At 47.3% G+C, this 121,896-nt stretch overlaps 5 protein-coding genes across 6 annotated transcripts; 3 read left to right on the top strand and 2 right to left on the bottom strand.

The window, feature by feature from the left end:
• Positions 1 to 2,883: 2,883 nt before the first annotated feature.
• LOC308590574 (calcineurin B homologous protein 2-like) lies at positions 2,884 to 13,160 on the top strand. Its single transcript, XM_081200743.1, has 7 exons — positions 2,884 to 3,069; positions 5,733 to 5,805; positions 8,141 to 8,221; positions 9,873 to 9,982; positions 10,301 to 10,362; positions 11,441 to 11,563; positions 12,488 to 13,160. The coding sequence occupies exons 1-7, from the start codon at positions 3,003 to 3,005 to the stop codon at positions 12,539 to 12,541; spliced, it is 570 nt and encodes a 189-aa protein (XP_081056869.1). The 5' UTR covers positions 2,884 to 3,002; the 3' UTR covers positions 12,542 to 13,160.
• Positions 13,161 to 16,005: 2,845 nt separating this feature from the next.
• LOC308590551 (ras-related protein ORAB-1-like) lies at positions 16,006 to 28,291 on the top strand. Of its 2 annotated transcripts, none has more exons than XM_081200697.1 (7): positions 16,006 to 16,301; positions 18,225 to 18,344; positions 18,669 to 18,741; positions 22,400 to 22,495; positions 23,574 to 23,669; positions 25,239 to 25,370; positions 26,054 to 28,291. In XM_081200697.1, the coding sequence occupies exons 2-7, from the start codon at positions 18,322 to 18,324 to the stop codon at positions 26,273 to 26,275; spliced, it is 642 nt and encodes a 213-aa protein (XP_081056823.1). In that variant the 5' UTR covers positions 16,006 to 16,301; positions 18,225 to 18,321; the 3' UTR covers positions 26,276 to 28,291. The 2 variants fall into 2 exon arrangements, with proteins under 2 accessions (XP_081056823.1, XP_081056822.1); XM_081200696.1 differs by having other exon boundaries at positions 18,222 to 18,344.
• A 2,929-nt stretch (positions 28,292 to 31,220) lies between these two features.
• On the bottom strand, positions 31,221 to 63,436 carry ADAD2 (adenosine deaminase domain containing 2). The gene is made up of 21 exons (XM_081202282.1): positions 63,362 to 63,436; positions 62,952 to 63,066; positions 61,025 to 61,082; positions 59,345 to 59,412; positions 58,530 to 58,587; positions 57,505 to 57,569; positions 57,218 to 57,331; positions 56,930 to 56,978; positions 56,173 to 56,247; positions 54,857 to 55,019; positions 52,437 to 52,629; positions 47,514 to 47,692; positions 44,477 to 44,578; positions 43,005 to 43,049; positions 40,896 to 41,021; positions 38,792 to 38,942; positions 37,697 to 37,861; positions 36,074 to 36,288; positions 34,572 to 34,806; positions 33,439 to 33,571; positions 31,221 to 32,509 (listed from the first exon to the last, which is right to left on the bottom strand). Exons 2-21 carry the CDS (start codon positions 63,062 to 63,064, stop codon positions 32,399 to 32,401), a joined length of 2,418 nt encoding a protein of 805 aa, XP_081058408.1. The 5' UTR covers positions 63,065 to 63,066; positions 63,362 to 63,436; the 3' UTR covers positions 31,221 to 32,398.
• Positions 63,437 to 65,558: 2,122 nt separating this feature from the next.
• COX7A1 (cytochrome c oxidase subunit 7A1) lies at positions 65,559 to 75,005 on the top strand. Its single transcript, XM_081200807.1, has 4 exons — positions 65,559 to 65,718; positions 71,100 to 71,189; positions 72,571 to 72,655; positions 74,715 to 75,005. Exons 1-4 carry the CDS (start codon positions 65,704 to 65,706, stop codon positions 74,771 to 74,773), a joined length of 249 nt encoding a protein of 82 aa, XP_081056933.1. The 5' UTR covers positions 65,559 to 65,703; the 3' UTR covers positions 74,774 to 75,005.
• A 4,231-nt stretch (positions 75,006 to 79,236) lies between these two features.
• Positions 79,237 to 113,430, bottom strand: LOC308590560 (synaptosomal-associated protein 25-like). The gene is made up of 8 exons (XM_081200709.1): positions 113,322 to 113,430; positions 93,592 to 93,728; positions 91,867 to 91,908; positions 90,968 to 91,016; positions 88,455 to 88,572; positions 88,220 to 88,339; positions 82,637 to 82,781; positions 79,237 to 80,610 (listed from the first exon to the last, which is right to left on the bottom strand). The coding sequence occupies exons 2-8, from the start codon at positions 93,661 to 93,663 to the stop codon at positions 80,542 to 80,544; spliced, it is 615 nt and encodes a 204-aa protein (XP_081056835.1). The 5' UTR covers positions 93,664 to 93,728; positions 113,322 to 113,430; the 3' UTR covers positions 79,237 to 80,541.
• Positions 113,431 to 121,896: the final 8,466 nt, after the last annotated feature.

Here is a 121,896-nt window from a genome sequence, read left to right as displayed (position 1 = left end):
GACCCACCACAGCCCTTCCCCACAAATGGCTCAGCAACACCTTGCTGCTTGATTTCTAAAATAAGATGAGCTGGGTTCAAACAAGCCTGGATACTTGATCCGCAGAACTAGAAGCTGCCACCCTAACCCCAAATATGCTGGGGTTAGCTGCAAATACTCAGTACAGTGGTACCTCAGGTTACATACGCTTCAGGTTACATACGCTTCAGTTACACACTCCACTAACCTAGAAATGGTGCTTCAGGTTAAGAACAGTTTCAGGTTAAGAACAGACCTCCGGAACGAATTAAGTTCTTAACCCGAGGTACCACTGTATTGCGGAAAAAGTGCTTGGCACACACTGAAAGGATGAGTTGCACATTTATCACTTGGTGCTGCAATGAGCCAACACTGATTGAACTTTAGAATCAGTCAAGCACAGGACATTTCGGTGGAGTCAGTTCACAAGTCCAGCTTCAACTCAGCAAGCAACCTGCCTGCATTCTATTTTCCGGAACTGAACCATACCTCAAGTGAAGTAAGTCTGATTTCTGACAACGTTACCAAGGGCCCTTCTTAATAAAGCTGATTTATTTAATAAATCTGCATTCCCGTGGCCCGTCTTAATATACACACACTTTGCATTCACCCAGAGAGACCCTGCAGATCATTCCAGCAGTGCCCCCCAGTGTCTGAACAATGAATCAAGTCATTCTAGCACAAAGTTCCAAACTGAGCACAGTTCTGTTCCCTGATAGATATAAATTGCTGCTTTCGATTCACTGCTCTCCCTGATATCCCTTGATGTCAGCCCTGTTTAGGGAAGATTTTAATGTTTGAAGTTTTATTCTGTTTTTAGTCCTCTGTTGGGAGCCGCCCTGAGGGGGAAACCCAGCCAGATGGGCGGGGTATAAATAGTAAAAATGATGATTATGTCCAGGCTTAGAAAGCCTATCTAGCTACATTTCAGCAAAGCAAGACTACCATCAATCTGCTTCTAAAAACAGCAAGTTTCTAGATTTTATTGTTGCTTGATAGGGGGGAACGTACAGGCAGGTACAAAGAAGCCCAGAAGAGAGAAGGTGGTGCAAACTGAAGCGGCATTCAAATAACCTGAAGAAGCTCCCATGGCAATGTCAATCCCTGTGGACTTCCAGACGTTGCTGAACTACAAATCCCATCACCCCGTTCCATTGACCAGGGTGAATGAAGCCAAGGTCCAACAACACTTGGCCCCCCCCATTCCAAGTCTGTTAGCTTTCTCTTGACACCAAACTAGCCAGCAAACCTCAAATGGGGAGGTACAGAGCCCTAATCATAATTTGTTTCTTAGGAATAATTTGTACAGATTTGCATATCATTAAAATATTTCTATCCCACCTTTTGTGCCAAAGCACTTGAAGGCAACTTACGGCAGGGGATCACATTTAAAAAACAAACGAAAACCATTAAATCTGCAACATCAGTAAACAAGCATCATTTTGAAAATTAAGACACAGCCAGCAGCAAGAAACTACAAATGCCCTCTGATATAGTCTGCAACCAGAAAGCCTTTGGAAAAGGGGACACACACACCCACCCACCCCTGAAAGGAGCGCCATAGCCTGGGAGATACGGTGGGAGTGGGCAGTTGGGGTGGGGGCCCACAGGGACAGGCCCCTCCATAGCTGAAATGGAGAGGGGAGTCAGCCCTTCAAGTACACTAAGGACTTTATAAAGGCCAAAACTGGGGCCCTTAAACCAATTGGAAGCCAACAAAACGTTTCAGGATTCAGATCATAAGCCCTTCTGGCAACAGCTCCAAGTTCCATTTTCTAACAGCAGTTTCCCAAAATTTTGAAAGGGAGCACTATAATTACCAAGGGTTGAATTCTCTCCCCCCCCCCCGCAATATTCTGCTGAAGAAGAGACCTTTGTAACTCAAAGACCTGCATGCAAGTTATTCTTCTGCAATCCCTCATAACCAAGAAAGATTGTCTTCCATAAACACAGTTTTAACAGTGAGTCCGTAAGTGACTGTGGAGGCCAATTCTGGATCCACACGTCCTTCCACAGTGGGGACATTGGTTTCCAGGCGGGAGTTGATCCCGGTGAGGGTTTGCCAAGCATGCCTTCCTCTTAGCACGTTTCTCCCTTGCGTCCTGAGTTTGAGTGTCTTCAAAGCCCAGGACACCTTTGGTCAAGGCTGTTCTCCAACTGAAGTGCTCACAGGCCAGTGTTTCCCAGTTGTTGGTGTTTATACTACACTTTTTAGATTTGCCTTGAGAGTGTCTTTAAACCTCTTTTGTTGATCACCAGCATCACGCTTTCCATTTTTAAGTTTGGAATAGAGTAGTTGCTTTGGAAGACGATCATCAGGCATCCGCACAACATGACCAGTCCAACGAAGTTAGTGTTGAAGAATCACCGTTTCAACACTGGTGATCTCCTTGATAAAGAGTTTTGTGAAACCCTAAAGTCTGCATTTGCCTACAACACTGGTGATCTTTGCTTCTTCCAGTACACTGGTATTAGTTCGCCTGTCTTCCCAAATGATGTGTACAATTTTTCGGAGACCCTGTTGATGGAATCTTTCGAGGAGTTGGAGATGGCGTTTATAAGTGGTCCATGTTTCACAAGTGTACAGTAAGGTTGGTAGTACAATAGCTTTGTAAACAAGCATTTTGGTTTCCCTGCAAATGTCCTGGTCCTCAAACACTCTGCACTTCAGTCGGGAGAAAGCCAAACTCGCAGAGCTCAGGCGATGCTGGATTTCGGCATGCAACTTACAGCAGCCACTTAGCATTGCCTGCCTCTCTCTTCTCCCTGCCTTTCCACCTTAAAACAACTCTTCCCGGCCCTTCCCAAGTCCCTCCTCCCCTTGCAGTGGATCAGCTGTCTGGCTTTGATAACAGCTGCTGGGAGTGTGACTCTCTGCTGAAGTTGGTAGGTGTCCCGATATTAATATAGATGCACACACAGAGAGAGAGGCACGCCCTGTAAACAGCTTTGGCTGCCTGGAGGAGAGTCAGAACGGCTTCAAGATGGGAGGCCAAACTTCTCAGCTCTTCACCGTCCCTGAGCAGCAGGAGATCATGAAAGAAACTGGCTGTACGGGAAAACTTTATCAGAGAGAACGGTTTGCTTTCCTTCTTTCCATGAATAGAGGGGGGGAATGGGGGAGGAGGGAGTTAGCAACAGAGCTCGGAATTGTTTTAAACCCCCCTCCCCAAAATGAGAAGCCCACCTGCCTTGCGGAGCATTTGCTCTCGTCTTGCCAACCCCACAGACCAGCCTTAGATCTCTGGAGCTGTCCCAGGAGGCGACTAGGCTTTGCTGGGAAGAGAGAAGTCCTGGCTGCTCCAGAGTTACGCAAGGGGTGGGAATCGTGGCCAGTGGGTTTGGGCAATCTCATAGGAGGGAAAGATCCAGCACTTGTGGAGAAGAGCCTTGTGACCAGAGAGAATCAGAATCGGGACTTCATAGCTGAAACACTGCTCAGTTTGGGAGCTGGGAGGAAAGGGCTGTCAGGACTCCCGAGATCCAGATCAAAGCACAGGGCAGGGGCAGGGAGCAATTTAAGAGGTGAAAGGGGGCAGTGGCTGTGGCTCTCTGCAGCTGCCGTGATGCCAACGCACCCCTCTCACCTTGAGCCAGAGAGGGAGCAGGCACTGGAAGAAGAGGCTAATCCAGATCTTCGGGTTCCAGCGTTCTGGGCCTGTCCCGTTCCAGCCTCACCCCAGCGGGGCCACCCGCCTCCTGTTCCCAGCTCAGGGCACAGAGCAGAGGTGAGGTGACTAACGGAGATCAGAGATCCACAAAGTCTGTTCAAGTACAGTTACAGATAGGTAGCCGTGTTGGTCTGCCATAGTCAAAATAAAAAAATTCCTTCCAGTAGCACCTTAAAGACCAACTAAGTTAGTTCTTGGTATGAGCTTTCGTGTGCATGCACACTTCTTCAGATACAGATTCTTCAGGTATCTGAAGAAGTGTGCATGCACACGAAAGCTCATACCAAGAACTAACTTAGTTGGTCTTTAAGGTGCTGCTGGAAGGATTTTTTTTATTTTGTTCAAGTGCAGCGCATCAGCTAGTATTGTGCAAGTGCAGAACTTCTGGACAATTTGCAGCTGTGGAAGAAATTGTTTTTTCCTTGTTCTGATGAGTCAGCCAAAAGCAGAGACTTGGGACACGGGAATCTTTCATCTGGGGTGCGGTTAGTTTGGGAGAGATCATCATGCTCCTGGGGTGGAATGTGATCCTCCCCCCTGCCCCTTTAAAGAGTTATTTTACCAAGTTTTGGGTGAAAAATGAACTGTTGCTTTTGAGCTTGGCACGGTGCCCCACCCAAAGCCTTGCATCTTATCTGGCAGCTGGCTTCCTATTGTTTGCGAAATCTCCAGAGGAGGAAAGGGAGGGGAGGGGGCTGACTTTGAGATTTCCATCCTGTTCCCCACTTCAACAAGTGTGTGTGGGGCGGTATCAAATCCCCTCAGTAGGGGGCAGGAGGTTTGAATGCTTGTGCTTTCAACCCAATGTTGTCTTTTATTATGCTGGGCTGGTCACTTTTCCCTGGAGAGAAGATGCAGCACATTTCAAAGCAACAAGTGCTGTGGCAGGAATAATAGTCACAGTGGCACCTCCATTTCCCATCAGCCCCAGTTAGCATGGATAATGGGAGGTTGGCGGTGGGGGGGAAAGACACCAGACTGACAACCTTTGCTCTATACCTTTTCCCATTTCATCTGGTACTTGGAATTTTAGTTGCTGCTAAAATCATTTATAGGGACGTGGGTGGCGCTGCGGTCTAAACCACTGAACCTCTTTGGCTTGCCAATCAGAAGGTTGGCGGTTTGAATCCCCGCAACGGAGTGAGCTCCCATTGCTCTGTCCCAGCTCCTGCCAGCCTAGCAGTTCGAAAGCACGACAAAGTGCAAGTAGATAAATAGGTACCGCTCCAGCGGGAAGGTAAGCGGCGTTTCTGTGCACTGTTCTGATTTTGCCAGAAGCGGCTTAGTCCAGCAAACCAGATGAAGCTGATCACCAGCCCTCCCTCAGGCCTGCGACCTTTTTTTTTAAAAAAAAAAATATTTATTGAAAGTTTTTAAGATATAACAAGAAAAGAAAAATAAACATACAAAATAAAAAACAGTTAAAAACACACATTAATTTTCAATAACATAACTTCCATACACATACTTCCTCGGACCTCCTCATACCTCCCCTCTTTGTATTCCAGTTCGATTTGTTAGTTCAGCAAATCCTTACCATTAAACTTTTACCCGTTTGTAAAACCTTTTCTTTTTTTTTCATATCTCTTAAAGCATTACAGCTGGAAACCGCTTAGTTTCTATCCAACATCCTTCTAACATTCATTAATTTTACAATGTTTCTGTAAGTAGTCTTTAAATTTCTTCCAGTCTTCTTTCACCAACTCTTCTCCCTGGTCTCGGATTCTGCCCGTCATTTCTGCCAATTCCATGTAGTCCATCACCTTCATTTGCCTGCGACCTTCTTTTCCCCAGCAACCACGTTCCCATGTGGACCAGGAGACTGCCCTGAATCTGGACAGCCTGTTCCCATTTCCTTGCAGCGCAGGCGTGCTCAAGCCTGCTCTCCAAGTTTCAAACAGTTCGCCTTTAGATTCAGGGGAATGTTAATTGCATCTGGCTTCTTCCTTTTTTTAAAATACATTCGTTTCAAGGTCATTATACCTGCTGCTCATGGCACTTTCTTGGCTAATCATTAAACCTCTCCTTTCCTCTTGTACCCAGTCTCGGAAGCTAATGTTGTGCGCCTTTACCAGCGCTTCCAGGCTTTGGACAAGGATGAAAAAGGCTTCCTCAGGTAAGGATGAGGGAAGGGAAGGGAAGGGAAGGGAAAGAGGATGGCAATCTGAGAACAAGGAAGGAATCAGAGGCCTCCGTCTGAAGACATTGCCCCACAACCACCACCCCACTGACCTTTACACAGTAGAGATCCAGGCAGCTGAGTTGAGGTTTGTGCTTTTTCCTATCCTGCCATGTTCTATTCACACTTGTGGACATGATATAGCCAGGGGAACAGGGAAGACACAATTCACATGAGAACTTTTTTGTTCTTAAATTAAAAATAAGTAAATATGAACTCATGCTCTTCTTCAAGCCCTATTTCTCCATTTTCTTCTTCCGAGACTGGTAAAAGGTTTTAAAGCTTGATTCAAGAGCCGTCTACAAATACAGTACTAAATACGCCGGAGCAAATTGGTCAAAAAATGATGACACATTAAAGGTGAGCGGAGTGGCAATAGGTTCACCTGTCCAATGTGACAGAGCACAAGTCAGAAACATACTGCTCTAGAATTCTGTGATTCCAAGAGTCAGCAGAGTAGAATTAAGAACAATTCACACCTGCAGAGAACACCAGTTCTGCTCTGTTCTGGGGGTCTTTTTAAGTTAGTTTTTCTGCAAACAGAAGACCTGCAAGAGGGGAAAACGCAGCAGAGACAGGGATTTTCATAACAATGTCACGCTGATGCCCCATAAAAAGTTAGTAAACGCAGCAAGGATATCCCATAGTAAATGCGTACAGATGCCCCTTAGCCACTGCTTTTGACCACCAAATTCCTGCTCATTTGTCATAGAATCATAGAATCCTAGAGTTGGAAGAGACCACAAGGGCCATCGAGTCCAACCCCCTGCCAAGCAGGAAACACCATCAGAGCACTCCTGACATATGGTTGTCAAGCCTCTGCTTAAAGACCTCCAAAGGAGGAGACTCCACCACACTCCTTGGCAGCAAATTCCACTGTCAAACAGCTCTTACTGTCAGGAAGTTCTTCCTAATGTTTAGGTGGAATCTTCTTTCTTGTAGTTTGGATCCATTGCTCCGTGTCCGCTTCTCTGGAGCAGCAGAAAACAACCTTTCTCCCTCCTCTATGTGACATCCTTTTATATATTGGAACATGGCTATCATATCACCCCTTAACCTCCTCTTCTCCAGGCTAAACATGCCCAGCTCCCTTAGCCGTTCCTCATAAGGCATCGTTTCCAGGCCTTTGACCATTTTGGTTGCCCTCCTCTGGACACGTTCCAGTTTGTCAGTGTCCTTCTTGAACTGTGGTGCCCAGAACTGGACACAGTACTCCAGGTGAGCTCTGACCAGAGCAGAGTTGTCAACACCCGATGTATTTCAGTTTCACAGTGCTTCACCCAGCTGACATAGTAAGTTAGGGCGCCCTGGCAGAAACAACTACGTTATCACCGCAGCTTTGTGCACAACACCTAGTGCATGGGTGAAAGATTTAGGGATGCAGGAGTTGAGGCTGTAGCAAGGCCCCTGAGCTCCCAGTACGTTTAGTAGGCTGGTCTCTGCTACTAGCAGCAGTGCAGAAACTTTTATGGTTGTCCACTTCTCAAGTTCTTAAGCGGATTGTAGCAGGAAGAAAGGCAATGTGGATTCAAAATATTCACTGCCTGGACACTGAGGTCCAGCTCCAAGGGCCTTCTGGCAGTTCCCTCACTGCGAGAAGCCAAGTTACAGGGAACCAGGCAGAGGGCCTTCTCGGTAGTGGCACCTGCTCTGTGGAACGCCCTCCCACCAGATGTCAAGGAAATAACAAACTACCAGACTTTTAGAAGACATATGAAGGCAGCCCTGTTTAGGAAAGCTTTTTAACAGACCACTGTATTTTAATGCTTTGTTGGAGTATAAATAATAAATTATTATTATTATTATTATTATTATTATTATTATTATTATTATTATTATTATTATTATTATCACCATCATCATCGCTGCAGGCCAGTCAAAGGAGGCGGGTGTGGGGTTAACAATTACACAGACGGCGCCTGAGCCGAACGGAACGAGTCGCCATGTCTCACACAATTTTGCTTGTTCAACCTACCGAACAATTACACAGACTTCGCACCAGGAAAACAAAGAAACCTTGGGGGTTTTTTTCTGACTATGACCAGAATTGATTCCCTTTATGTGTTTTACCCCTGCTCGTTTTGGTCATCAGCCACTTCAGATATTCACTGTGAACAGAAAAGCTGGGTGGAATAGAATAAAATAAAATTAAAACCTAATATAAGCCCCTTTGAATTGTGGGGGGTTGGGCTAGATACCCCTTGGGGATCCCTTCCAATTCTGTTGCTAAAACTTATACGTTTTGTTATAGCTATGTTTTCTCCCTCCGCAGCAAAGATGACTTCGAAGGGATCGGAGAACTAGCAGTGAACCCCATCGGTGACCGGATCATTGATGCCTTCTTCCCAGATGGGTGTGTTTGTGTGTGTGTTGTGTGTAGGGAAGTCTCTGGCCCTGCCCAGTGCCATAAAACACAGAAACCGCCCTCGCTTGCCCCTTGCCCTCACTTCAGCATCCTGTCCTCTTCTAACAATACAGGGAATCAGACCTTAGTGCACAAGAATGATTCTAGAGTCCATTCTATGATTCAGGGTACTGCAACAGCCAAGTGTGCCTGGAGGGCTCTTCCGCTGCCTGCTGCTTCTTGATTCTAGTCTGTTATGTTCTTCCACAGACGCATTTGCTCTTGGCGAACATCCACAAGGAACATCTCCCGGCCCCAATTCCCAAGTCTCGGGAAAGGGCCTGAGCTCATCCTGTGTCTGCCTGAGAGCCACACAGAGTTCCTGCGTTGTCGCTGAGACCCAGCCAGGCAGGAGTGGTCTCTTGCAGGCAGTTCCCCAAAGTCCACGCAAAGAGAAATCACAGGACTGAGAGGTGTGAGGCAGACACTGGCCTTGTCCAATGTAAGCAAGGCCTGCCTCTTTTGCAGCCCTGATGCAAATGCATAATTAAGAAACACCCTCGGGCTGACCAGGCTTCCTCAAGCAATGGCAGGCTAAAGAGGAAAGGAAGTGCCATATTTTTTGCTCCATAAGACACACCTAGTTTTTAGAGGAGGAAAACAAGAAAAAAAAATATTCTGAACGAAACAGTGGATGTATGATTTTTGTGGTTCATGCTATGACCACAGACATGTGATCTGATGGTGAATTTGGGGTGAGCCAATGCAAAAATCCTGAGGATCCATGTGGATCCGTGCTTTGTAACCATGTTTTTGCGCCATTGCGGCCCCACGCAACAGTGGGTGCGTGATTTTTTGGGTGCAGGCTGTAGCCATGGACATGCTATGTGACCTGATGGTGAATTTGGGGTGACCCAATGCAAAAATCCTGAGGATCCATGGGCTTTTACCTCCCAGGCAGCCTCCTTTATCCCTAGCGTCCCTTATCTCTCTTCCGATCCCACCGATCAGCTGTTTCCTTTCAACACTCCCTTCCCTCTTGTTTGCCTTAGGGTCTTTTCCTTAGCTGGAGCAGTTTTTTGCTCCTCCTTTTCTTCTAATTTCTTTCATTGTTTTAGTCTTCCTGTCTCCTCTCCTTGCTGTCTTTACCTTCCCCCTCCCAGGCAGCCTCCTTTATCTCTGTTGTTGTTTAGTCGTTTAGTCGTTTCCGCCTCTTCGTGACCCCCTGGACCAGAGCACGCCAGGCACTCCTGTCTTCCACTGCCTCCCGCAGATTGGTCAGTTTTATCTCTAGCATCCCTTATCTCTCTCCCCGATTGGCAAAAGATCAGCGGCTTTGTTTCAACACCCACTTCCCTCTTTCCCCCCCAAAAAAAGCATGATTTGCTTTTCGGCCCTGGGCAATTTGGCTCCAGGGACCACACATTTGCTCCATAAGACACACAGACATTTCCCCTTACTTTTTAGGAGGAAAAAAGTGTGTCTTATAGAGCAAAAAATACGGTAGCTCAGGAGCAGAGCACCTGCTTTGCATGCAGAAGGTCTCAGATTCAAACTCCAAGCATCTCCAGTGAAGGCAATGGGGAGCTAGATGGGCCAGCAGATTCCCATGTTCCTTCCTAGTAGGTAAGATTCCACGAAGGGTCTTGTTTCTCCCTAGGAGAGAGACTACGGACTTCCGGACATTCACTCGTGTGCTGGCCCACTTCCGGCCGGTGGAAGGACCCGGAGGCTCGCAGAACGCTAACAGCCGGCTTAGCAAGCTGAAGTGTGAGTGGACGTACAATGGGTGTTCCAGGGAAAACAACTACAGGAAGGTGCCAAGAAGTACCCCTTGTAGCTGGAAGGGCTAGACGCTTGGTTGATTTCGTTTAAATGAAAACTGAAACACTCTGGATGCAGAGTTCCGCAGTCACTGCCAAGTTCCCCAGTTATGCTGTGCGGTAACAAAAGTACAACATGCATCCTGGGTGCTTAATGTCCACCCTTAAGCTGGACAGATCTGTGGGCCGGCAGCACAACACGGTGTCTCGCGCTAAACCTTCCCCACTGCTAACCTCCCCCCCTGTTGTTCTGGTTCCTGTTCAGTTGCTTTTCAGCTCTACGACCAAGACAAGGATGGGAAGATCTCCCGAGCAGAAATATTACAGGTAACTCTTGCAAACAACTGGGGGGAAATGCAAGGGTGGGAAAGGGGGTGTGCATATGAAGAATTAAAATCAGGGAGGGGCAGCGCTTAAAGATGTTACCCAAAGGCAAATATATCCTGCCCCCTAAACCTCAATGGAGGAGGAGAGCTGGCGTCACCCTGACAAAAGGAATGTGCTCTCTACATGCGTAGAAACACTTTTTAAAATTCACATGTACCAGGCTAGAAACGTCTTGGGCTCAAAGCTGACTATTGGAAGAGTCAGGATGGATAAAAAAAAGAACTTATCCACGCAGCGCACAGTTAAACTGTGGAACTCCCTGCCACAGGAGTCAGTGACGGCCACCTACCTGGATGGCTTTAAAAGAGGAGAGGACAAATTCACAGAGAGGACAAATTGGCTACTACCGATGATGGCTATGTACTGCCTCCATGGTCAGAGGCCGTAATGCTTCTGAATACCAGTTGCTAAAGGGACGCGGGTGGTGCTGTGGGTTAAACCACTGAGCCTCTTGGGCTTGCTGATCAGAAGGTTGGCAGTTCGAATCCCCGCGATGACGGGATGAGCTCCCGTTGCTCGGTCCCTGCTCCTGCCCACCTAGCAGTTCGAAAGCACACTTGTTCAAGTAGATAAATAGGTACCGCTCCGGCGGGAAGGTAAATGGCATTTCCGTGCGCTGCTCTGGTTCGCCAGAAGCGGCTTAGTCCTGCTGGCCACATGACCCAGAAGCTGTACGCCTGCTCCCTCGGCCAGTAAAGCAAGATGAGCATCGCAACCCCAGAGTCGTCCGCAACTGGACCTAATGGTCACTCTGAGAACAGGATGCTGGACTATCCAAGCCATTGGCCTGATCCAACAGGGTCTTCTTACATTGCGAAGGTCACAAGTGCTTATCGTGCCAGGAACCCCAGGAGATTTATCCAAGGACATCGGTGCAGAAGCACGCCCAAGTTTGTGCTCCAGCCATCAGCAGAGCAAAGCTTTAGTCCCTCATCTTGATGAAGGCGGAGGAATAGGGAGAAGCAGCGCCCTTAAGAACCCCTCATCTCTCTGGCTACCCCTCTTCCCCAACCCCCAGGTGCTGAGAATGATGATTGGGATCGAGGTGACGGATGAGCAACTCGAGAGCATCACAGACCGAACCGTCCAAGAGGCCGATAAGGATGGAGACAACGCCATCTCCTTTGAGGAGTTTGCAAAGGTCTGGGATAGGGCAGGTTCTTCCACACTGGCCATTCCCAACTTAGTGCCCTCCAGATGTTTGGGCCTCCAACTCCCATCAGCCCCCAGATGGGAGGAGAACAAAACATCTGGAGTGGGACAAGGTTGAGGAAGGCTGGTCTATACACTGCAGAGATATGGACCCTGAGGAACATAAGATTAATTTCCAGTAATTTTTTTAAAAAAGCAAAAGATGTCAGACAAGTGGATCTGTGCCTTCAAGGCAGCCATAGCCCAGGTGTGGAGAACCTCAGGCCTGGGGGCTGAATTTATCCCTCCACACCCTTCTATCTGTCCCTCAGGACTCTACCCAGAATGCTCCATCCTCTCTCCCCAGGCCGGCCACACACACACACACACACACACACACACACGTGTCCTCTGAACTCTGCTTGCCTGGATGGCAGAGATGGCTGTGGGAATGTGTGCCATGTAGAAGCTGTCCCACAAAGGTAATATTTACATTTATTGCCGCACCCAACACATCATGTGATCCCCAGAAGATTGCCCAGAAGGGGGCCATGACCCTTGGGCTGAAGGCGGGGAAGGGAGGGTAGAAATAAAATTTATTTATTTATTTATTTATTTATATTATTGAGGTCCCCCACCCCTACACTAACCCCTTGTGGACACTTGGCTCCTTAACCCCTGAGTGTTGCTTGGTCCCGGTTCCCCCACTCTGTTTGCTTTTTATTAAGAGATTTATAAACTGCTCTTCCTCCAAGACACCAGGGTGGTGAACAGCGATGAGGCAACTTCTCAGAGGCACACACTGAATTATCCATCACATTTTCCAGGACTGGGGTTCCAGCCATGAAAAGCAGTTCTAGGTCTGAGAAAGGCTAAAAAGGCCCACTAAAGCTTTTTTTTTGGTAACACCAATCTTCTCCACTTTGTTTTGCAGTCTGTGGAAAAGCTGAACATTGAACAGAAGATGAGCCTCCGGATCCTGAAGTGATCCATCAGGGACCCTGACAACTTGGGAAATGAACAAGTCTGGCTCCTGGCAGCAAAGGATGCAGCTGCAAAAACATGTGGGATACTGTCGGATCTCTGCTCTGCTCCTGATGGGCCGCAAAGAAACCAAATTAGAGATCTCCATCTAACAAAGATGGACATGACAACAAGATTGGATCGGAAGCTGTTGACCAACAGAGGCCTGCCATTCCGTCAGCCATGTCTAAGCAGACCTCCGTGGCAAGCGAGCCTTGTAAAGAAACCGTGGAGCATCATGCAAAGATTTCAGAATGCAGTTGGGGCCTAAAATGATTACTTCCTTTGGAAAAGCCCCCAGTAGCCTGGAGTGAGTGGAGTGGGTGTGTGGGAAAGAGGAGTTCATACTTTTGTGACCTCCCCTCCTTTTACAAAAAGCTTCGCAAAGGCAGTAGAAATTAATGCTGCCAGACAGCAAACAAACGAGTCAGAATTCATTTCCGGGAGATTTGATTTCAAGGTTTCATCAAAAAGGTAATACAAACTGGAACTGCGGCACTGGTATCTGAACACCTCTTTGGGAGTTATCTTTCTTCGATTGCATTTTCATTCATTAAAAGATACGCAGATTGCATCCACACAAAGCTAGAAGTGGTTTTAAATTATCTGCCCTATTTTATTTCCATTCTTGAATTCTGCAGCTATGTAGTAAGTACTGTATTTTTCGCTCTATAAGACACACCAGACCACAAGACGCACCTAGTTTTTGGAGGAGGAAAACAAGAAAAAAAATATTCTGAATCTCAGAAGCCAGAATAGGAAGAGGGAATGCGCAGCCTGCATTCGCTCCATAAGACGCACACACATTTCAGCTTTGGGGCTTTTAGAGCCAAAGGAAGAGGTGATGTTACAGAGGTGTATAACATTATGAACAGCATGGCGAACGAGGACAGAAATAAGTTTTTCCTCCCTCTCTTGTACTGTGGTACCTCGGGTTACATATGCTTCAGGTTACAGACTCCACTAACCCAGAAATAGTACCTCGGGTTAAGAACTTTGCTTCAGGATGAGAACAGAAATCGCGCAGCGGCGGCAGCGGGAGGCCCCATTAGCTAAAGTGGTACCTCAGGTTAAGAACAGCCCTCCAGAACAAATTAATTTCTTAACCCGAGGTACCACTGTAATCCTAAAAGCTGAATGTTGGAAGATATGGGACACACACACAAAAAGGATTTCTTTACACAGCAGACAGTTAAACTGCAGTAGGAGGAAGGGCTGACCACCAGCCTACATGGTTTTAAGAGAGGATTTGATAATTTCATGGAGAATAAGACTATCAATGGCTGCTAGCTGTGATGGCTATTCTCTGTCTCCACAGTTATGCCTCTGAATATCAGTTTCTGGAAAGGGAAGGGTGTTCTTGTGGCCGCATCCTGCTTGCAGGTTTCCCACAGCCAACGGGTTGGCTATTATTAGATCTGGGTGCTGGACTAAATGGGGTACTGGCCTGATCCATAAGGCTCTTTTCGCACGTTTAAGGGATGTCCTGCCAGCTTGGGACCTTCTGCATGCAGAACAAGGGTGGCTCTGCCACTGAGCTAGATGTCTCCCTCCCTCCTTTATGTTTCCTACATCTCTGCTGCTCTTGGTCTGTTGTTGTTTGTTGTTTAGTCGTTTAGTCGTGTCCGCCTCTTGGTGACCCCCTGGACCAGAGCACGCCAGGCACTCCTGTCTTCCACTGCCTCCCGCAGTTTGGTCAAACCCATGCTGGTCGCTTCGAGAACACTGTCCCACCATCTCGTCCTCTGTCGTCCCCTTCTCCTTGAATGTGGGGATGTTTCCCAACATCAGGGTCTTTTCCAGGGAGTCTTCTCTTCTCATGAGGTGGCCAAAGTCTTGAAGCCTCGGCTTCAGGATCTGTCCTTCCAGTGAGCACTCAGGGCTGATTTCCTTCAGAATGGAGAGGTTGGATCTTCTTGCAGTCCATGGGACTCTCAAGAGTCTCCTCCAGCACCAGAATTCAAAAGCATCCATTCTTCGGCGATCAGCCTTCTTTATGGTCCAGCTCTCACTTCCATACATCACTACTGGGGAAACCAGAGCTTGAACTATACGGACCTTTGTTGGCAAGGTGATGTCTCTGCTTTTTAAGATGCTCTCTAGGTTTGTCATTGCTTTTCTCCCAAGAAGCAGGCGTCTCAGTCTGCTCGCTGCATTTATACACTTTCTCCTTTCCGGATCAGCATACTGATCTTAGGATCAGGCCGAGCTCAGGCATTGTAAAAAAAGGAACAAGACAATTGAGAAATATGCACAGACGCAGCTAGAGCCCCTTCTTCATATGCTTTGCTGAGCTATAGAAAAATAGGTGGTGTGGGGGGTTTTTTGGAGGAGGGCTTGCAGTTGAGAATCTTGTGCTGGGAGAAGGAAGGTATCCTGACAGACAGAAGAAGGGGTCCCATCAACCAAATGATACTAGGGGGCAGCATGTTAAAGATAACACAAACCTCTTTTATCTGGTACTAACTGTTGCCAGAGCAAATACTTTTATATGCAAAGAGCTCCACATGTCAGCTGCTGGTCAGGAGACGTGGGATGAACAGCAACAACACAAAGTATTCATGGTATGCTCTGGTACAAATCATGCAAAAATTTGCTGGGGCATACATTTCCCCGAGAGAGTTCCTCGTGTCAGGCAAGAACTCAGATCTTTGTCTCATTAAGAGGCCAAAACATCTCCCCTCCCTGAACTGTTGCAGCCTTTCTGGAAAGCTGGGCACAGAATTATAAATTTTTGATGACACCATTAGCAGAGGTCCATCTTTTGTCCTCTGTTAGCAAATCTGCAGCCAAATCCAACTCGGGAGACAAAACTTGAGAAAGCCTGCATCGTCCAAGCAATGGCCCAACTGTCCTGCTGGCAAGAACCGCACCTCTCACCCCAAAAGCACACTAATGTGTCCGTGTGTGCAGCACACACACACACACACACAGCTTTTACGTCACTGTAACATTTGAGAAATACCTCAATACAAGATCGTACCTCTGTACTCCATGCTAATGAATGTGGGTGGTCTATCACTCCCTGTTTTTCTGTATGGAGTCATTAAATGCAGATCACAACCACTCATAAACATGCCCTGAAGCTCCACCCTGCGAGTGACCATGACAGAATGTTAAGCCCTATAAAGCCATATTCATGACACGCCAGTATTTGCCCCGTATTTCCCATTTAAGCCCACAGGCGCCCAGCCCACCCAGCCCTGCCCCGCTACCCCCACCATTTCTCCTGCAGGGACCCCTCCTCCCTCTTTGCAGATCCAGCCCTCCCCCTGCAAGATTAAAGATACCAGCAGGCCAGTCCTCCCTGCATCATCAGATGATGTCATCTCCAACAGCTGGCCAATAGGGGAGCCCCCAGCTGGGAGCATCTCTGCTGCAAGACAGGAGGGCTGGGGAGGGAGCAAAAGCAGCTGCTGGGGGAAACTGGGGGGGCAGGGAGGGTCGGGTGGGGAGCTCCTTTGTTTCTCTCCCCTTTGAGGCGGCAATCCCACTGCTCTGTAAATCCAACCTGGACTCTCCTCCTCGGGCGGCTGGCTTTGACATTGCAGGTCCTAAGATATCCACCTGCGGCAGGAGCTCATTCATCACTCTCCAGCAGCGGATACTTCAGAAAAGGACTGGTCTCCCTCCGATTCTTTAAAAGGAGACACATTGCCTCTGCAGAGCAACTGAACTGCACCTGCTTCAGCTAGGAAAACACAGAAGCCAAGGCCACAGGGAAGGTACATTTCCTCTCATCAACCCTTATCATCATCAGCATCATATTACCTTTATTCCAGGGCAGGGAGATAAATGAGGGTGGGGGTGGGGAGGGGAGAGAACAAGGAGGGAACGGAAACCCCTCTTTCTCAAGCAGGGTGGGTTTCCAGGAAGGAGCATGCAGAAGAAACTGGGAGACATTTTACTGCATAGCTACCAGCTTGCGAGTTATAAGCCAGCCAAAGGCTTCCAGCGGGCAGATTAAGGGGATGGAGTGTGTTTCTGTGAATGTGAATGGATATGCCAGCAATGTTGCTGGCCTTCTTTCAAGAGACGTCATTTTTTAATTAGATTTGGGACTCATTTTTATTGTGGGGGGCAGGGAGGCAGTGTCAGAAATAAATCTTTTTGCAGATCCATATCCAGCGGTGCCCAGTATGAATCGCAAACATCCGCTGAAACACTCCCCCAAGTTAACCAGGGGCGGGGGTGGGTGGGTGAGTGTTCCCAGTTTTTGACAAATCTGAACATCTCTGTCAGATTTATGTCCCCCCAAACTGAAAAATCCCAGCTTGCTTCGCATGTTTCTATCCTACCTCCCCTCTCCCCCCCCCCCAAAAAAAGCTTTTGCCCTTAAAAGATTGTGGAGTCTCAGCAAACTGTCAACTTGCCAGGATTTCTTTTCTTAGCTAAGGCAGAAGAATTAAGGCATCACCACCAATCCTACATTGTATTTCAGTAAACACTGGCTGTTTGCATGGATGTAAAACAAGGAGTAACTCAGATTAAACACGGAAGAGAAGTCGGTGTCTTAACAGTGAAAATGACACAGCCCAGTAACAACTTTGTGCATATCTGAATCAAACTGGTCTGCTAGTTTTTGCTCTTCCTAGGGAGGGTTCCCTGGGAACTGTAGTTCTGTGACAGGAGGTGGGACGGCTAGGGAACTCTGCCTGTTATTGCAGCGGATTACCATTCCCATAATCCTTTGAGGGAAGCCATGACAGTTAACACTGTTATAAAACTATTATGGTTTGTTGTTGTACAGAGAGGCCCTTGGAGAGTAGCCATGTATTGTGGGGAGGACGTTTCTAGGCATGAGCCAGCGTCACCCATCCCATGCACAATGGGAATGGAAACAAGACCTAATTTGAGCCAGGGCTGAACCTGGAAGAAGCGAAGAAGCTTCTGTGCAGACTGCCTTTCCCTCGCCTAGACATCTGGAAGGCCCTGCACATCTGGAAGGAATTAAGAGGATGGGCTCATGGCACTAATTGAGGAGTGGAACTGAGAAAGCCAAAGGCAGGTGAAAGCAGAGGCAGGTGAAGCCACACAGGACAGGGCACATTAACCAGGGGTCAGCAAACTTTTTCAAGGGCCGGTCCACTGTCCTTCAGACCTTGTGGGGGGCCGGACTATGGGGGGGGGGATGAACGAATTCCTATGCCCCACAAATAACCCAGAGATGCATTTTAAATAAAAGCACACATTCTACTCATATAAAAACACACTGATTCCCAGACCGTCCATGGACCGGATTTAGAAGGCGACTGGGCAGGATCTGGCCCCCGGGCCTTAGTTTGCCTACCCATGACATTAACCAAAGGTAGAAGCAAGCATAATGTGGCACAGCCAACACATGCGTCAAATGCCAGAACATCAAATATATTGATGGTTTGACACCCAGCCAAAAAACAGGAAAACAATGTACTTTGAATGGGAAAGACTACCTGCTACCTGTGACAAACATAATCAGAACCGAGAACTGAATTAGAAAAACACTAAAAAGGAAAAACACTTGACAATTTCATCTGAGGCACCTTGCACACACAAATCCCAACTTCCTTCTCCAAACTCTTTGAATGCATTAAAAACAAACAAAAAATGGAGAAGTGCAGTTTCAAAAATTATCTGCACAACGAATCTTCTTGTTTATCACACAGCAGACACAAGTTGGGGAACTGCAACCTTCCACACCTGCTTTCTGAGTGCTCAAAGCAGCGGGACACACCTGGTTTTCTGCATGCCTGCCTGCCTGCCGACATGTCAACTATCAGTCCTGAATAGTGAGTATCTCGTGACTAAGGGAGAAGCCTTGTTGGTAAGAGGCTGTCTTCACGGCGAACAAGGGAGGTGGTGCCGGGTGAAAGGGCATTCTGAAATCATTCCAAATTGAGCACTGGGTTTTGGATACTCACCCAGGGAGGGAATGAAACCACCAATCAGAGGCATCACAGACACTGTGGATTAATTACTTCCTATTCATAATTAAAGCTTGCTCCTCTTCTCTTAAGAAGAAGGGGGGGAAACCATGTATGTGGCTCCCTTCAACACAAACCAATTTACAGTTGCTCACCAAAACGCCTTTCTCTTTTCTACCTTGTCAACAGTGACTACTTGTTTAAGCTGCTCCTGATTGGCGATTCTGGAGTTGGGAAGTCATGCCTTCTGCTCCGTTTTGCGGTAAGGCTCTTTGGAAGGGGTGTTCCAGCACCTTGCCTAGCTTTTGATGAAGTCTAATAAATAATAAATAATAATAATAATAATTTTTATTTATACCCTGCCCTCCCCGGCCAAAACCAGGCTCAGAGTGGCTAACATCAAATGTATAACAGATTTACATATTATTATTATTATTATTATTATTATTATTATTATTATTATTATTATTATTATTATTTTATAAAAGGGACAAGGCAAGCAGGACTCTCAGCCACATTTTCAGCATCAGGTCTTACCCCATGATATATAGAGGAAGATGTCTCCGAGCACGCGCAAAGCATCTTAGAAATAAAGCTCCTTTTTTTGGCCCGTCAGACTATTGGGTCCTGTACTGTCTACTCGGGGCCTCAGCCAAGGGTCTTTCCTATCACCTGCTCCCAGGTGATGGGCCTTCCTCTAGCCTGAGTCCAGCGCCCAAACATCAGACGTCCACCTGGCCAATGCCAACCACAGAAGTCACAAGCTGTGCCATAGAACAAACTTACAAACAACTCCAGACCCAGGGAAAGGGACACAAAAATGAAACACCAAGCTAATTTTGATGGGGGGCGGGGGGATCTGCAACCCAGGCTGCCACCTGTTCTTCAACAGCGTGCTTGGCTTAACAGAGATAGGCTCCAGGTGAGCCTTTTGTAAGGGGCAGAAAAAGGTTTCCTGGGTCACTTCCAGAAAGAAGCCTTATACTGTGTTCACAGGTCATAAAGATCTCGTTTTTCCTTATACATTAGCTCCCATGCACCCCCATTTTAGATAGCCAGTGCTATTTTTGTCCCCATTAGTGAGTGGAGCTTAACAAGAATGGAGGTGTGCTGTGATTTGTTTTTTTAAAGAAATCCCTTCCCACCCTGAAATTCCAGACACGGATGGAGGGAAGTACTGGGCTGTGGGGGAGGGAGGTGAAGGGATTAATTGAAATTGTTTAAAAAAGGAAAAAAGGGGGGGACACAAAATACTGTGCACGTTGAACACTGGTAGAGCAATCATTTGGGGATAAAGCATTTCATAATCCAATACCCAATACAGATTTATCTGCAGTCTCTTTGAGACATCAGCCATCTGCATGCATTGAGACAGAAAAACAATAAAGACTTACTTTTTCCAAGTTAAAATAAAATAAAATTCCAGACTTTGAATTCCCCAGATTTTCAATTTTAGCGTTAGGATCACCATGAAGGTAGCCAAGGAAACTGAACCGGCAATCAAAAGATATGGTGGTTCAAGTGCTGGACTAAGACCCGGAAAGTTAGGGTTCAAATCCCCACTCTGCCCTAAAACTCACTGGGTGACTTTGGGCCAGGCACTGCCTCTGAGCCTAACCTACCTCACAGGGCTGTTGCAGGAATTCAACGAGGGCGGAAACGTTTGCCACCTTAAGTTCCATGCAGGAAAAGGTGGGATACATATGCAGTCAATAACAGTGGGGTGGGTGACAAGGCAAGAAGCTGCCTTACAAAGAGACAGACCACTGGCTCATCGACCTTCACTGACAGGCAGGGCTCCCCAAGATTCGAGGCAGAGTTCCTTCTCAACTCTACCTGGAAAGAAGATGCTCTATCTCTTCAGTATTTTACGATTTCTTAACTTACAAACGATACCATACGATACAATGTCTTTATTGTCATTGTCCCATACAGAACAATGAAATTGAAAAATCTACATAAGCCATTCAAAAACCCCTAAAAACTCTGATATCCCATAATTAAATACAATCTACTCCCATAGAGACTACCTTACACTGTGTTTAGAACCAAAATTGCATTTGGGTAGAAACTGTTTCTCAGGCGGCTAGTCCTAGTCTTTATAACCCTGGACCAGGGGTCTGCAACCTTTAAGACAAAAAGAGCCACTTGGACCCGTTTCCGGAAAAAAAACAACAACTGGGAGCCGCAAAAACATTGCAACATTTAAAACAAATATAACCCTGCATATATTGTTTCTGGCCTTAATGCTATATATACAGGATCGTGCAGTCAGCTGTCAATCTCAAGAAAAAAGGACAAATTAAGAGCTAATTAAAATATTTAATTTACAACCAGGTAACCAGGTTAATGGGACTTTTGCTCCTGAACCTCAGTGCTCAGTGTCTGCACATCAGGGCTGTAAGACGTCACCTTCATTTTCACACAGGCTTGCAAGCTGTCATCTGTGAGGCGTGATCGGTGTTTGTTTTTAATATAGTTCATGTTGGAGAAGACCTGCTCACATACATATGTGGAAGAGACCACAAGGGCCATCGAGTCCAACCCCCTGCCAAGCAGGAAACACCATCAGAGCACTCCTGACATATGGTTGTCAAGCCTCTGCTTAAAGACCTCCAAAGAAGGAGACTCCATCACACTCCTTGGCAGCAATTCACCAAACTTTCACCAAACTTTCCCCTGCTTAAGTTTAAAAAGGGGCTTCAAGCAACTAAAAAGGGGCTTCAGGCAACTAACTCCACGTGGAATTCCACGCGACCGCGACTGCATAATCAATGCCACAAAATGCCAAAGAAAATTAACCAGGGCCCCAGTCAACCATAAATCATAATCAGTGCCTGATGTAAATAATAATTAATAATGAGGGCCCAATGTCATCCTCGTCATTATAAAAATAATCCCTCTCTTCGCGCCGCCCAGCCTCCCAAGAAAAAAACCCCACTTCAAACGGTCACAAAGCACAAATTCCACGCGACCGCGACTTGCTATGCCCAATAATCAATGCCCCAAAATGCCATAGAAAATTAATCAGGGCCCCAGTGTACCATAAATCATAATCAGTGCCTGATGTAAATAATAATTAATAATGAGGCATTCGTCATTATAAAAATACCGGGCGGCAGGCTGCTATCCGCAGCGTGGGGAGCCTTGCCGGGAAGTCCGGCAAGGCTCCCCACGCTGCGGATGTCTGCCTGGCGAGGGGGCGCTCTGCTTCAGGGCACCCCGCCCCCCGGGCGGCAGGCTGCTCACCTCCGCCCCTCGCCTCCGCCCCTCGCCTCCTCCCCTCGCCACCGCCCCGGAGCCGCAGCAAAGGCTTTAAAGAGCCGCATGTGGCTCTGGAGCCGCAGGTTGCCGACCCCCGCCCTGGACCTTCTTCCAGAAGGCAGAAGCTAAAAGAGATCATTTCCGGGGTGCGCACTATCCTGTGCTATCTCTGCAGCTTTCTTATGGCACCTGGAAGCGTAGATTTGATCCAAGGTGGGAAGAGTGCACCCAATTATTCTCTCTGCAGTCTTTACAACCCTGGACAGCATTGTTTTTTCCCTGACCGTGCAGCTCCCAAACCACACACACAGACCATAAGTTAATACACTCTCAACAGTACAATGCCATCAACAGGTCCTTTGAGAGATTGTTTATCCGGAGGATTCTCAGAATATATAACCTCTGCTGTGCTCCCTTCATCAGGTCTTTGCTGTTTTCTCCTCAGGTTAGGTCATCTCTCAACTCCATTCCCAGAAATCGAAACACTGAGACCTGTTCCACACACCTCCCCTCAATAATAAGTGGCTGAATATTCAATTTACATTTCCTAAAGTCCACAATAATCTCTATTGCCCTATTGTTCCCACTCAGACACAGCAAATTATCTCAGCAGAATGCCACTACTCACATGCACACTTTCTTTTCTTCTTCTCTAGGATGACACCTACACAGACAGTTACATCAGTACCATCGGCGTGGACTTCAAAATCCGGACAATAGAGTTGGAGGGAAAGACCATTAAGCTGCAGATTGTAAGTATATCCTCAGGGCTGTGGAAACAGGAGGCTGGAAATTGAGCCTCCTAGATTCTCTCCCTCTGGTGCAGGTTGCAATGGCTAAGAGCTCCTGTACCTTAAACAGCTGCACAGAATCTAGAATCACAGCAGGTGCAGCTTTTTCTTCTCCACCTTGACAAATTGTTCCACTCAGCCACTTGTAATTAAGGACCCCTTAAAAACACCTTGAATGTTCGGTGAAATGATAACCTTCCAGTGGAAGTTTTGACATTCTTTAACAGCAGCCTTAGAAGTTGCTTCAAATTCTAGATTTGCTGACAGGTCCAAGGGATGAATCCAAGGAGAACAGAGTGCTGAAATATACAGTATGTGTATTTATGTAAATGTTGTGGCAACCGAATATACATGCATTAAAACAGACCTATGATAACTTCCCCTAGTATCTAGTTACAAGTAGGTAGCCGTGTTGGTCTGCCATAGTCGAAACAAAATAAAAAATTAAAAAATTCATTCCAGTAGCACTTTAGAGACCAACTAAGTTTGTTTATCTGAAGAAGTGTTCATGCACACGAAAGCTCATACTAATAACAAACTTAGTTGGTCTCTAAGGTACTACTGGAAGGAATTTCTTACTTTTTAATTTTGTTTCCCCTAGTATATAATTACATACATATACATACACATACACATACACACAGACAATATATATACCCGAAGATACCAAAACCTGCATTCCTGTACCCGTGAAAATCTACGAAAGCAAATATATATATATATATATATATATATATATATATATATATATATATATTTGCTTTCGTAGATTTTCGTAGATTTCGTAGATTTTCGTAGATTTTCGTAGATATATATATTGCATGCAATTCACCTTGTATACTATGCAGTGGGAAACGAAGCCACTGTCCTGATTCAGATCTATATGAACAGAATCAAAATTTCTCTTAAGTTCCATTTTGGTTTCACTCATTTTCTCATACTCTTATTACATTCTCTTGTTGAAAACTAAGTCACATTTCTAACACTGCCCACTAGAAGGCAGCACTGACTAGAACAAACACATTTCTTTGCCCCACAGTGGGATACTGCAGGGCAGGAGCGCTTCCGAACAATCACGTCCAGCTATTATCGAGGTGCGCATGGCATCATCATTGTATACGATGTGACAGACCAGGTAAGTGGGACAGAGAACAGCTTTTCATTCAAGAAAAGCAGAGGGGAGACACTAGACCTTAGGTAAGATGTTCCTAAGAGGGCAACTGTGACCATCACAGCACAGAATCATAGAATTGCAGAGTTGGAAGGGACCCAAGTCATCTAGCTCAATCCCTTGCAATGCAGGGTATCTTATCCCTTGCAGGGATTGTCAGGACACCTTTCAACCGATGTCAGCGACTGGGCTCAATAACTGGTTCTGCCCCGACTGGGCTAGGTGACTGGAGCACTTTCAGAGACCTTCCAATCCTGGAAAACAGGTCCCAGTGCACTGGACTCACAACTGTGCATTGTGAGCCCCAGACTCATGAAGAGTATAAATAACGCGGAAGCTAGCTGCGAAGCATAACTCCTTTTATTTCAGTTACAGATAGGTAGCCGTGTTGGTCTGCCATAGTCAAAATAAAAAAATTCCTTCCAGTAGCACCTTAAAGACCAACTAAGTTAGTTCTTGGTATGAGCTTTCGTGTGCATGTATCTGAAGAAGTGTGCATGCACACAAAAGCTCATACCAAGAACTAACTTAGTTGGTCTTTAAGGTGCTCCTTTTATTTCTAATAGCTACTACAAACTAACAAACTACTGGCTTGCATGAGTGCTACAGCTCCCACTCAGCCATCTAATCACTACACAGATAAGATTCTCCGCACACAGAGTCAGGCAGTTAGTCAAGAGCGGAAGAGGAGAAGAGCAGTTTCCGCCCCCTCCTTTCTCAAAACATCAGATCAGGAGATTCTAGCAATGGGAGGGGGTGAAGATATCAACAGGGATATCGCTGCAAGGGATACGATACATGGCAGCAAGAAAAGCAGCTGCCTTGGCTGGCTACCTTGGGCCACCAGTAACAGAGGCCAAATTGCAGACTCCCACAAAAATTCACTACCACAAGATGCAGCAATGTCCACTCCACTAACTTAGATAGGTTTAAAAGCGGAGAGCTTTAGGAAACATTCCATAAACCTCCATGTTATGGCTCCTCTGTTCAGAGGCGAAATGACACTAAGCATCATTTGCTTGAAATCATCAGCGGAGGACAGTTATTGCCCAGTTTGTGGACATCTGATTGGCCACTGTAAGGGAACAGGATGCTGGGCTGATGAATTTTGGTCCAAACCAGCAGGGCTCTTCTTATTGCCACCAGAAAGTTCTCTTGCCAAGCCCCATGTAATGAATGAGGGTAGCATTGCAAATGCATCCATATAATTTAATAGCACACATTTTTAACTAACCCTCCTGCTCCATCTATCTCAGTGTTACTGATGGGCAGTATAAGAGAGGCAGAGAATTAACTTTTGGAAAGCATCCCTATCTAATCACCTGGAAGGGGTTCTTGCTCACCATAGGTGACTAGGCAAGCAGTTATTTAGAAGCTTGGTTGGTGAGAAGAAGCCAGGGACAGACAAATGAACAATATGGTTAGGGAAGAAGAGGAGTTTCAGCAAACATGAGGCCAGAGTAGCTCACTGCTGCTGCTACCCACATACGTAAACGAACCACTCCTCTGAACTTTGTCCCTGCCCCTTTCCAGGATTCCTTCAACAACATGCATCTCTGGCTGGAGGAGATCAACCGCTATGCCAGTGAGAACGTCAACAAATTGATTGTGGGAAACAAGAGCGACCTCACAAGCAAGAAAGCAGTGGATTACACTACAGCCAAGGTGCATAAATAGGGGAATGGGAAGGGAATGCATCAAACCAGCTTTTACCCTTAAAGTGCTGAGAAAGCAATTTCACCTTCAGTGAAATGAGATGCAGTCGCACTCTTTCATTTTCATTCATTCTCTTTGTCGTCTCCCCGACTCCTGAAGGAGCTTTTAGGTTGTAAATTTCTTGATACAAGAATCTAAGCAATAAACATATTGCTTATGTTACTTCATAAACTGCAGTGGCGCTAGATCAAAAAGCCAGCTTCTACCTTATGAAAAGCTGGGCAGCAGAGAGTCACCTCCTGATAGTCTCCTCTTGCTCTCTTTCAGATCACCTCATACTATTCTATTTCTACTAATAATTTTATTATTTGTACCCTGCCCCATTTGATTGGGCTGCTAATAGCTGTCAGGGCCGCAACATTTGTTTAACAAGTTTATTTAGATATTTAAAAAATGTACAAACAAAGCTTTCTGTAAAAACAGATTCCAGGGCGCTACAGAGAGAAATCTAAAATTACAGAAATGCATTATACAGAATAACATTTAATTGCTATGGAAAACAGCACAGCGTCTCTTGTGACATGTTAAGAGATTCTTAGTTGCTTTTGCTGCAAAAGGCTTAGCACGGCTACCTGTCTGCAGATCATCGCTGAGTCTTCACTGTTGTTTTGTCTCGACCTCCCTGCACGCAGGAATATGCAGACTCCCTTGGGGTGCCCTTCCTAGAGACCAGTGCGAAAAACGCCACCAATGTCGAACAGGCCTTCCTCACCATGGCGGCAGAGATCAAGAACCGCGTGAGCAGCGGCCCCACCCAGAACGACAGTCATAAGTCCAACCTCCACATCCAGAGCGGCCCCCTGAGGCAAGAAGGGCCTGGCCAGGGAGAAGATGGCGGAGGAGGCTGTTGCTAAGAGAGCAGCCGCCCAACGAGCGAAGGAGGGGAAGGTTCGAGGAACACACAAGGGGGAGGGAGCAGCGGTGAGCCTTGGGCCTGCAGAATGGCCAACGATGACAACGGGACCCCCTTTTTCTTCACAGCATCCCAACGGACTTGGAATGCACAACGGAACGTCTCCTGGCAAATGCCTTGGCCAATCTGTGTTTCCTTCATCCCGTTTCCCTGACTTTGGAGCTGTCCTATCTTTTCCTGTTTAGCAACCACCTCCTGACCTGCTGTACCAACACACACACACAGCCCAGTTTCTTTCTCTTAGCAAATCTCCTCCCAGCCCAACGGAACATGGGACCTACCAATTGTTTTGCTGCATAGAAAGAGGGAGTCGAGGGTCGCAAGGGGGCGGAGAGACCCTTATACCAGATTCATTCGCCTAGAATTACCATCATTACCTGGTTCCGCTTCCACACACACCAAAATGGGTTTCGGAGCATGCAATCAAGATCCCTTGGCACTGTCTAACAGCCACCACCTCCCCCTAAAGCCTTTCCTATTTTTAAAAAAACCAGTACTGTATTGCTGAAGGCTGTTCAACTGACAGCAAGGGTAGATTTCCACTCTTCTCTCAGCCACCCCTTCCCGCTACCGTCTCCCCCAAACCCCTGCCTGCTAGCTCTGGGAGCATAACTGCATTACAAACTTACATTAGTCCATGGATCCCTGGGGGTTGTAGTTTGGCAAGGGTCAAGAGAAGTTCCTATTCCATAGAGTTCCCCACCAAAGAACTACAGATCCCAGAATTAAGGGGAGGAACTGGAATAACTCTTTAACCTAACGTAAGCGTGTGATGCAGCCATAAACACAGTACATCCACGCCCAACGTTTCATGGATGAAAATACGGACACCGTTGCGCATGCGTAACATGCCTGTTCCGCCACTACAGATCACTATCTTGGCTCTCCCCAAACCCAGCAACACACAGACATTGTTGAGGTTTTCCTTCCCCAGTGCACCTTAAGGCTCATTCATTTATGTCCATGCAACTTAGATATCGGTGGGAAGGGCTGAAACTTGAGGAAATCCTAGTCTGCACACATGTGCTAACTAGTTTAGAGAAGGGGAAAGGGCACTCCCCAAAGCCCAAGCAGGGATGATGTTTCACCTTGGGCAGCTACTAGGAAACGGAGGCAGGCAACCCACCTGCCAGCGTATGGTGTGTGATTTGCAACCTCGTGGCGACGCAACTGTAACCCCATGCCTGCAACAGGTCAAAAGTCCAGGGTAACAGGATTTAACATTTCCACTTGCCTTTTGGATGGTCTTCAGGCCTTATGGTGCTCCTAACCCCGACAGCATCAAGAAATGGTAGCAATCAACTCTTGTTGGCAGAGCACAATGTCTAACTCCTTTTTCTCATCTCTTTTTTCATTTTATTTTTTCACATTTTGCCCTCAAGGGTTGCAATGCTAATTTGCCCTTTCTTTAAGTAAGTAGGTTGGCAAGTTTTCTATTCATCCAACATACACGCGTAATATGTATGCTGGTACCCTACTGATTTATCTGTCACTCTGGAAAATACTGGAAAACTGAAAGGTGTTAAGAGAGAGCGAGCCTCTAGCCCTCATGGGTGTGAAATATACAGGGCTTCTCTGTGGAAAGCTCCAAAATGCAGGGGCCCCAGGGCTTAGGGGAAGGGAGCTGTGGTCCTATCCGGTTCTCTGTTTCCCTTCTCCACATACCTATTTACCATGCAATCCTGATTTCAATACCCCTGCACTAATTTTGAGGCCATATTCCTCACCGCCACAGATGAACATCAACAGGAGGCAAGGACTTTCCCACTGTCAGTGGGAACTATTGAAATCAAACTGCCCAGCATATGAAACATCTGGTGGGACTGAGAAGAGGACCCTGAAGAACATCTGTCCCCATGAGCACAGCACATGGGGGGAGCACAGCCAGGAGTCACATGATACCACAGGCTCCTTCTTTTTAAGGGCAAAAGCATTTCCCTATAAATGTTTGTGTGTGTGTTTTGCTTTTTTTTGCCTTTTTTTTTTAACCGTGAACTGCTTAGAGAACAAATATGGTTGAAAATATTTTGAAGTAAACTTCGCTTCTCTCCTTGCCCTGGGTCTCTTACCCAAAACGAAATTTGTCTTTTAACAGATTGGATTTGTCAGCCGGACTAAATGCAGAACCAAGCAAAGGCTCGCAACGTTTATAACTCTGGCAGTTTATTCGAACGGCAGAATTCAGCATGAACTCCAGAACTTGGTTGGGGGGCAGGGGTATAAAACGAGGGCAAGGGTTTTGTGTGTTTCTGGACTGCGTCACAACATCTTATGAAAACTGAAAACGTTGCTGGATGTAATTTGTCTGATGAAAAGCTTGACAGGGTGCAGATTAAAACAGAAAACAGCTCACTGATTAAGTGGAGTGATCCATCTGTACTCTCTTGGGACGCTGGGAAACAGAGGGCCTGATTTCTGGCCGCAGCCTCTGAGCTTAGCCCCAGTGAAGGTCACAGGTCTGCCAGCATAACAGATGAAGGACAAAAGTGCAGGGTTTCGGAGTTGATGTATTTGATGTTTTGAACTGTACACTGCCCTGGGAGTCTTGCGCTGAAAGGCAGCCTAGAAACAGATCAATGCTGGCAAGGTCCTTTGCCAAACCCACTCAGTGATAGCAATGCAGGGGGAGGGGAATTCTCTACAGCCACACAGCCCCTTTTTCGGTGCTTCTTCTTCTTAATTTATGAATTATAAACTCACGAGCCTCAAGGTGATTTGTAAACATACCGTTTTGACATTAAGCAGTATATAAATAAATGAACAAGTTGAAAGAGCTTTTTAAAAAACAAAACAGAAACACAAAAGGCTTCCACTGTTTCCAGTAAGTACAAAGAGCAGGTGTGAGCGCCTGTCAAACCTCAATGGGGAGGCTGTTATGGCTGCCATTGTGACTCATGGCCATTGATAAATAAATGTGAGAAAGGGAAGAGAGAGGTCGGGGCATCTAAAAGCTCACCAGGCAATAGACAGAGATGTTTCAGGTATATACCTTTTCTTAAAAACAATCCCCAGTCTTTTAAATACTCTTTAGTGTATGATGGGATTTTAACTCATGCCTGGATTTCTTTTGATGTTGCCTTTTATCTGCTACGCTGTTTTACAATTTGCATTTTAAACCTTGCTATTGTTCACAGCTCCAGACATTTTTTTTATTTTTAAAAAGATATTTGACATTAAATAAATCCACTGGAATTCCCCACGCAGCTTGCTTCAGAATATAAGAACCAGCCAGTTCCTTTTGTTCCTTTTGACTATTTTGCACAAGACACAGACTTCCTCTGTTATCAAGGCCACATGCTCACCCCCCAGCATAACACAGCAAATGAGCAGAGAGCCAGGAAGACAAGAGCAGCTCTGAAGTTGGGTCAGAATCCAGCATTCTGTTCTCCCACTGGCCAGCCAGGTGGCCCAATGGAAAGCCCATAAGCAGGACACTGGTTCTGCCAAAAGCTCACTACATAACCTTAGGCAGTTACCTCCTCAGCCCACGACATCCATCCTCAAATACTTTCATTTATTGGAATACTTCTATGCCGCCTTTTGGTCAAGCAGACCAGGCAAGTTATCTAACAATACAGTGGTACCTCTGGATGCCAACGGGATCCGTTCCGGAGCCCCATTCGCATCCAGAGTAGAACGCAACCTGCGTCTCCGGGTCACGATTCGCCGCTTCTGCGCATGATGTCATTTTGAGCGTCTGCGCATGCGCAAGCGGCGAAACCCGGAAGTAACGCGTTCTGTTACTTCCAGGTCACCACAGATCACAACCTGAAAACGCTCTACCTGAAGTGACTTTAACCCGAGGTATGACTGTACAAGGAAGGGGAAAAGAAAACGCACACCAACTCCCAAACAGAACAGAACATCAAGCTCTCTCTCTCTCTCTCTCTCTCTCTCTCTCTCTCACACACACACACACACACACACACACACACACTATATTCAGCATTTCAACTACCCAAGCTCAAAGTCTTGGGTAAAGAGCATTGCCTTCACCACCCACTAGAAACCAGGCAGCAAAAAAGCCAGCTGCCCCCCTGGGAAATTCACCAGCAAAAGACGGCAGAGCCGATCTACCCATCTTGATCCAATTGCACAGGCAGATTCATCTGGGAGGAGGTGGTCCTCAAGACATGGGGATAATAGTAAACTACTTGGCAAGGTTGTTGAAAGGATTGCTGCGACATGTGTTGGAAGCATTTTGAAGACTCTAAAGCAAGGGGTGGCCTAACTTAGGTCACCAGCAAATGTCCTGTCCCTCCACCCCGACTCCACCAGTTTTGACCCTGGGGACAAAAAGAAAAATGATAATAAAGTAGAGTGTGCTGCGATGGAGAGAGCCCAACTTGCCCTGATAACCAGAGATGGAGCAATAGCCCCCCTTCTTAGCTGATCTCCACATAGATGGGGGGAGGGTTAGCAGGGGAGTTGGGGGGGGTGCTGTGGGCAAGCATGCAAGAGCCTGTGTCCAAGAGTGTGGACTGGCCACGTCCACTGCTGGCATGCAGCTCCCAGGGGACTGGCAAAGGATGAATGTAGACCTCATCCTCAGGCCAAAAAACATTAGCCACCATCTGCTCTAAAGCACCATATAAATGTGCTTGTTGTTGTTACTACTGCTGCTTATTTCTCGCTTGTAAGATCACAAACTGCTGAGCCCCTGAAGCTCCAAATCATCATCTTATTATTTGTATACCATTTTCCACAATGGTGCCCAAACCAGCGCATCAGTGTCTGAAATAAGGGCACCAGGACATCTCATTTAGATCAAGGCTTTCAGAGTTTGTACGGAAAGCCTGGCCATGCAGTTAACAAGACACACTAGGTACTATTTTAGAGTAAAGTTCACAGCTTTGCCTCGATTTGCACAAACAGCCACACAAAAATTCTAAGGTTCGCAATTCTTTACTTCAGTAGTAATATCGGCAAAGACTGTTCTGCAAAATTAGCAGCCAAAACAAGTGCATTTCCAAATAAACACAAAACGGCCAGCTCTCAAACCCCTTGTCATAAAAGACATCCAGTTAAGTACAACCTGAATGTGTGACAATTTCTCATTCATCTCCACCATGAAACAGAACCATAGTGTGAAAATTTGTGGAGAGGAGCTGACAGAAACCAAACGGTGGTTTAAGTGAAAAATTGGCCTAGGATGTTCAACTGGATCCTGCCATTAACTGTTAAAGTTTCAATTGCAAATAGCAAAATAAATAAATAAAAATCCCCAAAGCTAAGCCTTCAAATCCACAGTAATGAAATCTGAAGACGTTTGCTTACGTGTTCTCTGAGATTAGTGTGTGCATATTTAAAGATCAAGGAAATGTGCAGTCTTTATAGAGGCACACAGAAGTTTGTCACACAGCCTCCTTCTCACATGGTTGTGCAACTCGTGCGTATTTCACATGTTACCCTGACCTTCCTGCAACACACTGAATTAAACAGAAACTGAATTAAAATGTAACAATAAACTATGGTTTAATAGCCCATTGTATATTATTCCAGGAATAAACTACAGAGGGAGGCTGCACACTGCCCGCTCTCTTCCTCCAGCAGGGTTGAGAGATCAGAAGCTTTCACTTCCTTTTTTGATTAACCATACGTGCAAATCCTAAACCGAGGTTAATCTTAACTATGGTCTGTGCTGAAACAAGCCTGTTTCGTTACCCATCCCAGAGGAGAGGCAGGGGAGTGGGAGAGCTCAGGGCTTTCTGTGCCTCATTCCCAAAGCAATCACCATAGTTTGTGGCTGTGTTTGGACACAGCCCCAAAGCAGGTACAAAGAAAAAGTAGAACTCTAAGTAAATGTCAAGTCAGAAATTTCAGCCTCAGTTACACACCCGACTTTCCTATTCCATCATAGGAAAGGACCGCTGTGAAAACGGCATCACGGCAAAACGATGTATTTAAACATTTATAGCCCCATTCACCCCAAAAGTACAGCAACATTTAGAGCTCTCCATTTGCTAGGTGAAGATTTACCAGCCTTGCGCACACCCACCCATGCATCCACCTTAAGGCTAAAATGTCTCCAGTATACAGGCAGTAGCTTAGCCGGCAGGGCAGTCTAACTGGAGAAGATGTCCACCAACTGCTTTTGGGGCCACTTGCCAAAGTCTTGAGAACTCAGCTGGGCATACACCTGGCGCTTGGCTGTCTGATAGACCTCAGCTTTGACCTAGTTGAGGGAAAGAAAGGAGGAGTCTAGAAGGGATGTTCGGGAGAAAGATTTGAGAGCCCACCAACACCCACCTTGAAATTCTCCTTATTTACTTATTTTCTTTATCATCTTTTTTCTCGTTATTAAATTTATATACTGCCCTTCATCCGAAGATCCCTGGGCAATTCATTCACAACATAAAATAGAAAATGAGAATACAAAATACTTAATGAAACAAATACAACCTTCCTGAGGGGAAGGCATTCCATGAACAGGGAGCCACTGCATAAAAGGCCCCCTCTTGTGTTGCCACCCTCTGGTCTTCTCACTGAGACACATGGAGAAGGGCCTCAGGTGGCTGGGCTCACCCAGTCAGATGGGTGGCATATAAATATATTATTATTATTATTATTATTATTATTATTATTATTATTATTATTATTATTATTATTACAGAGCCTGGGTCAGTTCATATGAGGAGAGGCGGTGCTTGAGGTACTGTAATGAAGTCTTGAGCTGTTTAGGGCTTCATAAGTCAAAACCATCACTTTGAATTGGGCCCAGAAAGTAATTGACAGACACTGCAGTCGGGCCAGGATTGGCCTTATATGCTCAAACTGTCTTGCCTCTGTGAGCAACATGCATCAGCTGAAGTTTCAGAGGCAGCCCTATGTATAACATGTTGCAGCAATCTAACCTAGTTATCTGAGCACAGACAACAAAAGTTAGACTATCCCTGTCTAGACAGGTGCACGGCTGGGCCACCAGCCGAAGCTGATGAAAAGGACTTTGCACCTGAGACTCAAGCAACTTCAATGGACCCAGAAGTACCCTCAAGCTACGTACCTGCTTCTTCAGAGGATGTGTAACCCCATCAAGAACAGACCACCTCAATGAAAGGAAAACAAGGGAACCCAAACCCATCACACACAACTGAAAAGACTCACCTTGGCTTCATAATATGTGGGCAGCAGCATCAAGTCTTCTCTCTTCATCTCCTGAGCCACCTTCCTGAAGGATTTCAGCATGGCAGCCTTGCAGAGCCGACTTGGGCGGTACTGGTCAAATGGATTTGCCATGCTGGCGGAGGCAAGAGCGATCCATCAACGAGGGGCTTTACATGAATCAACAGCAACACCTCAGAACGAAGCAGGACCTCAACAAAAGCCAGTGTGTCCCAGCACACAATTCAACCACAGTACCAAGAAAGGACAGGAGTGAGAATGGCCAGGTTCTGACTCAAGAATCCAAATTTGAGAAAATGTGTGGAATTAACAGAATCTGAATTCAGCAATTACCACTATGCCTTCCTTTCTAACATGACCCGTGCAAACACACACACTCTTCCTACATGCGATGTGGTTATGTGCAGGAGTAAGTCCTCATTTTAAGAAAAAACAAACTATAGTGTTCCATTGACATGCAGCCATTTTTAGCCTATCAGTAGTGACAAAGTAGCCTTTAGTATTGGATTTGAATTTCTTTATGGTTTTGTTGCCAACGTTTAGAGCTTAGAGGTAGGGAAGACTGCACTGGACTCCCAACAGCTGGAGGACCTTTTCTTTCTCAGCCCCCTGCCTCCCAAAACACAGGCCTGAAGCAAAACTTGGCATCAAACAGTAGCTAACCCTCAGCTGTTTCCCATTTCAACCACCTGTAAAGCAGTAAATTCCCAGATACCCAAACACATAGAGACATTGTCGGTCTTTACTTTTGACTGGCTGCCCCTGCTCCTGAACAACCCAAATGACTTATTAGCACAAGGGGTGCCTGCATAAAGAGCATCATTTACAGAAACAGAGAAGCCACCGAATTCTGCTTGTCAAGTTTGGATCCTTTTATTAGTAGTAAAACCACAACTGATTCCTAACACACACACACACATAGAATCACAGAATCATAGAATCCTAGAGTTGGAAGAGACCACAAGGGCCACCGAGTCCAACCCCCTGCCAAGCAGGAAACACCATCAGAGCACTCCTGACATATGGTTGTCAAGCCTCTGCTTGACACACACACACACACACTCTCATAGGCCTACCCCATTCCCACACCCAAGCCCCCAGTGCCCCAAACTCACTCCTGTACTGCCTTCCCAACAGCTGCGTTCACTAGTTCCAGCATCTCGTCTCCCCCACACCAGTTGAAGCTCAAGGAGCGAAACTCTGCTGGCGTGTCAAGGGAAGCGGCACAGGGACCCTTGAAAAGGTATATCTGTCTGTGGTTAAATGGCTTTGGCAAGCTATCCGAGGCTGCCAGGTTCAATCGCTCATTGATGACCTTATGGAGGGTGTCGTGGTCTTGGTAAGGATCAGCTGAAATGTGAAATTAGGAGAGAGAGCAAGTTACTTGCGAGGAGAAGGTAGCGAATTCCAAGGCTGATGTAGTCTAAGGGAGCTTAGTGCACAGCCAGCCCCACATCTGCACCCCACTAGAGGACTCTGGGGGCTGCCAACCCTGCCCAGGACAACTGAGGACTGATGTGATTTAAGCTGCAGTCATAGAGAGGGGCAAGGCAATAAATAGCTCAGCTGCCATTTAAGGAGCCCCGACCTGCCCCTGCACTTCCTGTGCCATGGGGTATTACTATGACTATTTCATTTATTAAATCTGAATGCCACCCTTCATCTATAGATCTCAGAGCAGTTTACAACACAGAGTTACAATATAAAAGCAAAAAATACAGAATTAAAATAACGAAAACAAACCAATAATCCGCCCCTCCTACAACACATTTAAAAGAGCATCCAATGTCAATCAGCCGAAGGCCTGGCTGAAGAGGAACATTTTCAACTGACATCTAAAAGGGTGTAATGAAGGCACCAGATGAATCTCCTTGGGGAGAGGATTCCACAAATGGGAGCCACTGCAGAAAAGGCCCTGTTCTTGTGTTGCCACCCTCTTGACCTCTTGTGGAGGAGAGAAGGGCCTCAGAGGATGATCTCCAAGTCCAGGTTGGTTCATGTGGAGAGAGGTGGTACCCCTGAAGGGAGTGTCCCCCCCATTTTTTTATTTTTGAAAGCCCCAGAGAGTTGGTTTTGGGGGCATCACCTGCAAGAGGGACCCCTCAGAGGCTCCTTAGGACCCTGTGTATTAGCATGCTGATAAAGCTCAAAATAGGGATGCAGGTGGCACTGTGGTCTAAACCACTAGGGCTTGCCGATCAGAAGGTCGGCGGTTCGAATCCCTGCGACGGGGTGAGCTCCCTGCCAACCTAGCAGTTCGAAAGCACGTCAAAGTGCAAGTAGATAAATAGGTACCACTCTGGCGGGAAGGTAAACGGTGTTTCCGTGCGCTGCTCTGGTTCACCAGAAGGGGCTTAGTCATGCTGGCCACATGATCCGGAAGCTGTACGCCAGCTCCCTTGGCCAGTAAAGCGAGATGAGCACCGTAACCCCAGAGTCGTCCGCGACTGGACCTAACGGTCAGGGGATTTTTGTTCATTTAGTGCCCCAAGGCAAGGAAAGCCCAGTGTCCTGGGATGTACAAGCGTGGAATGGAAACATTTCTGCAGTTTGGATGCTGCCAATACAGTTCATGGGCTCTTTATGTGAGTTCTGTAGTAACAAAAACATACGTCACCTAGGACAATGCTGGTGATGTACACCGGGTGGATGATGTGGCTGAGAAGGGCCCCCTGCACTCCCAAGGCACTCCAGCGGGTCAGCTTGTCGCTGCTGGAGACACAGTAGACGTGGGCAGACAGCGCGCTGGGGCGGCAGTAGGAGATGGGCCTGAGGACCCCTTTAACGCTGATGTGGAGCCCAATGGATGGATTCGGCTGTGGAGACACAATCCTGCAGGCCACAGGAGGGGAAGGGGAAATTCAATCAACTCAGAGAGGGAAGTATGGGGAGGATTCAGGTACAGGAATTGGGACTGGAAGATCCCATGGGGTGGTCTGAAGAAACAGAATGATGCCAATGTGCTGACAGAGACCGCCAGGGTGTTGGGATTCAAGCCATTATCAGGAGAAACTGGCCACTCTCCAGGCACCTGGCTTGATCTCCGGTTGACCTCCCTGTCTGCATTCTCCGGCAGGATCCAGGCAAGGTCGCGATCAGCGATCTTCCTCAACGTGAGAAGAACACACCACTCTTTCCTGCCCCCCCCCCATGGGCAGGGGAAAGAGATAGACAATTTACATGCCTTTATTTCTGTCTTTTGCAGCGTTACAGAAAACACGTCTGCTCTCTTCAAACTCCAACAGCAGAGAGACAAACTCCTCCTGTACTTCCTGTACAGCTCATATTACACTCTGAGCTAATTCCGGTGCTTCGCACTGTAAATAGACTGTCCCTCTGTTTCCCACAAAACAGTCCCAACATTCCCATTTATGTTTTGCTTTCAAGCTCGCTGCCGCATTGCTTCTATATCGTAACACAGGGAACCCTGCATGTTACCTGGAAAGCTATGATGGAAATAAGGCAGAATATAATAAATTAAAAGTATTATTCTTTTGTTGTTGATGCCAAAAGCAGCCTCTTGGATTGGAGGAAATGCAAAGATAGACAAAACTTCGCCTGATGCAAGCTTGGCTGCTGAGCAGCTATTTTGTCAATTGTCAAAAAACCATAGAAAGGGAAGATAAATAGCTTTTACAGGTTTTGGGGGCTTGCTTCAAAAACCTGTCCGACCAAACACAAGAGTGGGCCAGAAGTAAATAGTGTGCACCTTACAAATTGTGAATGCCTCTCTCAAAGCGCTTGCAGTTCTCCTACAATCCATCCTCTTCCTGTAGCCTGAGTGGGGATCAAAACCCTTCTCCCGGGTTTCTTAGCTTTCTCCCAAACAGCCCTTTGGGTCAGGAGGCCAGAGGGCAAGGAGGCCAACTGCTAAGTGGAGCCATAATGAACAACAGGCAGAACCAGCTCCTTCTAGTTCCATCCCCCTCCCTTCCACCTCCTGCAAGGGCAATGCTAAGACAAAAGGAGAAAGCTAAAAGGAAGTGCCAGTCCCCAGAACGGTTACAAGTAAGAAGGCAGGTGTGGCGGGGGCTGGTGAGGGCAGGTGGAGGTTGGCAGGATAGTGCCTCATTTGCCCTAAGGGACCAGCCGCCACTTGCCACCGAGATCCCCACCACAAAGACAAAACAGCCCATCTGACCTTCATGATCTCTCTCTCCTCTTGCCTGCTACCTCTCACTTCCACACACCGAGACCTTTCTGCTCTGTATCCTGCTCTGAGCCACAGGCAAACACTCACCGGGTGCTCTCTGAAGCTCCTTTGGGCCTCCGACTCAGGTAGAGATGCAGAAAGTAATTTGGTTTCAGAGTCAGGTGCACCCCGTCCTCTGCCAGGCGGAAGATGCACTTCTCAAGGGCGGCGGGGTCTTGGCAGCAGAACATCAGGAGCTGCTTGTATAAGTACCTGGGAATACCAAATATTGTAGCTTGTAAAGGCTGTTGTGTCTTTGGGCCTTCAATCAGACTGCAGGGCAATCTCCTGCCACCCACCTCCAGATACTCCCTTCTCTTCTGTTTCTTCTTCTTCTTCCCACCCCCTTCCATGTATATCAATATAAGAGATTGTAGTTTGCCTACTTTACCCTCTGTAATCATTGTTTCACATATCAGTTGATTGTTACAGGAGTTTGTTTTGATTAATAAAAAACTAAAGCCATAAAATTCCAGATTTTGAAAGAGAGCTATGTTTCAGTTTGCACACTGGATAGTGAACTGTGAATTCGGCAGCTTCTCGTTAAAGTGCAAACAAAAATTGATTTTCTCCCCAATCCATGTAACTGAGACATGTATCTTTGAAACACGACACCAACCAAAGTAACTGGGCAACGCCTGAAGAAACCCCATTGCTCCTCAGTTTTGTTGCCAAACTCCTCTGCTCCTCTGTTTGAAGAACTCCCTTTCTCAGTGTGGGGGCTATAGCTGGCTACCAACTCCAGTCATGGGCTTTCTAGTGATAAGAGGGTTCGTCTCTAGAACATGCAAGGCAGCATTAGAGAATACCTCTGAGCAGATACCAAGTGAGTTTCCCTGATCATTAGGTTATCCCAACCAGTCCCCAACATCTAGGATTAGAAATAAGAACCTCTTGTGATTTCCAGGCAAAATTGTTGCTGTTGTTTAGTCGTGTCCGACTCTTCATGACCCCATGGACCAGAGCACGCCAGGCACTTCTGTCTTCCACTGCCTCCCGCAGTTTGGTCAGAAGGCAAAACTGATTCACTTGTAAAATCTCATCCTGCCTTCAACCTGCTGCTTCCCTCCTAAATTGCTCTTCTTTAACCTGGCCAATAAAACCAGCACTGCACATCAGCGCTGGGAAGAAGGGGTGCCTTACCTCAGAAGCGCTCTGCGGGCAACCACTAGCCCATGCATATCATGGATTCTCCTGCCTTTGAACTCCATCCAGCCCTCGTAGCATACATCTCCCGTTCCCAGGGCAACCAGCTCGTAGGTCTCCTTGTAGGAGCTCGGGCTGTTGGCAACCTCTGAAGGGACAGGAAAGGAAGTGTCAAAATGTTAATTGCGACTTCAAAGGCTGGCTCAAAACAGGGAGGGAATTTCCAGGGAGGCAGCAGCCCCTTGCCTAGCAAACATTTGGGCCAAATTAAACCTTATGCTGACTGCTCTGCTGAGTGGGGAACAGGCCAAAACTGCTGCAACCTATTGCTTGGAGCTGGTATAGGACCCCAACTAGATGGAGTTTCCATCCCTCCCACCTTTAGAACTACTTTGCATTTCCTTCCTCTGAAGAATGTAAGAAGAACTCTGATGGATCAGAGCAAGGATCCATCCAGACCAGTGGCTCCCAAAGTGCGCTGTACCGGTGGGATTACCCAGGAGGGCACTAAGAGGCAAGGGGCAAAAGGGGCATTGAAAGCACAAATGATTATCAGTCTTTGTTGTTGTTTTTTAATATGCTTTACTGGTTGAAAACTTTGTAACAGAAATGTACAAGAGATCTTATAGGCAAAACGAGAAATAAAAAATAAACCATTATTCATACTTGCTTTGTGTATAGTATACATTTGTGATTCAATTTTACAAGGCTTATCTTCTCCTTGCGTTCCCAAATTAAATTCCTTAAATACGTGCTTAGACTTTACTTTCTCCATGTTATTTCACTTACTATCAATTTTATTTTATAAAATTATCCTAATTGCACATCGAAGATTATCAGTCTTTGAAAAGCTGGTATCAAGCTCATCTATTTTGTTAACTAATTAAACTAAATAGTTTTAACTTGATTTTGAATAAATATGCAATTAATTGTTACTGTTTTGAAATTTATTGTGTTATTATATTCCCCAGTGGGTCTTGCAAACTGCTATTCTGAATAATGTTTTTAATATGGTACGGTTAAATCCAGTCAAAGGACGGTTAAATCCAGTCAAAGGCGACTATGGAGTGCAGTGCTCATCTCGCTTTTCAGGTCAAGCTGTCTGTTTGTCCACAGACAGCCTTCCAGGTCATGTGGCCAGCAGGACTAAACCGTTTCTGGTGCAACGGGACACTGTCACAAGTCCCAGAGCGCATGGAAACGCCGTTTACCTCCCTGCTGCAGCAGTACCTATTTATCTACTTGCACTGGCATGCTTTTGAACTGCTAGGTTGGCAGGAGCAGGGACTGAGCATCGGGAGCTCACCCCATTGTGGGGATTTGAACCGCCAACCTTCTGATCAGCAAACCCAAGAGGCTCAGTGGTTTAGACCACAGCGCTACCCGTGTCCCTAAGGTAAAGGACCCCTGGACAGTTAAGTCCAGTCAAAGGCGACTATGGGGTTGTGGCGCTCATCTCGCTTTCAGGCCGAGGGAGCCGGCGTTTGTCCGCATACAGCTTTCTGTGTCATGTGGCCAGCAGAACTAAGCTCTGATGATGATGATGATGATGATGATGATGATGATGATGATAATAATAATAATAATAATAATAATAATAATAATAATAATTTATTTATGCCCCGCCCATCTGGCTGAGTTTCCCCAGCCATTCTGGGCAGCTACCAATCGAGCCCGGCTTCAGCTGGGGAAGGTTGGATATAAATAAAATTTTATTTTTTTTATTTTTATTAAACTGCTTCTGGCGCAACAGAACACCGTGGCAGAAGCCAGAGCACACAGAAACACCGTTTACCTTCCTGTCGCAGCGGGAAGAGGCACTGGAGATACATTATGAAACCAGAGGAACAGTGGACCAAAAAAGTTTGGGAATTCCTGCTCCAGACCAGCATCTCATTTCCCATAGTGGCCAACCGGTTGTCTCCAGAAAGCAATCCAGCAAGCCATGAAGTTGTTGCTCCTCAGCAGCTGACACTCAGCGGTATTCTGCCGTTCATCCTTGAGAGTCAGTACAGCCATCATGCCTAAAGTCCAGGTAGGATTCCACCCCCGCAAAAAAAACCAGCAACACCCCAAAGACGACAGGGCGCCAGTGGCTCACCTCTCTCCAGTATGAATGCTGCCACACTGCTCATGCAGCCTTGGTACCGCACGTCTTCTCCGATAAGCATTTCACAAATATCACTGGTAATAGCGGCACAGCGTTGTGTGTGGGAAACTTCGATTTCTGGTGGAGAGAAAGGGGGCAGGTTGTTTTCCTTGGAGTAACTGTTTGGACACCTCTGCTTATTCTGCAAACGTGACGAGATCTAATGTCATGTGGGGATCAGCCCCAGTACCATTTTTCAAATGCAAGAGACCTCATGGAAAGAGAGTGGACACTTGCTGGACAGGGCTGGAGACAGACGGCAGTTTTAAGCATGGGCAGGCAAACTAAGGCCCGGGGGCCAGATCCGGCCCAATTGCCTTCTAAATCCGTCCTGTGGACGGTCCGGGAATCAGTGTCTTTTTACATGAGTAGAATGTGTGTTTTTATTTAAAATGCATCTCTGGGTTATTTGCGGGGCATAGGAATTCATTCTTTTTTATCTTTTCAAAATATAGTCTGGCCCCCCACAAGGTCTGAGGGACAGTTGACCTGAAAAAGTTTGCTGACCCCTGGTTTTAAGGGTTGAATGTGGGAAGAAAGAAGCATTTGCTTTCGTGTCACCACTGTTTCTGCTCTAAAAGGTTTTGAAAGTCTTCAAAACACTACAAAAACCTACAGTAATAGTGGGATGGACGCATACATGCCACAGGAAGCAATGCCACTCTCATGATCACCTTCACTTGTAATGCTATTGTGAAGATGATGGGTCTAGAGTATCTTTGGGGGTTTTTTAAATTAATGCAGAGATACTGCAGAGAACCTCTTTATATTTACTCCTATGCAAGCCTTAGTCAGGTAAACAACACTCTTGCACAAGGTATCAGTACAAAAGATTTGTAAAAAAAATACAGCAAATGGAAATAAGTATTGCCCCCCGCCACGAGCCTCCATTTTGCCCACTGGGTCACAAGATATCTAAGGCAGGAAACATTTCCTCTTGCGCAGTTCCTGGTTTGTTTGTTTTTCAAGGGGCATGCACACAAGTCCACAACAGGAAGTGGGAGGTGGGAAAAGAGCGATTGAGGGAAGGGACCAAAAAAACCCCCAAACCTCCAGAAAAGGGCTTTTGCCTGGCTGGAATGTTTCCTTTGAATAGCAGTAATATCTCTTGCTAGCCTAAGATGGAGAGGCAGGCATGTCCTGTACAGTGGTACCTTGGTTCTCAAACTTAATCCATTCCGCAAGTCCATTCCAAAACCAAAGCATTCCAAAACCAAGGCACACTTTCCCATAGAAAGTAGTGCAAAATGGATCAATCCATTCCAGACTTTTAAAAACAACCCCTAAAACAGCAATTTAACATGAATTTTACTATCTAACGAGACCATTGATCCATAAAATGAAAGCAATAAACAATGTACTGCAGTCACACAATCAATCAATCAGTAGCTGAACCGGGTTCCGCACAGTCACAAAAACACAAAATGAATAGCAAAAACAGACAGACCTCAGCGTAACACTCAAAATGGAAGTGTGGCACTCAAATCTGCAGGGTAAGACTCAAAGCGGAGCACGTTTGGTTTCCGAAAAAAGTCCGCAAACCAGAACACTTACTTCCGGGTTTGCAGTGTTTGGGTTCCAAGTTGTTTGAGTACCAAGGCGTTTGAGAACCAAGGTACCACTGTCTGTGTAGAAACCTCTAGTTTTTGGGTGGCTGGGATGTAACCTGCTACACAAAGCAAGAGTCACATCTACGGACCCACCTCCTTTTGCCTCTGGCCCTGGCCAACACCAGGATGAGGCCCCCAAAAGGTTGGAATGCAAGCCTCAGGCTGAAAAAAGTTCCCCTTCCCTTGGCAGTGTTTGCCAGGGGCTCTCAAAGATCTCTGGAAGGGGTCTTTCCCAGCCCTATAGTTGCCCTTGTGCAGAACCCTGTACCAAGTGTAGGTAAGGCAAAAGGCCACAGGCAGTTTGTCACTTGCATCTTAAAAAGCAGGAAGACTATTAAAAGGAATAAATGCATTCAACATTTGCTATGAACAACACATGAAAGTTATGGATATAGGACAAGGAATTAATAAGTTAAAGGAAAGCCATGTTCTTGAAGAATGTTATTCTTACCAGGAGGCCGAGGTTTTACAGAAGAAACTGAGAGAACAGGCAAGCCTACAAGACACAAAAGGCAACTGAGGTGAAGAGATGTACTGAGAGACAGCCACCTTGTATTAAATCTGCCTGGTACAATTTGCGGTACAGTACATTGTGCCATTCCCATGATAACCTCCTTTCTACGTTTGTGTGTGAAGCCACCCACACGCTTTAGGATTGGAAAGGAAATGTTCAGCCTCTACCAGTTTGGAGAGACAGAACTCAACTTCAGAAATGCCTCTCAGTGCGTTGGGACATACAAGGCGACAAGAGCAGCTCTGAACATGTGCAGAGCACCTTTCCCTGGTAGTCGCAGAACCACAGAGAACGCACCATGCTACACACCTTCAGAAAACCAGAGCTCATTCCTAGCCCTTATGAGAATGGGTGGGGAGGGTGCCTCTCCAAGCTGTTTAGACCACTTCACTATTCTAGAATTCAGAGTATCCATGGAAAGCAGTGGCGTAGCGTGGGTTGTCAGCACTCGGGGCAAGGCAAGTAATTTGCGCCCCCTAACCCATGGATTTGCGCCCCCTAACCCGTGGATTTGCGCCCCCTAACCCCCAGATGTTGCGCCTGGTGCGGCCGGCCCCCCCTGCACCCCCCACGCTACGCCACTGATGGAAAGGGAGTGAACGTTTACTAGGTAGAAACTGTACATTCAAAGTACGCTGCTTGCCGGGAAGTATGCTGGGAACTGTAGCTCTGTGAGAAACACACTGCCATCTGTTCCCAGGATTTTTAAAGCCACGTGTTTTAAATCAGGCGTAGGCAAACTCGGCCCTCCAGATTTATTTATTTTTATTACAATAAAGATCATCTTTATTGCCATTCTCCCATACAGAACAACGGAATTGAAAAATCTACATAAGACATTCAAAAACCAACAAGCCTGCTATCCCAACTATCCCAACCTGGTTAGCCCCCTAAAAGCTCTGATACCCCATAATTAAATACAATATACTCCCATAGAGACTACCTTCCATTGCGTTTAAAACCAAAATCACATTTGGGTAGAAACTGTTTCTCAGCCGGCTAGTCCTAGTCTTTATAACCCAGAAGGCAGAAGCTGAAAGAGATCATTTCCGGGGTGCACGCTATCCTGCACTATCTCTGCACCTTCTTTATGGCACCTGGAAGCATAGATTTGATCCAAGGTGGGAAGAGTGCACCCAATTATTCTCTCTGCAGTCTTTACAACCCTGGACAGCATTGTTTTTCCCCTGGCCGTGCAGCTCCCAAACCACACACACAGACCGTGAGTTAATACGCTCTCCACAGTACAATGGTAAAATAAAATAAAAAAGACTACAGTTCCCATCATCCCTGACCACTGGTCCTGTTAGCTAGGGATGATGGGAGTTGTAGTCCCAAAACATCTGGAGGGCCGAGTTTGCCTATGCCCGCTTTCAATATAGGGTGTGGGTGTGACACACAAGACATACTTTCATTTTGCTTCTCCAGTTGTGCATCCGAAACATCATCGATTGGTTGATCCCATCCATCCAGGAGCGGCTCCTTAAAAGAAGCCGAGGGCAGAAGGTGTGCTGCAGAAAGAATATCAGTGGGGAAGTGAGGAGGGGTGCAAAGCAGAGAAACAAAACAGGAGAGAGGGGCAGAAAGGAAAGCAGGAATCTCCCTGTTACCCTCAACACCCACAAAATATACTGACATTCCAGCTCCCAATGTCTACACACGAAGAGAAAGAAAACAGGGGGTAGACCTGCAGCAACCATGCAGTTTTATTTACATTAATCCACAACTGATATAAATCTTACCACGAGGCAGGGCAAAAAGACCTACTTAAGGTAGAAACAGTTGGGGTGGGTGATGGTTAACAAGACCCAGTCTGCTTCGTGACGTCACCCATACCTCCTGTACAAGAAGGAAGAATGTGCTTTTAACCTTTACTAAATTTAACAAGTTCTCATTTTTCCCACTGCAGAGTCGAGAAGTGTGTACATCTGGTTACCTTTTATCAGACATTCACCTCCAGTGCTTTGTAAAATATTTATTAAGAAGCATTTCACGTACAGAAAGCTTGACAAAATAAATGGACCGCATGGTTAGAATTGTGATTACAAACGAAAATGTGTAGCTGCTGCAGATCTACTACTACTTATTTTCAAACTCTTGAGATACGTAGACTTTTCTAGGAATCACTTTCTGCACTATTCATCATATACTGTAAGAATCCGCCCTTTGAGCTGACACAGCTCAAGCACTAAAAGAATCCTGTGGCAACTTTTAGCATATGCATTACAGCTTAAGCTTGGGAGGATGGGTTGATTCTAAATTTAATATAAAAGGTAAAGGGACCCCAGACCATTAGGTCCAGTTGTGGCTGACTCTGGGGTTGCGGCACTCATCTCGTTTTACTGGCCAAGGGAGCCGGCGTACAGCTTCCGGGTCATGTGGCCAGCAGGACTAAGCCGCTTTTGGCGCAACCAGAGCAGCGCACGGAAACGCCATTTACCTTCCCGCCGGAGTGGTACCTATTTATCTACTTGCACTTTGATGTGCTTTCGAACTGCTAGGTTGGCAGGAGCAGGGACTGAGCAACGGGAGCTCACCCCGTCGCGGGGATTCGAACCACCGACCTTCTGATTGGCAAGTCCTAGGCTCTGTGGTTTAACCCACAGTGCCACCCGCGTCCCTAAAATTTAATATAAATAAATAAAATAATAGGGCAATGAAGTGGTTGCTAGAATAATTTAAGCCTTTGGATCCCTGGATTTTGCAGGAAAAGGCACCGCCAAAGAGGTCAAATTGCTAGTGTGAAGAGCATCAGAGCCCTGAAGCTGGATGAGACCAAAGACCCATCTGGTCCAGAATCCTGTTTCCATGGTGGCCAACCAGATGTCCCTAACGAAGCCCACAAACAGGACATGAATGCTACAACATTCGTCAGGTTTAACCTGGCAGATTCCCTTGCCCTCTTAGTGCTGCTGGATTAAACTAACAATATTCTGCCACCCACCACCACAGCAATGGTAAAAAGGTAAGTCCAGCCAAAGGCGACTCTGGGGTTGCAGCTCATCTCGATTTCAGGCCAAGGGAGCTGGCGTTTGTCCACAGACAGCTTTCCGGGTCATGTGGCCAGCAGGACTAAACCGCTACTGGCGCACGGAGGGCCGTGACGAGTGCCAGAGCGGACGCGGGTGGCCCTGTGGTCTAAACCACTGAGCCTTTTGAGCTTGCTGATCATAAGGTCGGTGGTTCGAATCCCCATGATGGGATGAGCTCCCGTTGTTCTGTCCCAGCTCCTGCCAACCTAGCAGAAAGCACGCCAGTGCAAGTAGATAAATAGGTACCACTGTGGTGGGAAGGTAAACGGCGTTTCCGGGCACTCTGGCACTCGTCACAGTCCTCCGTGCGCCAGTAGCAGTTTAGTCTCTTTCAAATCAGAACCAGTGAGGGTGGTGAAGGTCCTATGTGAGTGTCTGGAGGCAGTTGGAGGATGGATGGCTGCTAACAGATTGAGATTGAATCCTGACAAGACAGAAGTACTGTTTTTGGGAGACAGCAGGCGTGCGGGTATGGAGGACTCCCTGGTCCTGAATGGGGCAACTCTGCCCCTGAAGGACCAGGTGCGCAGCCTGGGAGTCATTCTGGACTCACAGCTGTCCATGGAGGCGCAGGTCCATTCTGTGTCCAGGGCAGCTGTTTATCAGCTCCATCTGGTACGCAGGATGAGACCCTCTCTGCCTGTGGACTGTCTGGCCAGAGTGGTGCATGCTCTGGTTATCTCCCGCTTGGACTACTGCAATGTGCTCTACGTGGGGCTACCTTTGAAGGTGACCCGGAAACTACAACTAATCCAGAATGCGGCAGCTAGACTGGGGACTAGGAGTGGCTGCCGAGACCACATAACACCGGTCCTGAAAGACCTACACTGGCTCCCAGTACGTTTCCAGGCACAATTCAAAGTGTTGGTGCTGACCTTTAAAGCCCTCAATGGCCTCAGTCCAGTATACCTGACTGAGCGTCTCCACCTCCATTGTTCTGCCCGGACACTGAGGTCCAGCGCCGAGGGCCTTCTGGTGGTTCCCTCGCTGCGAGAAGTGAAGTTACAGGGAACCAGGCAGAGGGCCTTCTCGGTGGTGGTACCCGCCATGTGGAATGCCCTCCCAGCACAAGAGAAAAATAACTACCAAACTTTTAGAAGACATCTGAAGGCAGCCCTGTTTAGGGAAGCTTTTAATGTTTAATAGATTATTGTATTTTAGTGTTTTGTTGGAAGCCGCCCAGAGTGGCTGGGGAAACCCAGCCAGATGGGCGGGGTATAAATTATTATTATTATTATTAGTCCTGCTGGCCACATGACCCGGAAAGCTGTCTGTGGACAAACGCCGGCTCCCTCGGCCTGAAAGCGAGATGAGCGCCGCAACCCAGGGCTCCTTTACCTTTACCACAGCAAAGTTGCAACCACAGCGTTATTAATTCTCCTTTCAAGCCCAGTCCACCCTCTTCCGCATCTACCCTTTCCTTGTGTGGCACCGCTAGCGGATCCAGAGAGCTCTGGAGAAGGAAGAGGCTCCTGAACGGTTAGAAGTTGTCCTTCCCTCCAAGGCGACTGCATCCGATCTTTCTGCAGAGATGCTGCGGCAATTATTTTCTGGCAACCCTCTCCTGCTGCCTCTTCTTTGTCCGACATTTTTCTGGGAAGAAGGGAAACAGATAAAAATTTAAAACTCTCTGCTAGCAAGGAGAAGGGGTGTTTACAATTACACCTTTTTGCTTGAATGTCTAAGTTTTGCATCAATGTTGTGTTGCAAGGGCAATATAAGTTTTGCTATGTACCAAGGTTCCCGCATTGTTGGCAACCATCTGCCTCGAGATGCTATTGTGCTATTATTATATTTGTGTATTTTCTGTGAACTGCTTTGGGGAAACTACTATATATCGCTTTAAGTTGGGGGGGGGGTCTTTCTGGACGCCCTTCCAAAACCTGTGAAGGTCCAAGACGAAGCTTGGGTATGAAAACAAGATAATTGCGAGGGGAAGCCGGACGAAGATGTGGAGTTATGCTCCAGAGATCCAGACCGTGGGGAGCCCCAAAGAAATTAATAAATACAATTTGGACTATAATTTGATCTTTTTTATTTTTCTAATTGGAGTATTATGATTGGATATTTAATTGGATGTTTTCTATTGGGAAATCAATAAAAATGATCTTTTTTAAGAAAAAGAAAACAGGATAATTGCTGATGTTAAAACGGCAGGAATGAAAAACAGTAGCATCAGCAGAGATTTATGAAAAGCCAAATCAGAAGAAAAGCCTTTCTAACAAGTCTTGGTGAAATAGGAAGGCTTGAACAACTAGCCCTTGGCCAAGGGAGAAAGGTATGGCTCTGGCAGGCTTCCCTTGGGAAGGGATTCCTCAAGGCCAGGGGCCACCACAGAAAAGGCCGTGTGTTTTTTTTTGTGGCGGATGACAGTCTGCCATCCCTCAGTGGTTATGTGGAACTTGATGGGGAGATTTTTAACGGTCTGGATTTCCCCTCCCTAAATTGATTTTTGAATTCTGAATTTATCGCTATTCACGTTGTATGCTGTATTTTATGCTGTTTTTTGTTGCATCAGTTGTTTTAAATTTGTTGTTAGCCGCCCTAAGCCCGGTTTTCTGAACCGGGAAGGGCAGGGTATTAAAAAAAAATTATTATTTATTTAAATGGAAATGGATTGTTTTTTAGAGACTACCAGATTAAAGAAACATGACCGTTATTTGACCGGCCGTGAACCATTTTGACGGGGTTCTGTTTTGTTTCTGTTTTGCAATTAAGTCGTCATGAACAAAATGATTAAATCTGTCTAAACTGGTACATGTGAAAAGCACTATAGGTCAATCTTTTGTGTGCTTTTTTTCCCCTAAAAAAACTTCATTTTCAGGGGACGATGGCACACCCGCCTTGTCCCTCAGGAGAGGCCTTCTTCTTCTTCCCCACTTTGGTCCCAAACAGGGAGGAAAGGCCTCTTCCAAGATGGCGTCCGAGGCGCTAAACCAAAAACTGTGGCCCACGTATTCAAATTCAAAATCTGTTGCCCGGCCAACCGATCAAACGGTTCAACCACAAATCACCGTTTTTTCCCGTGTATAAGACTAGGTTTTTTTCACTCTAAATAATGTGGCGCATCTTATACACGGAGCCATCTCCTCCCCCCCACCCGCCATTTTCTTAAATTGGAGTCCCCAAAAATACTTATACATGGGGGGGCGTCTTAATAGATGGGAAGCCGCTTAAGAGAGGCTTAAATTTTGTTAAAACAGAATAAGCCAAACACCGCAATGGCCGCTATTCCCCCCTCCCAGAGCTTTTCCGCTCGCAAAATGGCCTCAGCTCACCCCAAGTCGCCCCTCAACTTGGGGTTTTTTTGAGGACCCCCCCAAAAAACATGGCCTCCTCCCCCCCCAAAAAAACTGGAGGGAATCCCCTCTAGAAAAATGGCCCCAAATTGGAGAATTTCATGGAGAAGGGGGGCTCACTTTTAGTATTTCTCCCCCCCCAAAAAAGCCCCAAATTCCTTCTCACTGCCCCCTCACAGGAGATACCCCTGAAAAACCTCCACATAAGGGCCCCCCAATAATTTAACTCAATAATTTAGCCCCTTTGCCCCAAAGCTCAATAACCCCCCAATAAATCAAAAATTGCTCTCCCAAAAAATTAAACGTCCCACCCAAATCTCCCTCCCTGAAATGTGAAGGAGACCCACCCCGCCTATCCCATAATAATAATAATAAATTTTATTTATACACCGCACTAACACCAATAAAATCACAGTAAAAACATAATGGGGGGGAGAACCAATTTAAAATACAGGTTAAAATGCCATTTAAAATGCAGGCTCCGCAGCCCCCCCCCAAAAGGTGTTTCCACACAAGCCCCTTTCTTGCCTCCCCCGTTAATTCGGATTAATTGGGGAGGCGCTGAGGAGGAGATGGGGCTTTGGAGTGTCCCATAGCTAGCTTGGGGGGGGATGAAGTGGAGGGGGGGTATCCTATGAAAAGCAGGAAATGTGCAAGGAAGGAAAGCATTAACTCTGGCAGTTTGGGGGGGTTGCAGAAAAATGGGGTGCATGGAGGGGGCGCTGAGTGCATCGCAAAAGAGCTGCTTTGGTGCAAAGTTGGAGGGTGCAAAGGCGCCTGCTGCAAATTAAGAGGGGGAGATGGAGCAGGTTCAGTGCACCTCTTGGGGTGCAAAGGAGGGTTGCATTTTGGGGGGGTGTTATTTGGGGGGGGACCTGCTTGCAAACACAGCTAGCTAGAAAGCTAAATGGGCGAGGGTGCAAAATGGATGCAACAGGAACATGGAACTGGCAGAAATGACTTGGGCCTGGTCTTATTCAACATCTTTATCAACGACTTGGATGATGGACTCAAGGGCATCCTGATCAAATTTGCAGATGACCCCAAACTGGGAGGGGTGGCTAACACCCCAGAGGACAGGATCACACTTCAAAACGACCTTGACAAATTAGAGAACTGGGCAAAAGCAAACAAGATGAATTTTAACAGGGAGAAATGTAAAGTATTGCACTTGGGCAAAAAAAATGAGAGGCACAAATACAAGATGGGGGACACCTGGCTTGAGAGCAGTACATGTGAAAAGGATCTAGGAGTCTTGGTTGACCACAAACTTGACATGAGCCAACAGTGTGACGCGGCAGCTAAAAAAGCCAATGCAATTCTGGGCCGCATCAATAGGAGTATAGCATCTAGATCAAGGGAAGTAATAGTGCCACTGTATTCTGCTCTGGTCAGACCTCACCTGGAGTACTGTGTCCAGTTCTGGGCACCACAGTTCAAGAAGGACACTGACAAACTGGAACGTGTCCAGAGGAGGGCAACCAAAATGGTCCAAGGCCTGGAAACGATGCCTTATGAGGAACGGCTAAGGGAGCTGGGCATGTTTAGCCTGGAGAAGAGGAGGTTAAGGGGTGATATGATAGCCATGTTCCAATATAGAAAAGGATGTCACATAGAGGAGGGAGAAAGGTTGTTTTCTGCTGCTCCAGAGAAGCGGACACGGAGCAATGGATCCAAACTACAAGAAAGAAGATTCCACCTAAACATTAGGAAGAACTTCCTGACAGTAAGAGCTGTTTGACAGTGGAATTTGCTGCCAAGGAGTGTGGTGGAGTCTCCTCCTTTGGAGGTCTTTAAGCAGAGGCTTGACAACCATATGTCAGGAGTGCTCTGATGGTGTTTCCTGCTTGGCAGGGGGTTGGACTCGATGGCCCTTGTGGTCTCCTCCAACTCTAGGATTCGATGATTCTATGATTCTATGACTGGCAGAATCCGAGATCAGGGAGAAGAGGTGGTGGAAGAAGACTGGAAGAAATTTAAAAACTACTTGCAGAAATACTGTAAAATTAATGAATGTTAAAGGGATGTTGGATTGAAAATAAGCGGTATTGGTAAAAAGATTAACAAGAATATGTAAATATGGATTGATAATGGTGGAAAATATATATTTATAATAGGCTAAGATGCTGAGCAAGGATAAATGATAGAGAGTAAGGGCTTGCTGAATTAAATATCTGAACTGGAATACAAAAAGGGAGGTGTGAGGAGGTCAGGAAACTAGTAAATGAAGTATAAGATATGAAAATATTGATTTTTTTGTTCTTTCTTTTCTTTTTGCTAACTGCTTTCTATTTTGCATTTTTCATGTGTTTTGTTTTTGTATCTTTGTAGTTCTTTTTTCTTCTATTAGGGTTATTTTTTGTTCTTATTTTTTATGTTTAAACTTTGAAACTTTTTTATTGTTTGTAAAATTTCAATAAATATTACTTTTTAAAAAAAGCAACAGGGAGAAGAGGCGGGGGGGGGGAGGCAAGAGGGTTTGATACCACGGGGGTAATTCATGGGGGTGGTACCTTGCACCCCACGTTGCAAGGGAAGACCACTCTTTGAGTGGTTTATTTATTTTATATATTTATTTGAGTGGTTTATTTATTTATTTTTATTGCTCTCCCACCATCCAGGAACCCCGCTTCTAATTTCCCCCACCAAGTTGCAAATGAATTAAAACCCAGCTGCTTCTCCACGTGTTTGAGTGAGGATCCACTTTGAAGCTAATGGGGGGGGGGGTGAGGAAGAAATCTGCAACGGCGACCAATCCGGTAAAAGGAAAGTCAGTCCGTTTTATTGCACGCAGCCAAAGGCTGCCGCAATGCACACAGAATCATTCAAAAATTAAAAGAAAATATACTGGATTAATACAAAAACATGTATGTTATCAAGACTTTACCTACTCTAAACAGAGCTATAAAAGTACCTTCATATACAAATTAAGACATTAAACAATCAAATTTATAAACTGAAATTATCACGTGGCCACTAATGTATTAAAAAATGATGTTAATTAATACAGTGGTAAAAGAAAAGGAGGGAGATCTCACAGGCTCCTCCCACCCCGCTTGGGGATCCATTGCAACGCCTTTAAGGATCGCAGCCCGAGGAATGGGTGTCTTTTAATAACTTGGAGGGAGTAAAAAGCAGGATTGAGATTTGTGCTGCAGATTTGGAAGGGAAATCCACCATCCTCACCGGGGGGGGGGGAATCTACTTGCTTTCTCAGGTTAAGCCAGGCGCCTTGGGTTTATTTATTTATTTTATTTTGCACGTGCAAAATTTTGCACGCCCCAGTTGCTCCAGAGGACGCTTTGCATACGGATCCCGTGCAATCAGAAGCAATTGCTCGCCACGTAATCCTTGTTGTGCGTGAGGTTGTTTTACCTGCGAAAAGATGTCGGTGCCTTGCGTGGGCTCACAGGGGTCTCTGCAAAATGCAGTGAAACGGTTTGGAAACGTAAACGCGGGACTTTAAACAGCTGCAAGGAGGAAATGGCTCCACTTCGGAGCTCGCAAGTTGCGCCTCTAGGTGGCGTATCCTGAGCATGTGATCACTGCAAACCGGAGTTTAAAGGGGTGGCGGCAGGTCACCTATTAATTGCAACACCATCGTGTAACATTCAGGTTTGCAAACCTTGGCAATTGCTGTCTTGAGAGCGCTTGCATTAAACAGAGATTTTAAAAGAATGGAAAGAAAGTGTCTGCTTGCTTAAATAAATTAATACTTCTGAGAATAGTAATAATAATAATAATAATAATAATAATAATAATAATAATAATAATAATAATAATAATAATTTGTACCCTCCCATATGGCTAGGTCTCCCCAGCCACTCTGGGAGGCTTCCAACAAAGATTAAAAATACATTAAAATACATTAATATATATATGACTTTCAAGTTCCAACGTGGCAGCTCCCAGTGTGGTCAGTTTTTGCTTTCATTGGGGGAGGGGGGAAAGTTTATTTCACTGAGAAAAGTGGAAATCCCACCAGGAGGTGCAAAAGGTGATCTCAAAGCTTCCTGTGTGTTTGCAGAAACTGGTATAGTGGAAGATTTATTTCATTTATATCATGCTTTTCCTTCAAGTAGGCTTAACATGGTTCTTTCCCCCACCCTCTGCATTTTACCCTCACTTTATGCTCACAACCCTGCAAAGGAGGTCTGGCTGACTCTCTCGCCCATGAATTTGTCTAATTTTCTCTTAAAGCCATCTAGGTTGGTGTCCACTGCTGGCTCTTGCGGGAGCAGCTGCTGAGGCTTTAATAAAAATAAAATTAATGAAAACAACTGATAACTTGGTGGCCTGCAATGGTTCCTCCAAATGGTTCCATTGCTTGAGGTGGAAAGATCGCCTTGTCTAATACAGTGGTACCTTGGTTCTCTGCAGGGATGCGGGTGGTGCTGTGGGTTAAACCACAGAGCCTAGGACTTGCCGATCAAACGGGGGGAGCTCCCGTTGCTCGGTCCCTGCTCCTGCCACCCCAGCAGTTCGAAAGCACAAAGTAGATAAATAGGTACCACTCCGGCGGGAAGGTAAATGGTGTTTCCATGTGCTGCTCTGGCTACATAACCCAGAAGCTGTACGCCGGCTCCCTCAGCCAATAAAGCGAGATGAGCGCCACAACCCCAGTCATCCGCGACTGGACCTAATGGTCAGGGGTCCCTCTACCTTTACCTTACCTTGGTTCTCAAACACTTTGGTTCCCAAACGCCAAAAACTCAGACGTAGGTGTTCCGGTTTTCAAGCGTTTTTCGGAAGCTGAACGTCTGATGCGGCTGCTGGCTATTATTTCCGGGGCGTCTGCACCAATCTGAAGCCACGCCTTGGTTTCCGAACATTTCAGAAGTCAAACGGACTTCCAGAACGGATTAAGTTTGGCACTTTTATTTTTGCTCTTTATTTTGCGTTTTTGTTTTTGAGGCCTTTTAGTTTAATTTGTTTTTGTGACAGTGTGGAACCCAGTTCAGCTACTGATTGATTGACTGATTGTGTGACTGCGGAAATAGATAAAAGCCCCCCATCAAAACAATGACTATCATCCGTGCAGGTAAGAAAAAAAAAATACTTTTAATTTTTATCATCTACAAAACTATCTTATTTATTTTATAGTACAGTACATTGATTATTGCTTTCATTTTATGGAGCCATGGTCTCGTTAGGTAGCAAAATTCATGTTCAATTGCTGTTTTAGGGGTTGCTTTTAAAAGTCTGGAACAGATTAAGCCGTTTTGCATTACTTCCTATGGGAAAGCGCACCTTGGTTTTGGAACGCTTTGGTTTTGGAACGGACTTCTGGATTAAGTTTGAGAACCAAGGGACCACTGTAGTAGAGCCCAGGGAATTCTATTAAAAGAACACACACCAGAGTACGTATCCATCCCTAAAGTTTTTATTTTGATTTTGGCTGCTTCTCGCCTTTTTGTCCACCTTGCAGAATTCACATCTCCGCCTGCCTGGAGTCAGGGGCAGGGGTTGCGTGGGAACTTCTGGCTGGTGGGAAAATAGAAAACCATCCTCTCGCTCCCGCAGGGCTTATAAGGGGAGGTGTTGTAGTCGGAGTCCTCGATGCAGCTGGAGGAGAAATTGCTGTGGAGCGAAACCTTTATTTGCACCAATATTTGACGCCCCTGCAAAGAGGGAAAAAAAGATTTGAGAAGAGGGTGTACTGTGCTATATTAGAAGCAAAAAAAACTTGTTTGATGAATTAGAAGAGTCACAAAAAGATTCCACCGAGCACATGGATTGATAATATGGACAGATTGGCTACATACGAACGAATTGCATGTCGACGAAAAAAATAAGAACGGATAAATATGAAGAAATCTGGAACGAATATTTAAGCGATAAGGCGGATAGTGGTGGGAAGTAGGGGGAGAGGAGAGCGATTGAAAAATATTGTTTAAAAAGGTGTAGTCATAGGTATATCCGTGTATTCAAATCTAAATTGTCAAATTGTGTTGTTATTGTTTTTGTTGTATGTGTCTTTTGCGGTTGATGTTTGTATCGAAAAACGATTAAACAAATTAACCCTTGAACACTTCATAGCTAAAGAACAAGATGGGTGACACCTGGCTTGAGAGCAGTAAATGTGAAAAGGATCTAGGAGTCTTGGTTGACCACAAACTTGACATGAGCCAACAGTGTGACGCGGCAGCTAAAAAAGCCAATGCAATTCTGGGCTGCATCAATAGGAGCATAGCATCTAGATCAAGGGAAGTATTAGTGCCGCTGTATTCTGCTCTGGTCAGACCTCACCTGGAGTACTGTGTCCAGTTCTGGGCACCACAGTTCAAGAAGGACACTGGCAAACTGGAACGTGTCCAGAGGAGGGCAACCAAAATGGTCCAAGGCCTGGAAACGATGCCTTATGAGGAACGGCTAAAGGAGCTGGGCATGTTTAGCCTGGAGAAGAGGAGGTTAAGGGGTGATATGATAGCCATGTTCAAATATATAAAAGGATGTCACATAGAGGAGGGAGAAAGGTTGTTTTCTGCTGCTCCAGAGAAGCGGACACGGAGCAATGGATCCAAACTACAAGAAAGAAGATTCCACCTAAACATTAGGAAGAACTTCCTGACAGTGAGAGCTGTTCGACAGTGGAATTTGCTGCCAAGGAGTGTGGTGGAGTCTCCTACTTTGGAGGTTTTTAAGCAGAGGATTGACAACCATATGTCAGGAGTGCTTTGATGGTGTTTTCTGCTTGGCAGGGGGTTGGACTCGATGGCCCTTGTGGTCTCTTCCAACTCTATGATTCTATGATTCTATGAAAAGGTAACCCACCCGGACGTCAGTCACACACTGGAGTTCATATTGGTCTCCCAGGACGGGCCGCAACACAGTCATGAAGGTGCTGATCTGAGAATGAGAATTGCAGGCAGGATGGGGCAGAGAACTACAGTTAGGACATATACAGGAAGCTGCTAAGCTATTGGTCCACCCACATCAGTGTTGTCTACACAGGCTGCCAGCAGCAGCTCTCTGGGGTTTTCAAGCTAAGTCTCTCCCAGGCCTAGAATCATATGCTGTCCGCTGCTCTTTGGGGCTGGATAATATTTTTTTCTTGATTTCCCCCTCTAAAAACTAGGTGCGTCTTGTGGTCTGGTGCGTCCTATAGAGCGAAAAATACGATAATTGTTTCCCTGGGCACTGTGGTTTAACCCTCCCTGAATTACCATTCAAAGGAACCCTTATTAAACTACAGTGCCCAGAATTCTTTGAGGGGAAGATTGTCCTTTGAAGAGATAGTGCATACACAACCTTTTATGTGAATCCTTTCTGTGAACCGCCCCGAGACCTCCTGGTATAGGGTGGTGTAGAAATCCAATAAATAATAATAATAAATAATAATAATAATAATAATAATAATAATTAATAATAACCACCTTAATAGACTTATTGCAGGCCAGGAGGATGAGGAGATGAATTAAAAATGTAATGAGGACCCAGCTATTTTATGGCGGCCTTCCGTAACCCACCTCCCTCTCCTCCCCAATTTCTCAGATCTCCACGGAAACAAAAAATAGGACAGAATAGGTACCTGGTAGCTCTGGATACAAGATGGGATGATGGCAGCTCTTTGAAAGGCGCTGTGTTCAGAAAGAGAGTGTAAAACAGGGTCATTTAGCTACAGCAGCGACTCCTTTCTGCCCTAGAGACCAATTGAAAAATGATGGTGATTTTGGTGCGGCACTTAATTCTTTTTCTGCCTGTGGCAGCCATTGTAAGGCGCACTGTGCTAGATGCCGTTTGGGTTTTAGTTGTGTTTTATGTACATCTTTCCCACCGAATCCAAATTGTGATACACCGTACGGCCGTATCAGCTCACCTGTCGATGTTATATTTTGTGCGCAGGAAGAGAGCGGCTCGGAAGTATTTGTCGGGAGAGCTCAGCGCTTCCACGCAGCCGGCGCAGCTCCCGTGTTTCTGCCACTCTTTGTCCCTGGGCGGGAAGAAACAGCCGTTGGCAGGCACACCCAACATCTCTCCACCTGAGCCTTCCCCAACTCTGCCCCCGCCAGATGTTTGGGACTACGACTTCCATCAGCCCCAGCTAGCGCATGTCCCTTCTCCAACCCCAGCCCCCTTCTCTCTTAAGCCCCCTGCCTTGGTTACCAGAACTGGAAGTTGCTCAGGTTGATGAAGGATGGCCAATGCTCGTTCAGTTCAGACGTCAAGTCCTGCAGGAAAGGAAGGTGGTGGGGAGTGTTAGTATTCCTGCTCCGTGATTGCCGTCATGGGATTGTTGTCTTTCACATGACGGTGTATGTTTTGACTCCACCGAGTGGGAAGTGGCGGAGACAGGATGTTTGTGTTCCTGTGTTCCGTGAAGTGGGACTATTGTCCTTTGTTCTTTTTCTCTTTGCTGTCTGATGCTAGAGAGCGAGGGAGCCGTGTTGCAGTGCTCCATGTGTGTTTATATGTAAATGAAGTAGATTAGCCAAACTGCTGAGTTGCACAAACTCTGTGGATCCCTAAGTGTGCCGGTGTCTGGTGGCATCGGTCGCTGTGATGTTCGGGATGAAGAAAGCTTTTGAAACTCCCGAACAATCGACCAGGAGGGAGAGAACATGCCAGTCGGGCATGTGTCTCTGCCAGGCTCCTACTCGAGTGTAGGCTGAACTCCTGACAGGGAGCAGGCTACTTGAGACAATCGTATCATCCTGAGGACTACGTCTGGGGCTGGCCCTACCATTAGGCAAGTCAGCTCAAGGGGCGGGCAGATCAGGGCCCTCTTAAGCATATCCGGCGCCGTGGTGCAAAAATACCTTTGGCATCCTGTCCCGTCCCCCCTCCCCATTTCCCAGAGTTACCGACAATTTTTTTTAGGGAGGGAACACCAGCAGCGGCAGAGGAAGCCTCTTGGGACGGGACGGCGGTTATTGTTCTTATTTTGATTTTATATATTGTGATCTTTTCTGTGAACCACCTGAGGCCTCTGGGTATAGGGCGGTATATAAATCAAACCAACAAACCACAAGGGTCGCCTTGTCCTGCAATGCAGAAATCTTTCACCTAGCGTGGGATTCGAACCCAGAAACCTAAAATTAAATGTCTCGCGCTCTACCCGCTGAGCTGCCCCAGGTCGTTGGAAGCAGGGCCACCGAAGCCAAACTTTGCAGCAAAAAGGTTCTACTCACCACCAGGTCGGAGGGGAAGAGGTATCGATATGGGCAGCAGCCCATGATGTGGCTGGGCCTGTGGATTTCAAGGGCAGGAAGAGGAGGTGAAGGAGGCTGGAACCTTTTCTATTCCAGCAGGCAATTAAGAATGCATCATATTGTCTTAATTTAACTTTGTTCTATGGTTTTAATTGTATGGTTTTAAGTATAATTGTTGTAAGCAACTCTGATATTTTTAAGTAGCGTGTGTGCGTGTGTTGTGTGTGTGTGCACGCATGTATATACACACACACACTCAGGGCCAGATTTAGGTTTGATGAGGCCCTCAGCTCCTGAAGATAATGGGGCCCTTTCTATGTCCAGCTGTCCTTTGTCAACAACAAATCGTCACTATTTTTGTGTGTGCGTTGAATATATGCTAGGTGGTAATTTGTGGACCTCATAGGTATCTCAAGCCATTTGCACATGTTGCCCTACAACCAGTCCATGCAGAATGTTGGCACCCTATATATAGAAAGGAGCAAACCAGTGATAGTTTAGGGAGCAGGCGAGCAGGCAGGGCCCATGACTTACATCATAGGAGCCTGCACAACACAAAACATGGTTGCTGTAGGTAGGTTTTATTTTATTTGTTTTTTATCTTATATTTTGGAAATGTACATCCACTTTTCCCCCCTCTAAATTTTCTGGGGGCCCTAGGCTAGAGCTTGTTCAATTTATATGTAAATCCGGCACTGCTTAATATATATATTTAAGTAAGAAAATAAATACTTCACTGAAGTCCAAGCAATAAATACATGCCTCCCATACCAGCCCAAATGAGATCGCCTCACCATAATCCATGGATAGTCCAGGTGTTTGCGTCTTTCGGCAGGGCGCACTCAAACCTCCTTCCCAGAGCCTACAAATGCATGTCAGAAAGCAGAAGATGGGTTAGATTCCCGAAGGTACAGCATAGCCACAAACCTCATTTCCCCCTTTTTGTGTTTGTGTGTGTGTGATTCGTAGAATTGTAGAGTTTGAACGGGCTCCAGGGGTCATCCAGTCCAACCCAGGAATCTTTCACCCAACGTGGGGCTTGGACCCACAACCCTGAGATTAAGAATCTCATGCTCTACTTGGCTGAGCTATCCTCTATTTATTAATACAGCTTAACAATTAAGGGACGCGGGTGGCACTGTGGGTTAAACCACAGAGCCTAGGGCTTGCCGATCAGAAGGTCAGCGGTTCAAATCCCCGCGACGGGGTGAGCTCCCGTTGCTCGGTCCCTGCTCCTGCCAACCTAGCAGTTTGAAAGCATGTCAAAGTGCAAGTAGATAAATAGGTACCACTCTGGCAGGAAGGTAAACAGCGTTTCCGTGCGCTGCTCTGGTTCGCCAGAAGCGGCTCAGTCATGCCGGCCACATGACCTGGAAGCTGTACACCGGCTCCCTCGGCCAATAAAGCGAGATGAGCGCCGCAACCCCAGAGTTGGTCACAACTGGACCTAATGGTCAGGAGTCCCTTTACCTTTACCTTTACCTTTAAAAATTAAGCAGAGGTTTGATTTCATTTCTGTTCCCTTCAACTCATATTTCTCTTCCTGCTATTGGACGAAGTCCAAACTCCATTGAACTACAACTCCCATCATCCCTTGCCACTGGGCATGTTGCCTGGGGCTGATGGGAGCTAGAGTCCCCCCACGGCTGCTTCTTTTAACCCCTTCTCATGGATGGCGCTGTGGTCTAAACCACTGAGCCTCTTGGGCTTGCCGATCGGAAGGTTGGCGGTTCGAATCCCCGCGACGGGGTGAGCTCCCGTTGCTCAGTCCCAGCTCCTGCCAACCTAGCAGTTCAAAAGCACACCAGTACAAGTAGATAAATTGGTACCGCTGTGGCGGGAAGGTAAACTGCGTTTCTATGCGCTCTGGCACTTGCCACGGTCCTCCGTGCACCAGTAGTGGTTTAGTCCTGCTGGCCACATAACACGGAAAGCTGGCCACATAACGTGGAAAGCCGGCTCCCTCGGCCTGAAAGCGAGATGATCGCCGCAACCCCAGAGTCACCTTTGACTAGACCAGGGGTCGCCAAGGTTTACCTTGCCTGGGCTGGTTCACTCCATGGGCTGGATCGCACATGAGCGCAAGAGCACGCGCACCAGCGATTTCCGGTGTCTGTGTCTGCGCAGACGTGATTTCCAATGTCTGCCTGTGTGCAGATGCGATTTTCGGCATCTGCGCATGTGGAGACTTGATTTCCGGTGCCGCGAAAGCAAGTCCCCGTGCTGTGCTGCACCGGTTTCGCGCTGCACGTGGGGACTCGCCGAGCAGCTTGTGGGCTAGTTAAACAACCCCAAGGGCCGCTTGTGACCCATGGGCCTTAGGTTGCTGACCCCTGGACTAGACTTAACCGTCCAGGGGTCCTTTACCTTTACCTGTTGCAACTGCTCTGCCACTGTCTTATTAAGCCAGGTAATACGCAGAGATGTTAACTGTTCAAAAAGGGAGTGTCCCCCAATTAGAAACTTTTACTCACTATGCAGAAGGTTCCAGGCCACATCTGGACAAAGCTCATGCATCGCCAAGGACAGGACCTGCAGTCAGAGAAAGAGAAGTCTCCCAGTTTCTCCTCCTTTCAAAAGTCTTCAGATCAGTTCATTCTTCGCCCCCTCACTTCCACCAAAAGACTGATACCGATTCACTGGAAAGATAATACTATGAACCACCACCCCCCTTTGATCAAGGGATAGAAAATGAACAGATTGCTTTTAGACGCAGATTGTGTATGGATAAATGCAATAATACTTAGAATGCATTTATTAAAAAATATTACGACTTGTTAATAATTGTATACTCGTTGGAATAATCACCTTACTTATGCACCTGCATATTGTATTGCAGTTTCAAGCACCTTTCTTTCACTTTATTTGTCCATTGAATTTTTTCAATAAAATATATATTTTTAAACAAGATCAGTTCCCAACATTTCTGTACCAGTTTGCGGTTTTATTTATTTATTGAATTTTTTAGTCTCTATCTTGCCCAGGGTGACTTCCAACCAACCTTTCCTTTTAGTAAACACTTTCACTGTATATGTGTGTGTGTGTGTGTGTGTGTGTGTGTGTATAAAAGTCCTCGTGAAAATTTTTAAGGTCAATTTCTCATTAATTACACATTTTTGCAAGCCATTTCACCTAACATATTCATCTTCCTAACATTTACTGTATTTTTCCGTGTATAACATGCCCCCGTGTATGACACCCCCTATTTTGGGGGACTCAAAATTAGAAAATGGGGGGGGGAGATTGCCCCCTGTGTATAAGACTACCTCCCCTTTTTAACATCATTTTTTGTAAAAAAAAAAAAAGTAGTCTTATATACGGAAAAATACGGTATATAGTACTTGATTGTGTAGAAAACAAAAGAAAACCTCAAAGTGGTTTACAAAAAGAGCGAAACAGTAAAACTATCAGTAAAATAAAAACCACTATTTAAAACATCAAAAAAAAAATATGAAACCAACAATCAACTAAAAACAGATGAAAACACATGTCATCATTCTACATCTCTGCCTAGGCTTGTCTAAACAAAAATGCTTTTAGCAGGTGCTGAAAAGAGTACAGTTTTATGTGCGCTTTGATACACAGTTTTGCTTGGAGAACTGTATTGCGAAATTCAGAGGTGCACAAAATTCTCATGACAGCTGTATTCCAGTTTGCATGTTGTTCTGGGAAGCGTGAATCAGGTTTTTCATTAAAACACAAACTGAAATTCTCCGTCCATCCCCACCTGTAATGCAGAGACTGTTGTTTAGTTGTGTCCGACTCTTTGTGACCCCCTGGACCAGACCACAGCCTCCTGCAGTTTGGTCAAACTCATGCTGGTAGCTTCGAGAACACTGCCCCACCATCTCGTCCTCTGTCGTCCCCTTCTCCTTGTGCCCTCCATCCTTCCCAACATCAGGGTCTTTTCCAGGGAGTCTTCTCTTCTCATGAGGTGGCCAAAGTCTTGGAGCCTCAGCTTCAGGATCTGTCCTTCCAGTGAGCACTCAAGGCTGATTTCCTTCAGAATGGAGAGGTTTGATCTTCTTGCAGTCCATGGGACTCTCAAGAGTCTCCTCCAGCACCAGAATTCAAAAGCATCCATTCTTCGGCGATCAGCCTTCTTTGTGGTCCAGCTCTCACTTCCATACATCACGACTGGGAAAACCAGAGCTTTAACTAAAAGGGCCTTTGTCGGCAAGGGGCTGTCTCTGCTTTTTAAGATGCTGTCTAGGTTTGTTGTTGCTTTTCTCCCAAGAAGCAGGCGTCTTTTAATTGGAGCAGGAACCGGAAAGCCACTCCAGTATCCGGGCCAAGAAAACTCCATGGACAAAGACAACATGCAGAGACTGAGAGTCCACAGATTCATCCCGTCCCACTTTCTGCCCATCCTCTCTCACCTTTGCACGAGGTTCTACCTACCTAGAGTTCTCCACCTTGGCCTGCTGCTGCCTCCAGAGATCCTCAGGGCGAACCAGCAACCAGAAGAAACTCATGCAGAAGAAACCCAGAGCCACTGAATTGGCTGTCATCATACCTGCAAGCAAAGCAGAGCTGATGAAGAAAGGAGGGGGAAACAGCAAAGAGAGGAAACCAGTTGCTTTGTCAACGTGAAACCCCGGGTATAGAAACCCTCAAGTAGGGTTCAGTAATCCCAATGTCTGACGACAAAAACATTGGCTAGATTGTTCTCAGTCATCAGGGAGTCATAGCTCAGCCACAGAGCGCAAACTTCAGTTCCAGTATTCCTAAATTAGGCTAGGAAAAAAACCATCGGGTCCCCTGCCTGAGCTCAGTTGAACCAACTACCTGACTTTGTATAAACCAGCTACCTAAGCTGTCCCAGGCTGGGGTTGCACAGCAGCAGTGCACATGCCCTGATATGATGTTGTCCTTTCAGTAGGCGAGCAAGACACCAATATGGTGTTTAAAAGGAGAAGGACGAGGCTGGTTTCGCTTCCCTGTGCAATGACTGAGAAGCAAAGGCTCAGCTCCTCGTGGAGTCGCAGATTGCAGAACGATTGCTTTGATCAGACCAACTTGGGCCGCTGTAGGCAAATGCAGACTTTAGGGTTTCACAAAACTCTTTATCAAGGAGATCACCGGTGTTGAAGCAATGATTCTTCAACATCAACTTCGTTGGACTGGTCATGTTGTGTGGATGCCTGATGATCGTCTTCCAAAGCAGCTATTCTATTCCGAACTTAAGAATGGTGGTGGTCAACAAGAGGTTTAAAGACTGTCTCAAGGCAAATCTAAAAAATGTAGTATAAACACAGACAGTTGGGAACACTGGCCTGCGAGTGCTCCAGTTGGAGAACAACCTTTACCAAAGGTGTCCTGGGCTTTGGAGACACTCGAACTCAGGACGCAAGGGAGAAACGTGCTAAGAGGAAGGCACGCTTGGCAAATCCACACCAGGATCAACTCCCACCCGGGAACCAATATCCCCACTGTGGAAGGACGTGAGGATCCAGAACTGGCCTCCACAGTCACTTACGGACTCATTGTTAAAACCGTGTTCATGGAAGACAATCTTATTCAGCTGTGAGGGATTGCCAAAGAAGATCATGGAGAATGGAAAGGTTGACCATTTAGTTTCCAGAACATTGTTGAACTATGGAACTGACTCCCACAGGAGGCTGTGATGATGGCCACAGAAGGATTTAGGAATAGCTTGATCAGGCCAATGGGCCATCAATCCCATCATCCTCTTCTCACAGTGGCCAACTCTGTCTGCTTTTATTGTTCTATGCCATGCAAACCTGATCCCAGAATACGGTCCCACTCAGGGCCAGATTTAGGATTGATGAGGCCCTAAACTATGGAAGGTAATGGGGCCCTTTATACGTCCAGCTGTCCTATCTAGCTAGATGGTAATTTACGGACCTCATAGGTATCTCAAGCCATTTGCACATGTTGTCGTGCAAACAGCCCATGCAGAATGTTGGCACCCTATATATAGAAAGGAGCAAACCAGTGATATTTTAGGGGGCAGACGAGCAGGCGGGGCCCATGACTTACACCACAGGAGCCTACACAACACAAAACACTTGCTGGATGTAGGTTTTGTTTTGTTTGTTTTTTATCTTCTATTTTGGAAATGTACAGTAGTACCTCGGGTTAAGAACTTAATTCATTCCGGAGGTCTGTTCTTAACCTGAAACTGTTCTTAACCTGAGGTACCTCTTTAGCTAATGGGGCCTCCTGCTGCCGCCGCACCACCGCCGCACAATTTCTATTCTCATCCTGAAGCAAAGTTCTTAAGCCAAGGTACTATTTCTGGGTTAGCGGAGTCTGTAACCTGAAGCGTCTGTAACCTGAAGTGTCTGTAACCCTAGGTACCACTGTACATACACTTCCCCCCCCCTTTATTTTTGGGGGGGACCTCCAAGAGAGTGTGGGACGTGGGTGGCGCTGTGGGTTAAACCACAGAGCCTAGGACTTGCCGAACAGAAGGTCGGCGGTTCGAATCCCTGCGACAGGGTGAGCTCCCCTTGCTCAGTCCCTGCTCCTGCCAACCTAGCAGTTCGAAAGCACGTCAAAGTGCAAGTAGATAAATAGGTACCGCTCTGGCGGGCAGGTAAACTGTGTGTTTCCGTGCGCTGCTCTGGCTCTCCAGAAGCGGCTTAGTCATGCTGGCCACATGACCCGCAAGCTGTACGCCGGCTCCCTTGGCCAGTAAAGCGAGATGAGCACCGCAACCCCAGAGTCGGTCACGACTGGACCTAATGGTCAGGTGTCCCTTTACCAAGAGAGTAAGGGCCTAAGCTAGAACTTGTTTAGCTTATACTGTACGTAAATCTGGCAATGGTCTCAACGTACAGCTCCAGCGCTACGAGAGAAGGAGGGGAACTTTTTCCTATCTGCTTTCTCCGTGCAACCTGATCCCAGAAGACGGTCCCATTTAAAGACAGCTGCTGCCCCTTCTCCACCGCAGGCCCTCTGAAATGTCCCTCCAGCCTCCGCATTCCAGTCCGAAGTTTGAACTCGCCAGCTGCCCTTACTTCTGGCAGGCGGTCAAGGAAAACAACGGCGCCCCCCCCTCCCCTCTGCCCTGGCAGGGAGGCAATGCCCTTGTAAGGCCCAGCTGGAGGTCAGCAGAGACACAGACAGAGAGAAGCAAGGGAAGGAGAGAGATCAGGAAGGAGGCAGCAAGGACCACGTCAAGAGCATGAAATCCCTTCTGGTAAAGACCCCTCCCTCTGTCTCTGCACGGCTGCTTGCTAAAAGCAGGTCACTAACCCTGGGGTGTTTGTGAGCCCTATCGCTTCCTTGCTCCTAACCCATAAGCTACTGGACTTTTTGCTGGTGTTGGGCGAGGCCCAAACAGGCGAAACACAGTTTCAGGGTGTTACAGAAATTGGGGGGGGGGGCACATCTTTAAAGTTGTTAAATGTTACAAATATTATGCCTGAATGTATCTTTTCGACTTGACAGGTCAGGGAAGTTACCTAGCTTTAAAAAATACAGTGGTACTTCGGGTTAAGAACTTAATTCGTTCCAGAGGTCTGTACTTAACCTGAAACTGTTCTTAACCTGAAGCACCACTTTAGCTAATGGGGCCTCCGGCTGCCGCCGCTGCGCAATTTCTGTTCTCATCCTGAAGCAAAGTTCTTAACCCAAGGTACTATTTCTGGGTTAGCGGAGTCTGTAACCTGAAGCATATGTAACCCGAGGTACCACTGTAGTATAAAATCAACTCCTTTGCCAGTTTCCTCCATTCCAAAGCTATTTTCCCCTTGAAAAAGGACTCCAGGAAGTTCCCAGAGGTGAAGATTGCTGAGCTGATTGTTGGCCAAGGAAAGCCTAATCCCATCACCAGATTTGCCAAGGGGTCCAGACATGCAAAGGAAGTTCAATTGTACTTTTGGGTGGTGGGACTTCAGAGGTGTTTGCCTATGCTCATCTTATACCTGGGTCTTGCCCTGCCATGTCTGTTTATGCTAATCTTGTACCAAGGACTTGTCTGGACATGTTTGCCAAGGTTAAACTAGTGGAACCCCTTTCTAAAGGTAAAGGGACCCCTGACCATTAGGTCCAGTCATGGCCGACTCTGGGGTTGTGGCGCTCATCTCGCTTTACTGGCCGAGGGAGCCGGCGTACAGTTTCCGGGTCATGTGGCCAGCATGACTAAACCGCTTCTGGCGAACCAGAGCAGCGCACGGAAACGCCGTTTACCTTCCCGCCGGAGCGGTACCTATTTATCTACTTGCACTTTGATGTGCTTTTGAACTGCTAGGTTAGCAGGAGCAGGGACCGAACAATGGGAGCTCACCCCGTCATGGGGATTTGAACCGCCGACCTTCTGATTGGCAAGTCCTAGGCTCTGTGGTTTAACCCACAGCGCCACCTGTGTCCCAACCCCTGTCTACCCCTCCCCTTTTGTGACATGTCAGTGATGCAGCAATGATGCTGTACGAACTGTATTCTGGGATATGGTGGGAAAGTTTTAAAAGTCTTTGTCACCCCATCCTTGGGGTTCAAAATTCCTCTTTGAACCTGTTGCAGAATAAACTTTGGTCTACAGCTATTTGCTCCAGTTGATGGCTGGACTCCTTCCTTTATTCCCCAGGGACCCACAGGCTCTGCCTGACCTTCTGGGGGACTGAGCAGCCTCGCACCTAGATTTTTCCATAACAAGGGGGATAGCCTTGCCAGTTTGTTGCAGAGTCCCTTTAAAAAGATATATATATTGAAGCAGAAAATTCTGTGTGTGATACAGCCTACTTGGTCAGATGCATGGGGTAAAAAACAGGCATGATTATATTCCACCCTTTCCCTGCTCCTATATCTTTTATTCTCCCCCCCCCCCAATTATATTTTATTAAGTTTCAACTTTTTTTGTAAGTTTCGACGTTTTTAAACCTCTACAGCCAAAATGCAATTTCGTCTTTTCTCTTATTTTTGCTGACTTTCCGCCCCGTTCTCCACAGAGAATCCTCAATGAATCCCCACAAGAACCCTGAGATTTAGGTCAGGTTGAGAGGCAGTTTCTGGCTCAAGGTCACCCAGTTGAACTCCACAGCCAAGTGGGTTATTTTGAGTCCTTCCTAGTCCTTCCTCACAGGGTTATTCATTTCATTTATTTCATAAGATTTCTCTTTGCCTGTGAAACAGACACAGAACAGAGATCAGCCTTAGCTACTTATTCCATCTGCCCCACCACCACCAACCTGCTGCTTCCATGGGAGAAATACTTTACCTTTTGAAAAACTGATGTTTTGGGAGGAGCTGGAGTAAACCTAGGTTTAAGCCTAGGCCCGCATTCGCCAACCGGGTACCGTCTAAATCAGGGCGGTCCAACATTTCCTACCAAGTGGGCTGCAAGAGCACATCAAAATACAGCCCACAGGCCCCACACTGCCTGGTTTTGGGGAAAGAGGGAAGAAGCGAGCCCAAAATGATTTTATTTATTTATTTGTTTGTTTATTTATTTATTTATTTATTTATTTATTTATTTATTATACCCCGCCCATCTGGCTGGGCTTCCCCAGCCACTCTGGGCGGCTTTCAACAGAATATTAAAATACAGTAGTCCATCAAACATTAAAAGCTTCCCTAAACAGGGCTGCCTTCAGATGTCTTCTAAAAGTCTGGTAGTTGTTTTTCTCTTTGACATCTGGTGGGAGGGTGTTCCACAGGGCGGGCGCCACTACCGAGAAGGCCCTCTGCCTGGTTCCCTGTAACCTCACTTCTCACAGGGAGGGAACCACCAGAAGGCCCTCAGAGCTAGACCCCAGTGTCCGGGCAGAATGATGGGGGTGGAGACGCTCCTTCAGGTATACAGGACCGAGGCCATTTAGGGCTTTAAGGGTCAGCACCAACACTTTGAATTGTGCTTGGAAACGTACTGGGAGCCAATGTAGGTCTTTCAAGACCGGTGTTATGTGGTCCTGGCAGCCTCTTCCAGTCACCAGTCCAGCTACAGCATTCTGGATTAGATGTAGTTTCCGGGTCACCTTCAAAGGGAGCCCCACGTAGAGCGCATTGCAGTAGTCCAAGTGGGAGATAACTAGAGCATGCACCACTCTGGCCAGACAGTCTGCAGGCAGATAGGGTCTCATCCTGCGTACCAGAGGCCACCTCAGCCTCCCCTGACCCAACCGGTAGTGGAGCAGCTGTAAGTGATTGCCCAGCTGGAGGCAACGAGGGAATCCCCGCATCTGGAGCCAGGGCAGGATCAGGCCCCTGACTCGGCCCAGCTGGTGTTTGCTGCAGGGGAACCTGTGCAGACTGGGACTCTTCAGGATCAGGCCCCAGACTTGGTTCAGATGATGCCTGAGGCAAAGGATCCGGTGCAGACTGAGTCCCCTCTGGTTCTGAGTCCGAGCCCAAGTCCCAGGCCATCACAAGTCCTTCTTCACACAGCGCATGGTTAAACTGTGGAACTCCCTGCTACAGGGCCGCAACGATGCAAACCAACTTGGATGGCTTTAAAAGAGGATGGGACAAATTCATGGAAGAAGAGAGTTGCTGGAAACCACAGGGAGAGTCGCTCTTGTGGGAATGTTCAGGGATGCAGGAGAGGATAGATTGTTTGATTATATCCTTTTCCAACTTGTGTTAACAAGTTCACAATTTTGCAGAGTAACATTCCCCTTTTTAAACTCACAGCGGATGCGTTAGCTCAGGCTCGCTAAAGCCTCTATAATAACCGTTCTGGTATTTTCCCTTTATTCCCTCATAAAAGATAAGACACGACACAGTCTTCTATAAAAGTATAAAAAGGTTTACTCACTCACATTCTGTTCACAATCGGATCCCAGAAGGCAGACTTAGCTTAGAAAAATAACATATACCTGGAAACTATCTCATAAGGAGACAGTCCCTTTGTCCTCTCTGGGCTGGAGGCCTAGAGAGCATCTTTGGCTATGCAGATGTTGCTTCTTTGATGCATGTAGTCAAAGAGAGATGGCTGACCTGCCCTGTGCTTTTGTCATTACCTGCACAGGTGAGGCCACACCCACCTCTAGTCCCATGCAGAGGAAGTCTGTCCCAGCCCAGAAGGAAACAGGAAGTTTACCTGCCGGCTGGACAAACATTCCTCCCCATGTGTAAACATGCTCCCTCTAGGAAGGTTGTTCTTGACTGCTCTTGTGTTTCACATCCGACAGCTCTTGTGGTCGGATCCTGATTCCTGATTCCCCACAGGTATCTGTGGGAAGATGCTGGACTAGATGAGCCACTGGCCGCATCCAGCAGGCTCTCCTTATTCTCTTATGTTCATGGCTGGTGGGTTTTGTAGTCGAAAACATCTGGAGGGCACCCAACTGGTCTGGAGTGGGGTGGGGAAGGGGGGAGGACAGGTGGCGACTGTTCTGCATGCCACTGGACCCAGCTTTCACTTGTGCTTTTAGGGCCCCCAGGGACAAAGCCCCGAGTGCTTTTACATCTCAGCTTCCGGAGAAAGCAGAAGTTCCAACGGCGGCTGTAACCGCAGCTGGCGAAATGCAATCTGTTGTACCTGAGTTTACAGTGAACTAGAATTTACATGCAGCGAACTTAAGAGATTTAATGGCAAACCTTTGCAAACATTAAGCTGGTTCGCCTTCACAACAACCCAAGAGGTGGGCTGCAATTATCCATCCGTCCCCTGAGCACACTACTGAGCAACAACTCTGGGTAAATTGGATAGCATCAGCTTTCCAGGCTTAGGGCTTCTCCAGGAGGCAGGCCTGGCCACCAATTTAAAGCAGGTAGTAGTAGTAGTAGTATGTATGTATGTATGTATGTATGTATGTATGTATGAATAAATAAATAAAACCCCACCCTCCCTAGCCAAGACCGGGCTAAGGGTGGCTAACACCAGATAGCAATACAATTGATTAAAATACAACTTAAAAACAAGATTAGAATGCAACATTAAGATGCAGCCTCATTTCAGTAGAAACTCAAATCAAAAAATTTTGGGGGATGAAAACGTCAACTCTTCACCAAGGCCAACTATCCAGACTGGTAGAAAAAACCAGGGAAATCTCCAAATAGGAGTTCCATCACAGAAGGAGAAAGGAAAAAGGAAAGAGGGGGAGGGAATCAAATTGATTCCAAGCCAAAGGCCAGGCGGAACAACTCTGTCTTACAGGCCCTGCAGAAAGAAATCAGATCCCACAGGGCCCTGGTCTCATGAGACAGAGCCTTCCACCACGCTGGGGCCAGTACTGAAAAGGCCCTGGCTCTGGTTGAGGCTAATTTGACTTCCTTAGGGCCCGGGACCTCGAGGGTGTTGCTGTTTATTCCGTGGGACATACCAGGAGAGGCAGTCCCGTAGATATGAGGGTCCTAGGGCTTTAAAGGTCAAAACCAGCACCTTAAACCTGACCCTGTATTCCACCGGGATGGAAGTGATCCTGTGGCAAGGACCCTGTGAGGAGTCTCGCCGCAGCATTCTGCACCCGCTGGAGTTTCTGGGACAGTCTAAAGGGCAGCCCCACGTAGAGCGAATTACAGTAGTCAAGCCTGGAGATGACAAATTCGTGAAGGAAAGGGTTATCCATGGCTCCTTGGGAAGAGATGGGACTTCCTAATGCGATTCTGCTTTTTTTGTTCCCCGTTTCCTCTCTTCGCTAGGCTTCCCGTATCAGTTCTCTCCGGTTCCTCTCCACCTCCGCCCCTCGGACATTGAAGAACAAGGTCCCAGAATACCAGAAGCTCTTCCAGGTGAGAGATTTGGCTGCGTCCAGAAAGCAACGGGTTTATGGTAGCAATGGCTTTGCTTAACCAGACATGGCAGGAGGGAGGGAGGGAGGGAGGGAAAGAGAGAGGGAAGAGGGAGGGGGAAAGAAGAAGGGTCTGGGCTGGTCACAGGTGTCCTCCTTTTCAAAGGATGGTTCTTTCTCTGAATAGAGCGGTGATGGACCCTCCTTCCTTGGAGGTTTCTAAGCAGAGGTTGGGTGGCCCTCTGTCATGGATGCTTGAGCTGAGATTCCTGCATCGCGGGGGGGTGGACTAGATGACCCTTGGGGTCCCTTCCATGATTACTTTGATGATGACAATGATGATGATCATTTTATTATTATTGTTTTAATTTTTTTATTCAAAATTAAAACAAAACATATTATCCAGAAACATATCATCCTTCTTCCCCCCCCCAATTTTTCCTCCCTCCCACACAAAACCCCCACCCCCACCCCCACCCCCCGACTTCCCTCAGTTCCAGTCTTTGATTTCTCTAAGAATGCTGTTTTCTGCAGGTTACAAAGTTGTATAAATCCTTAATTTGTCTAACTGGTTATTATCAATAAAAAGTTTGTGAGTGTTTATTTAAAACCTGCCAAGGAGTCCAGTTCACTTTGTTGCATCTTTAAATACTTTGTAAAAGGTTCCCATTCATTTTTAAAGTCACAGTTATCCTTGTCCCGTAGCTTATGTGTCAATTTTGCCAGTTCTGCATAGTTCAACAACTTTGACCTGAACTCCCCAAAAGTGGGTTTGATCACTGCCAGTTTTTAATTCTGTGCGTAGATTGCAGTCTCTTGGGAGTTGGCCACCCCTGCTATATGGTAATTTATGGACCTAAAAGGTATCTAAAACCATTTGCCGTGCGACCAGTCCATGCAGAATGTGGGCACCCTCTATAGAGAAAGGAGCAAACCAAGGATATTTTAGGGAGCAGGCTAGCAGGCGGGGCCCATTGCGTACATCATAGGAGCCGACACAACACAAAACACGGTTGCTGTATGTAGGTTTTATTTTATTTGTTTTTTACCTTATATTTTGAAAGTGTACATCCAGTTGTTTTTTCCCCTTTGATTTTTTGGGGGGCTCCCAAGAGAGTGGGGCCCTAGGCTAGAGTTTGTTTAGCCTATGCGTGAATCCAGCACCGGTTGTGGTGTTGCAGGGGATCCCAGGGGTCATGCTGCCCAATCCCCAGGAACGCAAAGCTCAAAGAGGGATGCCTTGAAGTTGCTCAGAGCAGCCCCCAGTGTGCCCACTGAGCATGATGCACACATATTGAAGTGGACTGGGGGGAGGGCAGGTGACTAGATGACCTTTGGGGTCCCCTCCAGTGAAATGGGGCTAACTCCTTGCCTCTCCGCAGGAGGACAACGGGCTGCCTGTGCATCTCAAAGGAGGCACCATCGACGCCATGATGTACCGTGGAACCATGATTCTCAGTGTCTTTGGTAAGCGATACCTCCACTCTTAATTTATTTCCAGATTTTGCATAATTGTTCAGAGGTGCTATCCTCCTTTAATTTTTTTATTTAACTAAAAATATAGTTATTTTTATAGTGGGTTGTGTTGGTTTTTTTAAAAAAAGAAATCTTTCCCTTCGCTTGCGTGGAAACAGATCGTTTGTGCTTGGAATTTGGGGTCTGTGGCCTATGAAACGACCTGAAGTCAGTATGTACAGCAAATGTAGAACACAGATGAAACACCACAACGAACCAAATTCTCTCTTTCACTCTTGCTGTCAAAAATAGAAGCCTTCGTGCTTCTCGTTGCGGCGAGACAAAACAGAGAAACGAAACAAAACAAAGTGAGAGCAGATGGGCTTGTGTTGTTTTTTTTCTGTCCATAAATATTTCCTTTTCAAACTGCAGCCAAGATCAGGGAGCAGATTGTGCCTTTATTTGGCCTGAGAATGATAACGGTGAGAGAAATCTTCCGAATCTTTTTGCAGCCATTCTGTCCTGTTCCTTGGTGGGTTTGGGGGCCAGCAACTTATTGCCCCTTCCTCTTGGACGAACAGACCTACAGGCTCACAGACAAACAGAGACACTGGTTTGGATAACCTTGGTTGACTTTATTCGGAGGGATACATTGGGAAGGAATGCAATGCACAAATTTCTGATTTCCATGCCGCCGCCACCATCAAACCCCACCCAGGTTAGAATCCAGAAGTCAGCTTTCAAAATGACATCTCCATAGACTTAGGCATTATACCGTATTTTTTCCTCTATAAGACTCACCTTTTCCCTCCTAAAAAGTAAGGGGAAATGTGTGTGCGTCTTATGGAGTGAATGCAGGCTGCGCAGCTCTCCCAGAAGCCAGAACAGCAGCGATCCCTCTTGCTATTCTGGCTTCTGAGATTCAGAATATTTTTTTTCTTGTTTTCCTCCTACAAAAACTAGGTGCGTCTTGTGGTCTGGTGCGTCTTATAGAGCGAAAAATACGGTGCTTGATACCCAGGGCTGCAACAAGCAGCAATGACCTTCAGTTACGCAGTGGAACATCCCTTTCCACAGCCATCGTTTTCACACACCCCTAAAAAATCTGCTCTGTGTTACAGATTGTGTCACCTTAAACCTCCTTTAAACACCCTTTAGCTGGCTCTTGCAGAGTTCAGAAAACAACTAAGCAAACCTTTAAAAACAAAAACCAGGCCAAGCAATTCCCAGTTCTAACTTGATCGGAGAAAGCCTTATTATCCGAGCAAAACCCAACTACAGGGGTCAGCAAACTTTTCAGCAGGGGGCCGGTCCACTGTCCCTCAGACCTTGGGGGGGCGGACTATATTTCAGGGGGGGAAGAATGAACAAATTCCTGTGCCCCACAAATAACCCAGAGATGCATTTGAAATAAATGGACACATTCTACTCATGTCAAAACACGCTGATTCCCTGACCATCCGCAGGCCAGATTGAGAAGGCGATTGGGCCGGATCCGGCCCCCGGGCCTTAGTTTGCCTACCCATCGAATAAGGTTTCCTTGCAAAACAAGCAGTTTCTGGAGGCTTGCTTCCATGCTAAAGCCTTTTGGCGAGACTGTTAGGCTGCTAGCAGGAACTGGTATTAAACTGGACGTTGTATCACCCAGTAGCTCTTTCCCCACCGCCTCTGTGCAGTAATATATAATGTTTCTTCTCACGTCAATCCCTTCAGCAGCTTACCCTCCTACAACATTAATTAAAAGCTTCCTTCTCTCAGTTTCATTGTGTTTTATTACTTCCTGTTCAGCATAGCTCAAGAGCGGCCATTGACTGTCCCTTAACCAACTTCTGTTTCCCATTTTTTTCATACGACGCAAAATGACTGGCAAGGTTCATTTTCCTGGATTTATCATGGTTGCTTTAATATTTACCAGAAGCCGTTCAGAGATCTTATGTTATCGGGCAGCATGTCATAAATAAAGGGGAATGAAGGATGGCAATTTCAGGAAAAGGGGCTGGCCTGAAACCAACAATGCTTCGAGCCTTGCCAAATTTTTCGATAAGTGACGTGGAGCTATTTCCCCCCACAGGTGTCGGCCTCACACTCTTTGTCCTGTTCCAAGCTGCTTCTCCGAAGAAGAACAAATGAGAATAAAGCTTTGGGGGGGGGAGAGACTTGGAAGCCCCCCCCCAATCACCAATACATGTTCCATCCCTCGGTTCCCACAGAGCAATAGAGAGAAGGACGATCGCCTTGTTTTCTGGGGCGGAAGAATTACCAAACCTGTCGATTCTTAGGAACTTTCCTTCAGGATGACAATGAGCAAATGAGGTTGTTCGGAGACATAAACAAGCGAATGAATAAAATGAATTAAAAGAAAGATTTGCCCCTTTTTTAAAAAAACAAAAAACCCTGCATTTTTAAAAACAGACAGACAGCACACCTAAGCCACAAATTTTAAAGGCTGTTAACAAAACTGGAATATCAAAATTCACACGCATGCCTGTATAAGTCTAAGAAGCTGCCTCGGGACTATTTTGTCGGCAAGAGGGTGCCGTCCAGCGGTTTTTGACTACATCTCCCATCAGCCCCCGGCCAATATGTAGTCCAAAACAGCTAGATGACACTAATTTGACTGATGCTTATATTTTGGAAATGTATATCCACTTTTTGATGTACTGGTGTTGCTTGACTCTGACCAGCAGCTGCTCTGCAAGGTCTCAAGGGAAGAACATCAGAAGACCCCCAGCATCCTCTTTCTTTCTTTCTTTCTTTCTTTCTTTCTTTCTTTCTTTCTTTCTTTCTCCCCCCCCCCCAATATTTTTTATTGGATTTTAATACAGTGGTGCCCCGCAAGACGAATGCCTCTCAAGACGGAAAACTCGCTAGACAAAAGAGTTTTCCGTTTTGGAGGTGCTTCGCAAGACGATTTTCCCTATGGGCTTGCTTCGCAAGACGACAATGTCTTGCGAGTTCCTGCTGGGTTTTTTCCTCCCCCCCCCCCTTTTTCTAAGCCGCTAAGCCGCTTATCAGCTGATCCGATCAGCAGATAAGCCGCTAATAGCGCTAATAGCGCTAATCCGCTAATCCTTCAATGGGCTTGCTTCGCAAGATGAAAAAACCGCTAGACGAAGAGAATCACAGAACGGATTCTTTTCGTCTTGCGAGGCACCACTGTAACAGCAAACGAGTTACAGGGGGAAAAAGATATCACCTCTTCGCCATTTTGGTCTAATTTTATTTCGCATACAAGGAGCACTAGGTACCACCGGTCAATAAGTGTTCCTGGGGTTTTGTACAGGCCAAGATTATTTTTGATATAAAAATTATAGTATCGTAGAGTTGGAAGGGACCCCAAAGGTCATGTACTCCAAGCCCCTTCAATGCAGGGACTGCAGCTAAAGCACCTGTGACAGGTGGACAGCCAAGCTCTGTTTCAAGACCTCTACATTTCTAATTGTTTAAATTTTGATCGTGGAACCCTTTGCAATGATAGACCAGGCATCCTTTTATCATTGATTCCGTAAATCACAATTCCGTAAAACTGTGACAACTTGCCTTTGAGACGACAACAACAGTAATTTTCATTTCCTTTCTTTTCCCCCCTGTGACTTATTTCCTGTAACCAAACAGTCATCTAGCCCAACGCCCCTGAAATGCAAGAATCACCACTAAATAATTCCTGACAGATGTCTATCAGGCTTCTGCTTAAAGAATTCCAGTGTAGGAGAATCTCCCACTTTCAGGGCCGGATTTAGGTTTGATGCGGCCCTCAGCTTCTGAAGGTAATGGGGCCCTTTCTATGTCCAGCTGTCCTTTGACAACACAAATGGTCGCTGCTTTTTGTGTTGAACATATGCTATATGGTAATTTCTGGTCCTAATAGGTATCTCAAGCCATTTGCACATGTTTCCATGCAACCAGTTCATGCAGAATGCGGGCACCCTATATATAGAAAGGAGCAAACCAAGGATATTTGAGGGAGCAGGCTAGCAGGCGGGGCCCAGGACTTACATCACAGGAGCCTAAAGGTAAAGGGACCCCTGACTGTTAGGTCCAGTCGTGGCCGACTCTGGGGTTGCAGCGCTCATCTCGCTTTATTGGCTGAGGGAACCGGCATACAGCTTCCGGGTCATGTGGCCAGCAGGACTAAGCCGCTTCTGGCGAACCAGAGCAGCACATGGAAATGCCGTTTACCTTCCCGCTGGAGCGGTACCTATTTATCTACTTGCACTTTGATGTGCTTTTGAACTGCTAGGCTGGCAGGAGCAGGGACTGAGCAACGGGAGCTCACCCCGTCGCGGGGATTCAAACTGCCGACCTTCCGATCGGCAAGTCCTAGGCTCTGTGGTTTAACCCACAGCGCCACCCACGTCCCTAATCACAGTAGCCGACACAACACAAAACACGGTTGCTGTAGGTAGCTTTTATTTTATTTGCTTTTTATCTTATATTTTGGAAATGTAAACCCAGTTTTTTCCCCTTTACTTTTTTGGGGGGCCCCCAAGAGAGTGGGGCCCCTAAGCTAGAGCTTGTTTAGCTTATACCTAAATCCGGTACTGGTCTCTCACCTTCCGCCAGAGTCCGCCCCACTGCTGAACAGCTCATACTGTCAGGAAGTTCTTCCGAATGTTTAGTCGGAATCTCCTTTCCCGCCATTTGTTGTTGTTAAACCCCAACATCTTGTTCTCATGGCCGCCATCACAGTCTTCCCCATCCCTTGGGACCTAATAGAAATTGGGCCTCTGAGACCGTTCTTAGAGAACTGCGCCCGCCTGCCAGTCACCTGACACCGCAAACCGCCAGGTACAGATGTCTGTCCCGCTATCCCTGTGCTACACACAGCCTGTCATCCATCCCAGAATGCAAGGGGTGGGCCTTGCTTGCCCCAGGTTGCTAGCTCCAAGGTAAGTCACTTACCTGTCCAGTCCCCCAGTGGAATCTGGAAGCCTCACAAACCTGCTCCACTTCCCTGAGAATGAATCTCATTTGGTCGCTGCTGTTGGAGAGACGTGTTTGGCGTGGCAGCAATTCCCCAGCCGCTACAGACCGTTTGAATCGTTCCGTTTCACAGAAAGTGGTTGCATTGGATGGCCAGCTGATCGCACACCCTTCCGTTTTTTTTCTGTAAAATGGCCTTATTTCGTGACGATCATAGAATCATAGAATCATAGAGTTGGAAGAGACCACAAGGGCCATCGAGTCCAACCCCCTGCCAAGCAGGAAACACCATCAGAGCACTCCCGACATATGGTTGTCAAGCCTCTGCTTAAAGACCTCCAAAGCAGGAGACTCCACCACACTCCTTGGCAGCAAATTCCACTGTCGAACAGCTCTTACTGCCAGGAAGTTCTTCCTAATGTTTAGGTGGAATCTTCTTTCTTGTAGTTTGGATCCATTGCTCCGTGTCCGCTTCTCTGGAGCAGCAGAAAACAACCTTTCTCCCTCCTCTATGTGACATCCTTTTAAATATTTGAACATGGCTATCATATCACCCCTTAACCTCCTCTTCTCCAGGCTAAACATGCCCAGCTCCCTTAGCCGTTCCTCATAAGGCATCGTTTCCAGGCCTTTGACCATTTTGGTTGCCCTCCTCTGGACACATTCCAGTTTGTCAGTGTCCTTCTTGAACTGTGGTGCCCAGAACTGGACACAGTACTCCAGGTGAGCTCTGACCAGAGCAGAATACAGTGGCACTATTACTTCCCTTGATCTAGATGCTATACTCCTATTGATGCAGCCCAGAATTGCATTGGCTTTTTTAGCTGCCGCGTCACACTGTTGGCTCATGTCAAGTTTGTGGTCAACCAAGACTCCTAGATCCTTTTCACATGTACTGCTCTCAAGCCAGGTGTCACGATGGTATGCACCTTTCCGACTGAGGGAGTGATATATGGCTGACCGATATTGCAGAAGGCTTGAGGCATTGGTTACAGATGTGAGGGTCTTTGGCGGCGAGCCTTTGGGCTCTTGTGGTGGTTAGGCATTGTTTGACCTTGTGTGGGGGAGGGGAGGTGTGGCCATCACCATGCTTACGAGTATTCTGTTAAAGGAATCCGGGGGTGTTGATCTTGTCCGAAGCCCGGTCGGGGGCTAGGGCCATGACGCAACCCCAATGGGAACACCAGGGGGAGCTTGAGTTGGTTCGCATCGACAGGGCTCCCCCTACCCGTGGCTTACCCTTACCAGACTTCCTGCACAATGGGCAGGAGTCAGATATAGTCGGGTACAATCAATGCCTAAGCCAATACCGTTCACATTCTGTCATTCAATAAAGTTGTGGCCAAAATCTGCCCAATAACATAAACCTAATATCTGTGTCCTGGTGTGAGTTATTTCCCAACGAGGGGGTGGCTGCGGGGTCTCGACACGCAACAACACACCTCCTGGCTTAGGGCACAGCCAGGATTAGACGCGGCTGCATTTTCCAGGAGACCTCAAAGTAGGGGGGCAGAGGAGTCAGTGGAGATCTGGTGTGGTTGGAGGGTGTGTAACGAAAACTATGCGGGTTTTTATTTTCATTAGGAAAGGTGGGGCTTCTCAAAACTGAAATCTTTTTAATTAATTCCAATTATATCGTGTCTCTTTAAAAGAAGAAGAAGAAGCCTGGCTTAAACCGAAATCAGAATTTAATAAAGATGCTCTGTTTACAGTCTCATACGATAGGATTGTCACGGCCATTCATCCCCACAGTTAAAGCTTGGTTTTGGTTTGGTTTGCATGCACAAACGCGGAGAGAAATATCTGGCTTCTGAAGTTAGCAGGAACAAAGAAAGCAGCCTTAAACCCAGTCACTTGGTTGGTCCATCTATCTCAGTATAGTCTACACTGATTGGCAGCAGTGTAGCTACAGACATGACTTTCTCCCGACCCTCCCTGGAGATTCTGCCAGTGGGAACAGAACTTGGGAGCTCCTGCACGCAAAGCAGGTGGCCTACCCCGATCTGTGGCCCTTCCCCTAAAAATAAACTAAGATCCCAGTCCTCATGGTTGTGAATCAAGGGGTGCCACAGGGAGCTGCCTTACGCCAAGTCATATCATTGAACCCGGGGTCTTCTGCTTGCAAATGCTCTACCACCCAGCTACAACCCTTCCCCAGACTGAATTTGTCATAATAAATCATGAATTGTACTTATTATTGTGGGCTTTGTCCTGGACCAGTCCCAGGTTCCAAGAACAAGGAGATGCTATCTCCAGAATCTCACCAGGATCACCCGCTGAGCCTGCTCAGGGCATCTTGCGCTTCTGTTTTACGTCTTCACCATCCAACATGTCACCTAAACCTTGCGATGTGTTGTTAAGTTCTCAAGTTACGACACTCCTAACTAAACAGGCTGGACTTTTGCATCCCATCTATGGAGAACCACTGCTTTTACCCAGTGGGTGCCGATCCTTGCTTATTGACAAATGATGCACAGGAGCAGCCCAATCGTGTGTGTGTGTGTGTGTGTGTGTGTGTGTGTGAGAGAGAGAGAGAGAGAGAGAGAGAGAGGGAGGGAGGGAGAGAGAGAGAGGAGGTTTAGCAGGAAGCAACTCCCACATTGATCAAAAGGACTTACTTTCAAATAGGATGGCAGCCATAGCCTTCCAATAAATGGTCTTGCTCAGTGTCCCTGGGTATGTACAGAAAACAGTCTCTTGTGCAAACAGGTATAACAATTCTGCACATGGATCCAGGAGGATCGTGTCCCTCGTGTGTACAAAGGCGCTATTTCCCTACAATCCACTCTGCTCTCGTCTTTCCAGCATCCTTTTCTCGTTAGTCGAATGCAAGCTTGCTCAGGAAGTGGTCGCGTCTCAAAATGGGAAACGTGATTTGGAACTGCCTTGATTTGAAACCAATCCAAATTCAGGTGGATGAAGCCGTTTCTCTAGGGGGTGGGGTGGGGAGGGTAAAAGGCGGTCAGTGGGGCGGTTCAGGCATTTTTCAGCATCTTGGTAGTCTGGTTGTTGGCTGCGTTGATGCTAATCACGTTGGCGATGGCCTGAGGAGAAAAGAAGAAAGTGAGAAAACAGAGGCAGGGGCTGTTTCCAGCAGCAGGCTTGAAACTACACCTCCCATCACGCTGGCTGCTGAGCATGATGGAAGTTGTAGTCCAAAGCATGTGGAGAGCTCCAGGCACAATTCAAAGTGTTGGTGTTGACCTTGAAAGCCCTAAACGGCCTCAGCCCAGCATACCTGAAGGAGCGTCTCCACCCCCATCGTTCTGCCTGGACACTGAGGTCCAGCTCCGAGGGCCTTCTGGCGGTTCCCTCATTGCAAGAAGCAAAGCTACAGGGAACCAGGCAGAGGGCCTTCTTGCTAGTGGCACCTGCCGTATGGAACGCCTTCCCACCAGATGCCAAAGAGATAAACAACTACCTGACATTCAGAAGACATCTTAAGGCAGCCCTGTTCAGGGAAGTTTTTAATGTATGACATATTAGTGTATTTTTGGTCTTTGTGGAAACCGCCCAGAGTGGCTGGGGAAACCCAGCCAGATGGGTTGGGTACAAATAATAAATTACTATATATATTATTATTATTATTAAAGGCTGCCTTAAGGGAATCACATGTTGTGTGAAGAGTTTTCCCTCACCTGTACTAACACTACCACAACGTGTTCCAACCCCCTGACCATTTCATCCTTTACTGAACCTTTCCAAGCTCTGTATTACCCCTTTGTTCATTTTTGAAAAAACTCTGGGGCAACCAAAACGGTACACAGGATTCTATATGAAGGTGTTAACTAGAACGATTATTTCCAAAGGAAGTAAAGTCACAGATCCTCCTGCTGGTGGATCCGGAAATAGTCAGAGTGGGCTGTAACATAAGCAGTCAAGTACAACACTTCCTGTTTGCCCAGTGTGGACACACACAGGGGGATGTTACTGCAGCCAGGAGGACTTCCTGTCACACCTGGTCTGGAGCATCCAGATGGACGGGCATGTAACCAGGTGGATGGGCATGACCCTGTGAGTCCCTGTAAACGGGCCAGTCACGCAGCCATCTCTCTCTCTCGACCCTGACGCTTTTGCTGCTTTCTTCTGATTCTGGTGTATTTTGCTGTCTGCTGGCTCTCAGCCAGCAGTACATGGGCTGAGTCCCCATATGGGGTGAACTCAAACCCTTTCCCGTAACTACAAGCGAAAGCCTGCCTTTAAGGAACCTACTGTGAACTGAATGTAAGTAAACTTCTTGTTATTCTTAATAGAAGACTGTTGTTTCTTTATCATTTTAAAGAGGGAACAAAGGGGGAATTTACCAGGAATAATCCAACCCGGACAAGCCAGACTGGACTGCTTAAGTAAAGAGATTCAAACGAATCTACCAACTAGTTTCTTGCAATATACTGGGGAATGCACTCTGCTACTGACTCACAAGCATGAGTGAGGAAGGATAATAATTAATTATTATTATTATTATTATTATTATTATTATTATTATTATTATTATTATTATTATTATTATTATTTTATTTATACCCCGCCCATCTGGCTGGGCTTCCCCAGCCACTCTGGGCGGCTTCCAACAAACTATTAAAATACCGTAATATATCAAACATTAAAAGCTTCCCTAAACAGGGCTGCCTTCAGATGTCTTCTTAAAGTCTGGTGGTTGTTGTTCTCTTTGACATTTGGGGGGAGGGCGTTCCACAGGGCGGGCGCCACCACCGAGAAGGCCCTCTGCCTGGTTCCCTGTAACTTGGCTTCTCGCAGTGGGGGAACCGCCAGAAGGCCCTCGGAGCTGGACCTCAGCGTCCAGGCAGAACGATGGGGGTGGAGACGCTTCTTCAGATATACTTAATCAATATATCCTCTCCTACATCCACAACATTCCCACAGAGTGGCGCACTCAAAATATGTGCATATAGAAACCCTCCCTAACATGGTGTCTTCCAGTTGTGCACCTTGGGTGCAGAATTTGGAATTTTAAACTTTTTATTTTAAAAAAAAACACGTTATGTTCTACCGCATATGTTCTCTGCCCTGGCCCTTCCTGTGAGGTGGGGGTGGGGGAGCATCGCTCACCTTTTCCTTAATGCTGTCCACCTGTTTGCTCTGGACGTCGATTTCGTTGCTCATGTCCACTGCCATGCTGCGAAGGTTGCTCAGCATGCTGTCCACCTGCGTCAGGTTCTGTTCCATCTCTTCTTCTACGTCGTCTTTTGTTATCCTGAGCAAAACGCACAAAGAAGGTAAGAGCCTGGGTGCTGGATCAGACCAGAGGCTCCTCGTACTCCATCATCCTTTCCTTGCAGTGGCCAAGAACAAGTTCGAGAACTAAGTTTTCAATCCAGGAAAATAAAAGGTGTGATTTGGCTGTGGAAGGTCACGATGACCACGATGTTGTTATTATTAGGGTTTAGTTTTGTTTTGTTGTAACCATCATGGTCATATCAACCACAGAATAAAAATACGTACGCTAAGAATACTTTGCAAGACCCATGCTCCTAGTTTCTCTTTGTAGCCAGCTAGGAAGTAATTATACAAAGTTATTTTTAAAAGTCCAGTTACGTTAGGGCTCAGAGGAATGAGCTACTAATTAAAGTACTCAAAGCCTCTCAAAGTAAAGAGACACAAAGATTTCGGAAGCTTATTTTTTTTGTAGGGCAGCAGTTGAAGAAGGAGCAAAAAGGGTTTTCTTGTGTGTGTGTGTTTCTTGTGGCTGATTAGCTCTTTCCCTGTGTAAAGGTCAGAGGGGGCAGGGTTTCTGTTGAGGCAGGGGATTAGCTGTGGGAGGAGCTTATCAGAGTTTGTAGGGCAGCAGTTGAAGAAGGAGCAAAAAGGGTTTCCTTGTGTGTGTGTGTGTGTGTTTCTTGTGGCTGATTAGCTCTTTTCCCTGTGTAAAGGTCAGAGGGGGCAGGGTTTCTGTTGAGGCAGGGGATTAGCTGTGGGAGGAGCTTATCAGAGTTTGTAGGGCAGCGGCGCGCGCAGTTATATCCATCTTTTAGATTTAGGGGAGCTAGTCTCAAACGTTTGTTGGGGGAGACCTAGGTTTTTTTTTTTTGTGGGCGAAGTTATTTGTCCTGTCTTCAAGCTTTTTATGATGGAGGACCTCTGTAGCCACCCCCAACAACACGATCTCAAGATGGAAGGGGAGGGAACAGCTGCAGTCGCCTGCGATTCCTGCGCAATGTTTGCCATCTTGCCAAAGGTTGCAGGCAGCTTCACCTGCAGCAATTGCATGTTGATTGCCCTTTTAAAAGACAAAGTCCAGCAACTGGAGGAACGTGTAGCTACGCTCCAAAGAATTAGAGAGCTGGAGCTCTTCTTGGAAGCAACAGAGCACACCGTCCCCACCAAGGAGGAGACAGGGGACTCCCCTGAGAAGGAGGCTAGTTCATCAACACAGGAGCCAGATATATGGAGAAACGTGACTCAAAGAAGTAGGAGGCCCAGGGTTCCCTCTGATTGTTTAGAAATACACAATCGCTTTGAGGTCCTCTCCCCTAGCATGGAAGACGAAGAGCAGACTCCATTTGAGGATCTCTCCCTCATTACAGTCGATCAGGTATATGAAGACGAGCAGCAAAGTCAGTCCTCAGGGAATGTGCAGGCGACCTTGGAACGGACAGCTCACGGAAGAACCCCGACCAAACCCAAGAGGAGGCGTGTAGTGGTGATAGGGGATTCCCTACTGAGGGGAACAGAAGCAGTGATCTGTGGGCCTGACAAGATGTCTCGGGAAGTGTGCTGTCTCCCCGGGGCTAAGATCCAAGATGTAACTGAACGACTGCAAGGAATCATAAAACCCACTGACAAATACCCCTTCCTCTTGGTTCATGTGGGAACCAATGACACTGCAAGCAATAGCCTCCAGAAGATCAAAAGAGACTACGAGGCTCTCGGCAGGAAATTGAAGCAACTAAATGCACAAATTGTCATCTCGTCTGTCCTCCCAGTTGAACGACGTGGCCCAGGGAGAGAGGGGAAAATAGTGGAAGTGAACAGCTGGCTTCGCAAATGGTGTAAACAGGAACGGTTTGGATTCTTAGATCACGGACTGCAGTTTCTTGAAGATGGACTTCTGGCAAGTGATGGGCTGCACCTCACAACGGTTGGGAGGAATGTTTTTGCCAAAAATCTCAGAAACCTCATCAGGAGGGCTTTAAACTGACTAATGTGGGGGAGGGAGACAGTGCTCCTGAAGGTAGGAGTCTATCAATTAATGAAGATGATCATCCAAATGTCATAGACCAAATGGAGCAAACAGCACGCGGACCTAGTGGTGGGAGGAAAAAATCCTTAAATAAGAGACACGGGGGAATGATTAATGGACTTCAATGTCTGTACACTAATGCGCAAAGCATGGGAAATAAACAAGATGAGCTTGAGCTCTTGGTACAGCAAACTAAATATGACATAATAGGCATCACTGAAACCTGGTGGGATAAGTCCCACGATTGGAATGTAATAATGGGGGGATACAATCTATTTCAGAGAAAGAGACCAGACAAGAAAGGAGGAGGAGTGGCGTTATATGTCAGGGATGTGTATACCTGTGAAGAGATCCAAGATTTAGAACCTCAAAGCCAATGTGAGAGCATTTGGGTCAAAATTAAGGGAGAGAAGAATAACAGAGACCTCATTGTGGGAGTTTACTATAGATCCCCAAGCCAAACGGAGGACATAGATGATGCCTTCCTGGAACAGATGGCCAAGCATGCAAAAGGAAGGGAGATAGTAGTAATGGGGGACTTCAATTACCCGGATATTTGTTGGGCGTCAAACTCAGCCAAGAGCATAAGGTCAAACAGATTCCTCACTGGCCTTGCAGACAACTTCATTGTCCAGAAAGTGGGAGAAGCAACAAGAGGAACAGCCATTTTAGATCTGGTCCTAACCAATGTTGATGACCTGGTTAGTGGGGTAGAAGTGGAAGGATCATTAGGCGCGAGTGATCATGCTCTTCTGAAGTTTACTATACAGCGGAAAGGAGCAGCCAAGCATACTAGGACTCAATTTCTTGACTTTAAGAAAGCCGACTTCATAAAACTTAGGGAAGTGCTGGGTGAGATCCCATGGACAGCAATACTAAAAGGAAAGGGAGTTCATGATGGCTGGGAGTTTGTTAAGAGGGAGATAGTAAAAGCACAACGTCAGGCAATACTAATGAGACGGAAACATGGAAGGTGCCTAAAGAAGCCAGGGTGGCTATCTAAAGAACTTTTAACTGAATTAAGATTAAAAAAGGATGTGTACAAAAAATGGAAAAGGGGGGAAACCACCAAAGAGGAATTCAAACAAATAGCCAGCACGTGTAGACACAAAGTCAGAAAAGCTAAAGCACAGAATGAACTCAGGCTTGCTAGAGAGGTTAAAAGCAACAAAAAAGGCTTTTATGGGTATGTTCGTAGCAAAAGGAAGAACAAAGAAACAGTGGGGTCACTCAGAGGAGAAGATGGTGAAATGCAAACAGGGGACACAGAAAGGGCTGAACTCCTCAATGCCTTCTTTGCCTCAGTCTTCTCCGATAAAGAAAACAATGCCCGACCTGAAGAATTTGGAGCAAATGATTCAGCAAAGGAAACACAGCCCAGAATAACTAAGGAGATAGTACAAGAATATTTGGCTAGTTTAGATGTATTCAAGTCTCCAGGGCCAGATGAACTGCATCCAAGAGTATTAAAAGAACTGGCAGATGTGATCTCAGAACCACTGGCAGTCATCTTCGAGAAATCCTGGAGAACAGGCGAAGTCCCGGCAGACTGGAGGAGGGCAAATGTTGTCCCTATTTTCAAAAAGGGGAAAAGAGAGGACCCAAATAATTACCACCCAGTCAGTCTGACATCAATAGCAGGGAAGATTCTGGAGCAGATCATTAAGCAAACAGTCTGTGAGCACCTAGAAAGGAATGCTGTGATCACCAATAGTCAGCATGGATTTCTGAAAAATAAGTCATGTCAGACTAACCTGATCTCATTTTTTGACAGAATTACAAGCCTGGTAGATGAAGGGAACTCAGTGGATATAGCCTACCTTGATTTCAGTAAGGCATTTGACAAGGTGCCCCATGATATTCTTGTAAAGAAGCTGGTAAAATGCGGTCTTGACTCTGCTACCACTCAGTGGATTTGTAACTGGCTGACTGACCGAACCCAAAGAGTGCTCATCAATGGTTCCTCTTCATCCTGGAGAAGAGTGACTAGTGGGGTGCCACAGGGTTCTGTCTTGGGCCCGGTCTTATTTAACATCTTTATCAACGACTTGGATGATGGACTCAAGGGCATCCTGATCAAATTTGCAGATGACACCAAACTGGGAGGGGTGGCTAACACCCCAGAGGACAGGATCACACTTCAAAACGACCTTGACAGATTAGAGAACTGGGCCAAAACAAACAAGATGAATTTTAACAGGGAGAAATGTAAAGTATTGCACTTGGGCAAAAAAAATGAGAGGCACAAATACAAGATGGGTGACACCTGGCTTGAGAGCAGTACATGTGAAAAGGATCTAGGAGTCTTGGTTGACCACAAACTTGACATGAGCCAACAGTGTGACGCGGCAGCTAAAAAAGCCAATGCAATTCTGGGCTGCATCAATAGGAGTATAGCATCTAGATCAAGGGAAGTAATAGTGCCACTGTATTCTGCTCTGGTCAGACCACACCTGGAGTACTGTGTCCAGTTCTGGGCACCACAATTCAAGAAGGACACTGACAAACTGGAACGTGTCCAGAGGAGGGCAACCAAAATGGTCAAAGGCCTGGAAACGATGCCTTATGAGGAACGGCTAAGGGAGCTGGGCATGTTTAGCCTGGAGAAGAGGAGGTTAAGGGGTGATATGATAGCCATGTTCCAATATATAAAAGGATGTCACATAGAGGAGGGAGAAAGGTTGTTTTCTGCTGCTCCAGAGAAGCGGACACGGAGCAATGGATCCAAACTACAAGAAAGAAGATTCCACCTAAACATTAGGAAGAACTTCCTGACAGTAAGAGCTGTTCGACAGTGGAATTTGCTGCCAAGGAGTGTGGTGGAGTCTCCTACTTTGGAGGTCTTTAAGCAGAGGCTTGACAACCATATGTCAGGAGTGCTCTGATGGTGTTTCCTGCTTGGCAGGGGGTTGGACTCGATGGCCCTTGTGGTCTCTTCCAACTCTATGATTCTATTCTATGAATACTTCTTTTAAAAGCATCAACCAAGACGCAGCTTCACATTTACCAAGAATTATAATCTACAGGCTAAAAATGTTTAAATACAAAAGGATGGAGGAATGCATACATTGAAATCGTCCAATTAAATATTTAAATCACCTGGTTAAATCTTGGCCAACCACCATATTATTATTACTACTACCACCATGGATTTATTAACTGCCTTTATGCATAAGGGAATTAAAAGCACAAAACCCTAACAGGTGGGACGCTTGTTATATCCACCCATTTATCCAGCTGGAACAAAAATGCCTTTTGACTGTTTCCGGAAAGGGCAGAGAGCCTATCTCAACAGGAATGCTATTCCACAGAATGGGGCAGCCACAGAAAAGGCCCTGCTCCCAGTGACTTCTGACACCTTTGGCGCTTGCAGGAGAAACTCTCCTGGAGGCTGCAGAGATCTCCTGGTTGTGCAAGGTGGTCTTGGAAGAGAAGATCTCCCCACTCCTTACCTCTGGATGAAGGGTCCACTCATGACCATTTGGTTTCCATCGGCCACCACACAGGGTTGTCGAGAGACCACCTGGCCGTTGCTGGCCTTGGTGACCTCCAAGTCTTTTATGTTCTTTAACCTACGTTTCAAAAGAACAGATGTTCAGGCAGGAGTTCAACCTGTAACATACTTTGCTCTCATCCAAAACAAGGAGAGAGAGGCGTCCCTGGCACTTGCACGGCCCGGGGACTTACTTTGCGCAGGGGCAGACGAAGAGGCCGCAACATTTCGCCATGTCCGTGAGGTTCTTCTCAGCCTCCTTCATGTCTTGAATGATCTGGTCCAAGCCGTCCTCAATCCGGTCCAGCTGCTCTGAGGAAGGGGAAAGGGAAGGGGAGACAGCGGAGACACTCAGGAACCTGCAAACATTATGCACGGCCCTCTCTGAACACGCAGGATGAGTCTCACAGGTGTTGCAAGATTGTGGAGAGGAGCGGCCAGTTTCTCATGCTCCCTTGAGGGATGTCGGCTGGTTTTCAAATCTCCCCTCTAATAATAATAATAATAATAATAATAATAATAATAATAATAATAATAATAATAATAAATTTTATTTATACCCCGCCCTCCCCGGCCAGAGCTGGGATCAGCGCGGCTAACATCAATAAAATTTCAGTAAAAACATAACAAGGAAAAAAGAAAAAGAAAACCATTTAAAAAACAGGTTAAAATGCAATTTAAAATGCAGCCTCATTTTAAAAGTAGCCCATAGATTAAAACCATAAGGGGAGGGAAAACATAAGGGTCCGACTGAGTCCAAAACAAAGGCCAGGTGGAACAGCTCTGTCTTGCAGGCCCTGCGGAAAGATGTCAAGTCCCGCAGGGCCCTGGTCTCTTGTGACAGAGCGTTCCACCAAGTCGGGGCCAGTACGGAAAAGGCCCTGGCCCTAGTTGAAACCAATCTAACCACCTTGCGACCTAGGACCTCCAAAGTGCTGTCATTTTGGACCTTAAGGTCCTCCGCGGGGCAGACCAGGAGAGGCGGTCCCGTAGGTACGAGGGTCCTAGGCCGCATAGGGCTTTAAAGGTCAAAACCAGCACCTTGAACCTGACCCTGTACTCCACCGGGAGCCAGTGCAGCAGGTATAGCACTGGGTGAATGTGATCCCGCAGCGAGGACCCCGTAAGGAGTCTTGCTGCGGCATTCTGCACCCGCTGGAGTTTCTGGGTCAGTCTGAAGGGCAGCCCCACGTAGAGCAAGTTACAATAATCAAGCCTGGAGGACCGTCGCGTGGATCACAGTGGCCAGATCAGGGCGAGAAACTTTTATTAGCTGCTAATCCCCATGTTACACCCCCCCAAAAAAACTACATCACTAATACATCACAGTTACATCATGAAAGGGGAGATCTGAGCATCCTGGACCCTGCCCCATGGTTCCCCTTGCCCTCCACCAAACACCCATCAAGTGTAACAAAAGAGATCTTTACATTTCCCTGTTTCCCAGCCAAGTTCATCACACCCTTTTGTATTCATCTGGGTTTGTTGTTTCTGGAATGGCTACCTGTCCGGCACTCAGGTATCAAGATGCCAGGGATTATCACTCAGGCAGAGGGGCTGCTGAGTAGCTGAGCTCACAGGTCTAGATGAATTTCTGAAGTTTTCCCAGTGAGCCAGTACATAGATACATTTATCAGTGAATTCTTACATTTGGTATCGTGCAGCAAAGGCCCTTGGGATAGATAGGAAGAAACTGTGATGAAGTGTTTTCTGGGGACAAATCACAAAAGTCACAAAAGCGATGGTGCTGGTTTTGGTAGTGGGCTGCATGTGCATGATATCTGCAGGAGGGGCAACCCCCCCCCAAACTATACATAAATTCCTGCAACACTACCACTAGGGGGTGGCCCTGTCATTCAGATTCCTCCTGCTCCTCAATCTGAGTGCTGCCCCTTGTAGAAGGAGGATGGGGATAGAGAAAACTAGAATTAGTTGCCTCTGCTTGTTGTTGACTTTGGCGCCCCCTACTGCTGGCCTCCCTGCCTTCTACCCAACCAGTCCCCAGCGACTGAAAGCAAACTAGCATTTCTCTTCAAGGTGCATATTTTCTGCTTGCAAGAATTAACACATTTTTCGCTCCATAAGACACACTTTTCTCCTCCTAAAAAGTCAGGGGAAATGTCTGCGGGTCTTATGGAGTGAATGTGTGGTCAATTGCTGGCTCCCTTTCTGGCCCCGCCCCCTTGCCCAGGCCTCCATTGTTGAATGTTCTGCAAGTGACTGGCTGATTAGATTATCTGTCTGGAAACTGTAGAAACTGCTCCCTTTCCTTTCCTAAAGAAGCTGCAGAACTGTGAGTTGAACCCCATAAAAACAGGATTTTTTCCCTTTGCAAAGTAAGCTCAACAACTTTGAGCTGATCCTCAAAAAACCGGGGCTTTCCCCCTTTCCCCCTCTAAAAACTAGGCGCATATTATGGTCAGGTGCGCCTTATGGAGCAAAAGGTGCGTCTTATGGAGTGAAAAATACGGTATTTTCTGTCCCGTGGAGCCACACTCAAAAAGAGTATTTCCCTCCCACTTTCTGAAGTGGTACCCGTTCATTCTGGCACCTTATTCTGCTGCATTCAAGCCACACCCAAGGGGTTTTAAGACTGGTCAGCCAAGCCACAGAGGACTTTAATTATAGCAACTGCAAACGCAGAACCAGAACACAGCTAACACCTCCATGGTCTGCAAGCGATCTGCCGTGAAGCCAGAGGCCTTACCTCCCTGGTCGTCCAGCATGACCAAAGTTCGAATTCCGGCATCTTTGCTCTGTTGGAAAGGAGAGGTGGGGAGAGAAGAGAAGAATGTTAAACATCTCTTGGGATTCTGCAAGATTTATGGGGCCCGATGTTGCTCACGTGAGAACAAGGGGTCGAAAGTAACGAAGGGCACATTCACACCAGGTTTCTAGTCTTCATGCACGTGTCCAAAAGGAAAAACAACCGCAACTTGAGAACTCTTTGCAAAAGGCTTGCAAAGCAGAATGGGCAGGTTGTTAAAGAACGTCATCCCATCATCCTCAGGTCACTTTCGCAACACATTTAATAATAATAATAATAATAATAATAATAATAATAATAATAATAATAATAATAATTTATTACTTATACCCCGCCCATCCGGCTGGGTTTCCCCAGCCACTCTGGGCGGCTTCCAACAGGAGATTAAAAATACATTTCAAGCGCTATGGGGCCACTTTAAACAGTCCAGGCTTCGCTTATGTATTCAGTGGTCTCTGTTTGCCTGAGCTGGAGCCTGGACTAAGGATTCTGAGCTCCTGTGTTCTGATTCGATACATGATATCCAATCACAGAAAGCCTCTGCCATTGGCCTTTAAACTCTGAGTCATGATTCGCAGCTTGGAAGTTTAGACAGCCAATCACGTTGAGAGTGGGCGTGGCCCAGGCCTTCAGAAACGTATATAAGCAGTTGCTTTCTCCCTGTTGTCCAGTTCTGTTAGTTCAATAAAGGTTCTTGCTGTTATCGCTGTGTCTTCCCTCGTGGGAAGCTTCCCCCAAAGAATCCTGGGATCTGTAGTTGCATAAGGGTGCGGAGAGCTGTTGAGAGGCCCTGCTATTCCCCCTCGCAGAGTTCTCTGTGAAGAGGGGCTGTTTCTTACCTCATCGACCAGCTGCAACATCCTCCTGGTGCTCTCCAAAGCCTGAAATGAAGATAAAAAAGAGCAGGAAATTGAATATTATTGATTTATAGATTCATAGCAGGAATCACAGCTCTGAAGGTGGTGCTGATGGGAGTTGTAGCGCAGCACCTCTCAAGGGCACCAGGTTAGCAAAACCTGCTTTTGTCCTTTTAAAAGCCACCTCAGTCAGAAGCCAACACAACCCATAATGGAGGCAAGTTCTGTAAGTTAATTATGCACTCTGTGAAGAAATTACTTTCTCAAGCCTGTCTTAAGCCAGCCAGACTTTTCATTGAGTAACCCCAATAAAACTGCACATCCTTTCTTCCCACCAGCACCCACCCACCTTGGGGGGGAAACAAAACAAAGCACCATTTGGCAGTGCAACGCACGCTAAAGCAAATGAGTTCCATAGTTGGAATCTGTCTCATTTGCATAAGTATTCTTGTAGCCGTTTTGCAAGAACGAGAATTGTTCTTCAGAACAAAGCCAGCTTCCTTGCAATTATATCTCTGGCCTATTTGGGCAGGAATGCCAAGCTGGGTTTGTAGGGTTAGGGGGGCAGTGTAATGGCCTGGGATTCGGACTCGGAGGCTGAACCTGAGGGATCCCAGCCTGCACAGGAGTCCCCGCCTCCAGGGCCGGCTGATCCGGGGCTGGGGCATGAGCCTGAAGGGTCCTCACCTGTGCTGGATCCTCAGGTGCAGGCGTCAGCTGAGTCTGCTCTGGCTCCTGAGATGATGGAGGACCCATTGCCTGCAGGTGCTCCACTCTCAGCCCCGTCAGGGGAAGCGGAGGTTGCCTCTGGGTCCGGTAACCCTCCAGCCTCTCCTGAGCTGCAGAGGCTCAGGGCAGAGAGGCGGAGGGAACTAAGTTCCCGCAGGAGGAGGGCTCGCCTCCGGGCCAGGAGAGATGAGTCACCTGTGGACTGGGGCCACCCTATGCCTCGGGGCAGATAAAAGCCGGCCAGCCCAGTCCCAGGTTGTGGGAGCAACATTGTTGGTAGCCTGTTCCTGCCTGAACCCTGTCCTGCTCTTCCAGAGTTCCTGACCTCACCCAACTCCCCACCTTGGACCCAGCTTCAGCTTTGACGGACAGCCTCCATACCGCACCCTCAACCTCGGACTGGACTCGGACCTCACCACACGGTTAACCCTCGGGACCAGCACAGGCAGAAGGTTTCTCCAGATTGTAGACTGGGACAAGGTCAGGCTGCGGCTAAAGTAAACTGGGAGCAATTTAAGGCCGGAGGAGGCCATTTTTTCCAGAAGAGGAAGCTACTAACTAAAGGTGCAATAGCCCCGCCAAGTCTTAACAGTCGTTTGCCAGTCCACACAGAGCAGCTGAGCATGGCAACTGCATTTTATGTGTGGGGATTGTTGTGAGAGCAAATTGCCACAGGTCAGAAAGGATGTGGGAGAACAAGGCAGAAGATATTGAAGGCGACAGGCTGGCAGCGACGCCAGCTGGATTCGCCGCAAATCGTCAATGAACAAAGGGTATCACTTCCTGGCAGGAGAAATAGTGTACAGTCGGCCCAGGCGAGACTGGGAATAATCTGGTTCTGGGTTGAAATCAGCTCATAGGAGGGGGGTTGCCTTCCCAATTCCCTTTCTCCCCACCCCTCTGGGCAATACCAGGAGCACTTTTATAAGGAAAAGGGGGATCTGGCTGGTAGAGGCAAAAAAAAAGAATTTTCCCGACCTCATTGTTGACCTGGTGGATGCGATGTTCAAGGTCTTCTGGCTCCGAACCCACCACGCCGTTGGCCGCCATCTTGGGATCTTTTGGGAAAGAACCAAGGGGGACGTTTTTCCTTGTATGGATAAATCCACGGTCTCCTACAGAATAAGACAGAATAATAATAATAATAATAATAATAATAATAATAATAATAATAATAATAATAATTTTATTTACACCCCACCCTCCCTGGCCAGAGCCGGGCTCAGGGTGGCTAACACCAGTAAAAATTACAGTAAAAACATAATGGGGGAGAGAGAGAGAAAAACCCAATTTAAAATACATGTTAAAATGCAATTTAAAATGCAGCCTCATTTTAATAGTAGCCCATAGATGACATAAGGGACGCGGGTGGCGCTCTGGGTTAAACCACAGAGCCGAGGGCTTGCCAATTAGAAGGTCGGCGGTTCGAATCCCCACAACGGGGTGAGCTCCCGTCGCTCGGTCCCTGCTCCTGCCAACCTAGCAGTTCCCGGCAGGAAGGTAAACGGCGTTTCCGTGCCGTGCGCTGCTCTGGTTTGCCAGAAGCAGCTTAGTCATGCTGGCCACATGACCCGGAAGCTGTACGCCGGCTCCCTCGGCCAGTAAAGCGAGATGAGCGCCGCAACCCCAGAGTCGGCCACGACTGGACCTAACGGTCAGGGGTCCCTTTACCTTTATAGATCACATAAAGGGAGGGAAACATAGGGTCAGACCAAACCAAAGGCCAGGCAGAACAGCTCTGTCTTAAAGGCTCTGCGGAAAGAAATCAGATCCCGCAGGGCCCTGGTCTCTTGTGACAGAGCGTTCCACCAAGTCGGGGCCAGTACTGAAAAGGCCCTGGCTCTGGTTGAGGCTAATCTGACTTCCTTTCCTCTTCAAAGCGAAGGAAACACCCGGTTTGAGAGATCACAGGTGCCCAGTCATGTCTCGTTTCACATAGTGGTCACCCCACGAGCCAGAAGGAACCCCCACGATCCTTTCCAAATAGCAAAGCATTCTGGGGCTAACCCACAATCCTCTGGGGCATAACTCCAAGTGATCAAGCAGCAGAGTCCAAGCAGCCTCTGTTGGGGACTGGTAGATCTGTCGATTCCAAGTTCTCTCTTTTCCTGATGTTAAACCAGTCTTCCTCAACCTCGCCCCTCCAGATGTTTTTTGGGACTACAACTCCCATGATCCCTAGCTAGCAGGACCAGTGGTCAGGGATGATGGGAATTGTAGTCTCAAAACATCTGGAGGGCTGAGTTTGAGGAAGCCTGCGTTAAAGTGAGTTCTCCCCATATCCACCTCAGTCTGCAAATGCATTCATTTTCACCACCATCCCTAGCCACCTTCAGGAATCTGAACAAGCAGACCCTTCATAGACTCTTAGAATGGGAAGGGACCCAAAGGTCATCTAGCCCAATCCCCTGAAATGCAGGAATCTCAGTTAAAGCATCCATGACAGATGGCTGTCTAACCTCTGCTTAAAAACCTTCCAGGAAGGAGAGGCCAGCACTTGGGGTGACTAGTCCAACCAACATAGAATAGACTAGAAATAGAAATACTTTATTGTCACTGTGGTGCTGTGGGTTAAACCACAGAGCCTAGGACTTGCCGATCAGAAGGTCGGTGGTTCGAATCCCTGTGACGGGGTGAGCTCCCGTTGCTCAGTCCTTGCTCCTGCCAACCTAGCAGTTTGAAAGCATGTCAAAGTGCAAGTAGATAAATAGGTACCGCTCCCGCGGGAAGGTAAACAGCGTTTGGGCTGGGTGTTCATCAGTATGCGGATGATACCCAGCTCTACCTCTCTTTCAAATCAGAACCAGTGAAGGCGGTGACAGTCCTGTGTGAGTGCCTGGAGGCGGTTGGAGGATGGATGGCGGCTAACAGATTGAGATTGAATCCTGACAAGACAGAAGTACCGTTTCTGGGGGACAGGAGGCGGGCAGGTGTGGGGGATTCCCTGGTCCTGAATGGGGTAACCGTGCCCCTGAAGCACCAGGTGCGCAGCCTGGGAGTCATTTTGGACTCACAGCTGTCCATGGAGGCACAGGTTAAATCCATGTCCAGGGCAGCTGTGTACCAGCTCCATCTGGTACGTAGGCTGAGACCCTACCTGCCCACAGACTGTCTCGCCAGAGTGGTGCATGCTCTGGTTATCTCTCGCTTGGACTACTGCAATGCGCTCTACGTGGGGCTACCTTTGAAGGTGACCCGGAAACTACAACTAATCCAGAATGCAGCAGCCAGACTGGTAACTGAGAACGGCCGCCGAGACCATATAACACCGGTCTTGAAAGACCTACATTGGCTCCCAGTACGTTTCCGAGCACAATTCAAAGTGTTGGTGCTGACCTTTAAAGCCCTAAACGGCCTCGGTCCAGTATACCTGAAGGAGCGTCTCCACCTCCATCGTTCTACCCGGACACTGAGGTCCAGCTCCGAGGGCCTTCTGGCGGTTCCCTCACTGTGAGAAGCCAAGTTACAGGGAACCAGGCAGAGGGCCTTCTCGGTAGTGGCGCCCTCCCTGTGGAACACCCTCCCACCAGATGTCAAAGAGAACAACAACTACCAGACTTTTAGAAGACATCTGAAGGCAGCCCTGTTTAGGGAAGCTTTTAATGTTTGATGTATCATAGTATTTTAATATTCTTTTGGAAGCCGCCCAGAGTGGCTGGGGAAACCCAGCCAGATGGGCGGGGTATAAATAATAAATTATTATTATTATTATTATTATTATTATTATTATTATTATTATTATTATTACGTGCGCTGCTCTGGTTCGCCAGAAGCGGCTTAGTCATACTGGCCACATGACCCGGAAAAATTGTCTGCAGAGCGGACAAACGCTGGCTCCCTTGGCCTGTAAAGCAAGATGAGCACGTAACCCCAGAGTTGGTCATGACTGGACCTAATGGTCAGGGGTCCCTTTACCTTAAGGGGTGCAGGTGGCCCTGTGGGTTAAACCCCTGAGTCTCTTGGGCTTGCCGATCAGAAGGTCAGCGGTTCGAATCCCCGCGACGACAGGGTGAGCTCCCGTTGCTCAGTCCCAGCTCCTGCCAACCTAGCAGTTCGAAAGCACATCAAAGTGCAAGTAGATAAATAGGTAAACGGCAGGAAGGTAAACGGCGTTTCCGTGCCTTGCTCTGGTTCACCAGAAGCAGCTCAGTCATGCTGGCCACATGGCTGTATGCCGGCTCCCTCAGCCAGTAAAGCAAGATGAGTGCCGCAACCCCAGAGTTGGCCACGACTGGACCTAATGGTCAGGGGTCCCTTTACCTTTACCACCTGTTTATAGTGAGATTAAACAAGCCCCCCCCCAATCTCTCAGTCCTTGTTACACTCTGTGTGTTGGTGCGGCTTATCATGCTTCTATATCTCTTGCCCAAGGAGATAATCTGAAACAGTCAGATTATCCGGGATCACTGTCCTACATTGTTATTTACTTACTACTTCGGCACCATGAATGCCTAAAAAAAGTTTTACCGCTTAGCCCACAGGAGAGCATCTATTGCTTCTTTCAACCATAGACTTATTATACTTCTACGGACTTTCAAAGATTGACAGATGTGTGTTCATTTGATTTCAATATTAGAGAATTTACAAGTGTACACATTTTGTTTTTGTTGTACTAAATCATGTATATTGTCGCAGGAAACACACACACCCCAATCATTCAGTTTGTGCAAACTCCACACACACACACACATGACAAACACGACACTTCTGTTATAAATTCATAGAAAATCAACCATACATCGGATTTGCACTGTTCCACTTTTATTTTACTCCATGAAAGAAGGACTACAAAATGGGGAAGGTTTGATACAGGGCAGCCATAATCCCTTGAGCATCCCAGCACATACACAGGAGCCCTTCCCAGTTGGCATGGCAACCTTGATGGTCCCAGACAGAAGACCATCAAGGACGCAAGGGACTTGCATGTGGGAGTGGATTCAACACGGACTGGAACAAAGGACAATGATCAGATCTTCCCTCTGGGGGCAGGAAACTGCAAACTCCCCTCTGTCACCTGGAAAGTACTCATGGGGAGGGGGAAAGGGGGAACCAGGCAGGTGACAGGACACTCAGGTTACCACCACAACTCCTCCCTCAACCCCTCCTTTCTGTGATGTAGTTGTGATGTAGTCTTAGGGGTGTAGCTTGGGGGATTAGTAACTAATAAAAGTAGGGGTCTTCTTTTGTTCTGGTCTTCCATCTTGCTTCATCTTGTTGTGGGTGGGAGTCATAGAATCATAGAATCCTAGAGTTGGAAGAGACCACAAGGGCCATCGAGTCCAACCCCCTGCCAAGCAGGAAACACCATCAGAGCACTCCTGACATATGGTTGTCAAGCCTCTGCTTAAAGACCTCCAAAGTAGGAGACTCCACCACACTCCTTGGCAGCAAATTCCACTGTCAAACAGCTCTTACTGTCAGGAAGTTCTTCCTAATGTTTAGGTGGAATCTTCTTTCTTGTAGTTTGGATCCATTGCTCCGTGTCCGCTTCTCTGGAGCAGCAGAAAACAACCTTTCTCCCTCCTCTACGTGACATCCTTTTATGTCGCGACAGTTTCCAATAAAGGCCAAGCCTACAGGCTGCTGTTTTGCTGCAAATTGTCCTGGTTGGTGTCTTTGTTTTTTCTCCAAGGGAGCCCTCGGAATCCTCCGTTAACATCTTATGCAATAAGAATTGCAGTGCTATCTGCTGGTCTTCGTGTTGCTTGTATTGCTTGTTGTTTGGTGAGCTTGTCGGCTGGCAGACAGCAAACCAACAAGGCAGCTTTTAGGGTGGAAGCTACTAACTAATCATGTGTTAACAATATTTTGCCAGCCAACACAGAGCAGGTTTGCAATTGCATACAACAAGACAGCCGGCACGGTGTCCCAAAACCCCATTGCACCGCAGTCTACTCCTTGGGCTCAGCCATTTTCTCACACGCCTTGCGAATATCCCTGGGGAGGGCGGACGGAACCTGCCATAACTCCAGCCCCCACCTCCTCCGTCGGGCGATATGATTCTTCATCAGCAACCTCCGAAGAAGCTGTATAATTATCACGCTTGAAAAGTGCAGCTGTTTGCTATTTGGGAGCTGAGAAACAGCCGCCCACCCACCCCCTCTCCCCCCCCCCCGAAGGACCTTCCCGGGCTCCCACCTTCTGCTGCTCGCCTCTGCCTGCAAAATTCGTGCAAATTAAAAATAGAGGCTTTGTGTGTGTTTTGTGCTTTTGAACAAAGCGAGAGCGAGAGGAGGGGGCAGAGGTGTAGCTGCGGCAGCAAAAACTTTTCCCCCAAGCTGACAGCAAAAGAAAAAAGGAGGTAGAGGGTGGGTTGGATGGGAATAAAAAGCGGTTTAGGAATGATTCACAGAAAGAGAGGAAGATACCCTTTTGATTGTGCTCTCTTGATGATTTGCACTCTTGGTGGTATCAAAGCGACCAGTTAGTTTCTGGGCTCAGTTCAAAGTGGGGGTTTTTTGCCCTAGAAAATATTTTGTGGCTCAGGACCCCAATACCTCAAGAACTTCCTCTCCCCCTAGGAACCATCCCTGCTGTCCATGGAGGTGCAGGTCCATTCTGTGTCCAGGGCAGCTGTCTACCGTCTCCATCTGGTACGCAGGATGAGACCCTACCTGCCCGTGAACTGCCTCGCCAGAGTGCATGCTCTGGTTATCTCCCACTTGGACTACTGCAATGTGCTCTACATGGGGCTCCCTTTGAAGGTGACCCGGAAACTACAATTAATCCAGAATGTGGCAGCTAGACTGGTGACTGGGAGTGGCCGCCGAGACCACATAACACCAGTCCTGAAAGACCTACACTGGCTCCCAGGATGTTTCAGAGCATGATTCAAAGTGTTGGTGCTGACCTTGAAAGCCCTAAACGGCCTCGTAGAATCATAGAGTTGGAAGAGACCACAAGGGCCATCGAGTCCAACCCCCTGCCAAGCAGGAAACACCATCAGAGCACTCCTGACATATGGTTGTCAAGCCTCTGCTTAAAGACCTCCAAAGGAGGAGACTCCACCACACTCCTTGGCAGCAAATTCCACTGTCGAACAGCTCTTACTGTCAGGAAGTTCTTCCTAATGTTTACGTGGAATCTTCTTTCTTGTAGTTTGGATCCATTGCCTCGGTCCAGTAGACCTGAAGGAGCATCTCCACCTCCATCGTTCAGCCTGGACACTGAGATCCAGCACTGAGGGCCTTCTGGCGGTTCCCTCCCTGCGAGAAGCCATGTTACAGGGAACCAGGCAGAGGGCCTTCTCGGTGGTGGTGCCCGCCCTGTGGAACGCCCTCCCACCAGATGTCAAAGAGAACAACAACTACCAGACTTTTAGAAGACATCTGAAGGCAGCCCTGTTTAGGGAAGCTTTTCATGTTTAATAGGTTATTGTATTTTAGTGTTCTGTTGGAAGCCGCCCAGAGTGGCTGGGGAGACCCAGCCAGATGGGTGGGGTATAAATAATAAATTATTATTCTATTATTATTATTATCCTGGGCTCTGCGATCATTATCTGAACCCCTTCTCCATGGGCCATAGGAGGTCCAGGGGTGGCAACACAAGAACAGGGCCTTTGCAGTGGTGGCTCCTCCCTGGGGAGGCCCGCCTGGCACCATTATTCCATACCTTCAGGCCAAAGCATTTATTTCCTGTCAGGCCTTTGGTTCTTCATTACCTGCGGCCTCCTTTAGTGAGTGCCCCATTTTAATCCTGCTTTTGAAAAGACAATTGTCTCTTAGATTCCCCCGTGCTTTGTTTTACGATGGCTTTGATGTGTTTGCTTATTGCTGTAAGCTTCTTTGAGTTTCCGTATTCTTTCAGTGTATAAGACGATGCCTTTTGCTTTAAAACTTTAGTCAAAAATTGGAGGTGCTCTTATACACAGGTGGTTAATGTACAGTCTTTTTAGAAAAACGACTACTTACCTTCCTAAGGCTAGAAGATCCCCCCCCCCAAAAAAAGTCTGCAACTTTGGGCGATCTTGGGCGTTGGCGGGTTAATTTGGGGTTTGAAAAAATAGGGGTCGTCTTATACATGAGGGAGTCTTATACATACAAAAATACGGCACTTTTGTTTTTAAAAAGTGGTTAATAAGATTAATTAACAACAACAATAGACAATCCTGTTTCAACACTGTTCATTTGTTGTTGTTGTTGTTTAGTCATTTAGTCGTGTCCGCCTCTTCGTGACCCCCTGGACCAGAGCACGCCAGGCCCTCCTGTCTTCCACTGCCTCCCGCAGTTTAGTCAAACTCATGCTGGTAGCTTCGAGAACACTGTCCCACCATCTCGTCCTCCTTCGTCCCCTTCTCCTTGAGGCCACCATCTTTCCCAACATCAGGGTCTTTTCCAGGGAGTCTTCTCTTCTCAGGAGGTGGCCAAAGTCTTGGAGCCTCAGCTTCAGGATCTGTCCTTCCAGTGAGCACTCAGGGCTGATTTCCTTAAGAATGGAGAGGTTTGATCTTCTTGCAGTCCATGGGACTCTCAAGAGTCTCCTCCAGCACCAGAATTCAAAAGCATCCATTCTTCGGCGATCAGCCTTCTTGATGGTCCAGCTCTCACTTCCATACATCACTACTGGGAAAACCAGAGCTTTAAACACTGTTCATACCTGTGAACAATTGCTTCATTTCCAGTTTGTCTGTAACTTCCTGCTGAACCCTTTATATACCACAAATGTTCAGGGGGCGGATGGGGGTGGTTGTCCTGATTTCGTTGAGGTTCAGTCTCCAGGTAGCGGCTGAGAGAAACTCCTCCCTGAAATCCTGCAGAGATGCTGCCAGCCAGTGTTGGCAATATTGCGCTGTATTACCAACCTTACTGTCTGCTTGTGAAACATGGACCACTTATAAACTCCATCTCCAACTCCTTGGAAGATTCCACAAACAGTGTCTCCAAAATTTTGTGCATATCACTTGGGAAAACGGGTGAACTAATACCAGTGTACTGGAAGAAGCAAAGATCACCTGTGTTGAAGCAATGATTCTTCAACACTAACTTTGTTGGACTGGTTGTGTTGTCCGGATGCCTGATGATCGTCTTCCAAAGCAACTACTCTATTCCGAACTTAAAAATGGAAAGCGTAATGCTGGTGGTCAACAAAAGAGGTTTAAAGACTGTCTCAAGGCAAATTTTTAAAAATGAAGTATAAACACCAAAAATTGGGAAACACTGGCCTGCGAGCGCTCCAGTTGGAGAACAGCCTTGACCAAAGGTGTCATGGGCTTTGAAGACACTCAAACTCAGGACGCAAGGGAGAAAAGTGCTAAGAGGCAGGCACGCTTGGCAAATCCACACCAGGATCAACTCCTGCCCAGAAATCAATGTCCCCACTGTGGAAGGACGTGTGGATCCAGAACTGGCCTCCACGGTCACTTACGGACTCACTGTTAAGACCGTGTTCATGGAAGAGAATTCTACTCAGCCACGAGGGATCGCCAAAGAAGGAGAAGAAGACATGGACAAATGGTCAGACTCAGTTTAAGGCAGTTTTCTATGTTCTAAGTGGGATGGGTGGGGTTGCCTTTGTGCCTTTACTTTCTGCACAAAAGCTAATTTCAAAAGACAATGGGTATGTTGGTGTGAGAATAGTACCAGGTCTAGTAGCCATCAGCCATCAAAGGCAATTAATCTAAACCCTTCGGATCACCATTTAGTGTGAGGCTATGCAAAAATCTAGAAAGGGGGGGGGGTGCTCACTTTGCCAGGTGATGTTGGAGAAGGGCTTTCAAAAAGCATTTTTAGCAAGGTTTATCAGCCTGTTCTTTTATTTATTCAATTTAGATTGCATTTCTAAAAGGATTTCAGGTGGCTCTCTCTTACGCATGGTAATAACTGTAACGAAGTTATCGCCCTTTTAAAAAATAAGGAAGTGGAAGGATTTGAGCCTTAATGCGTGCCTAGGACATTGGTTAATTGAATTAAGTGACTCCGTGTGAAGAACACTGGAAAAAGCTCACTTCTCCTGACTCCCCAGAAAAGTGCCCTTGAATAGATGTGGATTATAACATTATTTTTTTTCATCCTGTGCAACTGGCAGGGCCATCGCAGGTAAAAGGGACCCCTGACCATTAGGTCCACTCGTGGCCAACTCTGGGGTTGTGGCGCTCATCTCGCTTTACTGGCCAAGGGAGCCGGCATACAGCTTCCGGGTCAGTGACCAGCATGACTAAGCTGCTTCTGGCGAACCAGAGCAGCGCACGGAAACACTGTTTACCTTCCCGCCGGAGCGGTACCTATTTATCTACTTGCACTTTGACGTGCTTTTGAACTGCTAGGTTGGCAGGAGCAGGGACCGAGCAACGGGAGCTCACCCCATCGCGGGGATTTGAACCGCCGACCTTCTGATCGGCAAGCCCTATGCTCAGTGGTTTGACCACAGCGCCACCCGAGTCCCTTATTATTAGTATAAACACCGACAACTGGGAAACACTGGCCTGCGAGTGCTCCAGTTGGAGAACAGTCATTACCAAAGGTGTCCTGGGCTTTGAAGACACTCGAACTCAGGACACAGCTCCACCTGGTACGCAGGATAAGACCCTCCCTGCCTGCAGACTGTCTCGCCAGAGTGGTGCATGCTGTGGTTATCTCCCGCTTGGACTACTGCCATGCGCTCTATGTGGGGCTACCTTTGAAGGTGACCCGGAAACTACAACTAATCCAGAATGCAGCAGCTAGACTGGTGACTGGGAGCGGCCGCAGAGACCACATAACACCGGTCCTGAAAGACCTACATTGGCTCCCAGTACATTTCCAAGCACAATTCAAAGTGCTGGTGTTGACCTTTAAAGCCCTAAATGGCCTCGGTCCAGTATACCTGAAGGAGCGTCTCCACCCCCATCATCCAGTCCGGATGCTGAGGTCCAGCTCCGAGGGCCTTCTGGCGGTTCCCTCATTGCGAGAAGTGAGGCTACAGGGAACCAGGCAGAGGGCCTTCTCAGTGGTGGCCCCCACCCTGTGGAATGCCCTCCCATCAGATGTCAAAGCGATAAATAACTACCTGACATTCAGAAGACATCTTAAGGCAGCCCTGTTCAGGGAAGTTTTTAATGTGTGATATTTTAGTGTATTTTGGTTTCTATGGAAGCCACCCAGAGTGGATGGGGAAACCCAGCCAGATGGGCGGGGTACAAATAATAAATTATTATTATTATTATTCATTATTATCATCCCGATTTCCTTGCAGGGATGTTCGTACACCTTTGCATTTGTCGCTTGTTTGCCCCACGCTTTTCCATGCGTCTCCCCATCACTTTCCTAAGTGCAAACAGTCCACCCCTTTTTAAAAAACAAAAACTGGTCACACTTCAATTTCCCAGATACGCACTGACTCAAATCCCACCTGCAAAATGCCAGCCTTTGAAGCAACATAGACTCTCAGAACTGCAGCACCTCAGCCGTGGCTCAGTTTCCCCTTCGTCAAGGACCTGCCTGCTGGTTAATGGCTCACGGCCGACTGAAAGCACGGCATCAGATTTGGCCAAAGCTATCCGGCATGACTCATCGGAGCCGTTCAGCTTCCCTTCGGTCCCTCTTACACTGGGGGAGGGAGGAGGAGAGCAGATCAGTCGTGGGGGATGGAGAGCAAGAAGGATCTCAAACCCATTAGAGCCCGGAGCCTTCACAACCCATTAGGCGGGGAGGCCAAATGCCTGACAGTTTACAAGCCTTCTCCTCTGGCCCATCTCTCTCCTCGATATAACCTTTCAGATCTTCTGGCATCGGAAAGTGGGAATAATGTTATTACTATAGATGCCCCTCCATCTCAGAGTCCCTGGGGCTGCTGCAATTATGGAACAGGATCCCGGTCTCGCAACCAGCCCTGCTCCTCTGCCGTCCAGCATGACGTAGGGACAGAGCCCTCTGTTTTTGGCTGCACACATCTTCAACTGTAAACCCGTCCCTGGCTTAGCAGTACAGGAAACTCACTGGCACTGTGATAGGAATTTTGAGGTCTTAGATATATGGAAATGTTCGTAAGCATACCAACCAAGCACGTACATAGATCAGCACAGGAAGACCGACCTGGAACCATTTTTGATTCCTAAATTGAGCAAATGTTTTCTCTGCAAGGTCAAAGTGGGAAACCTCCCCATTGTCTTTTCCTTCACAAATCCTGTCTTAAGGGTATGTCTGTGTTTGAATAGGGTGTGAGCCTGTGACCTGGCCCAGGAACTACTATAAGTATTTATCATTACAAAAGACTGACCAGGCTCCCCAGGCAATCCAATCGAGTGAGCATTAAACAGGTAACCTGGCAGACAGGAGGTAAACAAAGCACTCAGATTTCTGCTGTAGACCGCCCTTTTTGTGATGTAGGTATGATGTATCTGGGGGGCGGTCTTAGGTTACACCCCTTCTGTGATGTATGTATGATGTTTCTGGGGGTGGTCTTGATCTACCGGGTGGCAATTTCAAAAGTCTTTATAAGGCCTTGCGCGCCATTTTTCTGGGTTCCTCCTCTCTCCTGCAGGTGAGGGGAGCACCCTGTTGCAACAGATCAATAAAGATCAAGCTTACTAGCTGCCTTGCTTTTCAATATTCTCTGGTTGGCCTCTGTTATTTTCTCTGACCAATAGGGAACCTATGTAAGGACTCTATATGGGCTCTTGGATACCCCATAAGGGAAAAGGGCATTTTTTGTTTACAACAGTACCAAGCCCCTGAAGGACCAGGTGCGCAGTCTGGGAGTCATTCTGGACTCACAGCTGTTCATGGAGGCACAGGTCCATTCTGTGTCCAGGGCAGCTGTCTCCCAGCTCCATCTGGTACACAGGATGAGACCCTCCCTGCCCACAGACTGTCTTGCCAGAGTGGTGCGTGCTCTGGTTATCTCCCGCTTGAACTACTGCAATGCGCTCTACGTGGGGCCACCTTTGAAGGTGACCTGGAAACTACAACTAATCCAGAATGCAGCAGCCAGACTGGTGACTGGGAGCGGCCGCCGAGACCATATAACACCGGTCTTGAAAGACCTACACTGGCTCCCAGTACGTTTGCAAGCATAATTCAAAGTGTTGGTGCTGACCTTTAAAGCCCTAAACGACCTCAAAGGCCCAGTATACCTGAAGGAGCGTCTCCACCCCCATTGTTCTGCCCCGACACTGAGGTCCAGCGCCGAGGGCCTTCTGGCGGTTCCCTCAGTGCGAGAAGCCAAGTTACAGGGAACCAGGCAGAGGGCCTTCTCGGTGGTGGCACCCGCCCTGTGGAACGCCCTCCCACCAGATGTCAAAGAGAAAAATAACTGCCAAACTTTTAGAAGACATCTAAAGGCAGCCTGTTTAGGGAAGCGTTTAATGTTTAATAGGTTATTGTATTTTAGTGTTTTGTTGGAAGTCGCCCGGAGTGGATGGGGAAACCCAGCCAGATGGGCGGGGTATAAATAATAAATTATTATTATTATTATTATTAGTCAGATCATTGGGTCCACCCGGCTCAGTACTGTCTGCACTGGCCGCCAGCAGGGTTTGGGACGAGGCTCCTCTCCCAGAGACGCTGTCGAGGATTGCACTTGGACCTTCTGCATGCTCTCTCGCTGACCCACAGCCCTTCCGCGACTTGTTTTCTCTGCTTCTGCTACATGACCTGGTCTGGCCCTGCTGCTAAGTGGTTTCTTTTGTGGTCCAGCCAATCTCCCTCTGGAACAGGGATGGGCAGCTGCACGCAGGCAAAGTGCCCGTCAAACGTCCCTAAGGACACGGGTTCGAGACCCGCTGCCAACTAGAGCGTCAGCGCATCGGTGCAAACGCAAATCTCCTTTCTACGAGGTACCTAAGCACCTCAATCCTGCGCGGTTCAGGCGTCCAGGCAGCAGTGGCGTAGCGTGGGGGGTGCAGGGGGGGCCGGCCGCACCGGGCACAACATCTGAGGGGGGCGCGCGGAAGAGACTCGAGTGCTAAAATCCACGGGTTAGGGGGTGCAAATTATTTGCCTTGCCCCGGGTGCTGACAACCCACGCTACGCCACTGCCAGGCAGGCCCCTTTCCTTAATGAGCAGAGCAGTCTTGTAACTGCCAGCGACAAAGGGCTCCCTTTTATCCAGTGCTAATTGGCGGAAGACTTTGCAAGCAGCCACTTAATGCATCTGTTCCCTAATGGCTCCTAGCTGAAATTAAAAGGCAAGTGAAGAGATCCAAGGAAGATTTATCCAGGCAATTACAAGCTTTGTTGTTCGCGGCGGGCAAGGCTACGCATGGCCGCTAACCAAATGGCCGTGCAGCGCCTCTGTTGCTGGAAACGGCAGGAGGGGGAGAGTGCCGCTCTTGGTGTTGGACTAGACAAGCCACTGACCTGTTCAAGCAGCCAGAGTCTTCTTATGTTCTAACTGAACCTCCAGCTCCAAAGGCAGTCTATCTAGGTTCCTAGGCTCATAGGGCTATTTGGTCATGGTAAGAACAGGCTAATAATAATAATAATAATAATAATAATAATAATAATAATAATAATTTATACCCCACCTTCCCCGGCCAGGGCCGGGCTCAGGGCGGCTAACACCAGTAAAATTACAGTAAAAACATAATGGGGGGGAACCAATTTAAAATACAGGTTAAGATGCAATTTAAAATGCAGCCTCATTTTAAAAGTAGCCCATAGATCAAGACCATAAGGGGAGGGAAACACAGGGGTCAGACTGAGTCCAAACCAAAGGCCAGGCGGAACAGCTCCATCTTGCAGGCTCTGCGGAAAGTGTCAAATCCCTAGTCTCTTGTGACAGAGTGTTCCACCACATTGGGGCCAATGGTGAAAAGGCCCTGGCCCTAGTTGAGACCAGTTTAACCTCCTTGCGACCTGGGACCTCCAAAATGTTGTCATTTGTGGACCTTAAGGTCCTCCGCGGGGCAGACCAGGAGAGGCGGTCCCGTAGGTACGTGGGTCCTAAACTAGATGGGTTGCTGGCTGATCCAGGAGGGGTCTTGGGCAGCTCAGAAGGAGGGTTAGAACGTGGTGCTGATAATGCCAAGGTTGCAGGTTCAAACCTGTATGGTCCAGCTGCATTCTTTTCCCATTGGCCTACATAGATCATCCTGCCAAGCTACAAGGGGAATTGTCCTGCTTCCCCCAGATTTCTAAACCAGGACCATAGCTCAGTGCAGGAGCAGCTGATTTGCACGCAGAAGGTCACAAGGTTTTTCCTAGCATCTCGAAGAGAACCATGCCTAAAATCCTGGAGAGCTGCTGCCAGTCAGTGTAGGCAACCCTGTGCTAGATGGACTCAGCATAAATAGGGCAGCTTCCTTTCTAAGCACGGCGAGGGTCTGCTCACAGCTTTGCAAGCTTCCAGTCGGCTGAGCGGCTTCTGCGTTTGCCTTCCATTGCAGCCAAAGCCCAGGAAAAAAATAACAATAACAGAACTCTAAGAGGTGACTGAGACAAGGAAGGTGAGCCTGCAAGGTTTACACCACGATTTCTAAAGGATGAGGTCCCTCCAAAACATTTAGGAGTGCCAGTGAATCGGTATGTGAGGAGCCCAGATATTTCCCCCCTCTCCAATTCCTTGCAATATGTCACAGCAAAGGGGATTCCCGGGTAGAATTTGTGGACCGCAAGCTACCACATGCTTAAAAGAGCAAAATATCTTGGGCAAGTCATGGTTACTGCCATCCCAGAAGGGTATTCCTTCCAATATACCTGAAGGAGTGTCTCCACCCCCATCATTCTGCCCAGACCCTGAGGTCCAGCTCCGAGGGTCTTCTGGCAGTTCCCTCATTGCGAGAAGCAAAGCTACACGGAAGCAGGCAGAGGGCCTTCTCGGTAGTGGCACCTTCCCTGTGGAACGCCCTCCCACCAGATGTCAAAGAGAACAACAACTACCAGACTTTTAGAAGACATCTGAAGGCAGCCATTTAGGGAAGCTTTTAAAGTTTCATAGGTTATTGTATTTTAGTGTTTTGTTGGAAGCCGCCCAGAGTAGCTGGGGAAACCCAGCCAGATAGGCGGGTATAAATAATAAATTATTTCTATTATTATTAATAATCCTAACAATGGCAATTGCTTCTCATTCATTACGATGCTGATAGCTCACTTTTCCTCTACAAGCTCAGCGGGGCACCTGTGATTCTCGCTCTTCCCATTTCTAGCCTCACAACAGTCCTGCGAGGTAGTTTAGGCTGAGAGACAGCGAGTCACCCAAGATCGCCCAGTGAGCTTCATAGCTGAGTGGAGATTTGAACCCTGGTCTCCTAGTCCAACACTCCAACCATCAAAGGTAAAAAAGGCAAACGACCCCTGGACAGTTAAGTCCAGTCAAAGGCGACTGTGGGGTTGCGGCACTCATCTTGCTTTCAGGCCAAGGGAGCGGGCGTTTGTCCGCAAACAGTTTTCCGGGTCATGTGTCCAGCAGGACTAAACCGCTTCTGGAGCAACGGGACACTGTGACGGAAACCAGAGCATGGTAACACTGTTTACCTTCCCGCCGGAGTGGTACCTATTTATCTACTTGCACTGGTGTGCTTTCAAACTGCTAGGTTGGCAGGAGCTGGGACAGAGGTATCTCAAGCTATGGACTCATAGGTATCTCAAGCCATTTGCACATGTTGCCCTGCAACCAGTCCATGCAGAATGTAGGCACCCTATATATAGAAAGGAGCAAACCAGTGATATTTGAGGGAGCAGACAGGGCCCATGACTTACATCACAGGAGCCTAAAGGTAAAGGGACCCCTGACAATTAGGTCCAGTTGTGGCCAACTCTGGGGTTGCGGCGCTCATCTCGCTTTACTGGCCGAGGGAGCCGGCGTACAGCTTCCGGGTCATGTGGCCAGCAGGACTAAGCTGCTTCTGGCGAACCAGAGCAGCGCACGGAAACACCGTTTACCTTCCCACCAGAGCGGTACCTATTTATCTACTTGCACTTTGACGTGCTTTCAAACTGCTAGATTGGCAGGAGCAGGGACTAAGCAACAGGAGCTCACACCGTCGCAGGGATTCAAACCACCGACCTTCTGATCGGCAAGCCCAAGAGGCTCAGTGGTTTAGACCAGTGTTCCCCAACCTTGTGCCTCCCGCTGTTTTTGGACTACAATTCCCATCATCCTTGACCACTGGTCTTGCTAGCAAGGGATGATGGGAGTTGTAGTCCAAAACCAGATGGAGGCCCAAGGTTGGGGAACACTGGTTTAGACCACAGCGCCACATTACCCCACGCTAGTCAGATCATGGTCACATACAGAATCAACTCCCCGATTCTTTAAAAACCAAGGAGAAGGGGGGCACTCAGCCCTCCACACGCACCTGTTTTGCAGAGCTTTGACACCAGCCTCCAACTCTATTGCTGCCTCTCAAACGAAAAACACAGATTTGCCACCTTTACATTTTTCACACAGCCAACAAACCCTTCCAAAAAAAGACCAGGCTGGCCACCCTCCCACTTGCTATCGAGCTTCACAATCTCAGCGCTGCAAAACAGCTTTGTGCCGGTCTCAATTCCTTCGTGAGTTTTCTGAAATGTTTCTTGCGGCAGTGACGGTAAACACAATGCCCTTGCAAGAGGTGATGTGCTCAAGAAACACTGGTGCCCTGAGAGCTCCCTCCATCTGTCTCCAGATGCACTTTGCAAGAGGTCAGCTGCAATCCGTGTAAAATCAGAGCTTGTAAACAGAACCAAGCAGGAGAAAAGGGTTTACAGGTCTGCATTTCAAAATCTCTGGGTATTCTGGGGATCTTAAGGTGGAAGGGGAAACATATGGGGACTTCTGTGGATGGTGACAGCAGCCACGAAATTAAAAGATGCCTGCTTCTTGGGAGAAAAGCAATGACAAACCTAGACAGCATCTTAAAATGTAGAGACATCACCTTGCCACCAAAGGTCCGTATAGTTAAAGCCATGGTTTTCCCAGTAGTGATGTATGGAAGTGAGAGCTGGACCATAAAGAAGGCTGATGGCCAAAGAATGGATGCTTTTGAATTATGGTGCTGGAGGAGACTCTTGAGAGTCCCATGGGCTGCAAGAAGATCCAACCTCTCCATTCTGAAGGAAATCAGCCCTGAGTGCTCACTGGAAGGAAAGATCGTGAAGCTGAGACTCCAAGACTTTGGCCACCTCATGAGAAGAGAAGACTCCCTGGAAAAGACCCTGATGTTGGGAAAGATGGAGGGCACAAGGAGAAGGGGACGACAGAGGACAAGATGGTTGGACAGTGTTCTCGAAGCTACCAGCATGAGTTTGACCAAACTGCGGGAGGCAGTGGAAGACGGGAGGGCCTGGCGTGCTCTGGTCCAGGGGGGCACGAAGAGGCGGACACGACTAAACAACTAAACAACAACAGACTGTCACTATTTTCCAAGTGGGATTCAATCAAATACCAGCAAATTCAAGTTGCACAATTAAGGCGGAACTGATGCTCTTTGAACAAGCTCATTTACAAAACAAAACAAAACAAAACAAAACTCAAACATTTTGCAGGAAGGAAAGTGATGGTGAAAATGCTCTGGAAAGCGTGGAATGGCAATACTTCAACAGAGACATGGTGCCCAGACCAAGGGAAGTCATAGTAATGCTCTATTCTGTCCTGGTCAGACCTCACCTGGAGTCCTGTGTCCTGCTCTGGGCACCACAATTTAGGAAGGATATCGACAAGCTGGAAGGTGGGCAGAGGAGCGTGAGGAAGATGATCAAGCCTGATGAGGAACAGTTGAGGGAGTTGCATATCCAGCCTGGAGGTGACATGACAGCCATCTTCAAACACCTGAAGATCTGACACATGGGAGATGGAGCAATCTTCTCTTCTGCTGCTCCAGACGGGAGGAAATTCTGACTAAACATTAGGAAGGACTTTTTGACAGTAAGAGCTGTTCAGCCGTGGAACAGACTCTCTCTTGGAGGTTGTAGAGCACAAGTTGGTCAGGGATTCCTTAGCGGTCATTCCTGCAAATCAGGGGGTTGGACATAGAGGAGGGAGAAAGGTTGTTTTCTGCTGCTCCAGAGAAGCGAACACGGAGCAATGGATCCAAACTACAAGAAAGAAGAGTCCACCTAAACATTAGGAAGAACTTCCTGACAGTAAGAGCTGTTTGACAGTGGAATTTGCTGCCAAGGAGTGTGGTGGAGTCTCCTCCTTTGGAGGTCTTTAAGCAGAGGCTTGACAACCATATGTCAGGAGTGCTCTGATGGTGTTTCCTGCTTGGCAGGGGGTTGGACTCGATGGCCCTTGTGGTCTCTTCCAACTCTATGATTCTATGATTCTATGATTCTATGATTCTAGATGATCCTTGGTGCCCCTTCCAACGCTACAGATCTATCATTCTAGCGGATTGACACCATGTTGTGTAACCTACTTGCAAACAAATCAAAACAAACGCTTGATAAGCAGATGGTGCCCCTTAACCTCCCTGTAAATTTGGAGTAAGAAAATCGAGATGAACGCTCCATAGTTTGTCTGGGAGTGACCTGCCTCTCCTGTGACTAGATGAGAGAGGGGAAAGATGGAAACTTATAGCTCAGAATCAGCCCACAGTTGCTGGGCCTTTATATACTGCTGTGATATATTATTAGGATGCAGCAGTACATATCCCTCCCTCAGGCGACACTCTGGAGCAAGGGAAAGGGTGAGTCTGTACACTTCAAACGGCTGGAGCTTGCAAGAGAACCCAGCAGTCTTAACTTGGGTTGCAGAGAGAGAGACAGTGTGGTGCATTGGTTAGAGCAGGCAAAGGCAAACTCGGCCCTCCAGATGTTTTGGGACTACAACTCCCATGATCCCTAGCTAACAGGACCAGTGGTCAGGGATGATGGGAATTGTAGCCCAAAACATCTGGAGTGCCGAGTTTGCCTATGCCTGGGTTAGAGTATCAGAGGCTTGGGTTCAAATCTCAGGCACAAAGCTCACTGGTTGACCTTAGGCCATCTCTTGGCCTAGCCTAACTCACAGGGTTGTTGTGAAGATTAAATGGGGAGGGGGAGAAAACCACGTAGGCACCTTCGGGCTCCGTCAGAAAAATGAATAGACGAACATTTATAAACAGCCGATTAACTCAGGCAACTTCCCCTTTCCTGCGGTCATTTCAAAACCATCCACACCACTCCCTGCATTTCAGGGGGTTGGACTAGATGACCCTTGGCAGTCCCTTTCAACTCTATGATTCTGCTCCATTCTAATTTCAGCCTCAGCTTGGACCCTCAGAGGCACCTGTTCCCCGACACTCGTATCCAGAATTAATCCCAGGGAAACCTCTAGAGACTTGCTCCAGATCCCCGCATCTGACACAAACACACCCCTCCTCCTCGCAACCCGCCATCCATTCAGCCCCCGAATCCCCCTCTATTCAGTTTCAGATCCCAGGCGCCCCTCTCCCCTCCCCAAGGCGCACGACGCACAATCCGCCTCTTTTATAACGGGGGAGAACCATCAAGAACTTTGCCCGTTCGCTCGCAGTTCCCGACAGAAGAAAATAAACAACAGGTTGGTGGTTCGGGGGAGGAGATTTTTGGCAACTCCCTGACGCATCGCAGAAACGGCTTCGGGATGCAGGCAGCAAAACGAAACGAAATCAAAGACTGAAGTTTGTTAAAGGCTGGAACGAAAATGGCCAAAGGGCCAGCGCTGTTGCAAGACCACAATTCCTAAGGAATGATGCGCCGCCTTTGAAGTTTACCTGCTCATTTTCGCTCTCAAATCAAACAGTAATTTTTTCAAAAATTCTTCTTTTAATGAAGACTCACTTTCTTGAGCTTCCCAGCGCCCCCCAGAGCGCAACAGCTCCCCCCTCCCGCCCCCAAATCTTTTTTTACCTGTTTCTCCTCCTGTCCCAGACTCCTGCCTCCCAGTCCTCCCTCATCAGCAACAAGCCCAGCGCGCAGGATGGAGCCCCGCCCTCTCCGCCTGGGGCTGCGGACCCCCCCCCACTGCCCCGCCTCTGGTGCCACCCCATTGGGCGGGGAGCCTTGAAAGGCAGGCGGGGGAGGCCTCTGGTTGGCTGCCGGGCTGGGGAAAGGGACAGGGCGGGGCCGGGAAAGCCTTGGGCTGGTACCCGCCCGCCTCTCCTTCCCCCCAGGGGATGCTGTTGCCAGGGGCAACCTGACGTGAGCCAGGGGAGGATGGAGAGAGCAACTTGGCACAACTCTGCGTCTGCCAGAATGAACTTCCATTCCCAGGGGAGTTTGGCTTCAGGCTGGGCATCTAGGCAACCCTGAGCGGAGTGCAGTGTTAGTCAACGCAGGGCAAGGCTGGCACCGCCGCGTGGTGGGCAGTGGGAGCAGCTTGGCAGTCAGGCCGCCTCAGTCAAGGCTGGGTGACACCCTGGGCATCTTTGATAACCTGGCATGGTAACCCAGGCAACTTGGACCTCTCTTTGTAACCTGGGCAACTGGAGCGTCTTGGTAACCCGGCAACTTGGATATCTTAGTAACCTGGGCAACTGGGGGCAAAATGAAGATTGAAAATCTTAGGGCTTTGGGTCATGCCTTGGGAAGAAGGGGGGCAATCAAAGGCCTTGCTGTGTACCCAAATGCTCATCCGAGGGAGAGCTCAGAAACAGACTTGGAACCTCTTAAGCAGCGGTAGGCAACCTAAGGCCCGGGGGCCGGGTGCAGCCCAATCGCCTTCTCAATCCGGCCCCCGGACGGTCCGGGAATCAGCGTCTTTTTACATGTGTAGAATGTGTCCTTTTACTTAAAACGCACCTCTGGGTTATTTGTGGGGCATAGGAATTTGTTCATTATTTTTTTCCAAAATATAGTCCGGCCCCCCACAAGGTCTGAGGGGTGGTGGACCGGCCCACGGCTGAAAAAGGTTGCTGACCCCTGCTCTTAAGAGTGGTGGGCGCTAGGAGAGATCAAAAGGCCGTTCATGTTAACCTTTTTGTCTGTCAGGCTAATCCTACACCTGCCTTCCCTTCCCGCTTCTGAAATTGTTTCCTTTTGCACAACCCAGACCACACTATGTCTGCAAGGCAGAGGAAAGCCGCGCATGGTAAAAAGGTAACGTCAGATATATAGCCAACTCGAGGAAGTAAGACCAGCCAGATTTGGCAAGATACACCCTCTAAGGATCCCTCCCCTCTCTCCATGGGTCAATTTTTGATCTTAGGTCTGGCTTGGACTGAAAGGAAAACTCTCATTGTCAAAACCTTGCTATAAAAATATTATTTAATGATTCATTGGCCCATGTAAAGGCTCTTTCATTGTCTCTCTGTTTCTCCTTCCCCCCACCAAATACAGTGGTACCTCGGGTTAAGTACTTAATTTGTTCCGGAGGTCAATTCTTAACCTGAAACTGTTCTTAACCTGAAGCACCAGCCTCCCGCTGCCGCTGCGCCGCCACTGCACAAATTTCTGTTCTCACCCTGAAGCAAAGTTCTTAACCAGAGGTACTATTTCTGGGTTAACAGAGTATGTAACCTGAAGCGTATGTAACCTGAAGCGTATGTAACCCGAGGTACTACTGTATATCTATCTCTTGCAGAAGGTGCCTGGACAATTTCACTGTGTTGTGTTCTAGGGTCACACTAGGCAACAATGTTGAGAGATTTAGGCTTGTATCTCCCATCTTTATAGATTTCTGTTTACAACAGTTGTGGGGGTTCTGAGTCTCTTCCACACAGCTTGTTTATTTCGCATGCATCATGATTTGTTTGTAGGAAAGTCAGAGCATGTTTTACCAAGTATACCTGAAGGAGCGTCTCCACCTCCATCGTTCTGCCCGGACACTGAGGTCCAGCTCCAAGGGCCTTCTGGCGTTTCCCTCACTGCGAGAAGCCAAGTTACAGGGAACCAGGCAGAGGGCCTTCTCGGTGGTGGCACCCGCCCTGTGGAACGCCCTCCCATCAGATGTCAAGGAAATAAACAATTACCTGACGTTTAGAAGACATCTGAAGGCAGCCCTGTTCAGGGAAGCTTTTAATGTTTAATCCTATACAGTCATACCTCGGGTTACAGCCACTTCAGGTTGCATATTTTCGGGTTGTGGACCGCCGAAACCCAGAAGTACCAGAACAGGTTACTTCTGGGTTTTGGCAGTTGCGGATGCGCAGAAGCGCTAAATCATGCTTTGCACATGTGCAGAAGCGCCGAATTGCAACCCACACATGCGCAGGTGCGGGTTGCAAACGTGCATCCCGCACGGATCACGTTCACAACCCGAGCGTCCACTGTATTGTGTTTTGAATATTCTGTTGGGAGCCGAGTGGCTGGGGAAACCCAGCCAGTGGGAGGGGTATAAATAATAAATTGTTGTTATTGTTGTTGTTGTTGTTACTGACTTCACCCCCCAAGGCGCACCCCGTCCATTGTCTCCCAGGACAGATGGATGCCAGCCAACAAGGTAAAGTAAAGGTAAAGGGACCCCTGACCATTAGGTCCAGTCGTGACCGACTCTGGGGTTGCGGCGCTCATCTCGCTTTACAGGCCATGGGAGCCGGCGTACAGCTTCCAGGTCATGTGGCCAGCATGACTAAGCCGCTTCTGGCGAACCAGAGCAGCGCACGGAAATGCCATTTACCTTCCTGCCGGAGTGGTATCTATTTATCTACTTGCACTTCCTGCTGGTTGTGGCTATTGCCTGTTGCTTAGGCACCATGATAAATATTGCTGTGGAGGAGGTGATGGTCGTGGTGTCCATTTCCACTGGTGACTCGGGGAAATATAGCTGTGAGGTCCTGGAAGCCAAATTTAGGTTGCTAGGAAGGATGCACTTAAATTTTTAAGTGTTGTTATACATTTTTCAGGGCACTTCCCTGTCCCGCTCCTTATCACAAAAGCCTGGTTTGGGGGGCAGGAGTGTAGTGTGTTTGTGACACAGGAGTACCAAATGAATTTCAACTGCATTGCCTGAATCTGCAGGTATACAATCCCATCCAGAAATAGTGATGGTCTGGGAGCGTTCCTGGAATTTAACTGACGCCGCTGTACAAATAACTCCTTCCCTCATACTGTTTCCCAGATATATCCCTCCATCCTTCAAGCGCTGTTCGCCTCATTAGGAAAAAGCAAAAATATTGGTGCGTCTCCATACGGGAAACACCGCCGTATAGCCGACCTGAGCTCTGTTTGAGAAATTCAACCTGAGATCTGTTTGACAAACAACCCGCTTAGATCAAATTCCGGAGGTGTCGCTGTGTTGACAGTTGCTGCCGCCGCAGATGAAAAAAGCACACCTTGTGACAGCTTAAAGACTCACCAATTTCTCGAAGCAGAGGCCACAGACTGCTTTGTCAGGCGCATGACAAAGGGTTTGTGTTGCCTAGATGAGGACAACAAATTGTGCACCTGTCGGGAGTCAGATCTAATCCGCTGCCGCTTCCACCACAACAAATCAGTCAAATCACTGAAACGCAGGTAGCCAACCTGATGCCCTCCAGAGGTTTTGGGGCTCCATCCGATGCCTCTCTTGTCCTTTTTCTGGCACCTGCTGAAGACGCTCCTCTTTCAGCAACCCTTCTAAAAGTTGACACCTGTCTAGGATTCAAGTTGAATCCTTTTTTTAAGCTACTACCTGTTTTTAACATACATTTTCTACCGTTTGTTTTTATTTATTTTTCAGACAGAAGGAGAATCACAGCATCATAGAATTGTGGAGATAGAAGGGATTCCTGGAGTCATCTAGTCCAGGGGTTTGGCCAACTTCCAAGAGACTGCGATCTACTCACAGAGTAAAAAACTGGCAGTGATCTACCCCCTTTTGGGGGGTTCAGGTCATATTAGGGGTGCAGGGCAAAGATGTTGAGTTTTTTTTAGGGGACCCGAAGTTTTTTACCTTCTTTGGGGGGAGCCACCACAGTGATCTACCACAGACCTTCAGTGATCTACCGGTAGATCATGATCTTCCTGTTGGACATGCCTGATATGCAGGTATCTCCATGGATGACAGGTGGCCATCCATCTGTTTTAACACATTCAATGGCAGACAGTCCACCACCTTCTGAGGGAATCCATTCACCTCAGTCTTCAGAAATACTGCTTCCATGCAAACAAACAGCCCCGTCTCCCCTCTTGGTCAGGTACCGCGTTAATTTTAATTAAAAATAAAATAAAATAACATTGTTTCTCTCTAACATTGTTAGAAGCTGCTGAATTGCAACTCATTACCAAGCTTAAAACCATGGAGACACCTGGTCTGAACAGAGACATTGGATTCTTATCTCATTATACATGACTATGCCATTTCTCACCTTCTCACCCCTTGCCTTTTCCTGTAAGACCTATTACAGTCGTTAAGAGTCGTCAACAGGCTCATCTCAGCTATCTGCCAATCTCCCATTCCCACCACCCTTCTGAGTAATACCCCTCCCAACCTTCTCACTATATAGAAGGGTCTGGCAACTTCTGTTTCAGTGTATCTGAAGAAGTGTGCATGCACACGAAAGCTCATACCAAGAACTAACTTAGTTGGTCTTTAAGGTGCTACTGGAAGGAATTTTTTTATTTTGAGTATGGCAGACCAACACGGCTACCTATCTGTAATTGTTTCTCTCATCAAACAAAGGTTTCATTCCAAAGGTCTCTGTGCCTTGCCGGTGGTCTGTAACCGCGTTGGCCTGATGTTGCCGAGGCAATAAAATTATACCAAGTCAAATAAAAAGTGTTGAGTTCCTTGCCTGTCCTTTTCTTGCCGTTATGAGTTATTAGTTCATCCGTCAAGGTCAAGTCCCAAAGCTTGCGAAAGCAAGGCCCCAAAGAGGACCAAATTCAGCGTCCTCCAAAAAGCCTAAGTCCAATCACAGAACGGCAACCCCATTCAAAGATTGAACTGGACGAGATGTTCTTCAGTAGGTCTTGAGTTGGAAACACAAAGCTGTATGCATAGATCAATCACAGGAAGGCAAATCGAAGCCACCACCCTGGTGAGAATAACGCAAGACCTATTGAAGAACATCTCATCCAGTTCAATCTTTGAAAAACAGCTTTGAAAAACTTTTTTCATATTCTCCAGTGTGCTACCCTTGCTGTTGTGGTGGCAGGGGTTGCCATTCCGTGATAGGAGTTACGCTACTTGTTGAACGGTTCATTTATCCAGTCTGTATAACATTTATTGCACATGTAACTTGTTAAGATACAGTTGTACATTTATCTAGTCCATGTTTACAGTACAGTCGTACCTCAGGTTAAGTACTTAATTCATTCCGGAGGTCTGTTCTTAACCTGAAGCACAACTTTAGCTAATGGGGCCTCCTGCTGCCACCGCGCCACCGAAGCACGATTTCTGTTCTCATCCTGAAGCAACGTTATTAACCCGAGATACTATTTCTGGGTTAGCGGAGTCTGTAACCTGAAGCGTATGTAACCCGAGGTACCACTGTATCTCCAGGCTTTGTTTTGCACATGGCACCTTAGTATGTTTGTTGCTTGAAGGTTACAAGTCTATCTCTGTTCTAGTTATTATTCTAGTAAATTTGGTTTTATAGTAATAAGTCAGTTTGTGGTGGTGGTGTTTTGTTGCATTATTATTACTGTCACCACATTGGATACTTGGTGTATATACTAGGCATAGGCATTGCCTTAGGAGATAACAGAAATGTGTATTAAGGGGCGCAATCTGTTGGGCACAGACTTTGGAGTCTATTCCTCTGTGCCTGTTTTGCTGGCTTGCAAAATAAAGCCCTTTGTTGTCCTCATTTGCTGCGTGAGTTTTTTATCAGCCCCAAACGTTGATTTTTGCAATAAAGTTTTGTAATAAAGCCTGCTTCATGGAACACTTTTAACCGGGTGGAGGGCCCCTGAGGGTTAAACCACCTGAGGTTAGGTGTTGGGTTTGAATAACAGCAAATTATTTAATGTTACCAGGCGCATTTACCAAGGATGTGCGACTTTTCGGTTGTTCTCCCAGATCATTGCGGATGTGGACTTCAAGGGAGCCTTGACCCAGATTGTCCTCCATTCAGTACCTCCCAAAGACTCACCTAGATCCTTTTTCCTAACGAGTTTTTAGCCTTTCAAGATGAGCTAACGAGATACAATGGTTAAGGCTTTTCAGAGCTAGAAAATGAAGCCTTTGCCCAGCGGGCTGGAGGTTTGCTCCACAGGAGTCAATGGACAGGTCTGCTTGCAACTCGGTGGCTTATAAAATGTATGATTATAATTTAGGTTTCCAAGTTTCCGCCGTATCTCTGGGGCTGCCAGCTGCTATTAAAATCTCAAAACTTGCATAAACCGACTTGTTCCCATTTCCCCCAAAGTCTGAATAGCACCAGCTTTGCAAAAGGAGGGTGAAATATGGAGGGTGCCGTGGATGACATTGCAAAGAATGAGTTTATTTGCCTATATGGGGGTTTGGGTATATATTTTATGATCAGTGCCAGATTTACGCTTAAGCTCAACAAGCTCTAGCTTTGGGCCCCACTCTCTTGGGGGCCCCCAAACAATGTAAAGGGGGGAAAACCTGGATGCACATTTCCAAAATGTAAGATAAAAAACAAATAAAATAAAACCTACCTACATCAACTGTGTTTTGTGTTGTGTAGGCTCCTTTTCTGTGATGTGCAAATGGCTTTAGATACCTATGAGGTCCATAAATTACCATATATCATATATTCAACACAAAAAAGCGAACTTTTGTTGTTGACAAAGGACATAGAAAGGGCCCCATTACCTTCAGGAGCTGAGGGCCGCATCAAACCTAAATCCGGCCCTGCCCCTGAGGCTAAGCAATGAGGAACACTGAAAAATTGTGCTGCTTCGGCTTGAAGAAAAAGGTCTGCAAGTTCTGTTACATATAATGGAACTTAGAGGGAAATGCAACTTAAGAAGATATTGGAGCGCTCTGGGTCATTTTGTCCTGCTGCTGTGTGCACAGAAAATAGTAGAACCAGCTGAAAGACAACACATGGAGATCTGCATTGATCGTTACCATGCCTCTTCAATTATTATCACTGTATAATTATAAAATGGTTGTATAATCTTAGAAGGGGGCCTGGCAGTGAGGAGATGGGGTTGCAACTACCACAAAGAGACCCTAAACTTCTGAATTTGACCCGACACCACCGTATGTCCAGAACCCTCAGAGACCAGGGTTCGAATCGCCACCCGGTCATGAAGTTCGCAGGGTGACATTCTGCGCCAATCTCTGCCTCTCATCCTGGCCTACCTCCCAGGGTTGTTGTGTGGATTAAATGAGGAGGGGGCAGAACCACGTATATGCTGCCACGAGCCCCTTGGAGGGAAAGGTGGGATAGAAATGCTATCCTGAAATCAATGTGAAACACACCTTGGCAGCCAAATAATAATAATAATAATAATAATAATAATAATAATAATAATAATAATAATTTATTTATACCCCGCCCATCTGGCTGGGTTTCCCCAGCCACTCTGGGCAGCTTCCAACAAAATATTAAAATACAGTAATGCATCAAACATTAAAAGCTTCCCTAAACAGGGCTGCCTTCAGATGTCTTTTAAAAGTCAGATAGTTGTTTATTTCCTTGACATCTGCTAGGAGGGCGTTCCACAGGGCGGGCGCCACCACCGAGAAGGCCCTCTGCCTGGTTCCCTGTAACTTGGCTTCTCACAGTGAGGGAACCGCCAGAAGGCCCTCGGAGCTGGACCTCAGTGTCCAGGCTGGACGATGGGGGTGGAGATGCTCCTTCAGGTCTACTGGGCCTTTGAGGCTGTTTAGGTCTTTCAAGGTCAGCACCAACACTTTGAATTGTGCTCAGAAACGTACTGGGAGCCAGTGTAGGTCTTTCAGGACCGGTGTTATACGGTCTCGGCGGCCACTCCCAGTCACCAGTCTAGCTGCCGCATTCTGGATTAATTGCAGTTTCCGGGTCACCTTCAAAGGTAGCCCCACGTAGAGCGCATTACAGTAGTCCAAGCGGGAGATAGTCAGAGCATGCACCACTCTGGCCAGACAGTCCACGGGCAGGGAGGGTCTCATCCTGCGTACCAGATGGAGCTGGTAAACAGCTGCCCAGGACACAAAATTGACCTGTGCCTCCATGGACAGCTGTGAGTCCAGAATGACTCCCAGGCTGTGTACCTGGTCCGTTGGGGGCACAGTTACCCCATTCAGGACCAGGGAATCCCCCACACCCGCCTGTCCCCTGTCCCCAAAAAACAGCACTTCTGTCTTGTCAGGATTCAACCTCAATCTGTTAAGAGTGTTATCTGTTAATGTGATCATTTTTGGCATCTCACGATGGGCGTTTGGACACTGCTTCTGTGCTTGGGGTGGGGGATATGGCCAGGTGTGAACACATAACACTCAGGCTTTTAGCTGCAGGTGCGATCCACTCTCCTCTGGAGAAAACTCTGCACCAGGGGATGCTGGCAGCGGAGGCAGAAGGCCCAGGCGGAGAAAGCATGGTCCTTGTTATGCAACTTATATCGCTGCTGTTGGAAAACAGAGTGGGTGTCAGGGAGAGACACAGGC

The sequence above is a fragment of the Podarcis bocagei genome (genome assembly GCF_964188305.1).
Source record: "Podarcis bocagei genome assembly, chromosome: 7".
Taxonomy (NCBI): Eukaryota; Metazoa; Chordata; class Lepidosauria; order Squamata; family Lacertidae; genus Podarcis; species Podarcis bocagei.
This window is presented reverse-complemented; position numbering and strand designations above follow the sequence as displayed.

What these genes read in the sequence shown, in the direction of transcription:
- LOC308590574 (XM_081200743.1), top strand. Translation starts at nt 3,003, where the DNA reads ATGGGAGGCCAAACTTCTCAGCTCTTCACCGTCCCTGAGCAGCAGGAG. An exon ending in GATGAAAAAGGCTTCCTCAG is followed by an intron (nt 5,806 to 8,140) that starts GTAAGGATGAGG and finishes CTCCCTCCGCAG; the next exon opens with CAAAGATGACTTCGAAGGGA. An exon ending in CCGGCTTAGCAAGCTGAAGT is followed by an intron (nt 9,983 to 10,300) that starts GTGAGTGGACGT and finishes GTTCCTGTTCAG; the next exon opens with TTGCTTTTCAGCTCTACGAC.
- LOC308590551 (XM_081200697.1), top strand. Translation starts at nt 18,322, where the DNA reads ATGTCAACTATCAGTCCTGAATA. An exon ending in GCCTTCTGCTCCGTTTTGCG is followed by an intron (nt 18,742 to 22,399) that starts GTAAGGCTCTTT and finishes CTTCTTCTCTAG; the next exon opens with GATGACACCTACACAGACAG. An exon ending in AGACCATTAAGCTGCAGATT is followed by an intron (nt 22,496 to 23,573) that starts GTAAGTATATCC and finishes TTTGCCCCACAG; the next exon opens with TGGGATACTGCAGGGCAGGA.
- ADAD2 (XM_081202282.1), bottom strand. Translation starts at nt 63,064, where the DNA reads ATGATGACAGCCAATTCAGTGGCTCTGGGTTTCTTCTGCATGAGTTTC. An exon ending in GGAGCTTCAGAGAGCACCCG is followed by an intron (nt 36,289 to 37,696) that starts GTGAGTGTTTGC and finishes TGTGGCCTGCAG; the next exon opens with GATTGTGTCTCCACAGCCGA. An exon ending in CCACATATTATGAAGCCAAG is followed by an intron (nt 32,510 to 33,438) that starts GTGAGTCTTTTC and finishes TCCCTCAACTAG; the next exon opens with GTCAAAGCTGAGGTCTATCA.
- COX7A1 (XM_081200807.1), top strand. An exon ending in AATACCAGAAGCTCTTCCAG is followed by an intron (nt 71,190 to 72,570) that starts GTGAGAGATTTG and finishes GCCTCTCCGCAG; the next exon opens with GAGGACAACGGGCTGCCTGT. An exon ending in CATGATTCTCAGTGTCTTTG is followed by an intron (nt 72,656 to 74,714) that starts GTAAGCGATACC and finishes TTCCCCCCACAG; the next exon opens with GTGTCGGCCTCACACTCTTT.
- LOC308590560 (XM_081200709.1), bottom strand. Translation starts at nt 93,663, where the DNA reads ATGGCGGCCAACGGCGTGGTGGGTTCGGAGCCAGAAGACCTTGAACAT. An exon ending in TCCACCAGGTCAACAATGAG is followed by an intron (nt 91,909 to 93,591) that starts GTCGGGAAAATT and finishes TCTTCATTTCAG; the next exon opens with GCTTTGGAGAGCACCAGGAG. An exon ending in AGTGGACCCTTCATCCAGAG is followed by an intron (nt 82,782 to 88,219) that starts GTAAGGAGTGGG and finishes CGTTTTGCTCAG; the next exon opens with GATAACAAAAGACGACGTAG.